Source organism: Homo sapiens, chromosome 13 (assembly GCF_000001405.40).
Source record: "Homo sapiens chromosome 13, GRCh38.p14 Primary Assembly".
Lineage (NCBI taxonomy): Eukaryota > Metazoa > Chordata > Mammalia > Primates > Hominidae > Homo > Homo sapiens.
The window spans coordinates 90,471,675-90,615,853 of NC_000013.11; the positions used below are offsets into that span (position 1 = coordinate 90,471,675).

Here is a 144,179-nt window from a genome sequence, read left to right on the forward strand (position 1 = left end):
GATGCTGGCTTCATAAAATGAGTTAGGGAGGATTCCCTCTTTTTCTGTTGTTTGGAATAGTTTCAGAAGGAATGGTACCAGCTCTTCTTTGTATCTCTGGCAGAATTTGGCTGCGAATCCGTCTGGTCTTGGTCTTCTTTTGGTTGGTAGGCTATTAATTACTGCCTCAATTCCAGAATTTGTTATTGGTTTATTCAGGGATTCGACTTCTTCCTGGTTTAGTCTTGGGGGGTGTATGTGTCCAGGAATTTATCCATTTCTTCTAGATTTTCTAATTTATTTGTGTAGACGTGTTTATAGTATCTCTGATGGTAGTTTGTATTTCTGTTGGATCAGTGGTGATATTCCCTTTACCCTTTTTTATTGCATCTATTTGATTATTCTCTCTTTTCTTCTTTATTAGTTTGGCTAGTGGTCTATTTTTTGTTTTTAATCTTTTAAAAAAAACAGCTACTGGATTCATTGATTTTTTGAAGGGTTTTTCTCCTACTTAAGCTCGAGAGGTACCTGGGGCCCCTCAGATATCCTGAGAAATTATTGTTTTATATCATTGAGGTATGTGGATGAGCATCACTTAAAAGATGAAATTTCTTCTCTTTGATTTTATAATGCAAGACTTTAATAATTGTATCCTCTTATCTCTCTAACCATTCTACATTGCTCTGTAGCATTGATAATCTATAGTTTCTAGACGAGCATTGCTCAACAGAATTTTCTGTAACGATAGAAATGTTTTTCTGTGCCCTCCAGTACATAGTCACTGGCCGCATGTTTCTATTAAGCACTTTAATTGCAACTGATATAACTGAGGATCTTTATTTTAAATTCTACTATATAACTAGGTGGTCAGTGGGTATTGCATTAGACAGCACAGTTCTCGACTCTTCTCTCACTTAGAAGGGTCTCATCTACTCTAGGGTTATATATATATATATATATATTTTATGCTTTAAGTTCTAGGGTACATGTGCACAATGTGCAGGTTTGTTACATATGTATACATGTGCCATGTTGGTGTGCTGCACCCATTAACTCATCATTTACATTAGGTATATCTCCTAATGCTATCCCTCTCCCCTCCCCCCACCCCACAACAGCCCCCGGTGTGTGATGTTCCCCTTCCTGTGTCCAAGTGTTCTCATTGTTCAATTCCCACCTATGAGTGAGAATATGCGGTGTTTGGTTTTTTGTCCTTGCTATAGTTTGCTGAGAATGATTGTTTCCAGCTTCATCCATGTCCCTACAAAGGACATGAACTCATCATTTTTTATGGCTGCATAGTATTCCATGGTGTATATGTGCCACATTTTCTTAATCCAATCTATCATTGTTGGACATTTGGGTTGGTTCCAAGTCTTTGCTATTGTGAGTAGTACTGCAATAAACATACGTGTGCATGTGTCTTTACAGCAGCATGATTTATATTCCTTTGGGTATGTACCCAGTAATAGGATGGCTGGGTCAAATGGTATTTCTAGTTCTAGATCCTTGAGGAATCGCCACACTGTCTTCCACAATGGTAGCGTTTTAAATAGTCACTGATACTTTCCAACTGCCCTTTGTGAACTCTTCTCCAACTTGCTTATAACAGTTCCAGTTTAAATGCCACAAATAATTATGTTATTCTCAAGATATTGTTTATTTCCTATCTTGGTATAGACCTGATCTATTTGTTTTTTATTTTATTTTGATTCTACATATTCAATAACTCTTAAACTGTTAGTTCCCTTCCCCCTAATTGCTACCTCTTTAATGTAAGCTCTTCTAAGCCTTTTCCTGGACTAACAGAAATGCCTTTTCATTGCTTAATTTCTTTTTTTTTTTTTTGTGACAGAGTTTTGCTCTTGTTGCCCAGGCTGGACTGCAATGACTTGATCTCGGCTCACGGCAACCTCCACTATTGTTTAATTTCTTAATTCTCTGGATGGGATCTTAAAATGTTGAGATGAAGATTCGGCAAAAGTCCATGTTTTTTGAAGAGCATTCACTACTTAGTTTTTCTTCCTCTGTGTTCCCACCACACTTTTTCCGGGTATCTATTATAACGGATAACTTATTACAGGTTGTTTTACGCTATACTATAATCTCCTTGAGAACAGAATCGTGGGGAAATTATGTATCAGAATGGAGTTAGTTATATAGAAGGCTTTTAATTACTAGTTGAAGGAATACTTACATCACTATTTAAAAAAGATTATTTAAATTATCAACAGCTCAAGGAACTATATCGGAGTGGGAAAATGCCAAGCAATAAAGAAAACTTTGAGGAGTAAGTATGTGTTACCTACACATACACAAAAAATAATCTTAACAATTTAGGAAGATAAGCCAGGGTTGCAGAGTCCTAGAAGAAAAACAAAAACATGCCTGTTAAAGGAAAAAATATATGCCTAAGTGTATGAAGTATATTCCTTAGTTTTATATACTGAGAAATCAAGGTATAATTATTTAAGTCCTAAATCTATCTTTAGACATATCATAAAAATTACTTTGATATTATGTTTATTTTTTTAACATCCTCAGAGTAAGGTCAATATACTTAGGAGGAGACTAAGAAGATTTCAGGAAGCTAAGAGATGACCTATGCAACCTAATCATATCACCCTTGACAGTGTCAGGTAACACAGTAAGAAGTAAATTCTGAGTGGAAGCTCTGAGCAACTTTGGGGTTCAGATGGAGAACAGCTTGACTACGGGAAAAGAATAAGATAGAAAAGAGAAATGTAAAGAACTATTATTAATATCAAAGTAGTAGATATTCTTGGGTGGCTCTTGAGAGCTAGTGAGAGTATGGTCAATTGAGCATCTTGGGCATGTCTTCAGAAATATTTGTGAAGCACAACAGAGACATAAACAAAATTCCAACATAACATTGGTCAAGCAATTATATCTCCTGTGTAATAATCCTAATTCTGAAATAATCATTTACATAAAATTTGACGTATTCATTATTCAGCAATCCAGTATAGAAAAATAATAATAATAGCTAACATTTCTAACATAAGAGAGTATTAATTAATTAATCTATGATAAATATCCTGTATGTTTTTAGGCATATGTTACTGTTTCTAGAAAACTCATCTCTGAATACTAGTTAATTTTTCTGTGTCTAGCTCCTAGCAGCATATTTATGTCTAATAAAGATTTAATAAGTGCTTTTTGATGTCATAAAAATGTTTACATTGAAAAGCAATATAAATATCTTCACAAAATTTAATTACATGTTTAATGTGACCGTGGATATAAAACAAAAAATCTCACCACAAAAATATACATGAAAATAACTTGAAATGCACAAAGACGCACAAGGATTTTGCCAATGAATGTTAGAATATGTTGAATGTTTATTATTCTTATAATTGTTTTCCAAATATTTTATAATGAAATCATTTTGTTATGAAAATAAAAGTACAGTCAAATTTTTACCATGTAATAAGAGAAAACTGACCAATACCAGAATTTTGCCTACAATCTTCAGAAGAATTTGTAAAAGGATTAATTTTTATCAAGTACAAAGAAGAGAAAGACAAATTTTTTTAGATACCCTCAAACTCTGAGTTCGAATGTAAATTTTTTGGAAAATTTGCATTTTTCTTCTAAGTGTTTTACTCGGGCTATGGTATATGACTCTCCAAAAGTCTTAAAATCACATGCCAGAAATAGCATAATAGTTTCCATGAAACACTTAAAGTCTAGTCAAGCTTGTCTAACCTACAACCCTCAGGCTGCATGGAATGCAGACCAACATAAATTCATAAACTTACTTAAAACTTTATGAGAATTTTTTGAGATTTCTTTTAGCTCATCAGCTATCATTAGTGTTAGTGAATTTTACGTGTGACCCACCTGCCCCAAATTTTTTTGTCTACCAATGTGGCCCAGGGAAGGCAAAAGATTGGACACCCTTTGTCTAAAAAAGCTTGGAAGGCTGGGTGTGGTGGCTCACACCTGTAATCCCAGCACTTTAGGAGGCCAAGGAGGGTGGATTGCTTAAGCCCAGGAGTTTGAGACCAGCCTCGGCAACATAGGGAAACCCATCCCTACCAAAAAATATAAGAAATAGCCTGTGTGGCAGCACAAGTTTGTAGTCCCAGCTACTTGGGAGGCTGAGGTGGGAGGGTGAGGTGGGATGGTTGCTTGAGCCCAGGAGGCAGAGGTTTCAGTGAGCCAAGATCACGCCACTGCACTGCAGCCTAGGTGACAGAGTGACTCTGTCTCAAAAAATAAAGAGAATAAAAGCTTAGAGAGAATATTTTAAGTTTTTACTACATGCTGCCTCTGCAATTCAAAGTACAAGCTTTAGTAGTATTCCACCTTTAGTGACATGCAAGAAGGTAAAGGAAAGTATTAAATCTTAATGAAGGTAAATAATTCCAAAACTTCCATTTATTCATTTCTTTCCTTCCATTCTTACTTCTATTCTCATATATGCTTCTACTTATGTTATACATAATTTTTTTTACTAAAAGGGATTGTGGTAGACCCACTCTAAGGTAATCCAAAATAAGCCACATCCTTGTATAATTCTCTGTCTTTGAATATAATATAAAGACATAAAGTATAAAATATATAAAATATACTTTTTAAAAAAGGCAGAACCTACAGATTACTTCTAACTAATACAATATGGCACAAATAAAAAGATTTGCAGACGTAATTAAGTCATTCATCAGCTGACTTTGAGTTCATCAAAAGGAAGATTGGTTTGAGTGGGCCTGAACTAATCAGGTTATCCCTTTAGAAGAGAGTGCAGTCCTTTCCTGTAGTTAGATAATTGAAGTATCAGAAGCTTTCTCTCTTTATTAATATATTTTAAGAAGCCAACTGTTATGAATTCTACGGCCACAGACTTATGACATCTGTCAAAAACCTGAGGAGTTGAGAAGAAAATCCTTCCCTAGTCAAGCCTTCAGATGAGACCACAGCTCAGCCAAAACTTTGATTTCAGCCTGTGAGACCTTGAGCCCAGAAATCAGTTTAGCCATGGCCAGACCCTTAGCCTATAGAAAGTATGTGATAATAAATGAGTTAGTTTCAAATCACTAAGTTTGGTGATTTGTTACACAGCAAAGAACACTAATGCAAGGATGAATTAGTTATAGATTCTATTAAATTTTAATAATATATTAAATTATATATTAAAATTAATTCTATACAAAACTAATTTTAGTTAATGGTTTGAAAGCTACACTAATATTTTTATTCCACAAATATTATAAAGGCATTTTGTATACATTCAATATATTTAATTCTTACAACAATCCTGCTGGGTATACATATTAGTACATTTTGCTCTTTGCTCGTTTATTTGAGGTAACTGACATTTACTGAGTTTAGACACATAGTTTCAGAGGTAGTGGCTGATCCAGGATTAGGACCCAGGTCTGTCTTATTTTCAAGCCTATTTCTTGCATATTGTCTTCTACTGCTGTTCATTCAATGACTGTTATAGGGAACACAATGCTAGTGCATCTGGAGAGAAAATTAATTACACAGTTAAGGAAAATCTGGTAAATGTATTTATTTTGCTTTGTCTTCTGCTTTGGATTTTAGTAACATTGTGCATTTCAAAAGGAAAATTCTAGGTTTATTTAGAATGGTAGAAAATAAACTCATAATGACAAAATGTTACTTATCTAAACATTTTGGGGACAGAATAAGACAAATATTGTTGCAGGTCCAGTTTATCAGGCAAGAATGTTTGCATTTGAGCTGGCAGTATGCCTTTCAGAGTCTGAATTGCTAAAAATAGGACAAAACTGGGACACTGCTTAGAATACAGTGCAGAAGAAATATTCCATTAGTTATCACAAGCAAAATCACTATTTCAAATGATAAAAAAAAATCAGTTGGGATGACCCAAATAAGTTATCTGAGAAAAGGTCTATGCCTTAACTGTGCTACTGTGATTAATGATTCTTGCTTTATTCTAGCATAGATCTCTCCTTAAAGAGATGAACAAGAGGTAAGTTAGAATTATGTAAGGTAAAAAATAGAAAACAGTTTATTTCTCATCAGTTTTTAGAATTTGCAAATCACTATTCAAGTCGCATAACTCTTAAAAACTGAAACAGGAATATGAGGTGTGTTATGGCAGCATAATATATCCTGAACATATTGTGATTCATCCTGTGGAAATCATCATAGAAGAAAAGGAACTGAATTGAGGTAGAGGCATTGTTACTAAACAGATTCAAGGCAATAAATACATAGATTTGATCTTGGATTTTGTTAGTCAAATGGTTCCGGGATAAAATAGTGACCAAGTTGGATTTATATGAACTACCTTTACTACTATCTATGAATTTAGTGATGTTGAAATAAGATTGTGTAAATTAAAACATTTTAAGCAGTATAAAGCACTATATAAGTGCAAGAAATTATTATCATCAAATTAGACCTTCAGCATACTGGTGTTTTCTTCCACCCAGATAGATTCAGAATTATATAAATCACTTATTTCCTTTAATTGGAATTGTAACCATAATTTTTTGCTTTCAGTAGCTCTCTAAAGTACATTATGGCTAAAGCCCCTTCTGGAAGCCACAGTGTCACTAAAATCTGAAAATTCATAAAAGTACAATTTACACTGTAGCATATAATTGCCTGCATGATACTTAAATATATGTAGTTGTTATTTCCAATTTGAAATCACAGAAAACTAAAGTACTAAAAATTTTATGTTCTGAAAGTTCAATAAAAAAGTGACCAATCCTGTTAAAGGTTATGATTCCTGAGGAACTAAGTAGATGAAATAAGTAAGGACCTAAAAATGGGCATCATAATAATATGATAAAAGAGAATTAGCAATAGCAAGCGATAAAGAGTTACAGCTATAAAAGCCTTTTTTGCTTTTGTCATTATTCCCTGTGAGATCTACTGCTAGTCTGCTATTGCATCCACATTACATTCTCAAAAAGCAAAATAGAAAAATCACTATCCACCCACTATTAAAGTCATTAAAATAGAACCAATGATACACCAGACAATAAAGACAATAACCAATGTACTTTTTTCCAAGCACAAATCACCTTTCCTGTCCCTTGTCTTGACAATACACGGCATCAAATCCTCTCATATCCCCACTCTATATTTTAATTTACTAAAAATGAGTATCGAGCATTTTTTTACCTGACCCGAAACAGGCTTTTCCTGACTAACTTCATCTGCCTTTTCATTCATCTTTTGTAAACTTTGTGTTTTCATCCTGCTGATTTCATGAATAACTTCACATAGAACAAATTTTTACATTTTCTGCAAGCTCAACATTCTATCCTCCTTTTGATGAAGAAAGAGTACCTTAGTTTTCACTTTTGAGAGTAAGGACCTTAAGCAAGAACTATCCAATCTGCCATATTTTCTAACTGTAAGTCTATCTCTTTAAACTTATCAACTCCTATATTATTTGTGTCTCATATGAAATGTCGTTGTTACTATTCAAGCCTAATTTTTCCTCTTTTGACCTCACTTTTTCCAATATCCACCACAACTCCTTCTCCCTTAGCTGTTTTACTCTTGTATAAAGTTAGATTTGCATCACCTTAACTTAAGGAAAAAGGCCCTAGAGCTTCTAACTTAAAGCAGCCTCTGAATAAGTTTTAGATCTATCCTTTTTTACAGAAAACAAAAATAGAAAACCGCAGTACCTTTGGAAACTAAGTCTGATGGTCAAGCCATTTCTGAAATATGGAAATATTTCCACTGAAAATGTGATAGATGAAGCTCAATCAAGTCTCAGTTTTGATGGCTAGTGTATACTTCAACCGCTGAAACAGAAAAATTCTGCTAATTTGCAAGAAGGTGGAGAGATAACACATGACCCTTGTTTTCCCTGCCTCTATTTGAGAGGCCCAGAGGATATTAACTAGAAATGAAACGAAACCTTCGGCAATGCACATAGTGGGCATTTTAACCTGTCACAGTCTACCAGTGTGTGTTTGTATTTTCTGGACATTTGGTCAGAATTACAGAAAATTAACATTAACTCTTCAAGAAAATATCCAGGCCTAGCTATGGTGATTGCCTGCTGGAAGATGAAATTAGGTCATAAACCTTTCTGAAACTTGAAAATCTGATTTCCTACCAACAACGAAGTACATATCAAACAGGACCAATAACAAAGCACAAGCAAGAATTAAATCCCCAGCATATCACATTTATCATGCCTTTTCCCGACTGTCAATTTTTTAATATAACATTTAATATGCTTTGGCCACAGGCCTCTTCAAGTAACACAACCACTGCCCATGGGCCCTTAGTTGTGTTACTTCCTAAATTTTAGCCCCTCCCCCCTTATCCAAACACCGGTGTTGTCTTCTATTTTACCTCTGAAAATATAGAAAGCTAGCAATATGCCAAGCATCTCTAAAACAATACTTTAAAAATAGTAATCATTAAAAATATGTAAATTCCATCCATTTCTATTGGCTCTTGCTGATTTTAAGGTGTTTATCTCTTGCACAAATTTTAAAACTTATACTAGCCTACACCTCTTGAATATATTTTGCCTAAGCTAAGTTAAAAGCTGTTGCTTATAAATGAGCCAACATGACCTTCTCTGTCTCTCTAGCATGATTCATGCTTCCCATTCTTCTTAGTGTAAAATATACTTTATATTAGGAAATGCAGGTAGTGGAAAAGCCTGGCTCAATAGTTATGACAACGAGGGTAATTGTTGGCTTTCTTTTTCTTTTCTTTTTTGAGACTGAGTTTTACTCTTTTTGCCCAGCCTGGAGTGCAATGGTGTGATCTCGGCTCACTGTAATCTCCACCTCCCAGGTTCAAGCAGTTAACCTGCCTCAGCCTTCCAAGTAGCTGGGATTACAGGCATATGCCAACATTTCTGGCTAATATTTTGTATTTAGTAGAGACGGGGTTTCTCCATGTTAGGCTGGTCTTGCACTCCTGACCTCAGGTGATCCACCCGCCTCAGCCTCCCAAAGTGTTGGGATTAGAGGCGTGAGCCACCACACTTGGCCATTGTTGGCTTTCTTAATCACTAGTACAAATATAGGAGCTCTTTAGAAGAGACATTTAGTTGCTCAAAATATTTGCAATCTCAAGGTTTTCCTTCTTATTTTTTTACTATACTATACTTGGTATAAGAGCTTTTTCCTCCAGTGATATATTAGGTTCACAAAATGCCTACAACAGTTCTAGGAGATTAACACAGTAAATGATTTCACCTATTCCTTCTACCTCCTTTTATTAGTCCATTCTCATGATACTAATAAAGACATACCTGAGACTGAGAATTTATAATGGAAAGAGGTTTAATTGACTCACAGTTCCACAGGGCTGGGGAGGTCTCAGGAAGCTTACAATTATGGCAGAAGGGAAGCAAACACATCCTTATTCACATGGTGGCAGGAGAGAGAAATACAGAGTGTAGGCTGGGAGAATGCCTTATAAAACTATGAGATCTTATGAGAACTAACTCACCATCAAGAAAACAGTATGGAGGTAACTGCCATCATGGAGGGACCCACTGGGTCCCTCCCATGACACATGGGGATTATGGAAACTACCATTCAAAATGAAATTTGGGTAGGAACACAGGCAAACCATATCATTTCATCTTGGCCTCTCCCAAATCTCATGTCCTCACACTTTAAAACACACTGATGACTTCCCAAGTGTCCTGGAAAGTCTTAACTCATTTCAGCATTAACTCAAAAGTCCAAGTCCAAATCCAAAGTCTATACACACATTCCAAATGGGAGAAATTGGCCACAACAAAGGGGATATAGGCTCCATCCAAGTCCAATCCAGCGGGCAGTCAAATCTCAAAGCTCCAAAATGATCTCCTTTGACTCCATGTCTCACACTCAGGCCTCACTGTTGTAAGAGGTGGGTTCCTATGGCCTTGGGCAGTTCCACCCTTGTATCTTTGCAGGGTACAGCCCCCCTCCTGGCTGTTTTCATGGCTGGCATTGAGTGTCTGTGGCTTTTCCAGGTGCATGCTGCAAGCAGGAGGTGGATCTAACACTCTGGAGTCTGGGGGATGGTGGCCCTTTTCTCACAGCTACACTAGGCAGTGCCCCAGTGGGGACTCTGTGTGTGGGCTCCAACACCATATTTTCCTTCCTCACTACCATAGCAGAGGTTTTCCATTAAGGCTCCACCCTGTAGCATACTTCTGTCGGGACATCCAGGCATTTCCCTAAATCCTTTGAAATCCAGGTGGAGGTTCCCAAACCTAAATTCTTGCCTTCTGTGCACCTGCAGGACCAACACCACTTGGAAGCTGCCAAGGCTTGGGGCTTGCACCCTCTGAAGCTATAGCGTGAGCTGTACCTCGGACCCTGTTAACCATGGCCGAAGTGGCTGAGACTCAGGGCACCAAGTCCCAAGGCGGGACCCAGACCAGGAAACCATTTTTACCTCCTAGGCCTCCATGTCTGTGATGGGAAGGGCTGCTGTGAAGGTCTCTGACAAGTTCTGGAAACATTTTCCCCATTGTCTTTTTGATTAACATTTGCTCCCTTGTTACTTAAGCAAATTTCTGTAGCAGGCTTGAATCTCTCCCCACAAAATGGGGGTTTCTTTTCTATCACATTGACAGGCTGCAAATTTTCTAAACTTTTATGCTCTGCTTCCTCTTGAACAGTTTGCCGCTTAGACATTTCTTCCACCTGATACCCTAAATCATCTCTCATAAGTTCAAAGTTCCACAGATCTCTAGATAGGGGCAAAATGCTTCCAGTCTCTTTATTAAAGCATAACAAGAGTCACCTTTGTTCCAGTTCCCAACAAATTCCTCATCTCTATCTGAGACCACTTCAGCCTGGATTTTATTGTCCATATAACTATCAGCATTTTGGTCAAAGTCATTCAACCAGACTCTAGGAAGTTCCAAACTTTTCCACATCTTCCTGTCTTCTGAGCCCTCCAAGTCTCTAGGAAGTTCCAAACTTTTCAACATTTTTTTTTCTTCTTCTGAGCCCTCCAACCTCTGCCTGTTATCCAGTTCCAAAGTCACTTCCATATTTTCAGGCATCTTTACAGCAATGCCACATTCCTGGTACCAATATACTGTATTAGTCCATTCTCATGCTGCTAATAAAGACATACTTGAGACTGGGTGATTTTAAAAAGAAAGAGGTTTAATTAACTCACAGTTGCACAGGGCTGGGGAGGTCTCAGGAAACTTACAATTATGGCAGAAAGGGAAGCAAACACATCCATCTTCTCATGGTGGCAGGAGAGAGAAATGCAGAGCAAAGTGGTCAGGGGGTGGGGAGTCCTCTTATAAAACCATCAGATCTTGTGAGAACTCACTCACTATGATGAGAACAACATGGAAGTAACCACTCCTATAATTCAATTACCTTGCACTGGGTCCCTCCCATAACCCTTGGGGATTATGGGAACTACAGCTCAAGATGAGATTTAAGTGGGGGCATAGCCAACCCATAGCACTCCTTTTTCTTAATTAAATGTGAAGAGGTCTCAAAGATTATGTATATTCTTCTAGCATGTTACTGGTCGGATTACATCACATGGCCATCATTAAATCAAGTTATAGCAAAAGAAATGGAACACTTTGATTGGCTTAGAATAGCCAAGACTCATATCTTTTGGTTTGTAGTGGGTTTCCTTGGATGAGAGTGGACACTTGGACAGCATTTGGGTTTGTTTTGGAGAAAAGGTTGGGGAGGATGGACACTGAACTGACCAAAAATGCCTCACTCTCCTTTCCATTAATCAAAATTTTATTTCAAACAAACACACATGGCTGTATGAAAACCTCTCTACCTGAGAACTCTGAAAAGTAATAATCTATACTACTTATATGAAGGTTAATTTATCATGCATTTGCATTGTATCTTTAGTTTTAATTTAATATGCACATACTGTCTCTCAAAATAGATACGAGCTCTCTGAAGACAAGAATGTTTTTTCTTACTAATTCTCTTTCAACCTAAGATAATATTCCATATAGAAAAATCAAAAAGCAAATGCACCAATTAATTGATTGAATTCAAGAGGTGTTTTATTTACATTTATTTTACATTTTAAAATTACTTTTCCATATTTCACTGATATTTCAGGAGCTTAAGGTTTTAGCATGAACAAAAGTAAACTGAATTGAAGAGGATAAATGGATACCTGAGAAGAAGCTATCTAAAAGTCATACTACTCTAGGAAAAAAAAAAGGTTTATTTTAAATACAGGAACATCAAAGAAATGTACAATAGGAAATATTTATTCATAGATAGTTCTGCAATATGTTACTAATTAACACTCAAGCAACTCTCCTGCCTCAACCTCCCAAGTAGCTGTGATTACAGGTACCCACCACCATTCCCGGCTAATTATTGCTTTTTTAGTAGAGATGGTATTTTTGCCATTTTGGTCAGGCTGGTCTAGAACTCCTGACCTCAAGTGATCCATCTGTCTCAGCCTCCCAAAGTGCTGGGATCACAGATGAGAAAGTTTTGTGAACTATGGGAAGATGGAGAACCAAGAGGAACATGGTTAGTTTTAGAGAAAATCTGAAATGAGCAGTGGGAAAAACAAGAACCAGATATTTACATATTGAATATTTAATGTCCAAGAGAAACTTTCCCTGATGCATTAGGGCAATGGTTATAAAATATGTTTGGACATAACTCTTTCAAATGAAAACCTATACTGATGACACATACACGAAGCTGATAAAAGAAGAAATATTAAGCTTAATGTTAGGCTATGATCCTAGAATTTGTATGTTTAATTACCCACTTGCTGCTTCTCTTCATTAAAGTACCTCCTAAGAACTTCTGAGGATCTCCTGACACATGGAATAGCGCAGTTTGCAAAGTATGTAAATTCCAGTGAAGCAGGAAGACTCCTGAGATAAAATAAACTCAGTTATAAAAAATAATATAAGTAATTTTGGCAGAAGCATAAATCACAAAAGACTACTAGAATTTGAAAGAAAACTAAAATATTATCAGTAAAAGTTAAATGAAAATTCAATAAATATCTCCTAATCTGTGTTTCACATATCAATAAAATTATGTCTCTTGTATTTAAATAATTTTCTGTGATATAAATGCATTAAAGCAAATGTCACATGGGGAAAAAATCCCAGGGGTAAAATCCATAACTTGATTTTGCCTGCATATCAACCAAGGTTCCCTGAAATTTTTCATGATTTCTGAAGAACTAGTGCTATTAAAGTCCGAAAAGGAACTGAGAGGACTGAGTCTCTCAAGTTAGGAAGAGTTAAGGAATTTATTTGCACTTTTATACTGTTTTCAATGAATATAAAATAATTAAAAGGCTACTCATGTGTACTTTCTAGTGCTATAATATATTTTTCAGGCCAGAAATAAAAATGTGAACAAAAATATTCACATGTATGTACAACAGACTTATAATTTGCAGTGTGTGATTTAGATTTGTGTGAGCCAGCACTGTAGAAAAAGTGGGCAAAAATATATGGACCAAATTAGAAGTAAATACTGGGTACAGCAGTGTACAAAAAATTAGAATGATGAAAGGTTTACTGAACTATTGAATAGGAAAAAAAAAACAACTGAAATAAAAAGAGGATTATTCAAGGGAGAAATTAGAAAGGTATTTAAAAGAAGCTGAGAATTACCCATAAACCTAGGTTGAAAGGACAAATTAGAGTATTTATCCTTAAATAGCTAATTTTCTCAGAAAGAATAAAACTTTTACTTTCTCCTGTTAAATTGGCTTCCTGGTCATGAGTCCGCACCATGGAAAGAAATTCAACTGCCTTCAAAATAAAACTAAGCATAGAATGGTAATTCTACAGAACAAGGGAATTTAAAACTGTGTGTGAATTGGAAAGCTTATGAGGAAAAAGTACATTTATCTGCCAAAATCTCAGTGTTGTGTTAAATCCCTAACATTCAGTACTGGAGATCTCAGGGGACTGTTGCAGACTTTAATCAAAAGAACATTTTGCAGTTTGGTTTAAAAGGTCAAACTTACTAACTGATCCTTATGTGATGGTAGTTTAGTAATGGTCTAGTAACTTGGCTTGTGATTTGTCATGACCTGGATCACTCTGTGGCAATAGGAAATTGATGTGAATACTTTTAGCCTTACTCAACCAATAAAAAGAGCATTAACCAGGCTTTTGTGTCAAAGACAGTACAGCTACTCAAAGAGAGAAAGTCTAAGAAGTTGCAAATAGAAGAGATCCAATATTAAAGCTTTTTTTCCCCATAAACATTTGAATGTAACACAAAAATGTAAACATCAGGCTGCTTCACACAGAATGAAAAAAAGTTGAGAACAAAAGGCAGAAGGGTGTTGGTGCATTAGGCTACTATGAGTGTCTGTATCCCTATCAGTCCTGAATATTTGCTCCAATATGGAAGATAAGGAAAAGTGACCTCTCACACCTCCACTATTTGTACTTCTAAAATGAATGTTTCACAGATACTTAAGGCAGGAATGGATAGTAAATGAGTTATCCAATTATACAGATAATTAATGAAAACGTTGGTACCAGAAAACTAGGGGAAATTATCTATTACTTTAAAGAACAATGTTCTCAAAAACTGAGGTGAGAAGGGAGAAGTCTTGGCTCAGATACTTCTTGATTCGATGCATATATGAATATAATTAACATAACATCTGAGTTCTTTATATCTGTGGGTCATTGGACAGATACTGCTAATAAATGAGCTAGCACAAAGTTTATTAGATAATCAGGACATTGCTGAATTCAGGTTGTTTTAATTCCTTGCAGTACTATATGTGAAAGCAATGTACTTGTTTTGGTTTCATTTTCTTTTGAATTTTTTTAAATTATATTTTTAAATTGACACAAATTATAATTGTACATATTCATCGAGTACATAGTGATATTTCCAAACGTATAATGTATAGTGATCAGATCAGAGTAATTAGCATATCAATCATCTCAAACTTATATTACTTGTTTTGGGAATGTGCATTGTCATCCTATAGCTATCGGAAATTATATATTACTATTAACTGTAGTCATCTTATAGTGCTATAGAACACTGAAACTTATTCCTTCAGTCTAGCTTTAACTTTGCATTCTATAACAAATCTCTCATTTTGTAGGTTTTAGTAACAGTGCTTACATAATTTTATTATTTTTTATAAATATATAGAATATACACGTGAATAAATTCTTCAGATCAATACATCACGGTAGTTTTAAAGATACGTCCACAAACTGCCAGATACTTCTTTCCTCAAGGCATAGAACTTAACTTGCTTCCACTTGAGGGTAGGCTGGTTTCAGTGACTTACTCTAAAGAAGAGAATATCGTCATATTCTAATGATGGGATACTAAAAATACCATAGCTTCCCATGATGATTTCTCTCTCTCTTTCTGTCTCAATGTCTGGCTCTGGGGGGAAGCCAGCTGCCATCGTGTGAAGATCCTCAGGCAGCTTACAGAGAGGCAAGGTAAGGAATTGGGGCTTGTCAGGATTTATGTGACCTTGGAAGCAGGTCTTGCCCCAGACAAGCCGTGAAAAGATTGCAGCTCTGACCAACAGCTTGATTTGAAGTTCATGACAGCCCATGAGCAAGAACTTCCCAATTTAACTGCTCTTGAATTCCTGATCCCCAGAAACTATGAGACAATAAACGTGTACTATTTTAAGTCACTGATTTCAAGTAATTTGCTATGCAGGAATAGGTAATTTATGTGTATACAAAATGCAATTAGGTTAAAACTAATACTGCATATGTATGCATATTTTTATAATTTCCAAAGACTGTACCTATGTGAATAAGGAGGAAAAATATTCAAAGACAGTGATAAGGCCAGGTGTGGTGGCTCACGCCTGTAATCCCAGCACTTTGAGAGGCTGAGGCGGGTGAATCACGAGGTCAGGAAATCGAGACAATCCTGGCCAACATGGTGAAACCTCGTCTCTACTAAAAATACAAAAATTAGCTGGGCGTGGTGGTGCGCACCTGTAATCCCAGCAACTGGGGAAGCTGAGGCAGGAGAATCGCTTGAACCCGGGAGGCAGAGGTTGCAGTGAGCTGAGATCACACCACTGCACTCCAGCCTGGCGACAGAGCAAGACTCCGTCTCAAAAACAAAAACAAACAAAAAAAAGATAAAATATTCTTAATTTTCACATTAAGCAAAGGAAGAGTTTACCTGATTTTCTTTTAAGAAAATTAATGAGGATTTGGATTTTAAAGGGCTATTTTAATTTGCTGGGCACTGAAGGCTGACCCAATTTTAAGTAGGAGAATGATATCAGAGTGGTAGCCAGTAAAGTGAATAGTTTGCTTTAGTCTCTTTTTTTTTTGCACATATTTAACTAGGCCATCAGGGTTAAAAGCAAATGTTTCAATAACAAGAGCAAAACAAAGGAAAAAAGTTGATCTAAACATATTTAAAAACATGGTTTTACATGACCGCTCTCAGTGCATATACTTCATTTCCATTTTTTTTTACCTTTACCTCACTAATTTTTTACAGAGCTATACAAGATCATTAATGACCCATACCAAGGTAAACAATTTTAATTGCATGAATATATCACTGGGAATCTAGGCACTGGCCTGCTGAGCACTCTGGGCAGAAAGAAGAAGACAGAAAGCAGAGACTGGAGAAGCTTCTCTCCTTGCTTCTGCCATTTTCTTCCTTTATTTCCTTCCAGAAGCCCGTCACATAAAGTGACCACAATCACATCTTGGAGAGGAGACCTCCATTTATCTCTGTGACACAAACAGGACACTTCTGATTGAATAGAAACAAAAGTCAAGCATGTGATTGAGGTAATCATTTCTAGTAATAGAGGCATTTGCTAGGATGAACACCATCTACAACAACCGTCTATGATATTGAGTTTCAAAACATAATATTAAGTTTTAGAAAATTCTTTTATAACCTATCCATCTCTCTCAATCTATTAAATATTCAAATTCTTTTAAAAAAATAATAGCAGCTCCTCTTGTCAGGCACATGCTAGTTCTTTAGGGCAAACTATATTATTTACTCATTACAAAAACTCCTGTGAGATTGATATGGTTTGGCTCTGTGTCCCCACCCAAATCTCATCTCAAATGGTAATCCCCACTTGTGTAGGAAAGGACCTGTAATCCCCATGTGTTGATGGAGGGAGGTGACTGGATCATGGGAGTGGTTTCTCCATGCTGTTCTTGTGATAGTGAGTGAGTTCTCACAAGATCTGATGGTTTTATAAGCGTTTGACATTCCTCCTTCACTGGCTCTTGCTCTCCTGCTGCCTTGTGAAGAAGGTGCCTGCTTCCCCTTCCACCATGATTATAAGTTTCCTGAGGCCTCCCCAGGCATGTGGAACTGTGAGTCAATTAAGCTTCCTTTGTCTATAACTTATGCAGTCTCAGGTGGTATATTTGTAGTGGTGTGAAAATGGACTAATACAGAAATAGAAATTATAAAAACTTTTTAAAGAAAAACCCAAAACTTAAAAAATCAGGCAAGATGGGGCCAGGTGTGGTGGCTCACGCCTGTAATCCCAACACTTTGGAAGGCCATGGTGGGCAGATCACCTGAGGTTAGGAGTTTGAAACCAGCCTGACCAACACGGAGAAACCCCTCTCTACTAAAAATACAAAATTAGCTGGGCATGGTGGTGCATGCCTATAGTCCCAGCTACTCGGGAGGTTGAGGCAGGAGAATCGCTTGAACCCAGGAGGTGGAGGTTGCGGTGAGCTGAGATCGTGCCATTGAACTCCAGCCTGGGCAACAAGAGTGAAACTCCGTCACAAAAAAAAAAAATAGGGCAAGCAAAGGGTTTTATTTCTTGCCTGTGCATCCAGAGTCTATGTTTGTTCTAAGATTCTATACTGTCTCACACACTCAATCCAGGGAAAGCACAGAATGTGGATTACCAAATCTGGGTTCTATTTATTGTTCATCCACTAGGTACATTGCTGTTTCAAGTAAACCACTGAACAGGTGTAGGACTCCACTAATTCCTTGAAGTGCTTGTGTTTGCTTTAATTTTTAAGAAGGACTTGTCAATTAAAATAATCAATTCCAACATTTTCCAATCAGATTTTTGTCATGTAATGGATCTAGAAAGGACCCCATGAAATAAATTGCTCATGCCTCTGTATAAAGTGCTATGTGAAAAATTTCTTGCAGAATATAGAGCCCTCCAAAAAATATGTTTTTTGTAACGTGCACAAGAAAACGTGGCTACGGTTTTTAAAATAAAACCATGGAACAGTGAAAAGTTTTGAATGCAATATTTAGAAGCCAATGTGATTTAATCACATATTCGCCCCTCTTACAACTCTATAATTCCCATTAGATTTTTCTGTTGTGATTCATAATTTTGTTTAATATATTTCATAAAACTGTTTTATATAGTTTATATTTATGCAAAAATATATAATGCATATATATCTTTACAATAATTTATTGCTTCAGCTAATATGTTTTATGTATAATACCTAAAAATCCTTTGTAAAATGAAGTGAAAATGAAAACAGGTTGTTTCTTCCCACTTCTTAACTTACGTCATCAACACAACTTCAGACCCAGTCATCTGAACCGTATTTAGCAATATTACCAAACAATAGCTCAATTAACCAACAATACTAGGAGAATCATAATAATTCAATCGGCGTGGTTATTTTTAATTATACAAGTTAAGAAACATTTCTAAATTTTTCATTTTTGAAACACATTGTTTAGTCTAAGACTGTGATAACACCTTTAGTAACTTGTGAAGTTAAAGCACATATACACACACATACATTCACAAAGTATATATTTATATCTGTTTACAGAAGCCTTTTAAATTAAGTGGAACACAAATCCGTGAAAGCAGCTACCTGGCACAGTACAATCAAAACAGCTGGCTGATTGATTAGGTTTTGCCATCTGTAATTAACTATTGTATATGTATAGCTTCAAAATTAAAATGCTCAAAGAATATAAAACAGATGCAAACTGCATGCTCTCATTTGGTAAACAACTTTAATTTCATGCCTTTTTGCTGCATTGTTTGGAAGTTCTTTAAAGAGCATGTATTATTCAAAAACTGCATTTCAGTCTGTTGCTTCATCTATGTGGAGAATGCATGTAACAAAATATACAAACGTATGCAAGGTATTACCGTGTTCTAATTTATAGAAAATTGCTCTCTGGCATAGTTTTTCTGCCCTCTGCATGTCCTTAGATGTAGAGTATAATACATACAATTAGTATCCATCCATGAAAAATAAAATTTAAAAAAAATAATAAATCAAATCTTAATGTTTACTTCAGACTTTTTGGTTTTATTTTATTTTTGATGGAAAAATACTAATTGTACATATTTGGAATACAATATGATGTTTTCATACATGTATATATTTTGTAATGATCAAATCATGGCAATTAGCATATTTGTCACTTCAAACATTTATCATTTCTTTCTGGTGATAACATTCAAAATCCTCTCCTACAGCTATTCTGAAATACACAATTCATGATTTTTACCTGTCACTCTTCTTTGCCATGGAACGCCAGATTTATTCCTCCTATTTAATTGTAACTTTGTACTCATTAGCTATCATCTCCTCTTTGCCCTTCCACCCAGCTTCCCAGCTTCTGGTAACCACCATTCTACTCTCTACTTCTGTGAGTTCAGTTTTGTTTAGATTTCACATATAAGTGAGATCATACAGTATTTGTCTTTCTGTGCCTAGTTTGTTTCATTTAACACAATGTCCTCCAGGTTTATTGTTGTTGTCACAAATGACAGAATTTCCTGTTTTTGTAAGACTATATAATATTTTATTGTGTCTATATACATTTAAAAAATATATTCATCCATGGATAGACACTTAGATTATTTCCATATATCAGCAATTGTGAATAATGCTGCAAGGAAGATGAAAGCACAGACATCTCTTGGCCATATTGATTTTAACTCCTTTGAATATATACCCAATAGTGACATTGCTGGAACATATGGTAATTCTATTTTTAGTTTTTTGAGGTGCCTCCCTACTGTTTTCCAAAATGGCTAAAGATATACATAATTAACACATAATTGTTACAGTATTATTCTGAATCTGACTGAGTACTTACTGTTACATTTTATACATTTTAATTTTTTAAAATCAATAGAATTCTTTTATTTCAGCTTGAAGAACTATCTTCATCATTTCTTGTAACACAGGTCTAATGATGATAAACTAAACTCTGTTAGATTTTGTTTTTCTATAAAAATCTTTACCTTTGCTTTATTTCTAAAAAAAAAAATTGTTGGATAAAGTATTCTTAGTTCAGAGGTTTCCTTCAGCATTTTGAATATATCATCCCACTCTCTCCTAGCCTATAGGATTTCTGCTGAGAATTCTGCTGATACTCATGTTGGGACCTTCTTGTATATGATATGTTTCTTATCTCTTGCTGCATTCAGAATTTTTCATTTGTCCTAGATTTTTAATAGTTTGATTATTATGTCTTGGTGTACTTCTCTTTTGGGTGGATTTTATTGGAGATCACTGTGCTTCCTATAACTTAATGTTGGCACCTACTCACAGATTAAAGAAGTATTTGGCCATTATTCCTTCACATGTGCTTTCTGGCCCTTTTCCTCTTTGTTCTCATTCTACAAATTCTATTATGCAAAAGTTTAGTCTCTTGATTGTGTCCCATAATTCCCATAGGCTGTCTTCATTCTTTTTCTTTATTTTGTCTTTTTTCTCCAGTGACTGGATGTTCTGTCCAGCTCACTGTTTCTTCTGACTGATCAACCCAGTCTTCTCTTGAAGTTTTCTGTTGAAATTTTTAGTTCAGTCATTGTTTTTTGTCTCTAGAATTCCTACTTTGCTCTTTTTATTGTTTCTATTTTTTGTTGGTTTTCTATCTTTTATTTTATTGTTTGCCAAATTTTATTAAATTTTATATCTGCATATTCTTGTCATTCACTGAACTACGTTATGAGTATTATTCTGATTCTTTTCAGTTATTTCACAAATCTTCATTTCTTTGGGGTTCATGATTGGAGTCTATTTATTTTTTATTGAAGTGTCATGATTCCCTGATTCTTTGTAATCCTTGTGTTTTTATGTTGTTGTCTGCACATTTTAGGAGATAGCTTTGTTTTTTGGCCTTTACAGGAGTTCTTTGGCAGGAACAAAGCATCACTATTTTGTTATTTTCATTTTTGAGACAGAGTCTTGCTATGACATTCAGGCTGAAGTACACTGTCAACCATATCTCATTGCAGCCTCAAACTTCTGGGACTCAAGCAATCTACTCTCCTAAGCCTCCTGAATAGGTGGGACTACAAGTGCACATCACCGTGTCTGGCTAATTTTTTTTATTTTTCTTTTTTGTAGAGACAGAGTCTTATCTTATTGCCCAGGCTTGTCTTAAACTCCTGGCTTCAAGCAATTCTCCCACCTCTGCCTCCAAAAGGGCAAGGATTATAGGCATGATCCACCACACCCAGTCCAGAGCTTCACATATTTAGTCTAGCCTGTGATTCTGGAAGGGCTAGATAGTGAAAACCCCAGGCAGGTAGAAATTGCTGTGAGTTCTCTAGTTGGCTGATCCACTGCCTTTGCTCTGATGTCAGAATGGGCTATTGATTGGTTTTACTGACCAACGAGACCACTGTCTGGGATTTTCTGTCAGATGAAACTACTGGCTAGATAATACAATGGCTTCTGGTCAATTCAGTCATAAGATGTATTCCTGGCTGGAAAATTCTGCTATTTGGAATCTACAGTTAGACAAGACTGCATGTTAGACTCTGAAGTTAGGCAGGGTCACCACCCTGGACAGGTAAGACCTGAGGCTGAAATACACTACTTACATAAAGCTGAAGATTTTTCTCCCTATCTGGGTAGAGCCATGAAGTGGGCTTCTAACTGAGTTTAGTGTCTTATTGACTTTCCGGATAAAGTAAGACTAGCCCTTGCTGTGTTTCTCCAAAATATAGAAAGGTGGAAATATTCCTTCCTGGTTGGAGTCATTGTGTGGGCTTTTTGGCTGTGTGGAGCTGCTACTTGTTTTCCCTGGTCAGGCCCAATCTACCTCTTCTCTTCTCACAAATAGGTGAAGCTGTGTTTCCCTGACTAGGCAGGGTTGTTGATGTGGGTTCTAAGGCTGAGCCCAGAGACTAGTAGTCTAGGGGCTCAAGTTAAATTGTACTTCCCACTGTGCTTCTGAAGGGAACCAGCTTATTAACTTTGTGGTTGTGCTATGAGGTTTGCTGATATCCCTGATCGAGCAGCACAGCTGTCAGGAAAACAGAGGTACCACCAAGATCTGTGCATCAGTAATTTTCTTTGTTTCTGCCTGACCCTAGGGCAGTCAAGCCATGCCATTTCTCCTAGTATTCCCCATGAGGTGAAACCAGAGTTGACTTCCTGAGTAGCATCTTAGAACGTTAGGGAAACTGAATGACTACCTCTTATTCTCTTTTTTCCTGGTAGAAACTGTGAGTGCAGGGAAACCATCTCCATCTGCTGTGCCAACTTGGGGAAGGGGAAGGGGGAAGCCCAGGTGGAGTGAGACCATTCTTCTTACCCTTCTGATTCAGATTTCATTCAATTCTACATCCCTTGCTGGTATCTCAGGCTGGTTTCCAGGTGTAGGGGTTTTCAAAGGATGTTCCAGTTTGTGGATATTTGCCAGTTAAACTTTCTGTGGGCCAAGTAGAGCCTGAGATTTCCTGTTTGGCTATCTTTCTGCCATCACTACTAAGATCTACTTTTTGATAGTTTGATAGAACACAGACTGCCGAACTGTGTTCATCTTCTAAATTTTCATTTTAAATTATTTTATTGATGTTAAACTAAGAAACAATACTGAATTATAATGCATGGCCACTCTTCAAAATGTAACAATGACTTTGTTAGTTTTTGCAATCGTTGAAGTGATAAAGGATTTTTTTAATAGAATGTTAGTTATGTAGAAGAGATAAAGGTTTTATTTATCCTGAAACATCTATCTTTGTATAAGTATTTCATAAGAAGCTCTGTGGGATCACAAGTAAAACTGAGAGGTGACAGCGTGCAGGCAGTCCTCACAGCCCTCCCTCGCTCTCGGCGCCTCCTCTGCCTGGGCTCCCACTTTGGCGGCACTTGAGGAGCCCTTCAGCCCACCGCTGCACTGTGGGAGCCCCTTTCTGTGCTGGCCAAGGCCAGAGCCGGCTCCCTCAGCTTGCAGGGAGGTGTGGAGGGAGAGGCGCCAGCGGGAACCGGGGCTGCACGTGGCGCTTGCGGGCCAGCTGGAGTTCCGGGTAGGCATGGGCGGCCCCGGGAAATGAGGGGCTTAGCACCCGGGCCAGCGGCTGCGGAGGGTGTACTGGGTCCCCCAGCAGTGCCAGTCCGCCGGCGCTGCACTGGTTTTCTCACCGGGCCTTAGCTGCCCTCCCGCGGGGCAGGGCTTGGGACCTGCAGCCCGCCATGCCTGAGCCTCCCACACCCTCCATGGGCTTCTGTGCAGCCGGAGCCTCCCCGACGAGCACCACCCCCTGCTCCACGGCGCCCAGTCCCATCGACGGCTGAGGAGTGCAGGCGCATGGCGCGGGACTGGCAGGCAGCTCCACCTGCAGCCCCAGTGGGGTATCGACTGGGTGAAGCCAGCTGGGCTCCTGAGTCTGGTGGAGACGTGGAGAACCTTTATGTCTAGCTCAGGGATTGTAAATACACCAATCAGCACCCTGTGTCTAGCTCAGGGTCTGTGAATGCACCAATCCACACTCTGTATCTAGCTACTCTGGTGGGGCCTTGGAGAACCTTCATGTCTAGCTCAGGGATTGTAAATACACCAATCAGCACTCTGTATCTAGCTCAAGGTTTGTAAACACACCAGTCAGCACCCTATGTCTAGCTCAGGGTTTGTGAATGCACCAATTGACACTCTGTGTCTGGCTACTCTGGTGGGGCCTTGGAGAACCTTTGTGTGGACACTCTGTATCAAGTTAATCTGATGGGGAAGTGGAGAGCCTTTGTGTCTAGCTCAGAGATTGTAAACGCACCAATCAGCGCCCTGTCAAAACAGACCACTCGGCTCTACCAATCAGCAGGATGTGAGTGGGGCCAGATAAGAGAATAAAAGCAGGCTGCCCAAGCCAGCAGTGGCAACCGGCTCGGGTCCCAGTCCACACTGTGGAAGGTTTGTTCTTTCACTCTTTGCAATAAATCTTGCTGCTGCTCACTCTTTGGGTCCACACTGTTTTTATGAGCTGTAACACTCACCGCGAAAGTCTGCAGCTTCACTCCTGAGCCAGCGAGACCACGAGCCCACCAGGAGGAACGAACAACTCCAGACCCGCTGCCTTAAGAGCTGTTAACAGTCACCGCGAAGGTCTGCAGCTTCACTCCTGAGCCAGCGAGACCACGAGCCCACCTGGAGGAACGAACAACTCCAGACCCGCTGCCTTAAGAGCTGTAGCAGTCACCACGAAAGTCTGCAGCTTCACTCCTGAGCCAGCGAGACCGCGAACCCACCAGAAGGAAGAAATTCCGAACATATCCGAACATCAGAAGGAACAAACTCCAGACGCGCCACCTTAAGAGCTGTAACACTCACCGCGAGGGTCCGCGGCTTCATTCTTGATGTCAGCAAGACCAAGAACCCACCAATTCTGGACACAAAACCTCAAGTAGTCCCTCCACCGAAAGCACATTATAAGGATCATTTTGCCTCAAAGCCCTCCTACAGGCAAGAGGAGCTTACTGTGACTTCCAAGAAGAAAATGATGTTGTGGCATGAAGCACTTCTCTGATCATATCACTGCTGTACTAAAGGTACGTTCTACATGTACTTTTTGGGAAGAAATTGATGGTTATTTCACTAGTGTTTATTTTTGATACAAAGGACCAAGTAAATCTGTGAAGATTAAGGTCTATTTTCTTATAAAGAAAAGAATATCAACTATTCAGACTGATGCAAAGTTACTTTCTTAGCATAAATTCTAGGTTTATAGTTAATACCTTGCCTGGAATACTTGGGCCAAAGTCCAGCCATCTTTGTCGGGCTTCTTATTCTGTAAAACTAGTTTTCTGCTCCATGTCATTCCACCATATTTTGCTGGTCATTGTGAGAATGAAATTAAAGTAAGCATGAAAAGCATTTTACACAGCACGTAATACTTACTAAATGTTCAATAAATAATTAGAATTTAAATTTTTGTGCAGCTCACTTTTATAAATAAAATCCTAACATTTTTTACTAGTAATTAAGCAAACGTCTTCACATATCAGGCCTCTGTTAATATCTCAGCTTTTACTCTCATGGCGTGAAGTAACTTAAGTACTTACATTGTTATACCATCATTTTGCTATTTTTGGAATCACCTTTCTGAACTGTATATTGATAATTGCAATAAAAAACTAGACAACACAGCACAAGGGATCTCAGACCATAAATTTAAAAGAAAAAATTGTATATAATTTAACCCAACAGCTGAACATAAATTATCCTAGAACAATAAGGGCAAAAAAAAAAATGGTTAAAGAATAGAAGTAAAATTGTGGGCTAATCTCCATAACTTTACTAGACAACAAACAGTGCTTTCATAATCTTAATCAAAGATTTTTCTTCTCAACTTATTTTGGATGCTGTTGCTTAAATATGTATGATTTACTTAGGCTAGAAGAAGGAAATATATCAATTTGGTGCCTACTAAAGCAATATTTACTTGAATTAGATTTAGCAAAGTATTTCAATGTTATAAGATGGGTAAAATGTTCAGACATAGATTCTTTCTGGGGGAAAATGTATTTATAATTATTGCTTTTAGAAATTATTAAAATATAGTTAGTTGTGAAGCAGTGTTAGTAAAGCTGGACTGTGCTTCAGATCTGATGCATATCTGAAAGACAACGTTTAAGAGCTTTATTTTCTACATTCTTCCAATTGAAATAAAGCATTTTTTCTAATGTATTAAAACACTATAAAAATAATGGTAATATTCTTTGAAAAAATTTAGCTCTGTATTTTAATACAACAGACTTGAATTATGAGAATTCATGGAGAAGGGATTTATTACGAGCTGAAATGACTATAAAATACTATCATTACTGGGTTAATTCTGACTAGAATTCTCTCTGAATGTTTATGGCAGTCCTATTTTTGATCAATGAGTTAGAGACTTGAACCAAATTATCTGTCTTCTGCTTCTCTTTCTTCTTCTCTCTTTGTCTTGGCTTTCTCTGTCTTGCAAATGGAAAACATCATTATGTGTACACACAATATAGTTTGAAGCTTCAAAGTTTTTATGTGATCAGAAAATCATGCCCATTTCTAGTCATATATGTGTGTAATCAATATTCATAAGAATGTCTACTGCCACACATTTTGTAGTGTGTTATATATAATATTGTCCTTATTGATATAACAGAAATGCCGATTATTCATTAAAGGAAATGTATGACACAGAGAAATTTTAGACTTACATCTCTTATGTTTTTTACAAGTGAAATGTTTTTCTGACCTTGTAATGAAAAATAATAGGTTACTGAAATATAAATGATATTCAAATTAATTTTATAAAATAAGCAATTATACAACTTCTAATATTATTCTATGATTATTTATCTTACAACACACAATTGTGCCCTAGGTATGGAATGTATTCGGTGTTGAGGAGTTTGGACAGTACAGCAGCAGCTGCTCTAGGTAAGATAATCAGGGCAGTCCATTCTGAGAAGATTGCATAATATACACACACAGAAATATATAAATAATTTAAAGGCACAGTCTTATTTTTGTATGACATGCTTGTTTGTCACAGTAGGAATAATTGTCTTCATCATTTCTTGGTCATTTTCTTGCTTAGTAATGTTGATCCTGAAGATCAAGTATATTTTCAAAAATGCTTAAGCATGGAGTAAGAGAACAATGTAAATTGTTCTCTCTCTCCCTGTCTTTCTCTCTTTTCTCTCTCTCTCTCCCTCTCTCTCACACACACACACTCTCACTCTATCTCCACACACACACACACACACACACACATCAACATTCTGAATGCCACATAAAAAATTTCTGAGACCTTTCATTTCTATGACTTGATTTATGGACAATAAACTTCAGTCATGTAATAAAATGTAACTTAGTTTATGCATGGAAAATATAACTTAGAAAATCACCATCTGTATACTAAAAATAAATTGATGGACACAGATAACAGGGGATACAGTACAATACAGTTACAGAAACACAGTAATCTTGTAAGTGGTAAGCAAATTGGACTTCGAGTATAGATAACACATATTTGTTATTGTTTTTCAAGTTATTTGTAATTTTATTTTCTCCAAATCTCTATTCTCTGATTAGTCTATTTCCAGATGGCATAATTATGTTTCCAAATTTCTAAGATTCTGCCCTTGTGGTTTAACTTGTTTTATTTATACCAGAGCAGCTGACTTCAACAGCTGTTTTTTTCCTGGAATAGATTTTAGTCAATAGTTTGCCATTTCCATCAATTCAGATCATCTGATTTACTATAGTAGAATATTTCTATGAGTATTTTAGGAGTTTTCCTTGTACTTGAAATGAAAATTTAACATTAGATTTTCAAGTTGTTTGTCCAGTATCTCCCTGAAACTTTTTAATGGACCAAAATAATACATACTCATTTGGCATTGATATTACCAATTGAATAATATGGATTACTAATTGCTCTTATGATAGGTAATCATCCATATCTTTGCCACTTTTTATTAAATTCAGATGTCTTATGTTTCTTACATGTCAATGATAAGTTGTGTTGGAATATTTTCCCATTTATGCTATTTACAGTTTTTAATTTAAAATTTAAATTAAATTGCTTTAAATATCAAAAGATTCAATACACTTAAAATTTATTTATAAATACACATTTAAAAAGGAAGTTAAGTTAAAATAATAAAATACAGATTCTCCTCAACTTATGATGGGGTTATGACCTGATAAACCCATTCTAAGTCAAAAATATAAGCTGAAAATGCATTTAACACCTTGATAAAACTATCATAAAGTCAGAAAAATTATAAAGTCAGAAACCTGCAAGCCAAACAATCACAAGTCAAGAATTCTCTGCAATACAAATTTCACATATTTTTTACATAATTTTTAAAATTGTTTTTTAAATATTTTGATAATGTTCAACCATAGAGTGAAGCAAGGTTAATTAATGAGTGCAGATACTGAATTCAGATGGAAGCTTAATGGTATTCAGAAGGAAATTTATGCTTTACTTGCTTTTATAAAACAAAATGAATAATTTCATATTTTACAAAAACAATGTTCAAGAAATGCATGATCCAACAAAAATAATGTGTAAAAAAATTCATGAAGAAAAATATAAAATTTATTGAAAGATCTTTGAAAGGCCTAAGTCAAGGAATAGGTTCACCATGTTTCTCTTTAGGACGATACACTGTGAAAAGGTGCATGCCAATTAAACCTACATCAACCTATAAAGGCAATAATGCATTCTCTTTTTTTCTTTTTTTTTGAGATGGAGTCTTGCTCTGTCTCCAGGCTGGAGTAGGGTGGCACGAGCTTGGCTCACTGCAACCTCCGCCTCCCAGATTCAAGGGATTCTCCTGCCTCAGCCTCCCGAGTAGCTGGGACTATAGGTGCGCACCGCCACACCCAGCTAATTTTCGTATTTTTAGTAGAGATGGGGTTTCACCATGTTGGCCAGGAGGGTCTTGATTTCCTGACCTCGTGATCCATCTGCCTCAGCCTTCCAAAGTGCTGGGATTACAGGTGTGAGCCACCGCTCCCGGCCGAGGCAATGCGTTTTCAATAAAAATGCCCCTGTTTTATTTTTAACCCATTTGGTATGAGTAAACAATTAATATTAGATTGTATATTAAAATGTAGAGCCAAGAACAAAGGTGTCAATTTTGAAGCAGAAAGAAATGAAAATTCCACATAATAAATGTCGTGGCTTACTATAAAATTATATATTGTAACACTGGTGAAAACTGTCCAATAACACAAATGCAGAGACTGAGGCCTGTATTTTCTTGTTGGCTTTAGTTATCAGTCTAGAGACACTCTTAGCTTCTAGAGGACTTTCTCTAGCCCTTGAGCATAGCCCCCACATCTCAGAACCAGAAACTGGCATCATGTGGTTCTCATATCACACCTCTTGGGGCTGCTTCCACAGTCACATATCTCTCTGACCACAGCCAGGAAAGTTATTCCACTTTAAAGGACCCATGTGATTAGACTGGGCTCACACAGATACTCCAAAATAATCTCCCACTCTCAAGGTTCATAACCTTAATCACATTTGCCAAGCCTTCTCTCCTCTTTTTGGCGTAAGATAACATATTCGCAGGTTTTGAGGATTAAGACCTGGATTTCCTTAGGGCTCATATTTTTCATTCAATCTCATAAACTAACGATGAGATAGGCAAGTTGATAGACTGGATATGTGCAGATCAGATATAGTATATATAAGAGCAATTTTAGCTTACTGTCTGATACTTTTCAAGACTAGAAAGATATTTATTGAAAAATATTCTGTTGTGCTCATATATGTTGTCTTGATATTGAGTCCAGTTATTTTTAGTACTTGCTGCAGGGATAAAACAGTAGATACATTGACCTTGACTAGTTTCCATCTATCTAGAGTGTCGAATCTGTTATATCTGAAGCAGAAACATGTTTTCATTGACATTTTTACACATAATTTGCATCTAGAAAAAATGTAGGGACAGAGCTGCTCTGTCGTCAGATCTGCTAAAGGAAAACGTCACCCTCCCCAGTCAAAACCAACTATTCATGCATCAACTGCTTTATTTGACACAAGGAAGAAATTTTAGTGAGAGCAGGAAACATTCCTCTGCTTAAACTGAAAGACAGGGACAATATTATCTGTAGCTATCATTCATTGATTTCTAGATATTCACTGTCAGAATCACAAGTTATCTGTATTACTTGTGTATCTATTTATCAAGCATAAAACATCACAATAATATTAATCTACAATGCCTAATTTTTAAACTCATATGTGTTTTCCATTGCTCCATTGTCTAAGATAGTGGTTCTTAAATTTGAGTGTGCTTCAGAAGCACCTGAAGGACATGTCAAAACACAAATTGTTGGGAGACACCTCCAGAGTTTCTAATTTATGTGTACAATATACAGCCATACACATATGTGCATATGTACACACAGGCATGATACCTGCTTACAAATAAAAGAGTAGAAACATAACAGTAAAAACATATAAAACAGAGCATTATTATCTTTCTCCTTCACTAAGAGATCATCAAATTAGCTGAAGATGTTTCTTTCCTTGTAATTTCTTGAAGGTAAAGATCTTTTATAGTGCTTCTTAGGTTAAAAAATATAATAAAGTCAGAAATAGGTCTCTAATCTAGCCAATGAACAATCACTTGATATCCCTGGTCTCAGATATAAGGAGCAAACCTAGCTCAATAATCTCAACTGAAATAGTTATAAGGGTAAAGCCTGGGATCTCTGCAGAACCCAGAAGGGTAAAAGAATGGAGGGGAGGTCCAAGAATAAGAGGATTTAAGGAATCCACTAAAATGAGGCTGTGTGTAGACTTAAAGGTGACAGGAGGGCAAAGGAAAGAAATGCTTTGCCCACACTCTGGGCTCTAGATTATCAGGATCAGCCATGAATAATCATAAGTCTTCCCGCCAATGGCTTGTCTGTGCCTGTGTGCCCAGCCAGATGCCATGGCTATGCTTTTGTGCACTGTCACCCAGAGTTGTTGAACTGTGATGCAGTAATCAACACCCTCACTTGTAAGCTTGCCATCAAATTGAGCAAAGCACACTACACCATTACATCCAAATTGTTAGTGGAGGGGTGCCAGGGAGTGAAAGCAGATTCAGCAAACACAGTTATGGTGCCAAGAGTAGGCACTCAGTGAGAAAATGATGCCATGTAGACCACTGGGTAATGTGAGATTCAAGACTAAGTGGGCCAATGAGAAAGCAAGGAGCATACTCTAGAGTGTCTGTTCTTCTGGAAGTTTCCACTGAATTTTTCTTCAGAAGTTGTTAAGGCAAGAGAGGTAGCTAAAGGGCAGCTGGATAGAGTGTGATTGGTTGCAGTTATCATCCTCCTAAGTATATGTTCAACTTAAGAAAAATAGTAGTTTTAAAGAAAGCTTCCTTGCCCTTTTTACCAATTGCCACTGCCTTACCCTTTCATACAGGTGCCACTGAGAAAAAGGGAGAAAAAGTAGCTATTCCGTGTGCCTGTACTCTTCAATATTATTGTGCAGCAAAGGGTTAACTCAGCAGGTCTAGCTTGCCCAAACTGCAGATTCCAAAGGTCTTCAGGACCAGCCCTTGATCGGCTCCTGGGAGATAACCTCTGAACTCTTAAGAGTCTTTTGGAATACAAAGAGTGCTTTTGTAGATTTGAGACCTTGGAAATGCCAGACAGTTTATGCTAACAATGTGATTAATGGTAGATGCTTGTTTTCTATTCCTGGAGCTTTGGGTCACACTGTACCAGTTTGAATTCTGGGGGTTCTGGGTCTGAGTAGCTCAGGTGAATCAAATGAGAGCCACATGCCTATATGATTTACCTTTAAGTCATATAGGTAAAAATACTATAAGTCATATAAATCAAAAACCCTGGGAACCGTGGTTCACGTGAACTTCTCTGATTGGCACCACTTTACATGTGCTGTCACACATCGTTGCTTGGAGAATTAAGCACTATTTCAGTGCTTCCAGTGAGAGAGGACAACTAGAAGCTTGTTCCTGGTCTCTCTTGGACCATCTGCTGTTAAGTGTCTTTTATCTTGCTAATTTTAAGCTGTATCCTTTACCTGTAATAAACTACTACCATGAATGTGACAGCTTTGCTGATTTCAGTGAGTCGCTCTGGTGAATCTTTGAATCTGACAATGGTCCTGGGCATCCCTGACACAATTACTCAAAAAGCTAACTGTTCCTCCATAGTGACAAAAATATGTATCATGAGTGTTTTTGGCAAAACCAATGAGATAACTCAGTGTATTAGGAATACGACAATATACTACACATGCACACACACACACACACACACAGACAAAACCAGGACTCTGTGCTGGAGGGCTTGAGGTAAACAAGAGATAAAATTCATAAAAGCCAATGTAAACTGGATACAAATTATTTTATTTACACAATTGTTTCTATATTTTTGGTATTTATAATTTATGGGCTTGTTTTTATATTTGGTTATAGGTGACTCCCACTCGAAATATTTTGTTATATGAAGAAAAGGCTAAGCATGAGGAGGTAGAGCCTATCTTTTAAAGAGTAGTAATAGATAACCTGTATGGCATAGATATTGGATTAGCAGGAGACAGGGCAAAAGGTCTCTCTTTTTTCACAAATAAAATAATAGAGGAAGATGAGGTGAATTGAGGAAGATAGTAGCAAAAGAGGTAATCATCTTCATACTTCTTTGAAACTAGTGATGTTGTTCTTAAAACCTCAGCTTACCCGAATGTCACCTCTAAAATAATTAGAATGTCACCCCATTTTACGAATAATTTACTACCATTAGCCAAGAACTGTCATAATAAATACTCAAGTCTATGAGACTGTGATGGGAATGGCATCCCCAAGGTGCAGTCAGTGGCTCCAGCTGCTTGGCTCCTCAAACAAAGCTTTGGTTGATTTTTTAATGTCCAAATCCACCCAACAAATAGTTATCAGAGTTCAATTCAAGTTCAGGAAACATTGCATTTGAGTCTTGGTTTTACTACCAGTTTTATTTCTTCTCAGAGGTATTGGGTGTGAATGATTAGCATAGGTTATTTTACAAACTCTCTGGACATGACTGGCATCCAAGCTCAAAATTCTCATAAACTTCCAATTAATTGTACAGTCTAACTTTGTGATATTTATTAGGGTCAGTAATTGTCTGATCTTTGCTTAGCAATTATGGATAATTGCAATGGCATGCATGAATTAATAGAAACATATGGCACTTAAACATATTTCTTTATTAATTTTTACTGAGCTGATTTTTGTGCTAATTAATATGAGTGTACTCTAGAGGGCAATAAACAATAACCTCACAGGTACACATCTTGGCTTACAAATACCTGGTTCAAGGAAGGTTTATTTCCTGGATGGAATGCAGTAAATTTTTAAAAAATATTATGTATGCTTGGTTCTGTGCAATTTTAGATTTTATGATAAATTTTAATTTTAACTTTTGTATTATTTTAATTTTTGCATTATGGGAGTAAATGATTTAATTTCACTTTTAAGATTAAATTATTTATGCATCTATTCATTTTCTCTTATGCCTATCCCCTAGTTATGTTCCCTGCTATCCTGAGTGCTTAGAATATATATATTTTTTTGTTTTACGTTCAGGGTTATATGTGCAGGTTTGTTGTATAGGTAAACTTTGTGTCATGGGGGCTTTTTGTACAGATTATTTTGTCACCCAGGTTTTAAGCCTTGTACCCAATAGAATGTATCTTTAAATTGTATTTATTCCTTTAAAATATGTAGATTGTGTGTGTATTTGACTAACATAAATGGCATTTTGCTATAGATATTTCCTGTCATAATTTTTTACTCAACATTGTTTAAAGACCTATTCACACTGCTTACCATACAAGTAGCTTTTTTGGCTTTTGACTCCTGAGAGTATTTCACTGTTTGTATTTCATCCATCCCTCAATAATGTGTGCCCCTACACTACCTTCTACTCCTTACCACCAAGTACCATTGCAATTCAAATCTCACTCTTGGCTTGTTTGGAAAATTTATAAGAATCTTTCTAGGATTTTTGAGCCATGAATGATAATACTTAAACTATCTAATACTGCCAGTAGGGTTGCACCTGTATAAATTCCTGCAGGAAGGGCAAGATGGTTTTCTTTTTTCAGAAAACTTGTCAGTTTCAACTTTACTAACTTTTTGCCACATTGATATATGTAGAGTAGTACCTTACTAATGTTTCACTTATTCTACACACTAAAGAAGTTGACTGTCTCTTTAATTGTTAATGATTTACTTTTGCTTTTCTACAAATTGACTTTGCCCATTTTTCTATTGTTTCTTTTGCCTTTTTGTCAATTTTAATTAGGTCTTCTTTTGTATCATAGATACTCTTTCACCATTGATTTTATGTTTTGCAAATATATTGTAATATGTACATCTCTGTTAAATTTGCACAAGTTGGTTTTTATTGAACAGAAGCTCTAGACTTAGACAGTGAAACCTTAGTATGATTAACTCAAATTTATTATTTATTCCCGTATGATTTGTGATTTATTCTGGCATGTTTAGTATAGTGCTTACTCATTCCTAAGACATAAGGATGATGATCTTGACATTTTGAGAAGTACTACTGTAGGATGCACTTTATAGGAATTTGTTTGATGTTTTTCTCAGGAGTATATTGGCATATGGGACTGATAAAGTTGGATTCCATTCAAATTAAAAACATTTGCTCTGTGAAAGACACTGTCTAGAGAATAAGAAGACAAGCCACAAATGGAGAAAGAATATTTGGAAAGAAATATTTAATAAAATACTGTTGTATTTAATATTCAAACAACTCTTAAAACTGAACAATAAGAAAATGAACAAACAAGCTGTGGCTGTAGTCCCAGCTACTCAGCAAGCTGAGGTAGGAGGATTGCTTAAGCCCAGGAATTCAAGTCCAGCCTGGGTGACTGACTCTACCTCCAAAAATTAAATAAATAAATAAAATAAGGTAAATAAAACAAGAAAATAAAAACTTACTTAAAAATGGGCAAAATATCTGAACAGACACTTCACCAAAGAAGATATGCATATAGTAAATAAGCATATACAAAGATGATCAACATCATATGTCATTTAGGAACTGCAAATTGAAACAATAAGATACCACTAGCTATTTAATAGAATAACTAAAGTCTCAGACACTGGCAACAACAAATTCTGATGAGGATTCTGAAGCAGTAAGATTTTGGTAAAAATGCAAAATGGCACTGACACTTTGGAAAACACTCTAGCAGTTTCTTACAAAACCAAACATTCTCTAACTATATGACCCACAAATTAATCTTCTTGCCATTTACCTAAGTTCATTGAAAACTTATGTCCACACACACGAAAAAAATGCACATGGATGTTTACAACAGTTTTCTTCACAATTGACAAAACCATGATGCCCTTCACTACTTGAATTGATAAGTAAACTGTGGTACATTCTGAAAATGGAATATTATTCACTACTAAAAAGAACTGGGCTACCAAGCAATGAAAACATATGGAGAAAACTTAAATGCATACTACTAGGTGAAATAAGCTAATCTAAAATAAAATACATACTATATGATTCCAAGTATATGACATCATAGATAAGTCAAAAAGATGAAAAAAAGAAAATGATTAGTGATTGCTGGGGTAATGGGGGAGAGGATGATGAATAGGTGAAGCACAGGGTATTTTTAGCACAAGGAAACGTTTCCATGTGATACCATCATAGTAGACATATAATATGTATATGAATAATCATTATACATGTCATTACACATTTGCCCAAACCCACAAAATGTACAGCACCAAGAATAAAGAGTCAACCCTGTAGTAACTACGGACTTTGGTTGATAATGATGGGTTAATGTTTGTCCATTGATTGTAACAAATGTACTATTATAGAGGGGAACATCAATGGTGGAGGCTGTGCGTGTGTAGGGGGAGGAGGTATGTGAGAAACTTCATATGTTTTACTCTATTTTTCTGTGAAGCTTTATTCTTATTTACCATAAAAAGAAAGTCTTAGTAAAAGATAAGGAACACAATTATGTAAATTAAAGATGTACACTATTAAACCTAATGCAACCACTGAAATCATGTCATAGCATTATAAATCATAAGCAACTTAAGAGAAAATGAAATCATAAAACTATGTAAGTACTCTAAAATAAAAAAGAAAGGAAAAAGAGATAAATAGGATATATAAAAAAGCAAACAGGAATATAATAGAGCTAAACTTTATTATAGCAATTATCACATAAAATGTAAATAGTTTACACACTCAAAAGAGATTTTGAAAAGATCCGACTATATGCTGTCTTTTGAATAAAGAAACAAATCAGTTAAAAGTGAATAAATGAAAAATATATCATGCTAACCAAAAAAAGCTGATGAGTACATTACAGTAAGACAAAGTAGATTTTAAAACAAAAAACTCCAATATTATCAAAATGATAAAAGGGTTACTTTAAGGAGATCGAGACCATCCTGGCTAACAAGGTGAAACCCCGTCTCTACTAAAAATACAAAAAATTAGCCGGGCGCGGTGGCGGGCGCCTGTAGTCCCAGCTACTCGGGAGGCTGAGGCAGGAGAATGGCGTGAACCCGGGAAGCGGAGCTTGCAGTGAGCCGAGATTGCGCCACTGCAGTCCGCAGTCCGGCCTGGGCGACAGAGCGAGACTCCGTCTCAAAAAAAAAAAAAAAAAAAAGGGTTACTTTATCATAAGAGCAACACATGGTTACAATCATGCTTACATGTAAACAAATATATTTGCACATTTAAAATAAATGAACCAGCCACTAATAAAACTGCAATGAGATATAGATAATGCCATAATTTCAGTTTGAGATTTCAAAGGAGCTCACAATAATTGATTGAACAAGTATATAAAGACCAGTAAGAATACACCGACCAACTTGACGACAGTAGTATCTATAGAAGCCTGCATCCAACAAAAATAGAAAACACATACTATTTAGGTATACATGGAGTACTTTTGGGCATAGAAGTTAATCTGAGCCATAAAACAAATATCAATGAATTTAAAAATATCTTTTCTACTAATAATGGCATCAATAACAACCTACCAAATCACAAAATATCTAGCAGCTAAATAACACACTTCTAAATAACCCATTATCCAAAGAAGAAATAAAAAGGGAAAATATGAATATAAGTTAAGCAGTTTTAACTGGAATATTTTGAAGTGAAAACACTTCAAAATATGTAGGATACTGCAGAAGCAGTAAGGATATTAGGGAGTAATTAACTTAATAGTGGTGAATTTCTACGTTAGAAAAGCAGAAGTGTCTTGTTAAGGTCTTCACTTCAGCAACCACCAGAAAAAAAGAAAACCTTAAAGAAAGAAGGAAAAACAAAATTCAATGTAAGGAGAAGAAAAAAAATAAGAATTAGAGTGGAAATCAGTAAACTGGAAAACAATAGAAAAATCAATGAAGCCAAGAGCTAGTTCCTTGAGAAGATCAATAAAATTGATAAACCTCTATCCAGATACATCAGAAAGGAAAAAGGGAGAACAAAAGATATAAGCATCAGGAAAAAGAGATGATATTAAGGAAATTGAGTTGCTAGTTAAAACAGTTACCCCAAGGAATTTTCCCAGTTCTGATGGCTTTATTGCTAGAATCAACCAAATATTTAAGGAAGAAACAACACCAATTCTACACAAACTCATTAGAAAACAAAACAAAACAAAAACAGAGTGAATATTTTGTAACCTATCCTGTTAGGTTAGCATTACTGCACTATCAACGCAAGACAAAGACACTGCAAAAAAAAAAAAAACAAATACAGACAAGTATTCCTCATAAATCTAGATGACATTTATTTTAAATAGAAATTGAATATATCTTTCCAATCGATCTATCTATATTAATAATTCATGTACTAAATGCAGCTTATCCTACAAATACAAGTTTGGTTAAACATTTGAAATGCAGTCAGTGTAATTCGCCATATCAACAAACTAAAACATGAGAAATAAAAGACATCTAGAATGAAAAGCAAGGAAGTAAAACTGTCATTGTGTGCAGATGGCATGATAATTCATAAAGAAATTCTAATGAAATACATAAAAAGAGCTACTAGAACTAATAAATGAGTTCAGCAAGGTTGCGGAATAAAAGAGCAATAGACAAAATCAATTGCATTTTGAACACTAGCAATGAGCAATTAAAAATTGAGATGAAAATGTTTACCACGGGATCAAAATATGAAATACTTAAGGATAAATCTGACAAACCCGTGAAAGACCTGTACTTTGATGAGAGAAATTAAAGGAGCTCCATCTAAATGAAAAGCATCCAATGAGCATTAATCGGAGAAGTAATACTGTTAAAATGGCAATAAACCTCAAATTTATCTACAGGTTGATACAATTCCTATCAAAATCCCACTTAGCATGTTTTCAGAAACCTGTAATATGATCATAAAATTCATATGGAAATGCAAAAGACCTAGGACATTCAAAACAATCTTGAAAATGATTGTAGTTGAAGAACTAACAATACTTGATTTCAAGTTTTGGCATAAAAATACATAAATAGGTCCATGGAACAAAATAGACTTTAGATTAGAAACTAGAGTTGACCTATATAAACAATAGATTTTTGACAAAGGGCCCAAAACAATTCAAGGGAGAAAGTATAGTTTTTTCATAAATTATGTTGGAACAATTGTATATCCATATGTTGTTTTCCATTTTTGTTTTTTTAAGAATATTTTTTATACTTCATACCATATTAGAATATTAACCCAACATTGATAATAGGCACAAATGTGAAACATAAAACTATAAAACTCCTAGAAGAAAACATCAGATAAAACCTTTGTCATTTCAAATGAAACAATTTCTTAGATACAACACCAAAACCAAAATCTATCAAAGAAAAAAAATGATAAACTTCTTTCATCAAAATGAAAGCTTCTAGTCTTTGACATATATTGCTAAGACCAAATGCAAAATATGTACTGTATGAAATAAACATTTACAAATCATATACATGATAAAATACTAGAATCCAAAATATAAAATAACTTCCAAGGCCCATAATTTAGAAACCAGCAATCCAATTTACAAAACGAGCAGGTGATTAGGACAGATAATTCATCAAGAATGACATAGCCAATAAGCATGTGAAATATGCACATGAAAAGATGCTCAGTATGATTAGTCATTCATAAAATGCAAGTTGAAAGCACAGCTCAATGCTACTGCATACATATTAGAATGGCTAAAAGCAAAAAGACGATACCAAATTTTGGTAAGCATGTGGAAGAATAGGAATTCTCATACACTAATGGTGGGAATGTAAAATGATATAACCATTTTGGACCACAGGTTGGCAGTTTCCTAAAAATTTAAACATACATGGACTATACTGAGTGGATACACTATTATGTATTTAAGAGAAATGAAATTTATGTCTCTACAATGACTTGTACATGAATGTTCATAATAGCTTTGTTATTACCCAAAACTAGAAATAACTCAAATGTCCATTAATTAGTAAATAGATGAGCACACTGTGGTATGTCCATACAATGGAAGGCACTCTCCACCAGCCCCAGCCCCAGTAAGGAACTCTCAATCTCCTCACTGTCTCTCAGCTTGCTCATTACTTCCTATGAAAGCTGTTTTTTTCTTCTAAATAGGATAGATTCCCTCTTATCAACTATATTTCTACTGCATGAGGAATATCCACTATGATCCTTACATTAAATTACAAATATGTGTATAGCCCTCCCTCTAAATAGGAACAGAAAATGTTATTTATATTTACATTCCAAAATTTAGAAGTATTGATATTATAAAGAATTATTTGGAAATGAATATATCACTATGGTTAAGCTGGTCATTATATTCTTACAGAGCTATCCTAAAATTAGAACAAGCTGAATAAGCTGGAAATCAGATTTTTAGAACTTATCATAGATCTGAGTATACAAAAGAGGTTTAAATGATCTAAATTCAATAAAGAAAATGACAGGCATTCCTAGGAAGAAAAGACTTGTGGCTACTTAAAACCTTGTCTAAATGTCTTGGTTCTGCACTAATTCTAATGTGATTCGTGTACCTAGATAGGAAGAGTACTTTTCATGATATCTATTTCCAAATCCTTTACTGAATACACCCGTTTTAACTACTCTTACTACTTTTATAATATCCGTAAGATAAAAAGAAGATAAGCATAAACTCAATCACAAAATAAAAGCCTCTGAATACAACCACTCTAAATTCTAAATTTGTGTAGTAAGATTTAGAGTTGACCTTGCCAATGAGATGAAATTTAAACTTTGTTTTCAATGAAAGCATCAGATAGGTAACATTACTCTTAAGAAGGCTTGCAATTCTCTTTTGAAATGCAAATCTAAAACTTAGGTATTTCATAGAGCTATAATATGGGATGTATATAACAAGAAGATACATGTTTCATATATCCTGCAATAAAATGGGAATCAGTGAATGAGCCACCTTAATCTCTTGCCTATTTTAAAAGCTGAACGCACACTTTCTAGTAAAGAAAATCGATAGAAAGGGAGACAAAATTTTAAGAAAGAGAACTACAAGTCTGAATTAGAAACATATGTGATGAATACCTCAACTCTGCTATGCTATTAGGCAGTTTTAAATACTTAAAATTTTAGCAGGAGGCTGAAAGGATTATACTATGTTTGCAGATACAATATTACATCCATTATGTTAAGAAAACAGACTAATCAAGAAATCACTCTTTAATGTACTATGACTCATCAATTCTTGAATGTATTTTTACAATTATTAGACGTATATGAGGTTTCCTTCAAGGATGTCACCTGGAAATAAAAGAGATGTGGAACTTCGAAAAGAATTACTTGACAGATACCTTGTATATATACATTTAGATAATCATTTTGGGAGACCTAAAGATAAATGCTAGGAAACTAGCTTTCAACTTATGTACATCATTTGATCGCATTGCACCAGATTACTCTTAGGAGAGGGTCTGATCAACCTGATAAACACACTCTGACTGGGAAACTGTAAGATAGGAACAAACTCAGCATACCAGATGATGGGTTCAATGTTTGTCTGAAAGAACCAATTTACTCTGTCAAATCTTTCTATATGCAATGAGAATAATAGAAGCACCTTTTTAAATAGTTATATGAGGCTTACATTACATATTATTTGTAAAACAGCATAGTGATAGTATACATTAGATACTCTTTTTATATATAAATAAAATTAATAAACCAATGATGGTGAATCCAGAATTGAAGTTACAACTTAAAATATATACTAAAACAATATTAAAAATGATAACTGAAAGTAGTAAAAGACTGATAGTCTTGTTTCTGATAATCTAATGATTAATAATTACAATTTGAAAATTAAGAAAATAGATTTTTAATAAGTACCAAAATCTATTTCCTCTGAGATTAATTATTTCTGAGAAGCTATTGATGAGAGTCCCTTGGGCAAGTCATATATTTTCTGGCTTCACAATTAAATGATGACCTTAAAATGAAGAAAATCTTAAGTCTTTTCCAAATCTTGACTGCTATGATTTTGATTTTAACATGTAATAAATATTTGATTTATGAGCTTAGTTTTAAGGGATTAGAATATATTTCCTGAAAAAAACTTTGTAATTTCTAATATTCATGTATCAATAATATTTTGATAAAAATGATTTTCCAATACAGCTAGTGGTCATTAATAAAACAGAAAAATCATTTTGAGAAAGTTTGGTAATTATAATAATTAAACAATAAGAATTGCTAACATTTACTCATCACGCTTTGTTTACCAGGCACAGTGCTATGGGTTTTATTTAAATGGCTTTATTTAATATCCTCCTAAATCACATCGGGTAAGTAGTTTTCCTCATTTGACCAGAGGTTGAGAGAATTAGGTAATACAGCACCAAGGCTGGAAATGCAGTCAACCAAGTTTAGATATTAAAAAGAAGAAATACAAAGATGAAGAATTGATGTTTATGGAGAAAGATTACTACCTTGAAAAGGAAAGTAAACTTGAGGCCAGTGAGTGTTTCTAGTATATGGAGTTTGACTTGTCTAGTATAGTGGTGGTTGAAGTCAGAGGTTTGGGTTGTCTAATGAGGGTCCTTGTCTTCCTTCAATTGTATTAAACAGAGCATAAGCAGATGGTGAATGTTCAACTTGATTACATTGACCAAACGGAATTGGATAACAAACTCGAAATAGTTTGAGAAAAAAGGTAATATAGATTTGAGGACATAGACCAACAAGTTACCAGAGATCACCAAGGCAGCTATAACTAAACAAAAGAGGGAAAAGATCTATAAGAACAGCAGTGATTATTGGAGGATTAGATAATTAAAGAATCTGTCAGCTACAATTTAATTGAATTAAAGATGTATAAAAATGATAAAACATAAGTGTGTGTGTGTATATATATATATATATCTCATGATAGTTTGCCATAATTTAAAGAAATGGGTTTGTATTCCCAGCTAAATTTTTAAGAGAAGCATAATTCCCTTTTAAACACCTGAAAAAGAGTATCTATATAGTCATATGTATTATTTGAATTTTTACAAAACTGAGGAATATAAAACTGGAGGTATTCTACTTTAATTACCATAAAAATTATTTAAAACTATGAAAAAATAATCAGATTATAGATAACAATTTGAAAAGACCTTAAGGTAAAGTCTTAAATAATAAAATCATGACAAATTTAAAATCTTACAAAAATGCCAGAAATTATTACAAAGAACTTCTCATTTTTACAAGTATTACTAGAAGTGACAAATGAGAATGATCACTATAAAATTTTCTGTTTGTCATTTTGTTTTGAAATTTCTGGCTAAAGCCAAACCATGTGAAAATTAGAAAGAGGTAAAAAGAATTATTGGAAAGGTTTAGATAAATTTATCATATCTTGTGACTTATATATGGTTACATAAGACAATGACATAACAAGAAAATCTAAGAAAACAAATTAAATATACCTGTTAGATAAATTTTCTTTTAATTAAAAGTAGAGGATGATGATACTATTGTTTTTAAGGCATCTGGTAGCATTTACCACTCCAAATTCATAAATTTTAATACCATGTAGATATCATGAATTTGTCTTCCAGTATTTAAAATAAGGTTGTTTTTGATATTTTTAAAAGGATAACTCTTTTTGTGTAGAACATCATGAACACTTCAGGTTGTTTACCAGTTCTGCTGTGCTCAAAATTAAGTGCACGTGCCAACCTCAATCACTGAGACTTTCAAGAAAGCTGCTGCCTATTGCCAAACTTTCTGTGCAGAGTGGAGAGCGGGAGGGCAGGAAAAGAGATCTACCATGCTCTGTTGATAAACAGTGATCCAGAAGGAGCATACGTCTTTATGATACAATTTTTTAAATATATAATATGCATCTTGTATCCACAAAAAGTTTTAAGTGGCTCCAATAAATGCTTTCTAAAGTACATGCACTCTTTTTTTTTTTTGAGAAGGAGTCTTGCTCTGTCGCCCAGGCTGGAGTGGAGTGCAGTGGTGCCATCTTGGCTCGCTGCAACCTCCGCCTCCCGGGTTCAAGCAACTCTCAGCCTCAGCCTCCTGAGTAGCTGGGATTGCAGGCGCCCACCACCACGCCCGGCTAATTTTTTGTTTTTAGTAGAGACGGGGTTTCACCATCTTGGCCAGGCTGGTCTTGGGCCGGGCTCACGCCTGTAATACCAGCACTTTGGGAGGCCGTGGCAAGTGGATCACGAGGTCAGGAGTTTAAAGTACATGCATTCTAAAGCTATTTTCTGTCTTAGAAAGGGGAGCCATTATGTAAAAGTGCCTCAATATAAGCAGGGCTAATATTAGAGAACTAAGAAGAAAGTTTCTGTCCTAATCTCCATTCATTTATAAATCGATTTTAATATTACAACTATGTATTAATAGAAGTAGGTTCTAAATCACTTATCATTTGTAATCAGAAAAAGGTAAGTAGCCTAAAATATGAAAATAGTTTAATAAAATACATTAAAATGATTAAATAAAATTCAGTCAGGAATATAAATTGGGTAGTTACTTTGTAATAGGGAATGTGAAAAACTGCTGAAAATGACAACTACATTGTGCTAATATATAATACATATCATCAAAAATAATTACATATATAAGATATATAGTATATATAATATATTGCTTATCTAATTTCATCTCTGTGACTTCCCTAAATTTAGACATTTTCTCTGTTTACAAATGAGAAATTTGAAGCCCTAAGAAACAAATAGCTTTTCCAAAATCACATTAGTATTCTGCAGAAATGATGTTTTTATATATAGGTCTAATTCCAATACTGGAAAATTAATTATTTTAATTAGCCATGTAGATCAGTTCAATCAATAAAATTAATCAGTTATTTTAGTTAAGTATCCAAAATAGTTTAAATATTTAGAACATAATATTAAAAAGTATGTAGAATAATATGAAAAAATGTTCACTCTACATTTTTCTAAGAGTAAAGGGTGACTCTACGTTATTACAATATTGCTTCTGTATTTGTCATATTTCTTAAAATCAATTGTGCTCAATGATACTTACAAACTTTCTGAAAAATGGAATCTAGTAACCAAATTTTATTTGTTAATTTAATGGTCATGAAAGAAGAATGAATAGATTTTTTCAGAAAAAGTACAATCAGTGTTATAGGTAATTTATTAAGAATATGAAAAATATAATATTTGATGCAAAAGTATAAAATGTCTAGACTTTTAACTTTTAAAATGTCACAAAAATAATTCAATAATAACTCAATGGGATGAATGGCATAAAATGCTTTTGTATCTGTTTAAATGAAGTAAAGACACTGGTTACCTGATTTGGTGTGGCATAAAAATATTATTTTAACCAGTAGGCTTTCAAGAAAGTTTGTATTTGTTTAGAAAAATAACCAAATAGGCTTTTCAGAGGATAGAAGTTTTCATGTCAACGCCATGGATGGAAGAAGATACTCATGTCCTAAGTTAATTTCTCAGCAGAATAATAAGAAATGCAAAGGAAATTAGAGAAGGGGCAGTAGAGAGAGAAGAGAAAAGGTGAACCCACTTGTTGAGTGGACTAAAGCTCAAGTTATTGGAAGGGAGTGAAGGAAGGAAAATGAGTCTTAAAAACATTTTTTATTTATCATTATTACAGATAATTATTCATTTATTTATCTACCTATTTATTTCAAATTATGTTTCAAAGTAATTGTTTGCCAAACATGATGATGCATAAAGGTGAAATTTTAAAGGTGAAATTTTAAAGATTTTAAAGTGATTATGTTCTAAATCACTGTCATGATTGTAGCTTGTGATGGTGGTAGGGGAGAAGGCTTGACAGTAATTAAGAAGTAGAAAAATAGATTAAAATATCTACTCAGGATGAGAAAGGCAATATAAAATAATCAATAAAGGTAACCATGAGTTGAGCAGCTGAAATACAGAACTTTCAGAGGGGTGAACAGAGCTAGCCTGTCTGAGTTGGTAATATTTGCAGTGAAGGCTAAATGATGGGAAGCAAAGCTTTCTAGGAGAAGAGGACCTCAGGCCCTTGTTTGGAAAGGTCTAAGGTATGTGTTTGGAAAAATTTTGGCAAACTTTAGCAACTGTGTCACTGTTTGTGGGGAGATTTATAAAGATATAGCTAGAGAGAGAGTTAACAGCATTTCCAGTGATAAGTTTGGATTTTATTTCAAGTACTAATGGAAGAAAATGATAATTTTAATCAAAAGAGTGCCGTAACTGTTAGTTAATGCTCTCAAATCTCCAAAAAACAAATAAAAAACAAACACAAAATACAGAAAAACTTTATTATACAAAATGTAAGTTTAGTGTGGGAGTTATTTGGTAGAGTGGGAAGAAAATTGCTTGTCATCAAGAAGGGGTTGTGCAGCCCATTTAGCTCCACTCCAATCTCAAAAGAAAAAAAAATTGTAAGGCAAAGAAAAAGGAAAAAAACAATAGATACTAAAAATTTTACCCAGAACTGTTACAAAGGTTTGTGATCATATTTTCTACATATTGACAGATGGCATATGTAATACAACGCATATATTGATTTTCTTTCCAAAGTGTCATGAAATATGGTGAAGATACACATAGGCAATTAAAACATTGCCTTAAATTTCTTATATTTCAAATATGAATTTTAAGAAGAGGCACAATGTCTAATTAACTAATACCCTGCACCTGAGATCTTTAGGCCTAAATTGGGCTGAAATACAAAGAGCTGACACCTTTTTCTGATATAAATACTATTGATAATGTTTCAAAGATGTGGGCATGGCCATTGACACTAAGTCTATTTCTAGGAGGGTATCAGGATACGTTTGGCTCAAGTAAGGAAATATCAACTGAGTGTCTTATTGAGGGAGGTGGTACTGTAGGTGGTTTTATGAGTCAAAATTATCACACAGACCCAATCCTTGGCTCTTTTCATTTTTCCATCTGCATTCTCATCATGGTACTTCTTCCTTTATAATCACAAGATAGCTGCCATAACTGCAGTGATTATATCTTCCCACATTTATTAAGAAGGGAAGAAGAAAGCCAAGGAGATTTCCTCTCACTTCTCTCTGTTATTGTCAAGAAACTAAATATTGTTCCATGACATTGCAGATGACATCTTTTCTCTCTAGTTGAGTAGAATGGAGTAGCCCAAGTTCTACTATGCCTGTCAGAGGAAAAAATGGAAACAGATTGTTGCAACTACATAAATTCTTACTCTGGGACCACTTTTACATCTAAGAAAAATCAGGAATCCGTTGGTGAAGAAATGAGAATGACAGGCAAGCGACAAACAGTGTCTGCCACAATAAGGAAAATATATATGCTAAGAAGGGAATTGTTAAAGTGTTAGAAAAAGATAAAATCTAATTACCCAAAGAGGGAATGGGAGTGTATTTTCAATAAAGAGGATAATTTAATTGAACACAATGTGAGGAAAAGCACAATTATTGCTCTGCTCAGGGGAAGGAGCAATAAGGAGATTAAGAACATCCAAAGAAAATAAATCGCTGTGGAATTCTTTGGGCAAATCACTGTAATATTTGATGTGTTCATAAAATATCACCTATTTTATGATTAGATATTATCTATGGACACACATTTATGAAGGACAAATGAAAATCTCAAGAAAAATAACAGCAAGACATCTGAAAAACAACATAATTAAATATAGATGACAAGAGTAGAATGGCTAAAATCCAAAGCACTAATAATACCAAATGCTGCATCAGCATCTCTCATTCATTACTGCTGAGAATGCAAAACAGAACAGCTAATTTGGAAGATATTTTCAGTTTCTTACAAAACCAAATATACTCTTACCATATGAATCAGCAATCTTATCTTGATCTTATTGATATCTACCCAAATCTGCTAAAAATGTATGTCCACACAAATACCTGCACATTGATGTTTACAGTTTTATTCAAAATTGCCAAACCTGGAAGCAACCAAGATGTCTTTCAATAGGTTAATGAATAAGTAAACAATGGTCCAGCCATACAATGATTTAATTATTATTCACTGCAAAGAAAAATGAGCTCTCATGCCAAGAAAAGATATGGGAAAACCTTAAATGAATGTTACTAAATGAACAAAGCAAATCTGAATAGAATCACTGTATGATTCCAACTCTGGCATTCTGGAAAAGGCATAACTATGGAAACAGTAAAAATATCAGTGGTTAACAGGGGGTAAGGGAGGAGGGAAGAATAAATTGGTGGGGAACAGATGAGTTTTAGGGCAGTGAAGGTATTCTGTATGGTATTACAATAGTAGATACATATCCTTATACATTTCTCAAAAGCCATAAAACATGCAACACCAAGAGTGACTCTAATGCAAATGATGGACTTTTAGTGATAATGATGTCTCAATGCTAGTTCATTATTTGTAAAAAGTGAACCACTAACACCTGCCTAAGTTCTCAGGCCAGAAGCAACTCTGCACTTCCCTGGGATGAGGCTCCCAGAAGGAGAGGCAGGTGGCCATTTTTGCTGCTCCACAGCTCTCACTACTGTTGCCATCAGGATAAGAGGGTGTACAGTGATCAGGGACTAATCCAGACCCCGAGCACAGTGCAGCTGTTTGCCATGTGGGCCCACACCACTGCTACTCCACTCTAGGCACGGCCTCCAGACCCAGGACTCCAGCCACTTCCTGCCTTGGCTCTCGGGCCAGCAGCAGCCCTGCATTTCCCTAGGATGGAGCTCCCAAAGGAAGTAGGCAGGCCACTATTTTTGTTGCTTTGCAGCCCTTGCTCCTGTTGCCCTGAGATATGGGAGGGAGCACAGTGATTAGCTACTGATGAAGATCCTGGGCACAGTGCAACAGCCTTATGGAAAAGTGGCCAGACTATTTTCCACACAGGTCCCCACCTCCACTACTCTTCACTGGGCAGTGTTTCTCCACCTTGAACCCCAGTACAACCACATTTCCCCCATCTGGACACTTCAATCAGTGGCAACTCTGCATTTTTCTGAGGAGGGAATCCTAGAAACAGCCTACAGGCCCTCTCCCATTGCAACTGCAGTGGTAATGACCTTATTGCCCTCAGTCTGGGAAAGAAACAAAGGGCCTGATCACTACACTGGACCACCAGGACACCACAGCCACTATATAGAAAGGAGTCCAGTTGCTCTTCCCTGTGAGCCCCCACCCCTCACTCTTCACCAGTCAGGGCCCCCAGCTTGGGAACACACAGCAGCTGTCTTCTACCCACAGCCAAGCATTTCCACTGCCAGTGGCTCTGTGTTTCCCTGAGAGTGGCTCCCAGAAGCAAAAAAAAGGCTCTCTGTCCCTGCAGCAGTTCTGTCCCTGCTGCCCTCAGACTGAAGAAGAAACAAAGAGCCTGTGGGCTTTACTCATTTCCAACACAACACAGTCACCATCTGGAAAGTTGCCCACTCTCTCCCAACTGTGAGCCCTCAACCACCAGCTTTTCATCAAGTGGGGCCAACAGTTGGGCCAGCAGTGTAGCAGCCCCAGACCCTTGCTGACCAGTTCTAGTAGCAGTGGCTCTGTGTTTTTCTGAGGTGGAGATCCCAGAGGCAACTGAAAGTCTGTCTACTACTGCCACTGTTCATCTCCAGGTAAGGTGCCCTGGTTTTGGTCCAGAACACAGCTGCCCCACCACAGGCCAGTCACACTAATGGAAAGCCACTTTGCATCTCTCTCTGGGGTGGAGCCCCAGGAGACAAGTAAAAGGTCCTCTGCCTCAGGCACTGTCATGGTCCCTCCTCCTACTGCCTCCTAGCTGGGAAGGGAACATAAAGCCTGAGCTTGCCCCAGTGCTGCAGTGTGAAACCCAGGAGTGCCAAGCTGAGAACTGCAGCCAGCACTCCAGTGGGAGAGGAGCACACACTTTCAGAGCATTGAGAGGTAGCATGGCAGCAATCATGAGGAAATACAGAGGAGTCACATGGCTGAGCAAAAGCCTGTCTACACATTCTTTGGTTATATGCCATCTGTTGGATCAAAGCCCAAACTTCAATACCAAAAATACTAACATACACTCCTGTGAAACCATGGATGAGAATTCAGCTACAGATAAAGACTTGCACAAAGCCTTGGCCTTCTGGAAACATATAGAAAAGAAGTCAACTGATGGTACTCAAATTGCACCACAGTTAAAGGAGCACCAACCCACACAGATGAGAAAGAACCAGCACAAGAACTCTGGTAACTCAAAAAGCCAGAGTTTCTTCTTACCTCCAAATGACCACACTACTTCACCAGCAAGAGTTCTTAACCAGAATGAAGTAGCTAAAATGACAGAAATCGAATTTAGAATATGGATAGGAATGAAGATCATCTAGATTCAGGAGTAAATTGAAACCCAATTCAAGGAAATTAAGGTTTACAACAAAACAATATGGGAGCTGGTAAACAAGATGACCATTATAAAAAGAAACAAACTGATCTGATACAGCTGAAAACCCCACTACACGAATTTCATAATGCAATCACAAATATTAACAGCAGAATAGACCAAGGTAGGAAAGAATCTCAGAATTTGAAGACTGGCTATCTAAACTAACTCAGTCAGGCAAAAATTTTTTAAAAAAGAATAGAACAAAACCTCCAAGAAACATGGAATTATGTACAGAGACTATGTCTACAACTCATTGGCATCCCTGAAAGATGGGGGAGAAAGAAAGCAATTTGGAAAACACACTTTAGAATATGGTTCATGAAAGTTTCCCTAACCTCACTAGAGAGGCCAACATTCAAGTTCAGGAAAAGCAGAGAATCCCTATGAGATACTACACAAGAAGCCCATCCCCAAGATACATACTCATCAGATTCTCCAAGCTTGAAGTGAAAGAAAAAATGTTAGAGACAGCTAAAGAGAAAGGGCATTTAAGAAATATTTCACCAGAAACCCTACAAGCCAGAAGAGATTGAAGGCTTATATTTAGCATTCCTAAAGAAAAGAACCTCTAAGCAAGAATTTCATATCCAGCTAAACTAAGCTTCATAAGCAAAGGAGAAATAAGATTATTTTAGACAAGCAAATGTTAAAGGAATTTGTTCCTACCAGACCTGTCATAAGAGAGGCCCTGAAAGAAGTGCTAAATATGGAAAGACTATAACCAGCCACTACAAAAACAAACTTAAGTACATAGATCATTGATACTGTAAAACAACCACACAAACATGTCTGCATAATAGCCAGCTGATAATATAATGACAGGATCAAATCTGCACGTATCAACATTAGCCTTGACTGTAAACAAAATTAATGCCCCAATTAAAAGGCAAACAGTGGCCGGCTGGATAAAGAAGCAAGACCTGATGGTATGCTGTCTTCAGGAGACCCATCTCACATGCAATGATACCCATAGACTCAAAGTAAAGGAATGGAGAAAAATCTACCAACCAAATGGGAAATATAAAAAAGCAGTGGTTACTATTCTAATTTCAGACACAACAAACTTTAAATGAACAAAGATTAAAAAAAAAGTTGAGCATTACATAATGGTAGAGTTTGACTCAACAAGACAACAAACCGAAATATATATATACACACAACACAAGAGCACTCAATTCATAAAACAAGCTCTTAGAGACCTATGAAGAGGCTTAGATTGCCTCACAATAATAGTAGGAAACTTCGACACTCCACTGACAGTATTAGACAGACCACTGAGGCAGAAAACTGAAAAAGACATTCAGAATCCGAACTTGACATTTGACCCAATGGACCTAGTAGACATCTACACAACTCTCCACCCCAAAACAACAAAACATACATTCTTCCCATCTGCACATGACAAATACTCTAAAATTGATCACATAATCATACATAAAACAATCCGCAGCAAAAGCAAAATAACTGTCAGAGTTTTGTTTACCAAACACACTCTCAGAGCACAGCATAATAAAAATACTAATCAATGCTAAGAAAACCACACAAAACCATACCATTACATAGAAATTAACCAACCTGCTCCTGAATGACCTTTGGGTAAGCAAAAAATTAAGGCATAAATCAAGAAATGTATTGAAATTAATGAGAACAAAGACACAGCATGCTAGAATCTCTGGGACACAGCAAAAACAAACAGTGTTAAGAGGAAAATTTATAGTGCTAAACAACCACGTTGAAAAGTAAGATAGATCTCAAATCAGCAATCTAACATCATACTGAGAGGAACTGGAGATACAAGAGCAAATCAACCCCAAAGCTAGGAGAAGACAAGGAAAAAAAAACAAAAACAAAAACAAAAAACAAAATCAGAGCTGAATTGGAGGAAATTGAGACGTGAAAAACCACACAAAAGATTATCAAATCCAGGAGCTGGTTCTTTGAAAGAATCAATAAGAGAAATAGACAACTAGATAGGTTAATAAAGAAAAAAAGAGAGAATATTCAAATAACCACAATCAAAAATGACAAAGGGGATATTAACACTGACCATACAGAAATACAAAAAGCCCTCAGAGATTACTAGGAACACTTCAGTGTATATAAGTTAGAAAACCTAGAAGAAATGGGTAAATTCCTGGAAACATACGACCACCAAGATTAAACTGGAAGAAATTAAATCCCTGAACAAATTAATAATGAGTCCTGAAATTGAATCAGTAATAACAAGCCTGCCGACCAGAAAAAGCCCAGGACCAGATAGCTGAATTCTACCAGATGTATAAAGAAGAGCTGGTACCATTCTGAAAGTATCTTGAAAAAACTAAAGAATATGAATTCCTCCTTAGCTCATTCTATGAGATCACCATCGTACTGATGCCAAAACCTGGGAAAGACTTGGCAGAAAAAGAAAATGTCAGACCAATATCCTTGATGAACATAGATGCAAAATCCTCAATAGAATACTAGTAAGCTGAATCTACCTGCACATCAAAAATATAATCCCTCATGATCAAGTATGCTTTATCCCTGGGATGCAAAGTTGATTCAACATATACAAATCAGTAAATGTAAAAAAAAATCGATAAATGTGATTCATCACACAAACAGAACTAAAAACAAGAGCCATATAATTATTTCAATAGATGAAGAAAAGGCTTTTGATAAAATTCAACATCACTTCATGTTAAAAACCCTCAACAAAATAGGCATGGAAGAAACATATTTCAAAATAATAGGAACCATCTATGACAAGCCCATAGCCATCATGCTTAATAGGCAAAAGCAAGAAGTATTCTCTTTAAAAACCAGATCAAGACAAGGATGCCACCTCTCACCATTCCTATTCACCATAGGACTGGAAGTTATTGATAGATCTATCTGGCAAGGGAAAGAAATGAAAGGCATCCAAATAGGAAGAGAGGAAATCAAAGTATCTCTGTTTTCAGACAATATGATTCTATACCTAGAAAAACCCATAGTCTGCCCAAAAGTTCCTTAAGCAGATAAACAACTTCAGCAAAGTTTCAGGACACAAAATCAATGTACAAAAATTAGTAACACCTTTATACACCAACAACATACAAGCTGACAGCCAAATCAAGAATTCAATGCCATTCACAATAGCCGTAATAAGAATAAAATACTAGGAATACAACTAACCCAACGAGGTGAAAGTCCTTTACATTGAGAATTATGAAACACTATTCAAAGAAATCAGAGATGACACAAACAAATGGTAAACCATTTCATGATCAATAATAGGAAGAATCAATATTGTTAAAATGGCCATGATGCCCAAAGCAACGTACAAATTCGGTGCTACTCTTATCAAACTACCAATGACATTCTTCACAGAATTAGAAAACAAACTATTTTAAACTTCACTTGGAACCAAAAAAGAGCATAAATAGCCAAGAGAATTCTAAGCAAAACCAACAAAGCTATGTTACAAGGTTATAGTAACCAAAACAGCATGGTAGTGGTTAAAAAAAAAAAAAAAAAGACACATAGACCACTGGAATAGAATACAGAGCCCAAAAATATTTCTGTACACTTACAGTCATCTAATATTCAATGAAGTCAAGAAAAACAAGCCATGAGGAAAGGATTCTCTATTTAATAAATGGTGCTGGGATAACTGACCAACCATATGCAGAAGACTGCAACTGGACTATATACCTCCTTATACCATATTTAAAAAGTCAACTCAAGATGGATTAAAGACTAATGTAAAACCTAAAACTACAAAAACCCTGGAGATTTCTTCTTGGCCTTTTGGCTAACATTAAGTGTAAAACCCTGAAAAATAACCTAAGAAATATAATCCTGGACATAGGACCTAACAAAGATTTCATGACAAAGATGCCCAAAGTAATTGCAACAAAAACAAAATTGACAAATAGGGCCTAATTAAACTAAAGAGCTTCTGCATAACAAAAGAAACTATCAACAGAGTCAGCAGACAACCTATAGAATGGGATAAAATAGAATGGGATCCTATAGAATGGGAGGAATATTAAGCCACGCTTGGATAGTGTATAAGAACTAAGGTCATACCAGAGGAGCTATGATCAAATGATGTCACTACTGCTATCTTGGCACTCTGGCAGCTGAAATTGTCACAGACATAAATTGCAAGTTATCCAACTTTATGTGCTTCTATCACTTAACCTAGATTTAAAATGTTGGACAAAAATCCAAATTAAAATAATTAAATACAGACATTTTGATTCCCAGATTAGTATATGAGGAAAACAGAGGTAACTCTACAAAAGAAAGAATGGAGGGAGTGGCACATCCTAACAAATTAGAAGACAGAGGGGTGCAAACCAACAGCCTCATTCAATAGCTTATTTCTCACAAGGTTAAAGTTTTCTTAAGTTTTAACATATCACAATGAGCAACTTTAATAAAATTACTTTTTAAAAAGAACATTAGTATTCTTTTTAAAAAGTTTAAAAAGAACATTTAGTATTAAATACTAAATTCATTATCATTTGACAATCAACAATATAGATAAATGAGTTTATTCCAAACTGAAAAGATTATATTAAGCTAGAAGTATAATTATCTGCATGGCCTGTTTTACTAGATTCAATACATTTTTAAAAATTCTCGGGCAATTTGGAGTTGCCTCAGAAGCCTCAAGGGATGGTTTGGGAGACAGAGGGAGCAGAGCTCTGGAGAATTCTGTTTTAATTACAGCAGTTTTACAAACATTTGCTACATTGGAGGTCTGCATAAAAGTATTATTTTGAAAGGGTTTTGAGCTCCCAAAATTTGAAAACCAGTGAATTATGAAATGGCAACTTCTACCCACACTATAAAGGAACAATTCTGTATATAAATGAATTTGATTGTTTAAAGAAAATGATTTATTTGTTTCACAAGTGAACTACGTTTTATCAAGTGTTTACTACAAAGCAGATACTTTTCTAGAATTTTCAATAAGCTATTGAATTTAAATAAGTTTTATAGAAGGATAGGGATGTAGTGTTTGGTAGCACAATTGGGGAAATATAGTTAACAGTAATGTATTTTATATTTCAAAATAGCTAGAAAAGATTTTAAATACCCCATCATAAATAAATGATCAACGTTTGAGATAATGAATCTTCCAAATACCCAGATTTGATCATTATACTTTAGAGGCTTGTATCAAAATATCATATGTACCTTATAAATATTTACAACTACTATGTGTTCCTAAAAATTAACAATAAAATTAAAAGTTAAATATCTTCACAGGTTTGCCATTGGATGTAAACAAGAAAAAGTTAAACATATGTACAATCATTTCAAAACACATTTAGTTTTATGTACTTAGAATCTCTTGGCATGTTTTGGTGTTGCCAATTAATTTTCACTCAGTCAAACATTCTGGTCTACCCTACTCCATATAAGCCTTGTTACAGTTGGGTTGAAACAACAAGAGGTTTAATGGGTTAATGAGACTAATGTAATATCCCTCTACTGTATTTACACAAGTGGAATCTCTTCATTATATTAATAGAATCCTGTAGCAAGCCTATGCTTTCTTCAAATGTGCACTTGCATAGACTGTACAATACCTAAGGTGAACCCTAATGCAAACGATGAACTTTGGGTGATTATCATATGTCAATGTAGTTTTATCAGTTGCAACATGTGTACCACTCTGTTGCAGAATGTTGATAATGGGGGAGGGTATACATGTGTAACAACAGAGAAGAGATAAGAAATCTCTGTGCCTCTCTCTTATTTTTGCTGTGAATCTAAAACTGCTCTAAAAACATCCAGTACTAAAATTAAAAAGTGCACTTGAATATACTTGAATGCCACATAGTATCTGAAAATATTGTAAATCTAAAATGCTCCAGCCAAGAGGAAAATAAATTTTTACAGTAATCCTCTTATTGGCAAAAATTATAACTTCCTCTTAAACAGCTGTTAATCACCCACATTTAATCTCCAGTTTCTAACCACAAAAGGAAACTAGAAGGTATATATAGTATAAGGAATATCTTCCTATATATAGAGAGAAAACTTTAAAATATGTATTTGTAGGTGCTTTTCATATAATAAAATTTGCTTTGTCTCTTACTTCTAGCTTGTTAGAATTGACAGAGCTATTAAATGAATTTGTATCTTTTGACTATTGCCTTTCTTCTTTCCTTCATCTTCCACATTGGAGCACACGTATAATGCTTAGAGATGTAAAAGCCATTTTGCAAGAATGAGAATGAGTGCTACATGCTAAGGAAAGTGGAATGGAAAGTTAAGAACAGTTAAGGTAACTGAGGACATAATGGAACTGTCATACTTCCTCTGAATATTCTCCAATACTACGTATGGAACAGAAAAAAAATCCCTATCTGATGTAACCAAATTACTGATTCATTCAACTGAAAGTAATTCTAATTGATATGACAACTGCAAATATTTATTGATTTATTATGGAAGTTAGTAACTGAGATGACAAAACACATAGGTGAAAGGAGGTATAAGTTATACATGTTCTACTTTTTCCTATGTTGCCACACATGACTATAAATGTCCCAAATTAAAAACACGTAGATATTCAATGTTAGATGTATTCATGAAATAATATTTTTATTTAATAAAATAATCTATACATTAACAAATATTGATGGGTTTTAATTATATAAATTTTATAAACACATGTATTTTTCCAAGAACAAATAAGAAATATCATTAATTCAATGAAACTAAAATATGAAAAATTACTTTTATGTGTTTATTCAGTTCATATTCAACTTAAAGCAACTCACCTGGATTATTGGTCATGATTCAGTTTGTTTATTCTTTTTAGAAAAAATATTTTATATAACAAATGTTTGCATGCGGTTTTATACTGATATTTATATAAATATTACCTGATTAATTATGAAGATTTTCTAATTTAAATTCAAGTGTTACAGAAGAAATGGACCTATACATGGTGCTCAGATGAGATCTGCACAAAACACTCCTAAATTATTATAACATGGGCACTGTAGGAAGACAGAAACACCAAGCAGTCACATACTTTTGCTGAAGACAGAAGTCAAACAGGATTTGTAGGGCTAAAGTATACAGTCTGTCAGTTCCTAGATTTTATAGCATAAATTGACAAATAAAAAGAACCCATTTAAAAACCATTTAAATAGCTACACCCTTATAGGTTTTTCCATTTATAAATTATATGTTCATATAGGAATTGTAGACAAAGATTTTGTTCATATTAATTAATTAGAAGTCATATATGAGGCTGGGTGCGATGGCTCACGCCTGTAATCCCAGTACTTTGGGAGGCTGAGGTGAGTGGATCATTTGGGGTCAGGAGTTTGAGACCAGCCTGGCCAACATGGTGAAACCCCATCTGTACTAGAAATACAAAAATTAGCCAGGCCTGGTGGTGGGCGCCTGTAGTCCCAGCTACTCAGGAGACTGAGGTAGGAGAATTGCTTGAACCTGGGAGGCAGAGGTTGCAGTGAGCCAAGGTCACACCGCTGCACTCCATCTTGGGAGACAGAGTGTGACTTAGTTTCAAGAAAAAAAAGAAGTCATCATATGAAACAAGTTCATAAACCACAGTTTAATGCACAGTTTAAATACTAAACAAGATGTTGGCCACACTTGTCTTTCCGCCCAAAGTGAACTTTGATTTGACACAATTTAGGAGTAGATGTTTTGTTTAATGCCTCTTTTATAACCACTGAAAAGGAAAATTTTGACATAATATTTCAGATTGTTTCAGGGGCTTATGACTGTATTTTTTCTCTTTATCAGATTGTTTCTCAAATGTATTCATAATTTTTTTTGGATTTTTTTAAAATTTTATTTTATTATTATTATACTTTAAGTTTTAGGGTACATGTGCACAATGTGCAGGTTAGTTACATATGTACACATGTGCCATGCTGGTGTGCTGCACCCATTAACTCATCATTTACATTAGGTATATCTCCTAATGCTATCCCTCCCCCTTCCCCCTACCCCACAACAGTCCCCAGAGTGTGATGTTCCCCTTTCTGTGTCCATGTATTCTCATTGGTCAATTCCCACCTATGAGTGAGAATATGCCCTGTTTGGTTTTTGTTCTTGCAGTAGTTTACTGAGAATGATGATTTCCAATTTCATCCATGTCCCTACAAAGGACATGAACTCATCATTTTTTATGGCTGCATAGTATTCCATGGTGTATGTGTGCCACATTTTCTTAATCCAGTCTATCATTGTTGGACATTTGGGTTGGTTCCAAGTCTTGGCTATTGTGAATAGTGTCACAATAAACATACATGTGCATGTGTCTTTATAGCAGCATGATTTATAGTCCTTTGGGTATATACCCAGTAATGGGATGGCTGGGTCAAATGGTATTTCTAGTTCTAGATCCGTGAGGAATCACCACACTGACTTCCACAATGGTTGAACTAGTTTACAGTCCCACCAACAGTGTAAGTGTTCCTATTTCTCCACATCCTCTCCAGCACCTGTTGTTTCCTGACTTTTTAATGATTGCCATTCTAACTGTTGTGAGATGGTATCTCATTGTGGTTTTGATTTGCATTTCTCTGATAGCCAGTGATGGTGAGCATTTTTTCATGTGTTTTTTGGCTGCATAAATGTCTTCTTTTAAGAAGTGTCTGTTCATGTCCTTCACCTACTTTTTGATGGGGTTGTTTGTTTTTTTCTTGTAAATTTGTTTGAGTTCATTGTAGATTCTGGATATTAGCCCTTTGTCAGATGAGTAGGTTGCGAAAATTTTCTCCCATTTTGTAGGTTGCCTGTTCACTCTGATGGTAGTTTCTTTTGCTGTGCAGAAGCTCTTTAGTTTAATTAGATCCCATTTGTCAATTTTGGCTTTTGTTGTCATTGTTTTTGGTGTTTTAGACATGAAGTCCTTGCCCATGCCTATGTCCTGAATGGTAATGCCTAGGATTTCTTCTAGGGTTTTTATGGTTTTAGGTCCAACGTTTAAGTCTTTAATCCATCTTGAATTAATTTTTGTATAAGGTGTAAGGAAGGGATCCAGTTTCAGCTTTCTACATATGGCTAGCCAGTTTTCCCAGATCCATTTATTAAATAGTATATTTGGTCAAATTTAGACACATGCAAACACATATACACACTGTATTTATACATATTCTCATTTTTCTTTTTATGTATGAATATCAATTCCTCAACATGATGTTAAGATATTTCCAACATTGATATGGTAAATATTGCTCAATGCATTCACAATTCAGTAAAAATGTATATAAATCTTAGAAGCATATTAAATCTTTTGTATTCAGTCTTAATTGAAGAAGTCACTACAGGAGATAACATTTTTATGTAAAATAAAAATTTGCACAAAATTGTACATAAGAATTAAATTTCAAAAGGAATTTGATAATGCTTATACTGTTGTGCTCATTTTTTCCTATTTTAGCATAAATTACCACAAATTTTCTAAGGTAAAAACACAGTCAAAGGGAGATATAGTAGTGAAATAATACTTACAGTTAATCAAATAGTTGCTAGTATATTAACAAATGTTGATGGATTGATTATATTGACATGTTTCCAAAAATAAGGCACTTATAAAGGTAGCATTCAATGTACAGATTAAACAAACTACAGAAAGCATTCAATTTAAACCTACGTGATCTACGTATTATTTTGATTGAATATACTGTGTAAAATGTAAAAAACATGCATACAAAGAAAAATGAACAAATAATCATGATATGCTAACAGTAATCACAGAGATATAGTAGCAGAGGACACAGTAAAAGATTAAAGTGATGCTGAGTTTTCACTGATGTATGTTCTGTCACAGAAAGTTTAGGCCACTAGTAACAGAGTATATAATAAAAGATTAAAGAGATACTGAGTTTTCACTGATGTATTTTCTGTCATAGGAAGTTTAGCCTATTGTTTTCCCAACACCTCAAGTGGGAAAATAAATGCCTTCTAGACAAATAGAAAGTTTCTGTAGGCTAAAGTAATTTAGTATCTGTTCTGGCAGATGACATATGCAATTTTTTATCCTCTCTGAGACCACCTGAAGAGCTGTCCTTGTGTGCCTAAGTGGTTATTAAAATACCTCTTTGTAATTGTTTACCTGAAGGCTATAGGAAAAGTGAGATGTCTTCTCAATTCTGGAGAAATTCAATTTAATAAAGTTGATTTTAAGCTCTATTACATCTCAACTCTATTTTCTCCATGGTTATTTCAGATGGAAGGAAGGGATGTCTCTGTTGGAAAACAGATCTGTGGTGTCAAAAGACAGTATTTGGATTCTTGTCTTCATAACAGTGAAAATAATTCATGGGTAATCAATAAAGCCATTCTGAAAACTAAAAATAAAAATACAAAGACTCCTTAGGAAGGAAAAATAAAATAAGAATGCACCTGGATTCTTGGTACTATTTCAACAAAAGTAATTTCTATCTCTTGAACATACTAGACATTTTCCTGACTCTTCTCTGCATGGAGCAGTTTTCAGTTAGAAATTCAAGGGAAATTTCCTTTACCTCCTTCAGACTTACTCTAATCACATGCTCTCAATAAGCCTGTCTTAGGCCACCCTCCATGCCGGCACTCCTAATCCTTCTCACCCTGTTCTATTTTTTCTTTTTTCTTTAACATTTATTTTCTTCCTACAAACTGGACATTTTACTTAAACGTTTTATTGCCAGACCCCTTCTTGTAGAATGAAAGTTGTGCAAGGGCAGGTGCTCAGGCAATATCTGTGGAGATGATGGGTGGATAAATAAATAATTAATAATCTGTAATATTTATTTGCTTTTAATATGTGCCATGTCCTTTCAGACACTATAGATATTTTCTCTGTGTTTATACAGAAATCTTCTAATGTGAAATATAGCTATTAAATAAATGCTTAAAAATGTGATCAATAAACATGAAATATTATGGGAAATTATAGAAGATAATGATATCAAATCCAGGGCTTCAGAGAAGTTCCACTAAGAAATTGAGCTAAAATTTTGTTCTGACAAATGAGTAAAAAATTTTCTAAGAAGTATGAGCAAAAAGCTTTTTGTTTGCAAACATTGTTGGAATCACCTTGTTTGTTGACCTAATAACAGTTTTCAGACTACACTTAATCTTTGTTATCAGAAATTTGGCCTCATTCTTTCTCATGTGACCCATATCCTCCAAAATAAAAATGGAATCACTTTATTGATTGGCATAGGTAGCCAAGACACCCTTACAAATGACTGATTATTAAAATATTTATATTTATATGACAAATACTTGTTTTATATACAAGCAAAGGGGAGATGCAATGAGGATTGTTACATCTCTTACTTTTATACACTAAATTTATCAACAACTACTGATTAAACCAGAGCTAGTAAAACACAGTGTAAACTCTGACTAAAAATATGTCTAACTTACCAGAAAAGGTTTGGCCCCTTTCCTCATGGTGATGAGGTATAAATATTCCATGGAGCAATAAATAGAGAGGAAGGGGTCCACAAGAAAGATATATTGGCTATTTGGATTCTCATCAGACAACTTGCCCCTCTGTACATCCTTTTCTTTTTCCTGGCAGAATGAGGTGAAGACTAGAAAAGGGAAAATTGTCTTTGTTGAAGAGGTAAGAATTATCAAACTTCTTGGGTTGCATGTGAATATAATTGGGAGAAGGTGAAACAGAGATGGTCTGTGAATTCTTATGGGTCAGTTCACAAAGTCGCTATCTCATCTCAGACAACACCCTCACTCACAGGATAATTTGTTCTTGGCAAATACCATAACAGCCTCTTTAAGAATATCTACAGGATGGATCTGCTTGTACAGTTGTAAAGCTAAGGCACTGGTAGGAATTGTTTGCTGTGTGCTATGAAAAAAAATCTCATGTAGATGTTAATATTTGATAACATTAAAAGATGAGAGAACAAGCTGTACAATCCTGGTATTTCTGAGATTTTGGTCAGCTGTAAGCCAAAAGCGTACATACTCATTTTTCTTATTTGTCTAGCACTTTTATGGCAAGACAAAATAAGTGAGCAGGTTGAGTCTGTGCAAGTTTCCAAAGAATGCACAGAGGAAGGGTGAGACCAGTAACTGGGTGTGTGGAGTATCCTTCCAGGACACTTACTGAATATTCTTTTGACTATTACAGGGAGGAGATTTTTTATTAATCACCAAGTATTTGATCACTTATTCTCAAGATTTATGTATAACAAAGGATACAATTAAATATGAGTGCTACAATTAATGCTATTAGTCTCATAATATTTCAATATATATTGTTCTTTTAGATTTAGGTTTTTACCTCTTTGTACAATGAATAGTTGGAGAGATTCTTTTTATACATATATATTTTTGGAGACGGTGTCTCACTCTTGTTGCCCAGGCTGGAGTGCAGTGGCGCAATCTCTGCTTACTGCAACCTCCACTTCCCAGGTTCAAGTGATTCTCCTGCCTCAGCCTTCTGAGTAGCTGGAATTACAAGTACGTGCCACCATGCCCAGCTAATTTTTTGTATTTTTAGTAGAGATGGGGTTTTGCCATGTTGGCCAGGCTGGTCTCGAACTGCTGACCTCAGGTGATCCACCCGCCTTGGCCTCCCAAAGTGCTGGGATTACAGGCGTGAGCCACTAGTTGTAGAGATTCTTATATGCATGAAACATATTTATTACCAGGTAGAAATTTTTGTATTCTCCATAAAAACCCTCTATGTTTTATTTCCTTAAGAATAATGCATATTTGTCATTATGCTCAAGCCAGGTGTTACTGTTACTTAGCTAGTCTATTTTTTTAACTGGTTTACGTCTGACTATAGTCTTTGTCATTCCCACCAGCTGTACACTCAAACAGCTGTGCCTCCCCCTCTTTCACTCAGAGCAATTTCCAGGGACTTGTATTTAAAGGAGAGTGAAATATTGTCTCTAATTATAACAGCAATCTGTTCCGCAGCAGTTTTCACACTCTACTTACATTCCCTACTGTGTTTTTCCAATAGTTTTACCCTTTCTTCCATTTCTCTAATTTTTGCTCTAAACCCATCAAACTGCTGATTAGTTGAATTATTTTTCAAGTTCATTAATTCTAGCACACTTTTGTGAAACCTTTATGGTTGTTTTCATTGATATTTAACATCAAATTGGAGTTATTTCTCAACTTGTAATCCATGCAAATATATTCATTCATAAATAAAAAAATTCCCACTCTATCCCTCCCATTGTAGTTACTATGGATAAAGTAAAAATGAGTGCTGTGATTTTTATTAGGTATAATAATTTAATTCCCTCAATTAGAGTTGCATTACCAACTTAGTTATAATTCTTATCCAGCCTATATTTGTTAAAAGAAATAAGTCCCTATGTTAGACCCTAATGTAAATATAGTTATAGTCTTCTTTAAATTAGTAAGCAAGAACTTTTCTAGCTTGTGCATGTGTCTGTGTGTGTATGTATGTATATGCACCTATATATCAGAAGATTTTACACCAACCTCTAACCTCAACAACATGTCTTTGGGTACAAATAAACAGACGGTTTTAAGGATGGATTTTTCTTGTCATAGCGCTTGTCTCCTGACAGTTACTCAGTGATGCAAAGCTAAAAAGAGCACTGTGCTCATGGTGGAAAATAATTCCCAGGACTTGACAGGGAAGAATGTACTCATTCCACGCCCCGGGCAGAAGTCTGCTGAGACAAACAGAAGAAAGATAGTTAGTGAGCAAATTCATCAAGACCAATATCATGTATTTCTCCCCCTGGCCTGATGGCTGATTTGCACTCCTCCTGTAAGCAACAAAACTGCAAAACCAGTGCTACAAAACAGAAGCACCTGTAAGTCCGTGGGAGCACATCTTTGCTCAACAAGAGATCCTGACAACTAACAACTAACAACCATCTGCCTGAGACACAGTTCGAGTTTTTAAGATGCATCAGTTCCCCTTTCCAGCCTGAAGCCTCATCATCAAACAATGCTTCCAATGCTTGGCATGTTTAATTATAGAATTATAAACTATTAGAGCTTGCTTCCTTGGCAATTATGTGAGGCAACCCTCAAACTTTCCAGAGGATAATGAGCGTAGGCTAATTTGATGGTATTTCAAGGTCATGCATCTATTTGAAAAAGAGATCAGAATAAAATCCAGATTTCAAATTCCTGGTCTAGTGTTCTTTTTATGCTGCCTCCCTTAAATAGTTATTTCTTAAACTAAAAATAATCAAGTCAGAAGAAACCTCTGAATTAACATGCCGTTTTGAAGACTATGATTTTCAAGATAAGCCTTCTTACTCTTATCCCCAAGCAATCAGCCCTTGTTTTAACTTTACAACAGATAGTCCATGGTTTTTTTTTTTTTTTTTTTTTGCCAGATCCCCCTGGTGAATGAGTGGAGAAATTGTTGAGTTGGCAGCCCAAGTTTACGAAAACAATCTGTAGCACTGGAACAGTGAAGCTAACTGGCACATATGGGCAGTGAAAACATGGCCATGGCCTCATTAGCACCATGTGTTAAAAAATGGAGCTAAGCAGTCAAGTGTGAAGGTGAAGCAGGCATGGAGAAGGTCTGTGCACCCTAAAATGGACATGATTGGTTTCACTGTGGAGTTTTTCCTGGTTGTAATTAAAGCCTGATCCTTTCCAGCTGTAGTGGCACAGATTGTTTTAAGATAAATTCAATCTATAATTAAAAATCTCATTAATCATTTCCCAAATTATTTGTTGTAATATAAAATGGAGATGGAAATCATTCCTGCTGTGAAAAATGGTAACAATATTAATAATTGTGGCTGTAACAGATGTTAATGGCAAAAGGACCTCTCTGTTACTGCTCATAGTTTTCCATTTTCACACCTCCATCACTAAGCAAGCAACTGAATATCCAAGTAATCTTTAATCCAATGTGTTTTCTATTTTAAAATACATTCAGCATTTTTAAGCATATTCATTGTGATATAAGAATTTTAGTTTTGATTTCAGATTAAGTTTACTAAATAGACTCAAAGTACCTAAGTGTAACTGGGCTAAAAATGAGATTATTTAACTATTATGGTCACTGAAAATCCATCTAGATAATTACTCTTAATATTTCTAGCTATCAGACTTGGAGCTTTTCTCTTTCCTAGAACTCAATCTTCATACCAACTTTATGAGTTTATAGAAATAAAGGAACTTGCCCAAACTAATGGGAATAATCAACAGAACTCTAAATAGGTGACCATTTTAGTTGTGGTTCTATGGTAAAGAACTTCACAATATTGTGTGTGACTAAATGTTGGTTTCCCTGGGAGATATCCAGGTTATATTTATTGTCCCCAAGACCTTTATGGTGCATTTAGCAGTTGTTCCTGATTTTTTGTTGTTTAAAATCATTATCAATAGTTGCATTAATTTAGGATGGGTTTGGCATATCTCTAATTTTTATTTTCATCTTCTGGTATTCTCTCTATTGTATTGTGTGAGACACTCATGGGTAGAGAATTGAATTCTAATACATTTCAGTCTGAAAGACAACCAAAAACCCAGTTCTAATTTCTGGACCTTTTCCAGAAGCAAAAGACCCAACATATTTAAGGACAGCATGCTAACTAATAAAATGAGGTGCACTCTTCTATGTGGCTATCCGTGCTGACCACTTGAAAATAACTAGTGTGCCATGACCCTTGCTGAAGCTTAGAAGATACCAAAAGCTACCAGGGTTAATGAGAAATTCTGTCAATTTTTATTGGCTATATTTTAAATATATGTATTATACAAAGACAGAGTAATCCTGCAGTAGAACACTTAGTAGTCCAGATGTTTTGTTATAATGATTTTTTTTGTCATTTGTGGTTCAAAACTACAATTCTATATTTGTTATATGGTCATGCTTTTGTCTTTGTTGTTCTGTATTATTTAAAAAAAAAGCAGCAATAAGCCCAAACAAGTACATGTGCAATGGAAAAATAAGTTCTGAGTTTCTATTATTTAGGATAGTTGATATCGAAAATGTAATCTCACAAAATGTTCATGCACATTTACCACCCACATTGGTGACACAATGAAGCACAAGGGAACTCTGCGACTTGAATTTGTTGAACAATCAGTATAAAGCTAGTTGACATGTGAAAAAATGTGCACCCAAATATAATAATTTAGCAAGAGTAACTGCTGAAAGTGTGTTTACACACCTCCCTATGAAAACCAAATTTGCATTCAAAGATTTCTTTCCAAAAATTTTTTCACTATATTCATCTGCAAGTTTTCTTATGCACTATGAAAAATGAAATAACCATCAATATGTGGCTATGCTAATGGAACTTCATAGATAATAAAGTGATCCCAGTATATATCAATGCCATCAGATAACTTCAAATACAAAGTCTGTTGATTCCTGATACAGGTTAATTTTTAAAATCCAATTTGTGAAATCAAAGTGAAGTCATTAAAAATTCATTCTGTCAAAGGTTAAACATCAGACATTACTCTGAATGCTACTGTAAGGTTATTATTAGCTGACATATTTTACCAATTGAAATAGAACTTGTAGTTATCTGAGTTTACTCATACATATACATACAGACAGAATGTAATTAAAATACAAAATTTTAGTTATGTAGCTCTTGTACAAAACAAAACAAAATTCTGCATATTATGTTCTTTTGCACTCTGATGCCTCTTATCAGTTATATTTTAGAAATGTCTGCCCTTGGAAAAACTATTTTATAAATCAACCTAAAGAACCATGTGTGGTATTTAACATTACGTAAGGCAACACCTATATTTCAGTTGAAATTTATTCAAAGTTGAAAATTTTATTCAAAATATTCACTGAATAGGAAGCTAAAATTTAATCCTTAGTAGCTTTTAGTATGTGTAGTTATTTAAAACAAGACTTAGAGCTTCCTGTTTTCCCAGGAAGCACCCAGATGGCAGCGTGGGTCTCCCCACCCATCCCACCACTGGTAGCCAGGCAAGCCACACCTGCTGGAGTTTCTAACCCAGTGGTACTACTTCTGCCTACATTTGCCAAGGGGTGAAACCTCCTGTTTCCCTAAAAATACCCAGATGGTGTGGGGGCAACTCCAGCCATCCCACCTCTTGTACCCAAATGGGCCATACCTGCCATGGCTTCTACGTCAGTAGTCCTGCTTCAACCTGAACTGTGCAGGCAGGCACAGAGCTGGTTTCCCTATGAAACACACAGACAGCAGATTGGGGCTGATCTGGCAAGGATGCCATTTATATGCCAACTGCAGCCACTACCTGAGGGAGCCTCATTGTCTGGAATACCCTACAATAGAAACACAAGCATGGAGACAGTAATCAGAGGGGATTTCTCTAAGACCCAGGAGCAGACTAGAATAGAAGTCAGTGAACCACACCCACCTTATACCATAATCAAATTCCCAAGGGCATGAAGAAAGAAAAAAGAATAATATTTCCAAAGGACAGCAACTTCAAAGATTGAAGGAACAGCAGCCCACACAAATGAGAAAGAACCAGTGAAAGAACTCTGACAACTCAAAAAGCCAGAGTATCTCCTTACCTCCAAATAATTGCATGATTTCACCAGAAATGTTTCTTACCCAGGCTGAAATGGCTGATATGACAGAAATAGAATGCAGAATGTAGATAGGAATGAAGATCATTGAGATGCAAGAGATAATCAGACCCTCTCCATGTTATGTTAGGATTAAAATTTAAAAATACAGAAGCTGATAGACAAAATGGCCATTATAAGAAAGAAGCAAAATGACCAGGCAGAGCTGAAAAACAAACTAGAAGAGTATCATAATCCAATTGCAAGTATTGACAGTAGAATTGACCAAGCTGAGGAAAGAATTTCAGAACTTGAAGAGTAGCTGTGTGAAATAACTTTGTCAGGAAAAAAAATTTTTAAATCAATAAAGAAGAATGAACAAAACCCCTGAGAAATATGTACTCATGGAAATCTATAACTCATTGGTGTCCCTGAAAGAGAAGGAGAAAAACCAAGCACCTTGGAAAATATATTTCAAGATATTAGCCATGAAAATGTCCCCGACTTGGGTAGAGGGGCCAACATTCAAATTCAGGAAATGCTGAGAAACCTTGTCAGATACTACACAAGAAGACTACCCTCAAGACACATAATAATCAAATTCTTAATGTTGAAATGAAAGAAAAAAAATGTTAAAGGCAACTAGAGAGAAGAGGCAGGTCACTTACAAACAAAACCCCATCAGGCTAACAGCAGACCAATGGCAGAAACTGCAATCCGGAAGAGACTGGGGTCCTATATTCAGAATTCCTAAGGGAAAGAATTTTCAACCAAGAATTTCATATCCAGCCAAACTAAGCTTCATAAGCAAAGGAGAAATCAGATTCTTCTCAGACAAACAAATGCTAAGGAGGATTGTTAACACCAGACCTGCCTTACAAGCAGTCCTAAAAGGAGTGCTAAATATGGAAAGTAAAGGCCATTACTGGCCACTACAAAAACACAATAACATAGGACAATGACAGTATAAAGCAGCCACACAAACAAGTCTGCATAATAACCAGTTAACAAAGTGATGACAGGATCAAATCCAGACATATCAATAGTAATTTTGAATATAAATGGGCTAAACTCCCCAAATAAAGGTCACAGAGTGGCAAGTTGAATAAAGAAGCAAAACCCAATGGTATGTATGCTGTATTCAAGAGACCCATCTCACATGCAATGACACCCAAAGGCTCAAAGTAAAGGGAAGGAGAAAAATCTGCCAAGTAAATGGAAATTATAAAAAGGCAGGGGTGGCTATTCTAATTTCAGACAAAACAGACTTTAAATAAAACAAAACCAAAAGATCAAAAAAGACAAAGTGGAGCATCACATAATGTCACATAATAGCAAAGAGTTATTTTAAACAAGAGGACCTAATTGTCCTAACTACATGTGCACCCAACACGAGCACCCAGATTTATAAAGCAAGCTCTTAGATACCGACAAGGGGACTTATATAACCACCCAATGATAGTGGGAGACTTTAACACCACACTGAGAGAAATAGACTGATCATCGAGGCAGAAAACTAAACAAAGATACTCAGGAACTGAACTGAATAGTTGAACAAATGGACCTAATAAACATCTATAGAACTTTCTACCCTAAAACAACAGAATATACAGTCTTCTTATCTGCATATGGCACATACTATAAAATCAACCACACAATCAGGCATAAAACAATCTTCAGCAAATTAAAAAAAAAATAACAGAAATCAGACCAACCTTGCTCAGACCACAGTGCAATAAAAAATCAATACTAAGAAAATTACTCAAAGCCATACGATTACATGGAAATTAAACAATCTCTTCCTGAATGAGCTCTGGGCAAATAATGAAACTAAGACAGAGATCAAGAAATTCTTTGAACCTAATGAGAACAAAGATACAATGTAACAGAATCTCTAGGACACATTCAGATCCGTGTAAAGAGGAAAGTTTATAGCACTAAATACCCATATCAAAAAGTTAGAAAGCTCTCAAATTAACAAGCTGACATCACAATTCTAAGAACTAGAGAAACAAGAGCAAACCAAGTCCAAGGCTAGCAGAAGTTAAGAAATAACCAAAATCAGAGGTAAACCAAAGAAAATTGAGACATGAAACAAACCTACAAAAGATCAATTAATCCAGGAGCTGGTTATTTGAAAGAATGAATAAGATAGATAAAGTATTTGGTAGACTAATAAAAAAAATAGAGAATATCTAAATAAACACAATCAGAAATGAGAAAGCAGACGTTACCACTGACCCTGTAGAAATACATAAATCTTCACAGACTACTAGGAAAATCTCTATGCATACAAGCTATAGAAAACCTAGAAAAAAATGGGTAGATTCCTGGAAACAAACACAACCTCCCAAGATTGAACCAGGAAGAAATTGAATCCCTGAACAAATCAATAATTAGTCCCAAAATCTAATCAGTAATAAAAAGGCTACAAACCAGAAAAAGCCTAGAACCAGACATATTTACAAATTCTACCAGATGCATAAAGAAGAGCTGGTACCATTCTTACTGAAACTATTTCCAAAACTTGAGTAGGATGGACTCCTTTTTAGGTCATTCCATGAGATCAGCATCATCCTAATACCAAAACCTGGCAGAGACACAACAAACAAAAAGAAAACTTCAGATGCAAGGTTGGTTCACCAAACATAAATCAATAAATGTGATTCACCACATAAACAGAATGAAAAACAAAAACCACAGGATCATCTCAATAGATGCAGAAGAGACTGTCATAAAATTCAACTTCCCTTCATGTTAAAACCCTCAACAAAATAGGCATGGAAGAAACATATCTCAAAATATTAAGAGCCATCTATGAAAATCCCATAGCCAACATAATGCTGAATGGGCAAAAGCTGGAAGCTTTCCCCTATAAAACTGGAACAAGACAAGGATACCCTCTCTTACCTCTCCTGTTCATCACAGTACTGAAAGTCCTAGTGAGAGCAATCAGGCAAGGGAAAAAATAAAAGATATACAAATAGAGAGGAAGTCAAACTATCCCTGTTTGCAGATGATATGATTATATAACTAGAAAACTCCACGGTCTCTTCACAGAAACTCTTTGAGCTGATAAACAACTTCAGCAAAGTTTTATAACACAAAATCAAAGTAAAAAATTAGTAGCACTCCTATACACCAACAGCATCCAAGCTGAGAGCCAAATCAAGAATGCAATTTCATTCACAATAGCCACAAAAAGAATAAAATAACCAGGAATATAGCTAACTAAGGAGGTGAAAGACCTTTACAATAAGAATTACAAAACACTGCTCAAAAAAATCAGAGATGACACCAACAAATGGAAAAATGTTCCATGTTCATGGATAAGATGAATCAATATTGCGAAAATGGCCAAACTGCCCAAAATAATTACTGATTTAATGCTATTCCTACCAAAGTACCAATGACGTTCTTCACAGAATTAGGAAAAACTATTTTAAAATTTATATGGAACCAAAAAAGTGACTGAATTGCCAAGGCAATACAAAGCAAAAAGAATAAAGCTGGAGGCATCACATTATCTTACTTCAAACTGTGCTATGAGGCTGCAGTAACTCAAATAGCATGGTAATGGTGCAAAAACAGTCACACAGACCAATGGAACAGAATAGAAAGCCCAGAAATAATGCTGTACACCTATAACCATCTTATCTTCAGAGAAAATGACAAATTTCCCATAAGCAATAAGAAAAGAACTCCCTATTCAATATATGGTGCTGGGAAAACTGGCTAGCCATATGCTGAAGATTGAGCCTAAACCCCTTTCTTACACCATATAAAAAATTAACTCAAGATGTGTTAAAGACTTAAATGTAAAGCCTAAAACTATAAAAACTCTGTAAGATAACCTAGGAAATACCATTCTGTACATGGGACCTGGCAAAGATTTCATGATAAAGATGCCAAAAGCAATTGCAACAAAAACAAAATTGACAAATGGGACCTAATTAAACTAAGGAGCTTCTACACAACAAAAGAAACTATCAACAGAGTAAACAGATAACCCACAGAATGGGAGAAATATTTGCAAACAATGCATCCAACAAATATTAAATATCCAAAATCTATTAGGAACTTAAACAAATTTGCAAGCACAAAAGAAACAACCCCATTAACCCCTTTCCCATTTTACCCAAGAATACTTGTCAGTGGTGCTTGTGGCTGCAACATTTACCCTAAATAAGTTTGCCACAAAATATCTCACCTTTATTATTATTCTTGTGTCACTCTAGTGTATCCGCTTTGGAAACAAAAGACATTATTGTATTTATAGCATTCTGGTTTTAGTAGTTGTATTTCCATTTACAAAATATAGTATTCTTGATCACTGAAAATGTCCAATCTGAGAAAATGTAGCATTCCTGCGTGTGATGTTAACATTGTTTTTGAACAATTTTTGGCCTAAGATTCATTTGATAAATTAATTTTTCCAAAATCGATGATTCTGCTGATTCAGACAATTCTGTTGTTACTTCTGTTTAGAAATAGTTCCAAGAACTTTTATGTTTTCTTTTCACATTGAAAATCAGTCAGACTTGCTTGAGCCTCAAAGAACATGTTTATGTAAAATTAGATGAGTGCTGGCAGCGAGCTGTATTTTTTCTTCCTAAACAGCAAAAAAGTTAAAAAAGTGGGCAAATGACAAAAACAGACACTATTTAAAAGAAGACATATACGCAGTCAAAAAGCATGTGAAAAAAATGCTTAACATCTGTAATTATTAGAGAAATGCAAATCAAAATCACAATGAGATACCATGTCACACAGGTCAGAATGGCTATTATCAAAAAGTCAAAAAATAACAGATGCTGGCAAGTTTGTGGAGAAAAGGGAACACTTACACACTGCTGGTGAGGAAGTAAATTAGTTCAGCTATTGTGGAAAGCAGCTGGTGATCTCTCAAGGAACTCAAAACAGAGTTACCATTTGACCCAGCAATCCCACTGTTGGGTATATAACCAAAGGAATATAAATCATTCTACCCTAAACACACATGCACATGTATATTCATGGCAACACTGTTCACAATAGCAAAGACATGGAATCAAGTTAAATGCCCGTCAATGGTAGACTGGATAAAAAAAAAATGTGGTAAATGTATACAGCGGAATGCTATACAGCCATTTTTAAAAAGGTGAGATAATGGCCTTTGCACCAATATGGATGGAGTTGGAGGCCATTATCCTAAGCAGACTAACACAAGAACAGAAAACCAAATTTCAGACATTCTCACTTTAAGTGGGAACTAAACATTGAGCTTGGACTCAAAGAAAAATCCTATAACCACTGGGGCCTATTTGAAGTTGGATGGTAGGAGGATGGTGAAGATAGAAAAACTAACTTTTGGGTACTATGCTTATTAACCAAGTGCTAAAATAAACTGTACACCAAATCTCTGTGACATGCAAATTGCCTGTGTAACAAACCTGCATGTACCCCTGAACCTAAAATAAATGTTAAAAAAATTTAAAAATAATAAAATAAGTTTAAAATGTAAAAACTAATTTTTTTGTTTTTCTCATATGAATATTTATCAAAGAAAGATACTCTGGAATCCACAGGTAAAAAGACAGTAGCTCTGAATATATTTGGGCTGTAATATTTTCACATTTAAATAATAAACAAGCAGGATTGATACTATACTTTCTCTACTAGTGCATTTTTCTGAACATTCCCCAATTAAAAATCTGCTGTAAGATTGAGTCAATTGAAAGCATCAAACATTTTAATTAAGCACACAATTAGACTGTGATGAAGATTATGAACATATTTATGATAAAATATAAAAACTGAATATTGAATATTGAAAACAATTTTTCTTTATAAATGCACAAATGACTTGGTATTAGTGATACATACAGTGAGAAATTGATTAAAATATATAAAGTCACAAAAATAATTTAATGCTTATATTTTAATGTTTAAATAAAAACAGTATTTTTAAAATTTTTCTGTAATATATTTTAAGGTGTATTTTTGAAAATAATTTTTAAAAACATATTTTGAAAATTTTTATTTTAGAAAAAAATTTATTTTGAGAACTTTTAATGTCTCAACTTATTAAATGTTATTCAATAAAATATTTCAGAAATTATATAATTTAAATTATTTTCAGCAAAATCTTTTACTATCAAAAGTGTCCTGGTCTAGACAATAAATTGTATGTCAACTTATTGCTAACACATAAAAGTCTCTTTCATTTTAATTTAGCAAATGCTATAACAACACATAAAAATGCCATTTTTTAATTGGAAAAGATTCAGAAAAAAGAGAATTCAGAGAGAATGTGGTCTCCAAAAGATCTCAAATAATCTTCTTAAAGATACACATGCTGGTAATTTTTGATAAAAGAAAACAGTAATTATAAGAAAGTATTATTTATCTAACACTATGGCAATTGTTACAAGTATCAATTTGCAGATAGTGGGGTTGTGAAGCAAGATATTCCCCTAACCCCTTTGCAGGACTTGCGACTTGTTTACTCAGCCTGCAGCACTCAACTCCTCATAGGAGGAAGTACATGAGTGAACAAGGGAGGAACTGGAGTACACAAGGCACTGGAAACCAGCTGGCTATTTCAGTGCCAGCAGGAGTGAACTCCACTCACTCAGACCTGCTGTGCTCCATCCCTTGTGGGAGGGAGCACAAAGGTGAGTGGGTCCAGGAGCTGAGGTGATTGCTTTTGGGCACTGGAAGGAGCAAACTCCGTGCAGGCCCTGCAGCAGCGTTTGGGGGTGTCCGCAATCCCTGAAGCCCCAGAGAGCATGTTACAGTGGTCTTTTAGCTCTGCCATCTGTAGATGGCTGAAGTGTTAACAGATAAGTGGGCCCTCTGCCTTTTTGATGAGGCACCTGCCTTCCACCAACAAGGGCAAAGAGCTAGTGTGGCAGCCTTTTGCATCCACACTCATAGCTCCTGACCTCTTGGCCAGCATCCAGGAAAAATGAAGTCATGCAGAAAATTGAAGGATGATAAATGTGGGGAATTTGATTGCCAATGAAAGTGGGTCTAAGCAGGAAGGGCAGCTGAAAAGGGAACTGGGTGGGAAGGTAATCTTCCCCTGAAGTCCAGTGGTCTCTGGCCAGATACTTCTCTGAAGTTATGCAGTCAAGCTGTCCCTCTGAAGTCAAGCTGCATCTCTCTGATATCCAGCCATAGTCCCTCATGTCCAGCTGCTTCTCCTCTCTGTCAGCTGAGTCTGGGGTCTTTATAGGCATAGGATGGGATGGGGTGGGGCCAAGGATGTTCTAGGAAAAGGCAACATTTGAGCAGAAAAACAGAGATATAAATTCTCACTTTGGGCTGCTGTCTCAGGCTTTTCAGCTTGAGGGTGGGGTTTCACCAGGGACCTGCCCTTTTCTGCCTAGAATTTCTCTGCTTCTTGTCCCCATCTGTTGAACTAATCAGGATAATCTAACTTCTCTTACAAATATTAGGCAAATATTCATGGCTTAACACAATAAAGTTTGTATGTCTCTTGTGTCATGTTACAATACAGGTAACCAGTGGCCTGTGTTTCATGCTGTCAGGGAGACAAGCCAACTCCATCTTCTACATCTGCAATATTTAGGGTCTCAGAATCCTCCACTTAATTGCAGGCATTTAGATAAGAAAAAGATCTCGAAGGAGCTTGGGGAGATTTTATAGGGGTCAAGCCAGGAAAAAGTCCATAATTTCCATTGAAAACACTGACCAGAATTGAAGGCATGGCTCTGCCTAACTACAAAGGGACTTGGAAATGTAGAGTAGAAGTTGTCTGTATAATCTGTTCTCATGCTGCTAATAAAGACATACCTGAGACTGGGTAGTTTATAAAGAAACAAGGCTTAATTGACTCAAAGTTCAACATGGCTGAGGAGGCCTCACAATCATGGTGGAAGGTGAATGAAGAAGAAAGTCACATCTTACATGGTGACAGGCAAGAGGGAGAGTTTGTGCAGGAGAACTCCAATTTATAAAACCATCAGATCTTTTGAGACTTATTCACTACCATGAGAACAGTATGGGAAAAACCACCCCCATGACTGAATTATCTATACCTGTTCCCACCCTTGACGTGTGTGTATTACTCATTTCAAGTTGAGATTTGGGTGGGGATACAGTCAAACTATATCATTTCAACCCGACCTCCCCTGCAAATCTCATGCCCTCATATTTCAAAACAGTCATGCCTTCCCAACAGTTCCCCCAAGTCTTAAATCATTTCAGCATTAACTGAAAAGTTCACAGTCCAAAGTCTCATCTGAGACAAGGCAAGTCCCTTCCACCTATGAGCCTGTAAAATCAAAAGCAAGTTAATTACTTCCTAGATACAATGGGATTACAGGCATTTGGTAAATACATTCATTTCAAATGGGAGAAATTGGACAAAACAAAGGGGCTACAGGCCACATGTAAGTCTGAAATCCAGTGAGGCAGTCAAATTTTAAGGCTCCAAAAGGATCTCCTTTGACTCCACGTCTCACATCTGGGTCATGCTGATGCAAGAGGTGGGTTCCCATAGTCTTAGGCAGCTCTGCCTTGTGACTTTGCCGGGTACAGCCTCCTGCCCCAGCTGCTTCCATGACTGGCATTGTCTGCAGCTCTTCCAGGTGCATGGTGGAAGCTATTGGTGGATTGGATCTATCATTTTGCGGTCTGGAGGATGATAGCCCTTTTTTCACAGCTCCACTAGGCAGTGCCCTAGTGGGGACTCATGTGGAGGCTTCAACCCCACATTTCCCTTCTGCACTGCCCTAGCAGAGCTTCTCCATGAGGGCTCCACCCCTGCAGCAGACTTCTGCCTGGATATCCAGGCCTTTCCATACATCTTCTGACATTTAGGCAGAGGTTCCCAAACCTCAATTCTTGACTTCTGTGCACCTTCAGGCTCAACACCACATGGAAGCTGCCAAAGCCTGGGGCTTGCACCCTCTGAAACAACAGCTCAAGCTGTACATTGGCCCCATTTAGCCACAGCTGGAGCAGCTGGGATGCAGGGCATCACGTCCTGAGGCTGCACACAGCAGGGGGGCCCTGGATCCAGCCCAGAAAACCATTTTTCCCTCCTAGGCCTTTGGGCTTGTGCTGGGAGGGGCTGCCAAAAAGTCTCTGTCATTCCCTGGAGACATTTTCTCCATTGTCTCAGTAATTAGCATTTGGCTCCTCATTACTTAAACAAATTTCTGCAGTTGGCTTGAATTTATCCCCAGAAAATGAGTTTTTCTTTTCTACTGAATCATTAGCCTGAAAATTTTTCAAACTTTTATTCTCTGCTTCCTCTTGAACTCTGCCACTTAGAAATTTCTTCCACCAGATAGGCCTAATCATCTCTCTCAAGTTCAAAGTTCTATAGATTTCTATGTCAGGGGCAAAATTCCACCAGTCTCTGTATAGCAAGAGTGACCTTAACTCCAGTTCCCAACCAGTTTCTCATCTTCACCTGAGACTACCTTAGCCTGGACTTTATTGTCCATATCACTATCAGCATGTTGGTCAAAGCCACTCAACAAGTTTCTAGGAAGTTCCAAACCTTCCCACATCTTCTTTTCCGCTGAGCCCTCCAAGTCTCTAGGAAGTTCCAAAATTTCCCAAATTTTCCTATCTTCTTCTGAGCCCTCCAAACTCTTCCAAACTCTGCCTGTTACACAATTCCAAAGTCACTTCCACATTTTTGGGAATTTTTAGAGCAACACCTCACTCTACTGCATTGACTGTCTGTTCTCACGCTGCTGATAAAGACATACCCAAGACTGGGTAGTTTATAAAGGAAAGATAGTTAATTGAGTCAAAGTTCCACATGGCTCAGGAAGCCTCACAATCATGGCAGAAGGTGAATGAGGAGCAAAGTCATGTCTTACATGGCAACAAGCAAGAGAGAGAGTTTGTGGAGGGGAACAAGCTTAAATATAAAACTCTCAGATCTCATGAGACTTATTTGCTACCACAAGAACAGTGTGGGGGAACCACCACCATGATTCAGTTATTTCCAGTTGGCCCCATCCTCGACACATGAGAATGATTACAATTCAAATTGAGATTTGGGTGGGGACACAGCCAAACAATATCATTGTCAAAGCAGACAACTCACAAGTATTTGTAAACAATTAGATTTCTGCCCCAATCACCCACAGAGAGTATTTATTCATTGAATAGTAAGTCATATGTCCATTTACAGCTTATTTAAAACAGTGTTCATTACAAGAATACAATATCAAATGCCTCCATGGAGAAGCTAACAAAGAAAATCTGTAGAGCAGCCAAGTATAGGAAGTGATGGAGACTGAGACAACAAACAAGCACATGTCCCAGCAAAACAACAGCCGATTTTACCAGCTCACCTGGAGACAAACCTAGAGTAACTGGCCCACAGATATTTAAAGAGATGTTAGTAGTGAAGACTTTTATGAGAGAATCTCTGATGTTAAACTTTCTTTTCAAATTCAAAATTTCTTTTAAAAAGGTTTTGCAGACAAATTCAACACTCATGGATCTTTTGTGTATGTAGGTTGGGATGGGGCAGTGGGAAAAGAGTGAAAGCATCTAATTGCCCACATTTAAAACATAAAAGAAATAAAGAAGGAAAGGGGACTATTGAGGCAATAGAGTTGATAGTCATAGACATAAAATTTGTGCTTATCTAGAAATATGCTTTGAAATTAAAAGATACTTTGGCTCTAAGAATGGCTGCAGAGGGTGAAACAGACTAAGTAACAGACTGACAACCAGCAAGAGAGACTGAAATAGTTATAGTGCCCCCAAATTAAGGCAAGGGCCAGTAGTATCTAGATATAGGAGCTAATCAACTGATCAGATCGGCCAGTGGCCTAATGAAGAATAGGTAACTTCTATTTGTTCAATTTTTTTCTCCCGAATATTTTCTCATTTCCAGCATAATTCCCACTATCTATCTACAGTTAAAATTACCTTTCAGCAAAAGTGTTTCATGCCAAAAAGCTGCTGTTTTCTTTTCAAAAAGAGGTGGTTCTTAGAAATGCCTCTACACTCTATGCTGTACCACAGTTAATTGTCTTCTTAATAATCCAATTTCCAAGTCCTGCCTGAATTAATTAAATTAGACTTTCAATAAGCTGGACTGGCACCTTACTTTAGTACCTAGAGATAGCTTAGATATCACTTACATAAGTAACAATATAGATTGAGACTTCACTGCTGTGCATTTGAGGGCTAGCATACATTGAGAAATATAAAGTCATGAGCCATGTAATAGCATTTCCATTAACAATGAACCACAGGCTGGGCACGATGGCTCACTCCTGTAATCCTAGCACTTTAGGAGGCCAAGATGGGTGGAGCACAAGGTCAGGAGATAAAGAACATGCTGGCCAACATGGAGAAACCCCATCTCTACTAAAAATACAAAAATTAGCCTGGTGTGGTAGCATGCTCCTATAATCCCAGCTACTCAGGAGGCTGAGGCAGGAGAATCGATTGAACCTGGGAGTTGGAGGTTGCAGTGAGCCAAGATCATGCCACTGAACTCCAGCCTGGTGACACAGCAAGACTCCATCTCAAAAAACAACAACAACAACAAAAACAAAACAAAACAAAAAACAATGAACCACATCTAAGGTGGTGGTCCCAGAAGATTACAATACTGATTTTATTGTACCTTTTGTATGTGTATATATGTTTACATATACAAATACCATTGTGTTACAATTGCCTACAGTATTCAGTACAGTATGCAGTACAGTAACATGTAGCCTAAGAGTAATACGCTATATTATATAGTCTAGGTGTGTAGTAGGCTCTACTATCTGAAGTTTGTGTAAGTATACCCTATGACATTTGCACAATGACAAAATCCCCTAAAGACATATTTCCCAGAATATTTTCCCATTGTTAAGCTATGCATTACTGTAATAAATGACTTATGAAATAAATCTTAATATTTTTAAAAAGTAACATGATTTTTCTGGTAAAATAATTTAATTGCACACTTTGAAAGACATGATGAATTTATTGAATTCATTTCTTGTGTCATAGTCTGTTCATCATTATCTTACAGTACAGCTAATTAAGAGCAAGTAGTTTTTTTACTATTCACATAATGTTCATTCTATAATGATTTTATTTCATAATACTTAGCTTCATTGAATATCAAAGTGTTTTTGTATCAATATTACCCTCTTCACCTCATTTAGATATAAAAGATCAAAATAATTATTGTTTATATCAGTAGGAAATTGATTTCATTCTTATAAATTGAACTGATTGAATAACTGGGATGGTGTTTATAGGTTTTATCTTACATTATCTATTTTGAAACTAAATCAAATGGTTGTTTAACTAATTTATTTTCTTCATTTTGCATTATTAAATAATGACCCATAGAGACAAAAAATAGGTAGAAAGCTTTTCTCAAACTGATTTGAAGAAGTATTATGTGTATTATTACTTTCAGAGTAAATACTAAAAACCTCAGGATCAGCACTGCCTATCGGGGAATGAGATTCCTAGTCAGTGTTTCAGTGGACAGAAGGGAAGGTGATCAGTGGCAGAGAGCAATACAAAGATGGGGAGAAATAGCATCTGATTGGACAACGCATGATAGGCATGATTACAAAGTATAAACCGTAAGAAAGGGAAGTAAGGGAATTGCCCCAAGGGGAATCCATTGAATTTTTGGTTGAAAGAATAGTCCTGTCATTTCAGGCACAAAGAAAGACATTGTTTTTCTCATCAGCAACCTCACCTGTAGGTCTCTTCCCAGTTATCTAGCATTATGTCATGCTATAAGGAGAAATGCACAAGTGTCAAAGCAAAGCTTTTGTTATTTGATCATTTTGCCTAGCTTTGACGTTTTAAAAGGTCATTTAACACACAGTGGTGGCAGTTTCAAAATATTCACAATTAGGGGTTTTGTGTACTATGTGAGCAAGTGGAAAGTATAAAAGAACTTTTACATATTTTAACATGAATTTATCTCTAGTAATACCATTAATATGATAATTATAGTAATCTTTTAGCAAATCTTAATATTATATGTTTTTTCCAAACTTCTATGAAATTTTCTTTGTCAGTTGAGAGATCTTAACTTGCATTAAATACATCAATATATTTACCTTTATCAATATCTCTAGTGAATAATTTCACTCAAATATAAGTTCAGTTTTTCTCTATTATTTCACTCATGTTCAGTTGTTTACCAGTTTATGAGTAATTATTTAAGGAGATTCTATTTATAGACAATTTGTTAAATTATATAAATTTAGGATTTAATCTGCTAAATTTTATAAAATAATTACAGTAAATGCAAGGAAGCTAAGCATTATTAGAAAAAATTAAAATCTCCATTTTTGTTTTTCAAAACATTGGATTTCAAATTCTACCTTCTGATAGTTAAATACTTTTAGAGTATATACTACTTTTAGAATCTTTGCATTCTAAACCCGAGTTCTGAATATTATGTTTAATACAGAGTCATTTTACATGTAAGTAAATTTGGCTTTCACAATGATTAAAAACACATCAAAAGTGTTCTGATAACAAAGCAAGACTATGTTTAGTAATACATTATAATGTTTTCAGAAATATTGTCCATTCTGTTCATATGTGTGATTTCTCTAAAGAAATAAAGGAACATAGGAGATTTATACTGTATAAAATCAAGCATATTCATATTAAAATTTTAAAAAATATATTTCTGTGACATACAAATATATGCATATATATTGCATAAATATATATTGTACTCAACCACATATTTGCAGGGGAGGCTAACAATTGATCTTGTCTTGGACTCTTTTTGAACATGATGAAATAATGATCTACTTGTCACTGTTCTGCTATTCTTCCTGTTCTCTGACCAGATTATAAGTAGAATAATATAATAAAATTTTATAAATAACCATGAGGAATATTTTGCACAAACTATTTACTCCTTATTAGGGAATTGTTTTTAGGCAAAGCCAAGACTAGAACAAAGTTTTTCTGATGTCTACTGCAGTGATTTTTAAAAAGTGAACATGCATAAATGACTACTTACCAAAAGTATTTTATTGACACAGCTTTTCATACACCTATGCATATTTATCGGCACATGCTTATCAAATACTTTGTATAGCAGGCTACCTACATATTTAGTTGAATAGTTTTCCTAATGTAGTATTTGCATCATTTAAAAAAATAACTCTAGTCCTTATTGGCACAGGCAACAGGGACTATAAAAGAAAGAGACAAAAAAATGAAGTTAGACCAGTTTGGCTCGTTATGAAACAAAATCTTCTCTTGACCAGCATTTCTCTACTTTTTTTCTCCCTTTAATCTTGCACATGGAAAAGATAGCTCAGCCTCCTATAGAGTATAACATTTTATAACAGATGCAGAAGAAATATTTCAGCATCTTCAAATACCTCTTATCCCTGCTGTTGATTTCTGTGTTACTTCTGCCTGATTGTTTTAGCAACTCTGCGGAGCTGTGTTGTGCTTTCTATTTGGATGATGTTTTCATAGCAATTTTAGGCTAAAGACTTCACTCAATTAGCCCTTTTGAAATGTATTAATCTTGTGGTGTTGGTGGTGAACTAAGAATAAATTAGGATGCCTTTATTATTTATCTGTCCAAAGCTTTCATGTTACTTGATCATGCTCTGCTGTTCATACGACTGAAGGCAATTAATTTTAGAAAACAGACAAGCTGTTAACACAGAACAGTTTGCAAGCCTTCCTGTAACACAATATGATACATTGAAGACACTGTACTTTATTGTAAAGGGTTGGATCATTTCAATTAATTTTCTTTCAATTCTAAATTAGCACAGTATTTAAATGTGTACTTGCTCTGTTCTGTCCTCTTATCTTTCCAAATTCGGTGTCATCCTGGAGTTTAAACGGGAGAAGTCAAATGTAAAAGTACTAAGTGTCTTGCGTTGTTTGGTAGCCTTGATAGCATTCTATAGCTCACTTTCTTTTAATGCTTGGCGATTCGGATCCTGAATAGGCTGTTTTAATTTTTTAAAAATCAGTTTTTTAAACTCTTAGATTTAGTTTCCTACTTAAAGACAATTTCTTTGAATACCCAGAATTCAGATCTCTGCCAATATTATAAATATACTGTTAATATTATAGCAAATAATCCATTAAGATGACAGAAAAACCTGTTAATATTAAGTGTACAAAGCAGTTTTATATCGTTTAGATTAAAGGAAAAGTCTATTTAAATTGAATAGGTTAATGTTTCTGTATTATTTAAAAATGTATAATTCTATGGAACTGAATTTCCCTTTTTATAATACACATGCTAAGAAAAAAGTGTGTCATAAAATCAATAAAATATATTATTCAAACTCCACTTATGTTAATTAAATTCCCCCAGTTTTGGAGGGTTTTTTGTTTTTCTTTATTTAGTTATATATCTACAAGCCTGACATCTTAGAATTAAATGAGATTGGTCAAAGTTTATAATGACATGGTATTTTAGGAAATGCTATTTTAAAGAACTTCATGATGAAGGGTAAACAAAGTAGAGCAATGTTTCCATCTGAACTACAGCTACAACAAAGCTTTAGAAACATTAAAATTATATACATCACACATTACAGACACTTCATTATTCTATTGAGCTTATAAATATCAGCATCAACGTATTAGTTGAAGTGTGAGGACAATTGTAAATATCATTCCCAACATTTACAGTTACCATTGCTATATTAAGTCATGTATCAGCACAGTTAATGAGTTAAAATGGTTAAGTAAAAAGCAACGTGATACATTTTTTCAAAATGTAAAGATGAATCTATTTTTGTGAAATTGACTAAATTGGCTCACTTATCATATACATTTATATAGAGAAAGGTATGATCTTGGTTGAATTTTCCTTACTCTGAACTATCTAAAGCCCATCTTCCCAATTCTGTGTAAGAGAGATGTATATTGTATCAGATACCAGAAGTAGCTTCACTGAGTTGGAGGTAAATATATAACATAGTGTGCTTATACAAGGGCATGTGTCAATGGACCTTAATGGACTCTGGTTATTTTAAGCAAATTACACACTGAAATGTAGGCTTTCTTTCCTTTGTGTTTATCATGATGAAATTAAAGCAATAAATATTACATATACTATGTAAAAAGAAGCAACTTCTATAGGCATAGTATGAGGAAAAAATAGCTACACATTTCTGAAGAAAGCTAAATATAATTTGTAGTTGAAGAAAAGAATATATTTTTGTATTTGTCCTATATAAGATGGTACTTTGTGGCTCTATCATGTAATAGGGAAGGTTTATGGGAAACGATGAAAACTGGCTACAGGTAAACAAATTACAATGCATTCCAGCCAACATTTTTTTCCTAAACAAATCATGCATAATTTGAAGTGTATATAATGCCATTTGAGTAATGAAGTCTGCACATGATAATGTCCTTTTATTTTTCCTAAACTCCAAGGAGTTTCATTTAATACTGGTACAACTGGAATTCAATGATCTTATTATGACCTTTGGAAATAGAAATAATATTTTAATATGATAATTTTTATACATTGCTTAAATTATATCTGGATGAAAAAACTTATGAAAATGCGTATGTTTCCACAGTAGTAACAAATACACCAAATCCCTACATAACAGAACAGAAAATATGCCCAGTATGACACTAAACAGTTCAGAGGTCTGAATTACTTTAAATAGATATATGTGCTGAAATGTATTTTATTATGAATTAAGGTTCAAAAGCAAGAAACTTGTATAAAAGTTCAGTAAGTATTTCTCTAATGATGCTTTTCTTCCGTATTAATTATTCATGTCAAAAACTAAAACATTGGCCCTCATTATGTTCCAGATTCAGTAAGACGTTTTTAAACTGTGTAAATGCAATCCAGGCACACACTGCAGTTAAAAACTTCATTGCTAGAGATGAAGTCATTCAATAGCCAGCGATTCATTGTGGACTTTAGGAAAATATGAGTGGGTCAAGGTGAGAGTTCAGGACACTTTGTTTGTTTGAACTAAAGGTAAAGATTGAGTGTAATGAGACTCTGTATATAAATACACAAAAGGAATGAATATTCAGAGCAGTTTTAAGATGTTAGAGAGGCCCTATTTGGGTACTAGCATTTATCTTTATTCCCTGAGTAACTCTGTGAGTAATAGACACCAATCTCAACCTAATGCCCAGAATTTTTGACAGAGTAACTTTAAAACCATAGAGCCAATCACAATGTTTAACCATATCTGGACTAAAAATTTGTTATAGCATCTAGCATACTTTTACATATGTTCTTGTGAAATTGAATAGGATATTTGACATATTTTCTACTGAGTTATGGTCATATATAGAAGCTACCCCTTAATTAAATTCTTCACTTAGCTGGATGCAGTAACTCACACCTCTAATCCCAGCACCAAGGAAGGAAGATTGCTTAAGGCCAGGAGTTTGAGACCAGCCTGGGCAACTTAGCGAGAATCTCTCTCTACAAAAAAAATTTAAAAATTAGCCAAGTGTGGTGGCATGTGCCTGCAGTCCCAGCTACTCAGGAAGCTGAGGTAGGAAGATAGCTTGAGCCCAGGAGTTCGAGGTTGCCGTGAGCTATGATCAAGCCACTGCACTCCAGCCTGGGTGACAGAGCAAGACTATCATAAACAAACAAACAAATGAAAACCCTCTTCAGTCATTCATTTAGAGTGTTAGTCCATTTTCACACTGCTATAAAGAACTACCTGAGACTGGGTAATTTATGAAGAAAAGAGGTTTAATTGACTCACAGATCTGCAGGCCATACAGGAAGCATGACTGGGAGGCCTCAGGAAACTTACAATCATGGCAGAAGGTGAAGGGGAAGCAAGCACGTCTTACCGTAGCAGAGCAGGAGAGACAGAGACTGAAGGCGGAAGTGCCACACTTTTTAACCATAAGATCTCGTGAGAACTCACTCACTATCACGAGAACAGCAAGGAGGAAATCCACCTCCATGATTTAATCACCTCCCACAAGGCCCCTCCTCTGACACGTGGAGATTACAATTCGAGATGAGATTTGAGTGGAGACGCAGAGCCAATGCCTGTCACTTGGGTAAGTGAAGGAGATTGAGCAGAAGTTATAATTCTAGTATTTCCTCACATAATTGCCTTATATTAATACAACGTATTTTATTTTAAAATTAGAATAGCTACACAAAAAGCAAAACTTATTCATAATCTGATCCCTAAAAATTAAGCAAGATCAAGAATTGCAAATTCTTCCAGATTCCTTTCTGTATATATAGATTGACATATTATGCATGAATTATAAAATTGATATTCTATTTACATACCGTTTGGTAACCTGCATATCATTTAACTCTTTATAAGGTGAGATATTTTCCAAGAACTATATATTTTGGTGGTATAGATTCCTTAGTGGCTTCCAAGTATGCCTCTGTATGTATATGTATTTACTTAACACACTACCTATTAATGGATTTTATATTGTTTTCCATTTTCATCGTTGTAAACAAATACATTGCAAAATTAATATTGTTCTATTAAAAGCAAATCTAAATAGTAAGATATTTGATACTTGACAAATTTTCTAATTTTCTTCAAGAAATGAAGTACCAAAATATTCTGCCACTAGAAATTTATGAATACCCCGTTTCTACATACTCTTATAATTAACCTTAAGAACTATTTTCCAAATATACGTGTAAAAAGACTTACATGCAAATATATATATTTATATCTTACCATCAAAACTGGACCTGCATCTAAGTGATCTTGGCATGATACCAACATGATTTTCCTAGAATTGCCTATCTCCCTGTCTTATAAGATTTTTTATCATAAAACTCTTAAAGCTTTAGATCGTGGAATTATGACCATTCTATATATTTGGTAGTTTTTTTTAACTGATGCTATAGTGTTGTTCTGTCTGTATTTGTCATTTACTGATATGAGATAAAGTAAGCAAGCTTTCACTAATATAGCCAGATGCACAAACATTTTTAAAATGCATGGGGTGGTCATTGTGTACATGAGATTGACACACTTTGGAGAGTTTGAATTTTGCCAGAGTCTTGTCTGTAACATAGAATGTGATCTTATATAATGTTTCTGATTCTGATCGTCTTCACGCCTCTCTTAAAAATGTAAAAAGTCTTAGTTAGATTTTTCTCAGCATCATCAGCTCATAGTATATGTTCTCAGAACCATCTGGCCTGTTGGACTACATAAGAGCAGTTTCAGAGGGAAATAAATGTTGAAGCCAGATGGATGAATATACAGAGAGTGAAAGTAAAGTCAGTGAGCATAAAGAATTATTTCTAGAAATTTTACTTATAAAGTTAAAAGAGAGATTCATTGTTGTCTAGAATTTAACTCTCAAAGAAGAATGTGGTAGTTTTGTTAGTTTGTATAGTTTTTAGATGAAAGAGTCTTAAGTATTATTACGTATTTATGATAAAGTTTCAGGAGAGAAACAGTTCATGTCACTGCTGTGTACTAAGTGTTTATATTGCTTCAAAATTTGTATTTGAACACTGTAACTCCCAATGTATTTGGAGGTGTGCAAACCAAGAAGGAATCTTCACCAGAAACTGAATCTCTCAGAACCTTGATCTTGGACTTCTCCACCCTCCAGAACTGTGAGGAATAAATGATGAATGTCGGTTGCTTAAGTCAACCAGTCTATGACATTTTGTTTCAGCAGCCCAAGTTAACTAAGACAGCCACTAAAGACAGAGCTGATAGAGCAAGACCCCTTGAGAAATCACAAGTCAGTATGGAGACATGAGCACAGGTAAAATAATTGTGTGGCTTAGAAGACGTATATCCATCCTACTTGTCCTGAAGAGAAAGAGGAAAGACTGCAGTGAATATCAATAAATTTATTGGTGGAAAAAGTAAGTAGTTATGGAAATTCATAATTGATAGCCTGAATTACTTCTTCATAGCAGGAGGCAAGGTCATCTCAAAGAATGTTTAAAATGGGAAGAGATATAGTAAAGGATTGACACCTGTCATGAATAAAAAATGAAAGCTGGCTGGGAGTGGTTCTCAAACTGCGTTGAAAACTCAAACTCAAAATAATTTTCCAGTAGATTTTTGCTCTTGCCTTTCTTGTTTGTTGAGAATTTTCTCAACTAATTTTGAGAAACATTTAAGAATCATTAAAATCTAAAAGATTTGATGAGCTGATTGGCTAATGGGGAATCCAATTACAGTGTAGGACCCACTAATTTGAAGCCAAGGTACACTGTAAGAGTATGCTGATGGGTTGCTGAGGTTGGCTGAAAATGATAATTTGCCACACTGGTAGAAAGAAAAATCTAGGAAAGAGGCTATGTTAGCCTAGTGCATTCTGGAGATGTCAGGAATTCTGGAAAGATTTGAAGAAGAAAGAGACCATCATGTAGAATGTCCTTGATTAACGCAGAGGAGTGTTCTAAACATTAGTAGTAAATACGAACAAATGCAGAGGATATACTCAAATAAAATGAATTTCAAATCAGATGATAATTTTGCTTGAGGGTAGAGTCTAGTGGCAGCCCTAAACAGTTAAAAGAGTGCGAAAAGCTGTGTGTTCAAAATCACTTTGAATGTGATTTAACTAAATATTACTTAAAAGTACACATTATAACATTAATATTTACTATTATTGAAATAACTTGGATTGAGTGATTAACCATTGTCAAACTTGTACTGTGTAACTAAATATGCATACGCCTTAGCTCAATGAACTTCATTTTAAGAAAGCATTATGACCATTTATAGAGGAAGAAATCAAGAGTTAGCATGTAAGTAACTTATTGAAGATTACACAGCTGGAAAGAGGATGTGCCTGGATAAAAGCCAGGTCCATCTTATTGGAAAACTGCCTCTGGAGTAGGGATAAAGTTGGGGAGAACAGAGAGTTTGTTTGTTTGTTTTGAGACAGACTCACTCTGTCAACCAGGCTGGAGTGTGGACTGCAGTGGTGCAATCTAAGTTCACTGCAACCTCAGCTCAGTGCGACCTCCCAGGCTCAAGCAATGCTCCTACCTCAGCCTCCTGAGTAGCTGGGACTATAGGCATGTGCCACCATACCCAGCTAATTTTTGTATTTTTTTAGAGACAGGGTTTCACCATGTTTCCCAGGCTGATCTCAAACTCCTGAGCTCGAGCAATCTACCCACCTGGGGGATTACAGGAGTGAGCCATCACTGCCTGGCCAGTTGATGGAGGTTGAATGCCAGATAATTGAGGATTAAAAGGGTGGTAAGGTGGTGGTTAAAACAATTTAAATTTCTTTGAAAACATTTGTGAAAAAGGAGTGAGATAATACTGTATCTTATGAAGAATCAGAATAAAATTTGTTTTTTTTTTTTTTTGTATTTTATAATTTTTGCATTAAGAATGGACAACTTTTAGTACATTTGGGACAGGGAGGATGCCTAGTAAAGAAAGCTTATTGAGGACGGGTAGAAGATAAGCCAATATAAATAGATGGTATGATTTTTCATAACATGAGATGAAGTGAGAGACAAGAAATATTCAAAGCAAAATATCAAAGGAGAAGAAAAGATCAGTGACAGTCATTCATTTTTTATCAGGTTTTAGATAACTCATGGACTCAGAAAGGGATGTAGTTCTTTCATTTGCATATGTATCACTCTTAGAAATTTGTTACTTAATAGATATTCCTATTGATGTAATTTTAATTAATTCAGAACTTGCTAAATCATTTTTCTGTCAGGAAATATTAGGGCAACAATGCAAATTGTATACTGAGAATAAAAGAAGGAAAGAGAGAAAATGAAATAAGAGAAGGGAGCAAAAGAGAGAGGAAGAAAGGAAGACAGAAGGGAACATTATTTGTTGAATTGAATCCTGTCCTGCAAAAAAAGAAATTGAAGTCCTTTCCTCTGCTGTCCATGAATGTCACCTTACTTGGAAATAGAGTCTTTGTAGATGTAATCAAATTAAGATAAGGCCATTACAGTGGGCCTAATCTATTATGATGGATATCCTCATAAGAAGGGGAAATTCGGACACATGTTGAAAGTGCCTTTACAAAATTTATAACTTTTGCAAAATTAGACTAAGGAAAATTTGCAAAATTTGCAAATTATAACTAAGGAAATTATGAAAATTCCATCTTGCTTCTAACCTCTAAACTGCCCTTATCCATTCGTGGGTGTAGGCCATACTAGTATCGGAAAGGAATTTAGTTTATACTTTAAAGAACAGCCCTTCTCTAAAGCTAAACTGTTCTTGTAAAATGAATGAAAGGCCACCAGCCACCAAGTTAGAATGAGAGGGGCTGGAATTCTAAATATTACCAGCTATTATTCTGGAAGTCATAAGATTCGCAACTTCCCCAATTACTCTTAAAGGTAACATCACTATTGTGAACCTAAGATTGGCCTTTTGAGATGTCTTTTCAGGTTTTTGCATTTCTAACAATCAGATGGCCCCACCTGGACCTGCCAACCAGTTTGATGGCCCCACCCAGCAACTGACTTAGCATAAGGGAACAACTTTGACTCCCTATGATTTCATCCCCAAACCAACCAATCAGCACTCTCGATTCAGTGGCCCCCCCTACCCACCAAGTTATCCTTAAAAACTCTGATCCCAAAGTTCTCAGGGAGACTGATTTGAGTAATAATAAAACTCCAGTCTCTTCCACAGCCAGCTCTATGTGAATTGCTCTTTCTCTATTTCAGTTCCCTTGTCTTGATAAATGGGCTCTTTCTAGGCAGTGAGCAAGGTGAACCCCTTGGGTGGTTACAATGTTAGAGACAGACACACAGAAAAGGGAGGTCATTCAGAGACAATAACTGAGAGGACAGCGATCTGAAGACAGAGGCAGAGACTGGAGTTCAGCTACAACAAGCCAAGTAAATACCAAAGACTGTTAGAAGTTAGAGAGACAAGGAAGGATTCTCTCTTATAGGCTTCCAAGACAGCAGGCCCTTGGACGCCTTGATTTCAGACTTGTAGTCTCCAAAACTGTGAGAGAATACATTTCAGTTGTTTTAAGCCATCCAGGTTTTGGTCTTGTATTATCAGGGTTTGGAAACTATTACAGACCCCCAAGTTATGAATTTCAGCAGCTGTATATAAATAGCCATATTCACTTCTCTTCCCATTCAGAAGTAGAGAGCTTATTTTTTCCTCTCTTGGGAAGAAGGGGAAGGTCTCTACATCCAAACTCAAGTTTCACGGGGGCAGAAGACATTTCATTACTCTTTGAGAGGTAGCAAATGTCCCCACTATAAAGAAACCTAAGTATAGGCTCTGAGTCTGTGTCTCTCAGTCCTCGTTTTCTTATTTTTCTTATTAGGCCACTCGCTTAGCATCTTATTACCTAAGGATCTTGGTGTTTTCTTGCCTCACAAAAAAGTGGATAAATGGTATAATGTTAATGTCTTCAACAAGATAAGTAGTGTCAAAACTGTACCCTTAGGTATGTAGTTATATTTATTTAGAAAAAAAGTGTACATATTTGACGATATCTGCATTAGATTTCTCTCTGGATAGAATCAATCTGTTATTTAGCTGTTCCTCTGTAACATGTTTGATGACACATAATCCCTTTTTTATTTTATTTTATTTTATACTTTCTGCCTTGGGTGTGATTTCACATCTCTGAGTAAATAATTAAGAAGATCTTTCCTGGGATACTGTAATATAAAGAAAGAAAATAATTATATTATCCTTGCGTGAGAGGAAAATACAAACTCAGGACCTAGTTCACTATGCCAAAAGGAAAAAATTAAGCTGGAAGGCAACTTATTGAACAAACTGCCCTTCCTTTTGTTCCTAAGCAGGTAGCTACAAATAAAGGGTTAAACATCTCCACAGGTAGCTACTCTATGTTCACCTCATCCTATGCAAAGTGCCCATTTGCTAAGCACAGGAAAAATGCCTAATGGACTATTCCTCTACATGCTCCTTTGCTCTTGCAACCACACCCTCTTTCTCCTCCAGCCCACTTATTCCCAGAAACCACAGACCGTTTCTGTGATTCTGTGTTCTTTGCTTCCAGGCATTGTGCTTAACCTTGGCACATTGAGACCTGTCTCAGATACTTCTTGGTTTACACTCATCCAAACTAAAGGACAGCTGCTCAGAAAGCAACTACACACATCCTATCCATCATTTTTATTTTGTTGTCACAGACCTCTTTAGTAGGTTAAATACTTTCCCAGAGGTTGTCTTACTAGATTTTTGGTCCTACTGTAGCCATTTCTTAGCACTGTTACTCTTATTATATCCATGGTTGTTTACAATTTTTCCAAAAGATATTTTGGAAAGATTAGTTTCCCATTTTTGGTAGTACCTGTAATATTTTACATTGTTGACATTTCTGCATTTCAATTAATATTACCTAAATCCAAAATGAGATTTTCTTATATTGAAATTCACTTTCATGAAAAGACTTACATAGTACTAATATAACTTATCATATTAAAGATAATTGTCTTTGTTTTTCATTTCATGTAAATGACTTCAATTTATTCAGCACTTATCTAATTTGTTGTAACTTCGAGTGTTTATTATAAAAAAAAAATTCACCAGATAAGATGAACATGCAGAGGTTGATTTTTTTTCCAATGCTGCTACCATTAGTAGGGAAGACAGTACAGATTAAGGCAGGATACTCAACTCTGCTCAAGGAAAGGCGGAAGAGATTTTAAGAGCTGGTGTGGGGGAATTGGCTCGCAGGCAATCTGTGTTTGCTAAATGGCTTTGCCCAAAAGAAAAGTTTGTCCTATCTTCAGGACACAAAGTAATTTTACAACTTGGAGCGCCCAGGGATATTAGACTCCTAACATTTCCACAGAAACTTGGAGATAGAGGCCCCATTTTCCTTCCATGTTTACATTTCCAAGAGATAGTTCTGTGGATCATTGAGAAAGATATTTCCTGATGATAGAAGCAGGAGGCACAGAAATTCTAGGCAAACGGGTGAGTTCCCGGCAAAACCTCAAAAGCCTGAACCCCATGGCCCAAAGTGTGAACTTCTATCCCTATTTGTCTGCTCTTTCCCTATTGGTTCTTTCTGAACAATGTCTTTTTACCAGTCGAATGTTGTCTTTTCCCAAACTACTTATGGCCCACCCTATCCCCCATCTGGTGCCTACAAAGAACTCAGACTCCATCAGTAGAGAAGGATAAGTGGCTTGACTGAAGAGAGGCGACTTGACTTCAGAGGGACAAGTGGACTTAAGAGGAGAGATGGCTTAATTTCGGAGAAGAGCTGGCTGTAGACTATCGGACTTTAGGAAAGATTATCTGCCTATCCCATTCCCTCTTCAGCTCCCCTCCCTGCTGAGAGCCACTTCCATTACTAAATAAAATTCTCTGCCTCCATCATCATTCAAATGTCCATGCAACCTAATTCTTCCTGGACACCAGACAAGAGCTCAGAACCCCCTGAGTGCAGGTACCTAAAAAAGGCTGTCACAGTGGCCCTTTGTCCTCGTAGAGTGGCAGCCACTTCACCTGATGAGGCAAGGGGCCCACTGAGCTGACAGCAAAGCTCTGTACATGAACAGCGGAGCTAAGAGAGCATTGGAACGTGCCCTCTGGGGCTTTAAGGGTTGCAGGCACCCCCACCTCAGTGCTGCTGTGGGGCCCGCCAGAGCCTGCTCTTGCCAGCACCCAAAGTGGCCAGCCAGATCCTGCACTCGTTTGCCCACACCTGGTCTGGCTGCGGAGCCCACAGGGAGACTGCCCCAGCTGGTGCCCTAAGTGGCCAGCTGGATCCTGCACCCGCTTGCTCACATGCTCCCTCCCACAAGAGGTTGATGACAGTGGGCCAAGTAAACAGGGTACCCCCCACCCATTGCATGTCTGATGAAGGAGTCAAGCAAACTCCTGCATCACTGGGCTATAAAACTGGCAAGAGGTTTTTAAAAAGATAAACACATATTTTAAATCGTTGGATAAAAATATGTGATTATAAGTAAATGCTCTAAGAAAAGGGAGATCAAGAACCTCTAGTCAGGAAGAAATCTGTCTAAAATTTGGTCCATATAAGGGGAATATTAATGCCATCTTGGTCCCTTATAAACTAAAGCAACACTTCTGTTGTGTTTAGTGAATGATAGACTTGCTTCCCACTCTCTTCTGTTAAAGTCACGTGATTGCATCTAGATAAAAGTGGAACCACTTTTTCTGCAATCATTCAGCTTAAGAAAATCTACCCAAGCACATTTTCACATGAATTTTGTAATTGAGTAGTATGGAATCTATGTGAGTATTACTTTAAGAACTACATGATTATATGTTCAATAAATATGTCCAGTAGTAAGTGTTATAAAGATGAAAGTAATGATGGAAGATTGAACACTCTTAAGTAATTGAATAAAATAGAGTCTGGTTATTCCGTAGCATCAGTGTTATAAAAATTCTTACCAATTTACTTAAATGTCTCAAACTAGCTTCATATTATTGACATTATACAAGCAAAAGTAAAGTGAATGGTGGAAGTATTGGCTTCTTGGTAGCATCAACAAACAACAGTTATTAATTTTATTGTAATTATTATGTAATTTAGCAACTTTAATTACTAATCAGAAATAGATTGAATGAAATAGATAGATAGTAATAATATAGTTGTATTTCAAAAAGCAAAACTACTCAATAGTTTAAAGATGTTAATAATCTTAAACAATATTTTTTGAGAACCTATTATAGTTCAGGTATTCTTCCATAAGCTTCAAGGTCACTATCTCATTTCATTTCATTAACTTCTATGTAATAGGTTGGTAACATTCTACTCTTAAAGATGAGGATAAATGTGTATTTAAATAAGAAGACAAAAAAAATCTTGTAGAGGCCAAGGGGAAAGTTTCCCTTGGCCCTCTGAAGGTTCACAGGAAAATCAACTCACAAAAGGCAGATTACTTGGGGAAAAGGCATACAAATTTATTTAACCTGCATGCAAGGGAGTTTTCAGAGTGAAGATCTAAGTCCTTAATGAGCTATAGAAGCATAGATACCATCTTGAAGTGACAGAAAGAATGACTGCTTGGTTCCAGGAAATTAGGTTATTATAGTGGAGAAAAGAGGACTTCTGTCGAAGGCAATAAATGATTACTGGAGAGAGTTCAATGGGCTTGAAGAACATAGAATGATCTGGGACAAAGTGTATTGGTCCCACAGAGTAGACAATGGTTAGTGACAAATGTCTGTCCAGGTGTGTTGACAGACCTTAGTCTTCCTTTTTGTAATATGGGTTCAGTTAATAAAAATGCGGAGAAGAGGCAAGAGGTAATTGTCTTCTTTTGTAGGTCCAGATTTTAGGTAGATAAGAGATCTTCAGAGAATTCTATACTTTGGGAGAAACAGTGAAGGGAACAGGAAAGTGAAACTGGCCCAGTTGTCCCATGGAACTGATGCTAATGGTTTCTTTTGAGTAAACATATAAATTTATTCTCACAGTTTTAAAACTTGAGAAAGTTACATATGTCTTATTGGAGTTGCTTTCTCAGGAAACCACCATGAAGGCTCCCAGATAGTATCAAGGAACTGAAACTTACCAGATCGTCATATCTGTACAATGACACTTCAGATTTCTCACCCATCATGATTGCCATACCAATCACCTGCTTCCTGTTAACCAAATCCTTTTCCTTACCCCTCCCTAATTCCTGTTTTCCTGCATGTAGTTATATTTCTTCCCTTCTATATGAATCCCTGATTTTAGCTGTTCAAGAAGATGGAATTGAGATTGGTTCCCATATCCTTGGCTGCAACGCCCAATTAAAGCATTCTTTCTTGGCAAAACTTTTTGTCTCAATGATTGGGTTTCTGTGTGGTAAACAACAGAACCTATACTGAACCCGTGATGTTTTAGTAACAAGAGATCAGAGAGATCTTGGGGCTCCTTTTCAGTTCAGCATGTACAAAATACCATGTTTTGGGCTATTAGTTTCTGAGCCTTAACAAAATCATTAGGCTAGAGTAAGCATGGCAGATGCAGGTCAATTAAAGTTAAGGAAAAATCTAGAAACATAGTAGTTCATACAAAAACTTACCATCTGATAACAAAAGCACCAAATGAGAAGCAATTAAGGGAAATGGAATTTTTGAAACATTCTGTAAGAAAAATTAGGAAAAACTTTGAGTTATTGTAAACTTCACTTATTTTACGCAAAAAAATGAATTCAAAATCATTGAGAGTAAAATGTTAAGCAAACAATCCAAAGCAAATAAACAAATTGGGGGAGGAGTACAAATAAATATTAAGTTTATGTGTGGCATAAGAATCCTCTCTTTATAAAAGTAAATTGAACAGGTCACAAGTAAAATGATGTGTTTCAACTTATATTTTATGCTCCTATAATATACACTACAATAATAAAATTAAAAATATTAAAAGATATGCAAAAATGCAACTGGGTGAATATAACAAATGATTAATGTAACTAATTTGATCATTTAATTATACCAATATATTCTTTTCACTTTTCTTTTAATGTTCATATAGTAAAATGCATCTTTTCTTGGTGTTTACATCCATGAATTTTAGAGCATGCATAGATTCTTATAACCACTACCACATATAGGATATTTCCACCCCACAGAGAACCCCTTTGTAATGCATTTTGTATTTAGTCCCTTTCCATACCCTTAGTTCCTGGAAATTCTTAATCTGTTTCCTGTCTCTGTAATTGTGCCTTTTCCAAAATGTCATATAAACAGAATCATATCATATATAACCTTTTGAAACTAGCTTCTTTCACTTAGTATTTAGGATTCCTCTAAGCTTTCAAATGTATTAATTGTTCCTTTTTTATTGCTGAATAGTGATTTGTTCCATTGTATGAAAGTACCTCACTCTATCAATTGATGTTTTGAGGAACATTTATGTTGTCCCTGATATTTGGCAATGATGAATAATGCTAATATATGCAATTATATAAGGGCTTAGCATCAATGTAGTTTTCTTATTGTTACGTTTAGATAGTTTTTTATATATCTAAAAACCAAGACAATTTTTAGATGCTTAAATTGAAAATGCCTTCACCCAGTTTGTGGCTTATCATTTAATTTTCCTAAGTAAATAGCACCTTTCTCTTCTCTCTTTTTTTTTTTTTGAGACAGAGTCTTGCTCTGTCACTCAGGCTGGAGTGCAGTGGTGCAGTCTTGCAACCCCCACTTCCTGGGTTCAAGCAATTCTGCCTCAGCCTCCTGAGTAGCTGGGATTACAGGCGTGTACAGGCACACACCACCATACTTGGCTAATTTTTGTATTCTTAGTAGAGATAGGGTTTTGCCATATTGGCCAGGCTGGTCTCAAACTCCTGAGCTCAAGAGATCTGCCTGCCTCAGCCTGCCAAACTGCTGGAATTACAGGTGTGAGCCACCACTCCTAGCCTACTTATTTTTGTTATTGTCCACCTGAATTAATTTTCTTCTTTTATTAGAAATATTTAATTGGCCAATTACCATGGTACCTATACAAGGTATACAATGTGATGATTTTGATAAATGTATATGTCATGTAATGATATCACAATCAAATTAATACATTGATCAACACCCAGTTACCATTTGAGTGTGTATTTGTGTATGTGTATGTGTGTGTGTGTGTGTGTGTAGTGAGAATACTTAAAATCTGCTCTTTTATCCAATTTCAAGTAAACAGTACAGTATTATTAACTATAATCTCCATTCTGTACATTAGATCCCCAACCCTTTGATTAACATCATAGAGTATTGTATAAGTCAAGAATGGCTTTTTTGTTTGTTATGGCATATTTGTAGCAATGGCTGTCTTTCACCTTTCAGAATTCTTGCAACTTTTAAAAATCAATCAACCATATTTGTGTGGATTTATTTCTGGACCCTCTATTATGTTCCATTGATTTATGGGTCTATCCTTTCACTAACACCATATTGTCTTGATTAATGTATCTTTATAGCAAATCTCAAAATCGGTTAGTGTAATTCTTTCAGCTTCATTTTTCTTTTTCAAAACTCCTGATTATTCTAATGCTTTTTCCTTTTCATATAAATCTTAAAGTCAGCTTATCTATATCTACAAAACTTACTGCTTGTGTTTTTATTAGGTTTTGTTAAATCTGTAAATCAATTTGGGGAGAATTAGCATAGAACTCTACTGAGTCTCCCAATTTATGACCCTTTTGATTTCTTCCAACAGTGATTTCAGCATACAGATCCTGCACATGTTAGATTTATCCCTAAGTATTTCATGTTTTGGAGCTATTGTAAATTGTACTGTTTTGTGTTTACCAATTATGTTTATTCCAGAAATAAAATTTTGATTTTATATGAAAAAATTAATGAATGAAGCTCACCATGAGATATGGTTTGGCTCTGTGTCACCACCCAAATCTCATCTCAAATTGTAATCCCCAAAATCACCACGTGTTGAGAGAGGGACCTGATGGGATGTGATTGGACCATGGGGGTGGTTTCCCCCATGGTGTTCTTATGACAGTGAGTGAGTTCTCATGAGAGCTGATGGTTTTATAAGTGTTTGACAGTTCCTCTTTTACACACTCTCTTGCCTGCCACCATGTAAGATGTTCCTGCTTCCCCTTCCACCATGACTGTAAGTTTCCTGAGGCCTCACCAATCATACAGAACTGTCAGTCAATTAAACCTCTAAGTCTCAGGTGTTACTTTATGGCACTGTGAAAGTGGACTAATACACCATATTAAAAGATTAATTAAAAAGTGGTATTTAATAATTTAAAATTATATGAAAAATGATAAAATTAAATGTTGATTTATATTTTAAAAATATCCGTTAGCATAATCAGGATAGAAGGTAAGTTCTTTAACGTCATAAGTTGCATCTGTGAAAAAATATTCAACAAATACTATTAATGGTTAAAGTTTGAAAGTATTCTCCCTTAAAATAAGGTATAAGACAATGTCTCCTATACTTCTTCCAGCCTTGGCAGCTGAATAAGGAAATCAAAGACATAAGTTAGAAAGAAAGACTCAAAAATACTATGCAGCTGATATGCCTGTCAACATGGAAAACACCAAGGAATCTAATTAATAAATGGAGCAAGACTGTTTGATTTTTAAAATGGCATATAGAACTCAATTTCATTTCTACACAATGCTGATAGTATGTAAATATTAAAATAACTATTTCAAAATAGTATTTTTAACATATCAAAGCTTATAAAACAAAAGACTTGCATCAAATTTATCAGGGAAGTTATTTTAATAACCAAAAAATATTAAGGAAACCAAATAAAACAGCGACTGCTTAATAGTATCTAGTCCAAGAATAAATATTGCACAGTATGTATGTTTCATTAAATATTACTTATTACTACTCCCAATAATATGGCCAATAATATGTCAGTGTTCCTACCATATTTTAGTAGTTTAGGGAAAGCAGCACATAAATAATCATGGTCTCTTTAAAATCTATTTTTGTCTTCTCAAAATGATTTAAGAAGTTAAAATGCTTTTTACCCCTTATTTTCATAAAAAAATTGTGCAACTTAGCTATAGAAAAGGCAGCTTCTGTGGCTCATCCAGTATCATGTCACTGCACTGTAACAAATATTTAAATATTGGAAACTATCCTAAAGCATAATCTTGTTTTCTACAAAAAAAAAAAAAATACCCACTATGAATTGGTAGTCAAAGATTTTTTTAAATTATCTCAACTTACAGGAAAAAAAGTAAAATTCTCTGGTTATGCTTACATAGGGTGTTATCTGTGTAAAACCAATTTTCTTGAACATGTATTCCTGGATGCAGAAAATCAGGATTGTTAATTTTTTCCCATAAGCTAATTTCAAATTACATGAGAAAGTCATAGCATTTTGCTGTTCTTAAGAAATGGGGCTTTGTATTTCTCATCATTCTGGACCTAAAATTCTTTACACAAGTGTAAGTTGGGTAAAATTAGATTGTTTATTAGCAGATACACTAAATTTGCATCTTTGTCATTTCATGATCATTTGACGTGTGCTTTGCAACTGGTGCTGATCTGTGTGACTAAAATGAATGACACTTTTAACAGTCCTTTCAATACTAAGTAAAAATAACCTATAAATTCATGCAAAGAATATAAACAAAATTAAACACCTTAGCTAAGGTGTATATATATATATATGTATGTGTGTATATATATATACACATATATATACGTATATATATATGCCACCAAATTTCTAATTTCTTGTTAGAAATTAGGTATATAAGTATACATACATATACATATACATACTGAATTGTATATTTTTGTTATGAATTAGGCAGATGAAACTTCTATACACTATATTTTAGCCAGATATTTAGGCTGTTAAATTAATTGACTATAGTCAATTGGCCCTCATTTTAGCAGAAGAGATAACTTCTCTCAAGATCTATGCTGTTTTCATTCCACTCACTGTTGACAGATTATGACAAAACATTAAATACGTACTTATCTAATAACTACCCATCTTTTGTTGTTGTTTGTCTTGCATCAAATTCCCATTGACTCACCATTTTCATAAAACTGTTATTTATATGCGTGAAATAATTCAAATTGAATGTAAATTCTGTTACAACAATTTGTATCACTTATACAAAAGCTTCTATAATTATAAAAGATAGTTGTTTTTCCACCTTATTCCCAAAATATCCTATAATCACCTAACCTTTATACTGTGATTCAACAGTTTTTTGTTTGTTTGTTTGTTTGTTTTGTTTTTTTGAGACGGAGTCTCTCTCTGTCGCTTAGGCTGGAGTGCAGTGGCGCGATCTCAGCTCACTGCAACCTCTGCCTCCTGGGTTCAAGCGATTCTCATGCCTCAGTCTCCTGAGTAACTGGAATTACAGGCGCCTGCCACGACGCTGGACTAATTTCTGTATTTTTTATTAGAGACAGGGCTTCGCCATGTTGTCCAGGCTGGTCTCGAACTCCTGACCTAAAATGATGCACCCGCCTTGGCCTCTCAAAATGCTGGGATTACAGTTGCAAGCCACTGTGCCCGACTAACATCTTTTTTAGATGAAAAATGAAGCAGCCAGCATAAACAGATTTTTCTCCAATGAATGTGGGAGGATCACTCCAAACTTATTCCAGAAGTCCCTGAATGAGCTCTTTCTGAAAAAAAGATTGAAAAAGATTGTCTGTTTGGTTTGGCTTTTAATGGAGATTGTAGTAGCTTAAGATAACTGCTCAAGTTTGGAAGCTGAAAGGTATCTTTTTAGGTTGACTGCTGGCAGATAAGTGAGAAATAGGATGGAACAGGACTCTTAGTCAATTATGAGCAAATTCACTGGGTAGGCACAGTTCTAAGTTCTATGGCAGCATGGACCAATGTAATATACATTTCTTTCTACCTGAACAGAATTATTGATGATGTTGGTTCACATTATGTTTATTGTTTTATTAATACATAATAACGGTACATATTTATGAGGTACATGTAATATTTTGTACATGGATTTAATGTACGATGATCAAATCAGGATAATTGGGTTGTTCATCATGTCAAACATTTATTATTTATTTTTGTTGGGAACATTCCAAATCTTCTCTTCTAGCTATTTTGAAATCTATTATACATTTTTGTTAACTATAGTCACTCTTCTGTTCTATGAAATGTTAGAACTTATCCCTTCTAGTAATTGCATTTTTGTACCCATTAACCAATCTGTCTTCATCTCTCGTTCACTCCTACTGTTCCCAGCATCTAGTAACTGCCATTGTAGTCACTACTTCCATGAGATAAATTTTTTAAACTCCCACATATTTGTGAGAACATGCAATATTTATTTTTCTGTGTCTGGCTTATTTTGCTTAACACAGCGTCCTCCAGTTCCAGACGTGTTGGTGCAAATGACAGATTTTCATTCTTTTTTAGAGCTGAATAATATCCCATTGTAATAATATTCCATTGTATCTATTATACATATATTATAATATATACTATAGCTATATATTATATATTATATATGTGATATATATTACATATATTATACATTATATATCATAATATATAATACACACAATATATATACACACCATACAGTGGAATATAATATATATGATACATACACAATGGAATATTATTCAGATATAAAAAATTGAGAAAAATACACATATACAGCTATCTTACATTTTCTTTATGCATTCATTTATCAACAGACATGTTGATTCTATATCTTGGCTACTGTGAATGGTGCTGCAAAAAACATGGAGTACATATCTCTCTTCGATACACTGATTTCTGTCCTTTTGCATGTATATTCAGCAGTGGGCTTGCTGGATCATATGGTCGTTCTATTTTTAGTTTTTTGAAGAACCTCCATACTGTTCTCCATAGTTACTGTATTAATTTACATTACCAACAAGTGAAAGGTTTCCTTGGAAGTCCTGGAGTGTGATTCCTCTAGCTTTCTTCTTTATGTTCAAGATAGCTTTGGTTATGTGAAGACTTTTGTGATTCCATATGAATCAAAAAATGATCATGGATAACCTATGAAAGTTTCTGTTTCTGTGAAGAATGTCATTGGCATTTTAATAGGGATTGCATTGAATCTGTAGATTGCTTTAGGTAGTATTAATATTTTAACAATATTAATTCTTCTGATCCATAAACATGGAATATCTATCTATTTCTCTGAGCCCTTTTCAATAACTTTGATCAGTGTTTTATTATTTTCATTGTAAAGATTTTTTACTTTTTAGTTACATAAATCCTAAGTATTTTTTTGTAATTATTGTAAATGGAATTGTTTCTTGAATTCTTTTTCAAATTGTTTTCTATTGGCAAGCAGAAATTTGCTCTTCAAATTAGTTTTTGTATGTTAACTTTGTATCATGAAAGTTTACTGAATTTGTTTATTGATTCTAACAGTTTTTTGGTGGAATATTTAGGTTTTTTTTGTAAATATAAGATGATGTCATTCGTAAACAAGGACAATTAGTTATCTTGCTTTCCAATTTGGATGCCCTTTATTTCTTGATCTTGTCGAATTTCTCCGGCTAGTGATTCCAATACTATATTGAATAAAAATGTGGTTCACACTATTTTTAAAGATAAAGCATCTTTAAAATTTGGATTATTAATTTATTATTTTAACTGCCACCTTCTTTCTTTAGAATCTAACTATTAGTAATCCAGTTTGAAAGTCTTGGACTTGTCAGATTTTACTTACCTTGCTGTGCCAGTTATCCAAAGTTTTAATATGAAATAAGATTATTCTGCAAAAAGCAATTTGAACACAAAAATTCTGTCATAATCACATAAGTATTAAACATAGATACTTTTAACCTTAAACTACTTTATTATGCGTACCATTTACCATTTCTCTATGAATTTGAAACATTGTTCTGTATGGTTACTATGTAAATAAAGTGTAAGTCTCTGTTGTATATTTTTCAATTACAACAAGAAATAACAAAGCATGTTTACAATAACTATGCCCTGTGGAAAAAAAGTTTATATTTTAGAAAACTCAGAAATATATACTATTTTAAAAGTTAGAGATTTATGATTTTCACAGCTAGCAAGATGGAATTTGGTATGTATGTACATATATATGTAAACAAACACATTATGCACATTTACATGTATTTTTCCCTGCAATTTCTTTTAAATAAAAAAATTTATTAAATATTGAACAAAAAAACAGTTCATCAGTATCCACATGAGATGAATTCCTGATAAACCTTTTAATATAAGTAATTAAAATGTTCAGTAATCAAAAACCAGTACATCTATGGCTAGTGCTATTTATTATACAATTTGTTCCCTAGAGTTACTTGAAAACATTTAGAAAAATATCTAACTTCTAAAGAATGAGGTGTTGCTAAGAATTTTCCTAGTTAAGAGCTCCAGAGGTTGTTTGACTCAGCATCCTTCACTGGTTGAATTCCTAGAATTTTCCCCTACAATTTCTTCAATGCCTCACAGATCTCCTGTACATATCCTCAAACGATCAATGGGCAGTTAAGATTCTTTATTTTATTTCCTCTCTGCTTTCCGTTTCAAATTTCAAAGAACAAGTTAAAATGTGAGTGGCATTATTTGTAGTGTCATTAGAGGTATACAAAAATGTGATATACATTCTCTATTAGCAAATTAGCTGCAAGTTGCAAATTAGCAACTGCCTTTTGTTCCGGATTACTTAAGCCTTAATATAAGAGGAAATGATTAAATAATGTTATACTACTTCCTGTATTCTGACAGCGTTCCAAGGACAAGTCATCTATATATTCTAATTTGAAGAACTTCTAAATTCAGCTAGGTAATCTGACACTTGAAATACGTCTTCAATTGAGGTTTGAGTTCTTATGACATCTGGTACCAGACAAACTGGATCCAGATCAGTTTTATTACCATTTTTGTTCTAATGAAATTAAATTGATTATGTAATGTTCTCAAAACCAGACCTTGCTATTCAGTGGAAAACATCAATTATTTGCTCTGTTTTTGAAGTTACAAATTAGTACAGCACTCCATTAGTGAGATGAACTGCAGGTTACTAATTGGTATAGCACCCCATTAGTGAGTTTTATTTATGTTGTAATTTGGCAAAATTTAATTGTTGGGAGAATGTGTTAAATCTTTGGCCCAGAGCATTCTGTAGTCTTCTTTTTCCTTTAATCTTTACCCCAACTCAAGATCAATCCATTATGCTTATATCCACTTTTTTCCATCTTAACCGAGATAACTTACTTTAGTCTGAATTGAGGAAAGTCACCTGCCCCACTTAATATCATATCCTACTCTTCTTCTTTGTGGTACCAAAGTATTCTGATCCTTTTATTATAATTCATTTCCATGGCATGCAAACTGATTAATTTATGAAAAGGGAATCTGCATTCTTATTGCTGAAACCTGTTCTTTAATAAATCTGAAACACTTGTGCAATAATGGAGCAGTACTAAATTGGCCTACAGAACTTTTATTATTTAATTACTCTTCGACTCTACTCTGAACAGCTTTAGAACATGTTTGCTCATATCGATAGTGACAGGAGACAGCCAAATGCCTAGGCAGATAGGGGCAGGTACTTGGTGAAACCCTGCCTCCAAGCTGAAGATAGTTTAAAGCCTGAGAGCCAAGCTACAAGTGAAATCGTCAGACTGAATTGAGAACTTGTCTTCCCATTTGACACACTTTCCTGTGATTGACCCCACAGGATAATCACATATTTCACATATTTCACCGTCACCTATTTCACATATACCTACTCTTTCCTAATTGGTTTTCTACACTATTGTTCCCACATTTGAGTGGTGTCTTCACTTTAACCTACTTTATCTCCTCACAAACTAATCAGCACGCACTTCCCATCCTGTGCCTGTAAAGACCCCAGACTCAGTTGGTAGAGGTGGAGATAGCTGGACTTTGGGGAAGAGATGGCCAGAATTTGGGGAAGAGAAGGCCAAACTTCAGAAGATACAACCTGACCTGACTTTGGGGAAGATTACCTGCCCTTCCCATTTCTTCTCAAGATCCCCTCTTCGCTGACAGCTGTTTTCACTGCTTAATAAAATTCTCTCCCTTCACCATCCTTCCATTGTCTGTGCAACCTCATTCTCCTTGAACACCTGAAAAGATCTCGAGACTCACCAAGTGCAGGTACCCAGAAAGGCTGTCCCACCGGCCCTTTGTCCTCACCAGCAAAGAGTGTCTGCCCCACATGATGAGGCAAGGGGCCAACTGAGCTGCTAACACACTGCCATTCACAGATGACAGAACTAAGAGAGGACTGTAACATCCCCTTTGGGGCTTTGGGGTTATGGGCACCCCAACCTGGACACTACTGCGGGCCCCACATGGAGCTTGAACCTGCCAGTGCATGGAGCGGCTGGCTGGATCCTACAGCTGCTGGCTCACATGCTCCCTCCAAGGGGTTGGACATGGCAGGCCAAGCAAACAGGGTGCCCTGATGCAAGTCCAGCAAAGGAACCGAGATATCCTGCATCAATATCATGTCAGTAGTTTTTGTGAATTCTAATTTGAGGTTAGAGTATTTTTCAGAACTCACTATTGGACAGCTACTAACCATTAATATCTATCAGCCTCTGTTACAGCCTCTTTGTCTGAATACATTTAGTACAACATCTAGACCAAAAAACTATATGGATAAAAAGGCCAGGCATGATGGCTTACACCTATAATCCCAGCATTTTGGGGGGCCGAGGTGAGCAGATCATTTGAGGTCAGGATTTTGAGACCAGGTTGGCCAACACTGTGAAACCCCATCTCTACTAAAAATAAAAGAATTAGCCAGGTATGGTGGCAAGTGCTTATAATCCCAGCTACTTGGGAGGCTGAGGCAAGAAAATTGCTTGAGCCTTGGAGGTGGAGGTTGCAGTGAGCCGAGATCATGCCAACTGGGTGACAGAGTACGATCCATCTCAAAAAAAGAGAAAAAACTATATGAATAAAAATGTTTACTAGGGACAAAGACGGCTAGTTAGGAGTGCTACTCATTCTGCTAGATTTCCTAGGTCTTCTCTAATATTTCCCATAAGGTTGTTGCACCAGGGCATTCATGAGTTTTTGTAACCCTGTGTTATTTTTACATTTTTCTAGGGGTTACTCACTTAAAAACATTGTGTCTTCAAGAGGAGTATTTTAGTAGTTTTCCATTAGGTAATAATCCTTGGCAAAAATATTGTGGACATCACTAACACCAAGAAGATTTAAAATTCTCTGTAATTGCTATGGTAAAATTAATTAATTATACCTAAAAATTTTCAGTTCTAGGATTTACCTGTATGAAGACATTATGTGCCCAGAGTATTTTGTGTAGCTCTGAAATCAAACAGTAATGTCAGACCTACTTGATCCAAGACTATTTCACCATATTCTTTGCCCATGTTGTTCCTGAGTCCTTACTGGGACATTTATGTATTTTAAATAAAGAAACAGATCTTGATTACTTATATCTATAAATAGATTTGTGTAATAAATGGTAAAATGTAGCAAAAGCCCTCAAATAACTTGGGGTATACTTTCCAAAGGGAAGAGCTGAAAAAAAAAATCTAATAAAAGCAAGAGAATACACCTGAAAGTCCTAAACTCTCCTTACTCCCAGAAACACTCTGATTATGCAGAAATTCACTGACAAATTTCTTTTGTGATAAATCTAAAAACTAATTGAAAGACTTCTGCACCTCAGGCAAACACAAAACCACACTTACAGAAGCTGGTACGGAGATTCAGGATACCCACTTCCTAGAAACTTTACTTCCTCTCTGACATAGTGCCATAAAATGTGGACTAGACACAGCCTTAGCTCCCGGATTCTCCCAGGGGAGGGGAGGAGTTAATACATGTGTCAAAGGACAGGGATCTGACTTGCTAGTCTTGGGACTCTGATAAGTCTGGCACAGTCTAGCCATCTGTAGAGAACTGAGATGGCACTTTGGACTGCTAGATGCTGTAGATCCTATGTTCAGCTCAGCATACAGCAGAGGACAAAAAAACACAGCTGCCTGCTTCTCTGTGTAGAAGCAAAGAGCTGGTAAACCCCCCCAGAATCTTGTGTGAGGCTGATTGGTGGGGGTCTTCTATACAAGACCAGTCTGTGAAGACTGAGAAAGGTGCTTGCTTTGTCTAATGCACAGATACCAACACAAAGAATTAAGGAAAATAAATATCAGGCAACAATGTTCTAAACCTGAGAACACAATAATCTACAGAAACTAACCCTAATGAAAGGAAGGTAGCTAATTAACTTGGCGGGGAATTCAAAACAAACATGCTCACTAAGATCAAAAGAACAATGAATGAACAAAGTGAGGATTTCAACAGAAAATACTTAAATGTACCAAACAGAAATCTTGGAGCTGACAAACACAAAATTCTCTAGAGAGGTTCAATAACAGACTAGATGAAGCCAAAGAAAAGATCAGTGCACTCAAAGACAAGTCATTGGAAATCATTCAGTCAGAGGAGCAAAAAGAATGAAGAAAGTGTCCATCCATATTTTTACTAACATTCTGTTCAGAATCACTAAGTATTTTCTAAGAAATACCCAAGCTGAGGCTTCCTCTATATCACTGTTTTTTTCTTTTTGGGATCTCAACAGAATCACCTCTAACAGTCTATTCATGGCAATGTAGGCTTTTTCTAATATGCATCTCAAAACCCTTCCAGCTTCTACCCATTATTCCATTCCAAAGCTTCTTCCACATTTTAGCTATTAGTCACATCTTCATTCCCTCTAGATAGCAACTTTCTGTCTTAGTTTCAGGCAGCTTAAACAAAATGCCATAAACTAGGTTGTTTATAAACAGCAGAAATGTATTTCTCCAGTTCTGGAGGCTGGTGAGTTGAAATCAAGCTGCTAGCAGATTCAGTGTCTGATGAGGGCCTACTTTCTCATAGACATTGATTTCTTGCTGTGTCCTCACATGGTGGAGGGTGCTAACTAAGCTCTCTGGGATCTCTTCTATAAGTCCATTAGTCCTAATCATGAAGTCTCCACCCTTATGGCTTAAGCACCTCCCAAATGCCCCATCTCTTAATACTATTACCTTGGGGGTTAGAATTTTAATATATGAATTTTGGAGAGACACAACCATTCAGACTATAGCAATACTAAACATTACTGGTTCCCTGGTAAACTAGGCAGGGCAATCCAAAATCAGGTATAACTATCCACATTTATTTTCCATGTATCCCATCAAATATCTATTTTCATTTTGTCTTAGTTATTAAAAACCTCCATGGAGATGGGGTGTGTAACAGACATCGATCTATAGGATAGAGACATTACACCATTAATTATCAAATATTTCCTATATTCATATAAGTTTATGACTTCCAATTGCGATCACATTTACCTCTATAAAAATGTTATGTGTTATTTGAATTTTATCTTGAGCATATTCTAAACTCAGGCTGTATCCCTTTCATAGAAAAGATAAATTGAACTTCTGGCTTGGGCTTTCTTCTTTATTTATCTTTGTGCTACAAAAAATAAAGTTTCAAATTTTTATTTGGGAATAGTTGGAGATAGGACCCAGGGGCTATACACAACCCTAGAATAGAAACAGGAACAAATAGTTTCTGCTTTTGCTTGGACTTTATCTCTTAGAATTGCATAAATAGGCCAGGCTCTGTCGCTCATGTCTGTAATCCCAGCACTTTTGGAGGCAGAGGTGGGCAGATTACTTGAGGCTAGGAGTTTGAGACCACCCTGGTCAGCATGGTGGAATTCTGTGTTTACTAAAAATACAAAAATTAGCTGGGTGTGGTGGTGGGCACACATAATCCCAGTTACTTGGGAGGCTGAGGCAGAAGAATCACTTGAACCAGGGAGGCAGAGGTTGCAGTGAGCTGAGATTGCGCCATTGCACTCCAGCCTGGGTAAAAAGAGTAAAACTCCATCTCAAAAAAGAAAAAAAAAGGATAATGGTCACATTTTGTCAGGTTAAGTCAAAATTGAGATTTCACTTAACATAACATCAGCCTGAAACTATTGGAAGCTGGCATACTTGTGAATCCGAAGGCGTGTAGTCAGAATTCCTGAACCAAAATCTCCAGCCACATCATATATATAGACATTAATATCTAAGCTTTCTGGTAGGTATTTATGTCTTACCACTTGATAGCTCCCTGGATCCTCCCTGCTCATGAATATTTGGGCATTTCAACTCAGTAATCACAGGGCTATTTCCCTCAAGGACTCAGATGATCTCACAGTCTGGGCTTTTAATATATCAATAGCCTCCATCTTATATCAGACTCTGATACTTGCCATTCTGGCGGCGTCTCAGTAATGTTCTGTATCTACGAATAAGTAGCACTTCCTGGAAATAGCCCCAGCTTTCCATAATATCATTTCTCAGGTGTAAAAAGCATAATTTCTCTGAGGGTTTGACCTACTATATGTTTAATCTTTGATCATTCAAAAGAAGTTTCTCACTCAAAAAGCAATTTTATAAATAAAATTTATAATAAAATCCTTTAGGAATTAAGCCAACATTTTAAAGAAAGCTGTGTCAAAGTGTGTGATTTGTCTTCCATATCTCATTTCATACTCTCTGTCCAAATGATTCTTGGGGAGCATTATATGACAGCAACTAAAAGTTTTCATTCTAACATTCATTCTTTCTTTTCTGCTTTAAAACAAGAATATACATGTATTTCAGTTTGCCTCAGTAGAGCTAGGTTAAATATCTTCTTCCAGAATAATTCTTAATAGCACTCCATTTCACTATCAGAAATAGTGTCTGTACAATAAATTCTGTGCTCATTCTACTTATAAAGAACCATAATTCAATGGAATCAAAACTAAATTTCTCAGCCTCTCTTTCAGATAATTATGTACATATCACAAGTTCTAGTCAATAATATGCAAGCAGGGGTATTGTGTGTGACTTCCAGGAAATGTCCTTAGAAACATAAAGATACTCACTTGGCATTTTGTTTCTCCTGCTGTCAATGTAGAATGTAGATATTATTATGAGAGCTTCAGCTGCCATTTTGGATCATGAGGAAAACTGAAGATGACAAAACATGATAAAACCTTGTGTTTTAGTTTAGGTGAACTCTAGTGTCTATAAAAAGAAGAATCTTAAAACACAGTAGCTTAAAGACACTAAATTTATTTCCCTTTCACTTAAAAATCCTCAGATGAGTGGTCAAGGGCAGTGAAACAGTTTTGCTCTATGTGGGTGTATTGAGACCAAAATTCCTGCCATCATTTCTTCTACTACCCTCTAGCTACTCAAAGTACGGTCTACAGGTCAGCCCCATTGATATCACTTGGGAGCTTGGTAGAAATTTAGTGTAGAATATAAGGCCCCACTCCAGATCTACAGAATAAGAATCTCATTCACCAGTGATGTGAGTCTCTCACTTATGACCTCCCTCTTCTTAGTGAACTTCCTGGTATTGCTTTGTTACTGTTACACAGACCAGAGTCCAAAAGTAGCATTATATAGTGGGGTGCTATTAAGAATCACCAGAGGATTTCTATGGCTATTAAATGTAAAAATCATTGCTGTACAGTGCTGTTATCATCTGAATGGACGAAAGTACAGAAAATAAATTCAAAAAAGGTGATTATTTAAAAATAGAAGAATGGAAGGTTTTTTTTCCCCTCCAAAAGCTGATAACTTACTAATCTTGTAAGATAACTCTATCTTGGAGAAAATGTGAAGATTGGCTACTAATGAATGGTCTAAATTTGTTTACCATCCTTGTAAATTGATACGATAATAGAAGCTGTCAGCCTACCTGCAAAATTGTCACTAAAAATGGATTATGTAGGTAATATCAGGATGTGGGGCTTATCCATAAAGTTGGTTTCTAAAAAAGTATAAAAGTTGTCTTGGGAAAAAAAAATTAAAAGAACTTTGTAGAAAAGTTTTTATAAAAGTGCAAAAGAAATCAATGTGAAAAATAGAAGTTTGGTGTGGTAAAATGAGGAATAAAATCAAGTCTTCTGTTGTCTCTCAGAAAGGCTACTAGCATTGAATATGCTTTCCACGTTTAATGATCCAAGGAAGTTAAAACATCATAGACAGCGTGGAATATATGCCACTGTTATGAATAACCCAGAGAAAATTGACCTATTTTTCTACTTGACTTCAGGTCCTACCCCATGCATTGTAACATTTCCAAAAACCTAGCTCCCAAAAAATTTTAAAATGTGTAGATATTTCGTTAAAAGTGTATCTTGAGAACACTGAGGAGAGGGGCACAGTTCATTCAATGAAAGTTTCCATACGTGTTTTCTCACCTGACAGCTGCCCCCAAAGCTTTACTCTTTCTGAAATTTCTCTAAAAATTTTTCCAACCCCGATTCTATTTATAGTACCTGCTATCTTTGTCTTTCCCTTTATTTTGCAATACAATTTAGTCCTCTCGAAGGCTTTCTCTATTTTACATTTTATCTGATACCTTGGCAGTTCCAAGGAAAGACGGGATGAGGAGTAAGAAAAGCAGGAGGTTAGTGTTTAGAAAGTGCTGTTAATAATTCTACTTTGGGACTCTGCCCTGTGTAACACCAGGAAGTTCACGAAGAAGAGTAAGGTCATAAGTGAAAGACTCACCTCATTATTTGCTTCCATTCAAAGTTTAAATCAATGGCTATCCAGTTCACATGCTAATTGCAATCACAATGTTCCCACGGAATGCATCATGATAATTTTAAATCAAATTTACATAAAATATGAGGCCACTTAGCATAATGGTTTCAAGTGTAAGATGTGAGCTCAAATGATTTTGTTTGTAAATTTTGCCATTTCCATATATGAGTTCATTATAATAAACTTGAGCAGATCTCTGAACATTTCAGGGCCAGCTTTATCTGTAAGTGGGATAAAATAATAGTGCATATTTAATGAAGTGTAACTAATTAACTATAATTAATTTCCAGCATGTAAAAGACTTTCTGGAACAGTTAATGCACTTACTAAATGCTAACTATTGGGACATAGCTATCTTCTTAGCAGACTCTACAGAACAGAGACTGGCAAACCATTAGTCCACAGTTCAAATTCAACCTCTGGGCCTGTTTTTGTACTATTGGGGATCTAAGAAAGGTTAAAGGATTTGTAAAACAAACAAAAACCAAAAAACTATATATCAAAGATGTATGTGGTCTACAAAACCTGAAATATTTTATCTGACCATGCTATAGACAACATTATGTTTATTGGCAATTTATATTTCAAAGCCCTAACCACCAATGTGATTTGGCGATGGGGCCTTTGGGAGGTAATTAAGGTTGGATGAAGTCCTGAGGGTGGGGCCCTCATAAGGAGATTAGTGCCCTTATTCAAAGAGACACCAGAGAACTTGTTCTATTTCTCTTTCCCTGCCATGTTAGGACATAGCAAGAAGATGGCTATCTACAAGAAAGGAAGAGAGCCCTCACCAGAAATCAACCAGGCCAGCACCTTGATCTTGGACTTCTGGCCTTCATAATTATGAGAAAAAAGTTTCCACTGTTTAACCCACTCAGTCTGGTATTTTGTTATGGCAGCCTGAGGAGATTAAGACAGGCCCTTTAAGGACAAAGTTTGTGACCCCTGCTCATGAGAGATAATTATAACATATAATATATTAGAAGGGGAAAAAAAGGAATGTTCAGCAAAAAAAGAGAAGGAAAGAAAGAGAAAGAAAGAAAGAAAGAAAGCAAACTTCACCATAATAGATGCAGCACTTAGTAAATGAAATGAGACATGCATAAGGATGACAGATTTGTCTCTAAACTATAGCAAGAGACTTTATTAAAATTATATTCAAATCATATTGGCATACCTTTTTAAAAGAAATTTTCTCAGAGGTTGCATAAAGCACAGAGATAATAATTTAATTATTTTTGCAATAACCTACCAAAGTTTACTATTGCTGGATAATATCTCAGTGTAGTTAATTTTGGGTTCACTACTGTATTAGTCTACTTTCACGCTGTTGATAAAGACATACCTGAGATCGGGAAGAAAAATAAGCTTAATGGACTTACAATTCCATGTAGCTGGGGAGGCCTCACAATCAAGGCAAAAGGCCAAAGCCACTTCTTACAAGGCAGTGGCAAGAGAGAATGAGACCCAAGCAAAAGCAGAAACCCCTTATAAACCATCAGATCTCATGAGACTTATTTCACTACCACGAGAACAGTATGCAGAACAGTATGAGGGAAGCCACCTCATGATTCAGTTATCTCCCACCAGGTCCCTCCCACAACATGTGTAAATTATGAGAGCACAATTCAAGATGAGATTTCAGTGAGGACAGAGAGCCAAACCATATCATTCTACAGTTGGCTCTTCTCAAATCTTATATCTTTACATTTCAAAAACAATCATGCCTTCCCAACAGTCCCATCTTAATTCATTTCAGCATTAATTCAAAAGTCCACAGTCCAAAGTCCCATCTGAGACAGGTAAGTCCCTTCCACCTATGAGCCTGTAAAACAAAAGCAGGTTAGTTACTTCCTAGATACAATGGGGATACAAGCATTGGGTAAATACAGCCATTCCTAATGCGAGAAATTGTCCAAAACAAAGGGGCTACAGGCCATATGCAAGTACAGAATCCAGTGGGGCAGTCGAATTTTAAAGCTCCAAAATTATCTCCATTGACTCCATGTCACACATCCAGGTCACGTTGATGCAAGAGGTGGTTTCCCATGGTCTTGGGCAGCTCTGCCTCTGTGGCTTTGCAGAGTCCAGCCTCCCTCCCCACTGCTTTCACGGGCTGGCATGGAGTGTCTGTGGCTTTTCCAGGCAATCAGTGCAAGCTATGGGTCAATCTGCCATTCTGGGGTCTGGAGGATGGTGGCCTTCTTCTCACAGCTCCACGAGGCAGCATCCCAGTAGGGACTCTGTGTGGGGTTGCCCACCCCACATTTCCCTTCCACACTGCCCTAGCAGAGGTTCTCCACGAGTGCTATAATTTTTGTCTTATTGATTTTAAATGATTGAATCACTATGTGCTTCAATGTAGTTTGTTCATGTTTCTTGTGCTTAGGGATTGTTGAGTTCTTTGTATTAATATTTGCAGTTGTAGCTTTTATAAAATTTTGAAAATTTGGGGGCATAAATTCTTCAAATATTTTTTCTATCCCACCCTTCTTTCCTTCAGCAGCCTCAATTACATGTAAATAAAGCCACTTGAATTTATTCTCCAGCTCATTGGTTTTTCCACTTTTTTTTTTCTATCATTTTCTCTGTGTTTTATGTTGGGTAATTTCTATGGCTTCGAAGGCATTCAAGTTTATTAAGGTTTTCTCTTGTACTATCCAATGTATTTTTCATGACATTTATATGTATATTTTATTTTAGATAATGTACCTTTTATATCTAAAAGTTTAATACATACATATGCATGTGTATGTATATGTACATACACATAGCTTTGCTCTTTTGAATGCCTGATAATTTAGGATACTCAACCTTGTGATTTTAACTTGTTGCTGTTAGATAGTTTCATATACCTATAAATATTCCTGAGAGTTGCTCTGGGGCATATCTAGGTAACTTGGTAACAGTGTGATTCTTTCAAGGCCTGCTTTCAAGCTTGGTTAGACAGTGTAAGAGCAGCCTTTAGCCCAAGTCTAATTTTTCTCAATTATTGAGTCAATGCTCTTCTTAGTATTCTAGCTAATATATTCTAAGGTTTTATTTTGTGTGTTTGTGTACTTTGGCTAGCGAGATAAAAAACTATTCATGGTCTTTTATTGATTCTGCATTTTTTTGGTTTTTGTTTGTTTTTTACCTCAAATTCTTTCAAGCCGTTTGTATGTGGATCTTGGATTGTTTTCTCATGTATATTCACTGATCAGTGCTCAGCTTAAGGCTCAAGGAGAATAACTTTAGATCACCAGTGCACATGCTCTGCAATATAATGATTGCAATATAATTTGCAAATATATTTGTTTTTTTTGTGTATGTATTGATCATGAAACTGATAAATAACTTTTACTACTGTCATTATGTCAATATTATTCACTCTGATACCATGTATCATTATTGGTCCAAGCACAATTAATTGGAATTCTATATTACAAAAACTGCCAGGTGTAAGAGAAACTTACAATCACTTTTAAAATCCAAGTGCACATGAGCATTATCTTAGAAGTTTTATTTTAAATACAGATGTCTAGGTGTTGTGTTTTCCCTCCAAAGCTCTGCACGTAGTTCTAATGCACAGCCATGGTGAAAAGCAACTGGACTATATGATCCCTATTTCACTTTTCTCTATTTTGTTTCAAATCTTCTAGTTTATACTCAGCTGCTCCAGTATCGCTTAGTCCATATTTTCGAATTTATTTGTTTCTTTTGTTTGTCATGGTCCTTTCTCAAGTGTGTGCGTGTGTGTGTATAAAATAAGCATAAGAACAATAAGCTTTATTATTATAAATATATTTACTTATAATAAGCACATATATTTTTACTTATTTAAAAAGTGTATGATATGTTAATTCCACCTGATTGCTTGATTAGGTATGAATAAAATGCTAGACATATAATTTAGTTTCTCTTAAAGGTTTGATATTGTTCCATTTACTTCTGACATCCAGTATTAGTATTATTATGCTTTGAAAACATATTGTTTTAGTGATTTTTAACAAAATTTTAAGTGAGTGTTGAAACTTTTATATCAATTTTGAGACTGTAAAGAAATACTAAGTAGCTAATTAAGAAGTTTGTGCATTGTTTCCCTAAAATTTCTACAGATATTACTTTTCTTGGTGTTAGTTGAATGAAGGGAATAAATTTACCTTTTAATATTAACTTTAATGTTTTAGAAAAACCACATTCTTGAAGTAGAAAGTAAAAGCATCATTTTTATATCATACAAAGGAAATATAATATGCCTCTGTGAAAAAGTGTTTGTCTTTGCTTTTCTTCAGTCACTATTAATCTCAGTCTCTTAATTTAGATTAAAAACACACCTGAGGCTAGGCGTGGTGGCTCACGCCTGTAATCCCAGAACTTTGAGAGGCTGAGGCAGGTGGATCATGAGGTCAGGAGATCAAGACCATCCTGGCTAACACAGTGAAACCCCGTCCCTACTAAAAATACAAAAAAATTAGCCGCGCATGGTGGCAGGTACCTGTAGTCCCAGTTACCATGGAGGCTGAGGCAGGAGAATGGCATGAATCCCGGAGGCAGAGCTTGCAGTAAGCCGAGATCACAACACTGCACTCCAGCCTGAGCAACAGAGTGAGACTCTATCAAAAATAAATAAATAAATAAATAAATAAATAAACCTGAATGAGACTTACAGCCCAAAAATGGATTTATGATGCTGGGCAGTTTAATGTTTAGTCATTCATTGGTGATATCCTGGTATCAATTTCTGGGCCCAGATTACTTCAATTTAATTCAATTTGTTCAAATAGATTCCCTGGTAAAGTACTTTACCCTCAACCCCGCTTGACTTTTGGAATACAACTTAATGTTTTCTGTAAATAAATAATTTTAAAATACTGATTGCAAGCAACTGTTTATCTCTCTGTGTAGGTAAGCAAAAAGTTGATAATGTTCAGCTGAAGGAGAATTTCTCTATTTGTCAGGCACTGTCAAAGTGGCTTCTTTGCTCCTTATGTTCTATTTTGAGTCAATCCTCACTTTATTTTCCCTCCATACATAAATAGGATTTCTATTGGTATGAAGAGGCACCGTTTCTTCTCCCTCCCTGTTCTAAGATTCTATGCATTTATGAGGGTCTAGTTTAATATCTTCAAAAGTTTTCAATCAAGATTATGCCTTCCTACTGCCCAGTTCCTGTGAAATCGGGGTCCTGAGACCCTTTGTATCACTATTTCTGAACCTGTGCATTATGAACTATCTGGCTACTTGTGTCCCTTGGGAGCTTTCCAGTTCTCATTGTCCCCTGCTCCAGTTTGTTAGTTATACTATCAAAAAACTGGCAGACACGTATCGTTGACTTCTTGTTCAATGACAGCTCAGACATGCTGCTGGTTCAAAAGCAACCTTATATGTTGGTGTTTTAAGGATAGAGGCTTTCCTTGTGACAGGATCCCAAGCTATCCTCCCTCTATAAGCTCCAGCCATACATATATCTGCTCATTTTTTTCATTTGTGCCATGTAGCTATGAATCTAGGAGTGCAAAAGGTGTGAACATGGTCCAAAATACAAGAAAATACATTTTTCAAAGCAGTGGAGCCATTTAAATTTCTAATAGTAGTGTATAAGCAGAGTTTCTATTGATTCCTTCTCTGATCCTTGCTATCATCTGTTTTCTGAATTGTGATCAGTACCTCCTTGTGGTCTTAGTTTACCCTTCTCTAACTGCAAATGAAGTAGAATATCTTTCCATACCATGGATGACCCCAAACTGTTTATTTTACTGAATGAATTATCAGATCTTAATATCCTGGAATATCTGATAAACAGACTTAGAATTCCAGATGGAGTCATAATATCTTTGGAAAGATGAGGTTTATTTGATGAGATTTGTTTAAAAAAAATGAAAAAGCCCATAATTACCTCCCTCAGAGAAACCCCAGAGAAGTTGCAAAATCTCCTTAAGTTTTTCCAAGAAAATACTCTGAGAGAAGTTAAAAAAGTAACACAGGCCAGTCCCCTCCACCACCACCAACAATAAAAATTAACAAAGCATAACACAGGCAAATTGTGAAAAATTCAGTTAGAATAGCTTCATAGAAATAATTTGAATATGTTGTGAAATTTTTAGTGGAAATGCAGAATTTACAAAGTCAAAAACACTTTGTGAATTAAACTATAAAGGGGGAGTCTTATCTTCAAAGAGTGAAACTTAAAATTGGATTGATTAAAACAGGCCACTGGCCATGGGATAGCAAATAGAATTATCCTTAATGTTAGGGTCTAAAATTGCTGGTTCTGGGTGGCTGTGCTACCTAGATTCATATGGTAGTTCTGCTCTTTTATTCCTGAAACATTTATTGTATAGTGAGGAATTTCTTATCAAGACACTTTTATAGTTTCAAAGTTCAATAAAAATAATGTAGCATAAAACTGAGAAATTTAATGTTTTACTTTCATTTTAAAGTGTGTAACGATGTTAAGGTTTTATGTGGAGCCAAGTAATATAAAGAGTTTGATGAATGGTGTATTTAAGTTCATGCAAGGCATTGAAATTCTATACCAAAACTAAATAACTATAGCTTAATGTGAATGCACTGTAAATCACTGAATTTCAAAAAATTATATTGAACTGAAATATGCTAGCATTGTTAAAACCATTTTGGGTACTAATGTTTTAAAAACACCTAGATAACCATAAAATTATATAAATAAAAATTTTCACCTTAAATGTTTTGATAAAATAATACGAAATATATAATTGTTTTCTTATAATTATTGTGATTATAATAGTGCTTTATTTTTATACAGTCTTGTTACCTTAAACATCCTCAATTGAATTTGATGGTTTGAAATCCCATTGGATTGATGGAATAGACTTGCATATTTAAATACCTCTCAGAAATTGAGAGTTCTACAATAAGGTCATCTTTATGTACAAAGTAAAGATATTACAAAAAATTGTATAAAATAAATTCTGTTCTTTGATTATGAGCCAAAAAGGGACTTAATGTAAAAACAGAAAATCCTACATTTAGATTTTTCTCAGATGTTAATATAGAGCAGGAAAATACTAGTATGGTCCTTGTTCCTCTTACTTACATAGTAAAATTAACATGTAAGCTGCTACCAAATAAGCTAATGTTATCAGAAGAATCATTTGGGCTAATACAGAATAAACCTTGGTATTTTATAACAATACAATTAGTATAATATATTTATTGTTAAAGGAACATAGTACGTTTTTTAAAAGAAGAAAAATTTACAGAACAGAAAAGGAGGCAAGATAAATTAAAATGTTTAATTCCAAAAATAATATAATCAAATTAAAATTCAATTAAAACTGAAAATGAGTGTCATAACATTACTAAATATCATAGTAATATGAAGAAATTATCTACTTAGAAGATATATATAAGTTTGGCTGACTAAAATATATACATTTATAACTTCGTAATGTCATTATGTAGATACATCAAATAATGACAAAATGAAATGTTTATAGAAAACTTTGGGAATTAACATGCTGGAATGTCCTTATCAGCTCTAATTGTACCAGTGGGTGGAACTTTCTTTCCCTGATAAATCACCAAGAGCACTGTCTTAAAGAATCTACCAACTTCTGACTTAGAACTATAAAGAATTGTAATAAGAGTGCACTCCAATGGAAAGAAAATGAAAACGATTGACTAAATGACCCATCAGATAAGCAAGTATATAGTCACACAAGTAACAGTTGATGAGACATCTATTAAAGAAAAATTTACTATGCATTCATCGTCAGATTTAAACAATGAGGAGAAATCCAGAAAATCTTAAGCTTTATGCAGTAGTTTTATCGCTTACATTAATATTGTATTATTTTCTTCTATTTGTTTCTCACATGGAGCAAATAAGTAGGTATGCCATTTTCATTAGGAAGCAAATTATCCATTAGGCCAGGCATGGTGGCTCACTCCTGTCATCCCAGCACTTTGGGAGGCCGAGGCAGGTGGATCATGAGGTCAGGAGTTTGAGACCAGCTTGACCAACATGGCGAAAACGCATCTCTACTAGAAATGCAAAAATTAGCCTGGGATGGTGGTGCATGGCTGCAATCCTAGCTACTCAGGAGGCTGAGGCAGGAGAATTGCTTGAACCCGGGAGGCGGAGTTTGCAGTGAGCTGATATTGTGCCATCGCACTCCAGCCTGGGCAACAGAGCGAGACTCTGTCTCAAAAAAAAAAAAAAAAAAAAAAGGAGGCAAATTATCTAGCATAACAGAGAAGATAAAAATATATTGAATGAAAAAAAGATTCAAGCATTTTAATGTAAAAATTGAACTGTAAATATTTCATCAAAATTCTTTATCTGTTGATCTGTACAGTCTTCTCTAGATCTATTGATTGAAATGGACTAAGATCAATTCAGCCTATACCAGATGTCTATTGGTCTATTTGTATTTTGTCTTCTTGTCTATTAGTATTTTTCCGTTGAAAGTAACTAGGAATCTTTGGGAGGGTTAGTTGATCCCATGTCAGGAGCAGGAATGTACAAGCAGAATCTGGAACACTTGGCTGAGTCAGAAAGAAATGAAGCTTTGAAATAGTAATATGGTCATGCTAAGCACATAGAGGACACACAAAAGAAGTTGTGAATACTTGAGCATCAAAAGGAGAATGATGACTGTAATTACTTAAAATACATTGAATCTATGAAAAGGCCATAATAGTGAACCAAATGGCAAATTAACATAAGATGGTTTTATAAGAAGATTAATATAAAAAAATCTTTTGAGCCTTCTTAGATATACAATATTATCAACACTTTTATCAAGAATGTATATGAAAATTAGCTAACATGACAAAAATATTAGGAGACTTTCACTGACTCAAGGAAGGAGATCAGTTAAATAATAACATACATTGTAATATGAAGTTAAAGAAAACCATGTGAAATATCTGAAAATTAATTATCATTTCAATTATTGATCAGTGTTCTACACACCTAAAAAATATAAAAGGATGCAAGAATTCATCAAGTCTAAAAGTCTTTAACTAAAATTTGTACAGCAGAGGACCCTATTAAGTTCTAAAGTCTTTAGAGTTAGGGGAAAGATGTTTATGTAACTCAGTTTATCAACCATAGAGGGAGCTGCATAACTCTATAAGTAGAAATATGAATCATGTATTGTTTTCAACTGAAATCCAACAGCATATGCTAAGTGATCATATACGTTCTGAAGTAAACTACTGAAAAAGTTTAACATGTCCCATGCAGTTGAGAGAGACAAATGGAAAAAACCCAGTCAGGCAGGCAGTTAGAGTGGGTCTTTGGTTGAATTCTTTCAAACAAAAGAACAGCTTGTAGAAACAGATAAGGGAATTTGCACGTGGGGTGGGGTTGGGGGGAGGGGGCTTGCCTAAGATGTGCCCACAACTGCACAGATAAGAAAAACTACACAAGTGACTTGCCCAGACATGCCCGCAATGGAAAATTCCATGAGCAAAGCAATATGGAGAAACTCAAGCTAAGGGCCCTGCATGCACATTAGGAGGACAGGGTGGAGCCACCAGAATTCATGCTTTATGCAAATGAGATGCCCTGCCCTCATCAGTTTCTTTTAAAAGCCTTTGCATTCCACTGTAAAAATGGCAACCCTTTTTCTGGGACCCCATTCTGTAGCGAAAAGCTGTTCTCTTTCTTTCGCCTATTAAATTTATGCTCTAAACCTTACCCTTGTCATGTCTGAGTCCTTGATTTCCTTTGCCATGAGAACAAGAACCTCGAGTGTCACCCCAGACAATGATGCTGCTTCACAGTTACCACATGTAGGCTAAATCTCTGATAGTAAGTAATCTCAAGTAATCTCAATTAAACGAAGATAGTAATTTTTTTTTTCTTAGTAGATAAGGTTTTTGTTTTGTTTTGTTTTGTTTTTTGAGATGGAGTCTCACTCTGTCAACCAGGCTGGAGTGCAGTGGCATGATCTTGGTTCACTGCAACCTCTGCCTCTGGGTTCAAGTGATTCTCCTGCCTTAGCCTCCTGAGTAGCTGGAACCACGGGCATGTGCCACGACACCCAGCTAATTTTTGTGTTTTTAGTAGAGGTGGGCTTTCACCATGTTGGTCAGGTTGGTCTCAAACTCCTGACCTCAAGTGATCCACCAGCCTCAGCCTCCTAAAGTGCTGGGATTACAGGCGTGAGCCACCACACTTAGCCTGGATAAGCATTTTTTTTTTTTTTTTTAATCTCAGATTTAGGACTAAGTAGACAAATGTTTCTGAGAACCAAGCTCATATTATTAATATTTTTGTGTTAAGGAGGTTTTGCATATTTACCAATTTATGTGCTTGTAGTACATAAAATGTTTTAGCTTTTTCAAATGGTAGTATTATAACATTAATTTGAAAATATATTTTAGCTTAATAAATAGTTGCAAAATATTTTAGTTCAACAACTAGTTGTAGTTAGTTTAATAATTTTTAGCTGAAATCTTAGTAAGTTATATTTAGTGTTGAAATATCTAAAAGATATTTAATTTACTAAATTGATAAAAATTATGTCAGTATTCAAGAAACTGCTATTGTCTAAATTCAGCATTCGAATACTGGAAAGGAAAATTTAGTATGGCAAATAAAGTTTCAAATGCCCTAATGTGTTTAATTAAGTTTCTCTCTGTGATAAACATTTAAAAATCTTTAGATATGACTGTTAAAATTTAATAGTTTATCAATAACCAGTGAATCGAGAAACCAAACTACACTGGGTATGTTCAGTCTGAAACCTCATTTATTCAATAACTCCTTGTGATAACTGCAAAAATCTTTCAATGCACAAGAAATAGAAAAACATTTTAAAGTTGAAACATCATGGAATATCATGGATATCAAAAATAATATAAATTTTAATTTCTGTTTTATATTCATGTTCTACAAATACGAAGATGTAAAATACTTCAGTGTTCCAGTTATTTCTCAGTTTCGTTTAAACAAGTAAGAATAGAAAATATTTGCAAATTCAATTTATTTCAGTGCTTATATAATTATTTATTGTATTTAAAAATTCAAACATGTTATCATAATAAACCCAACTTGACTTCTTTATTTTAGTATTGAGTGACAAAAATCAACACTTGGGAATGGAAGAAAGGGCATGGCAATATTCTATGACCATTTCTTTGTGGTGTTCCCTGTAAGGCATTAGAATGCACATTGTCACTATTCACTATACTCTGGAGAACTGGCTTCAGAGCTGAGTAGGGGATTTTACTTAAGTTCTGTTGGGTGACTGCCCCAGTTGGCAAGAACCAACTCTCTTCAATTAGATATAGATTTTGTTTTATTAACCAAAATTCTAAAACTATATCAGGTGTTGCCTCTAGTAGTACAAAAGAAAGCAATAACTTTTCCACATTTTAAATTTATTTATTGCACCAACAAAATTCGAATATTTAATTATTATAATCGTTACCTCTAGCCTTTAAAGCACTAACCACCAATTATCTCACCCGCTGACCGCCAATCTCAGTCTGCTCAGAACCGTCCAATTTTATCACTGAAACTCCTCAGTTCCAAGCATAAGCGAGCAGGCAGTTCTGCGTTTAAATTATTTTATGTATAGCTGTTTTTATAGCATTGTTGTTTATAGCTGTGCTTTATAGCTACTTGAGTATTACTAGACACTTACCAAATCTCTCTCCTAGGAAAACATTCTAGGTGTTTCTGCTGAGGAAGTTGGGTTGAGCTACTCATGTTCTAGTATTAACTTGAACACAAAATTATGATGGTAAAAGTTCTTGGAGATTTCAGATTTTATGAATGAAGTCATCAAGTCTCTGCTTATTCTTCCCTAAGAAATGTTACAAAATCATTCTGATGGAAAGTTCTGTATCACAATTAGCTTTGCTTTTGTTTGTTTGTTTGTTCATTTTTTGATGTTGTTTTTAGAGGCAGTCTTGCTCTGTTGCCCAGGCTAGAATGCAGTGGTGTGATCACAGCTCACTGCAGCCTTGAACTCCTGGGCTCAAGGTACCCTCCCGCCTCAATATCCTGAGTAGTTAGGGCTAACAGGTAGGAGCTACAATGTCCAGCTATTAATATCTTTTCTTTAAAAAATTTGTGGAGATGAGGGTCATATTATGAATACAAAGCCTTAACTGGTGTCAAACTCTTGGCCTCAAGTGATCATCTTCCTTGAATTACCAAAGTGCTGGGATTATAGGCATGACTCATTGCACCAGCATTGTTTAGGTTTAGAATTCAGCAGTCAATTGTAATTTGTCTCTGCAATGATGCAATGATACAGTGAATCAACATGAGCAGAACTTGATTAGAATGACTGAAAGCTTGAAAGCTCAGAGTGGTAACAGCTCTGCCAATACATGTCTTGATGGTCATTTTTTAGATACAACTAGACTGTTACTACTAGGTTAATCGATTGCCAAGAAAATTCACAAAAGAAAAGAAACTACAAAAAGAAATGCATAGTAGTACTGTTAAAAGACATTAAACCTGAAATAGAAGAAATACATTTACAAATGCACAACAAAGGCACAAAAAGAAATGGCAATTTTCAGAGTAACATATTTGAGGAATATGTAAAGGGCTTTATCTTTGTGGTCTCTGAATATACTTAATAACTTTCAAATATGTAAAATAATATATATTTTAATGAAAACTCTTAACTCAATAATTTTAAAATAATATGTAAAAATCCTACAATATAGACTTTACAATTAAGAAATTTAGCTTTCAAAGTGAATATTCACCTAGTGGGAAATACTTTATATTAACAGTAATAAAGATGTATTTTTGTCTCTGATTTTACTTTGCAATATAGTGAAGAGTACTAATCAGAAAATCTTTCAGGCTAATATATTAAAACATATGTGCCTTTACTGAAAAATCAAACATTGTATAATTATAATATCATTTTCTTATTGATTTACAATATGATCTGATGAGTGACACAAATTTACGAGGCCATGTTCAAATATCACCCTTAGCCTTAAATCCTCTACCTCCTAGCCCTACCTATAGGCCAACCAACCCATTTTCTGCGCTACTGGATTTTGCCTCCTCTGACTTCCTCAAGGATTTTATGTCTGAAATTATTTTATTTTTTCTGTCTCATCTCTGTGTCATCAGCAGTTTTTTTTTTTGCTCCACTTTCACTAGCTAATTCCAAAATAGTACTTGAGATTCTTTACAATCTCTGCTTCATAATAAACACAGCTAAGCAATTAATTAAAAATAAATAAATAAATAAATAAATAAATAAATAAATAAAACCTCCCCAAACCTTCAACAGATGGTTTGGTAGATTTGTGAGATGGGAAAATGAAATCATTCATGAAATTCACTGTGATATTATTCTTTTGAAAAGATTATCTACTACTGTTTTATTAAGTAGGTTTGGTCAAGACCTTCAGTTTATTTTCTGTTAGCCTACATTAGAGAAAAATTAATAATATCTATTAATCCTCCATATTAAACCTACAGATAATTATTCTTTCATAAAGGAACCTTGCTCCCTGGCATTCTGTTAAAAAAAAAAAAAAAAGGAAAACAGGTTTTTGTTTACTCCAAAACACAAAGAAAGTTGTAATTGGATTTTAACTTAGGCCCAAATTCTGCCGTGGATAACATAATTAAACAGAATTAGAAAACTCTCACACTTTCTGACATGTTAACCTCAATAGCCTACAATAACAATTTGTGATCTACTGTCAGTCACTAAGTGTCAACCCTAACTCTTTGAAAAAGACATTGCTAGTAGACACCGGATTGAATGTCATAGTACAGGTGATAGTTGAATTCTGCTTATCAGTGCCCTGAAGGAAAATAAAGAGAAAGTGAAGCTTTTTGCTGGCTTTTTCTTCTGGTGATTAAATTTTTTATCACATTGTGAGTATATAAAAAAAATATTATTTGGCCTGGAGAGAGACATTCTGAATTTCAAAAAATCTCTATTCTATTATAGTCTATTCATTAAATAAATTATATTGACTTGAATTGATTTGAGTCCACTCCTATACATAAACTGCAACAATGGTCATTATTGGGTATGATGGGGTGGGAAATGCCAATGTCCCCCCTTTGCTTTGTTCTCTGATCTGAAGAAAAAAATAATCTTCAAAGCTATTTCTAATTGCCAAGCAATAGAAGTTGAGTGATAAGGCAACTATTACCAACTTTATTAAAAATTTATATATTGCAGTCATCGTATTATTTTTAAATGCCCTTTAGAATATCATGCAAGAGAAAAATGTCTGTTGTAGGAAACTGAATATCTAAATCCGTTACATTTTGTTGAAATGTGTCAGGAGTCTAAAAACATCATCCATCTTCAAAATGTGAAATTTATGAATAAATGACCTGAAGATCTGACTTTTGAAATATAATCTGTTGATCGTACTGGAAACTGATGAGTATGTATCGCTATTCTTTGGAGCATTTGGGCATTTGTTTACATTTTGGATCTGCCTCTTGATTGTGGTGTAACATTGTACAATGTACTTAAATTTGAGATGAAAGAATCAAACTCCTGGAATGTTGTTTGGACTGAATGGCAAAAAGCACCCAGGTATGCATCTGGAAGTTATTATTTATAATTATAGACCAATATATTTTCTAGAAGCTCTGAGAATAAGATAAAACCATTGTGTAATTTAACTGAAAAGGCTGAACTCATATTTCGTTTCCTTTGAAACAGGAGAGATCTAAAGTAGCCTATACTACCTCTTAGACATTTTGTTTGTTTTTCATTGAATAACATTAACTGATCGTATAATCACAAAATAAAATAGCCTCCAAAAAATAAATGTTCCATTTAGTATGTTGAGAATAATTATTGGCAAAAAAAGTGACCTACTCTTACTTTTAAATTTTTTTAATTAAAATGTAATTTAAAAAATTCAATATAAACTAAAACATTATCCTATTTATGCTATTCATAACATGGAATAAAATCAAAGTAGAAATTATCACACAGAATTTAAAGCATAAATGTTAATTATAAACCTGGCCAATAGGAAATTAGGATGTACTTATTAAGTAGTTCCATTAAGATAAGTTATCCTAATATGGCTCTTAAATTAGCTCAAAATTTACATAAAAAGCAATAATTATGAATATTAAGGGCCATATCTACTGTTTTATTAACAGCATCTTCTTTGCATTTAGTAACTGAGGTAAGGAGGGCATATTTAAAATATAATAATCATAGAAATTGTCTCTTTGTCAAGCTAATCTCTTCTAGTAAAGTACAAAGGTACAGACACAACTCTGCATTTAGAACAAATAATTGCTGCTTTTTTGCCTTTATTTTAACATTAAACTTTTCTGAAGAGTGTAGAGAATGCCATGGGACAGAATCCAGCATCATAATTCAATTTTATCCAACAAACGGCACACAAAGCCTACATTTCCATATAGAGTGGAACGCCAGGAAATAATTATCTACTGTACATTTAAATTTTTGTAGTGTAATTAAAGAAATTTAGACTAAATGACTAATCAACTTGCCTTGAATTGTAACAAGTAACAGTAAATATAAAAAGGTGTGTATACCACAATGTTTTCCAAACAATTTGGCTTGGTAGTGATTACATACTTTAGAAAACTTCTGCATACTGTTGTACAATTTAGACTGACATCTAAAAATTTGAACCATGAGTTTAAATACTTGCAAGGATATAATTCCCAATATGTTACATGTAGTTAAATTTAGAATTACATTAAGCATTTACATGTATAAATGTAATCTAACACCATAATATTTGATAATAATAATCATTCACTTACAAATACATAAGCAAGCACTTCTCTAATAGGTGTCAATTTTATGATGTCTCCTTTTGTTTTAAAACTTGTACTACCACTCCAGTTCCCCAGCAGAAAGTAAGCCCATCATCTTTTATTAATCTCCATATCGTACACCCTGAAATGAACAATTCTTCATACATACTCCACATGCACTTGAAATTCACTTTTTATTTCTATGATTAGAAGTTTCCAAATTTTAAAATAAACTATTCAGATTGAGTTTTCATTTCAATTGTTAATAAGAGTATTAATAAAGCCAATACAGAATACTATAAATTTCACTAATGGATAATTATTTAAAATACTTTTCTTAATGAGAGAGGAAACATAATACTTATTGCTAGTATGCCAACCAAGTACATAATAAATTTTATAGTTATGTATTTTTCAGGTGCTATAATTGGGAAAAAATCATTTATGTAAATGAGAATGGAAAGTGTTTTGTTATAACATTTCACTCAATGATTTGAATTCCATTAGAATTACAGGCTAGGAATCATACACTGGTTGAATGTTACAGTTAATATTTATAGATTTATTACCTGATAATTTACTGATCTTTTCAATTTTGTTGAAGAAAAAATGCAAAAAGATTCTTTTATATGTAATTAGAGTCAATCATATTTTAGTTTCTTGGAAGTATACTGTACCTGTTAATTTCCCATTTAGAGAAACTCCTTTATAAACTGAAATACTTAGATAATTTGGGAAAATTAAATTATTTTCAATCTCAATACACACTTTTCAATTATATACTTTTAATTAAAATATACATTTTATCATATGCTTAAATATATTTTCTGGAAAATTTTAGAGCTACAGGTTTAGTTCAATGAATATCAAAATCATCTTTCATATAAATGAATTGGCAAACCCAGTCTTCATTGTCTAAGCAATCAGCCAAATGAGATTTGCTTTTTGTTATAAAAAGGCCGAATTTATTTTTTCATCTAAATATTTGTATTAATATAGATTCCTATGACCACAATCTCTATTCTAGTTCTCATTCTCATTCAGTCTAGAACTCTCTTTCTCTCTCAAAAGATGGAAAGTGGGTCTTCCTACAATTAAAAAGATTTGGAATTGTCCCTTGTTTAGGTGGCTCAGGGTTTTTAATATCAATGACAATGCAAGATAAGAAGACTCAGGATGCCCAAGAGGCATAAACTTCTTTTGCAGTGCTAGAGACGGGGAATTGAGAAGAACGACATCAAAGAAGGAACTTATGGGAAGGAGTTTGTGTGGAAGTTGAGGATCTAAACAGCCATGCACGTGTACCCTTTGGGAAATCTTAACCTCCCAGGTATAGGTGTATGCCAAGGTCAAGACCAATGGGAAAAAGAACAGGTTTTAGCTGTATCTCCCAAATTGCAACTGCAAGGATTGTCAAGATGCAAGAGGTGGTGAGAATGAGAAGAGGCATTAATTTCAGGTAGAATAGGGAAGTTAAAAATACTAGAGAACCAAACGAAGGGACCCCAGGTTGTGATGTGAGAAATGAAGAGAGCGTTCTTGAGGGGACATATTGCTGGCTGGGGTCATGATCTGTTTTGATATCCTCAAATTCTAGATAATAAGGCCCATATTCATACAGAGTCCATTGGAATGAGGTAGCGCATCTTCATGCTCCAACTATGAATTCTCTTACACTTTCTAGAAGCAGAATCCTTATTAATAGTAAAGCAATGCTGTAGTCCTTTGTACCTTTATGGTTTCCATTTCCCACTGAAATAGTCAATAAATCCTAGTACTTACTGAAATAATATTAATCATGCCATGACAAAAATATCACCAATAAATTGATATATATGATTTTTTTTGCTCAAGCAGTAATTTTTAAATAATTAGGTTTTATGGTTTGTTGTTTAAAATCCAGATATAAACTCCAGTTAAATAGGCATTATGTTCTTTTAGCAGTGGTCCTTGACTCCAAGCTTAAATGCATTAAATGAACTTCTAAACTAAATATTTTCATGTGAGTTGCTAAGAGGTTTATTGAGGAATATAAATCAGTATCTAAGTTGGATAGCAGTCAGAGAGCTATGAATCAATAATTGAGAATTTGAAAATGAATTTTATGGAAAAGATAAAAAGAAGAAAATATATAATCCCTCAAATTCATTGCCAATTCAGTGCCAATTCAGTAGGGTTTTGAGTTGTTTTATAGTAATAATTTATGACATGTAAATTCTTTTTTGGAAGAATGGTATTAATTTAATGTGGCTAAATAGACTAGGAATATAATCTGTCCACATGTAATAGGACAGTATCTTCTGTCCTAGCTAAGAAAGGAAGCCAGAACTTGGCTTATTAGTATCTCTGGAAACACAGGTAAAAAAAATTGATGTCATCTTTTCATAGACAATAGAATCTTTATTTCAGCCATTTTACAAATCATGTTAACATTCAAAGAAATTTGGTTGGTATTTATAATATTTTAAATGAAAGTAACTAGGTGATATTTAGTATTATAAAGGGGAATTCTGAATATTTTCTCAATTGTAATAATTAGCAAATATATCTTACTTAGAAAAAATTACTGATTTCATTATTTCAGTTTTATATATTATGACATCATTTTCAGTGTCACTACGTTTTTTTCTTAAACTATTGACAGATTTTGAAAGAAAATATAAAAAATTCAAATTTTTTTAGAAAAACAGTAATCAGAGTATAATAAGCATGCACATATTTAGTCAGTATTAAATATAATTTAAGAATTAAAATTTCCTCATGCACACGTATGTTTATTGTGGCACTATTCACAATAGCAAAGACTTGGAACCAACCCAAATGTCCAACAATGATAGACTGGATTAAGAAAATATGGCACATATACACCATGGAATACTATGCAGCCTTAAAAAATGATGAGTTCATGTCCTTTGTAGGGACATGGATGAAGCTGGAAACCATCATTCTCAGCGAACTATCGCAAGGACAAAAAACCAAACACTGCATGTTCTCACTCACAGGTGGGAATTGAACAATGAGAACACTTGGACACAGGAAGGGGAACATCACACACTGGGGCCTGTTGTGGGGTGGGGGGAGGGGGGAGGGATAACATTAGGAGATATACCTAATGTAAATGACGAGTTAATGGGTGCAGCACACCAACATGGCACATTATGCATATGTGACAAACCTGCAGGTTGTGTACATGTACCCTAGAACTTAAAGTATAATATATATATATAATATATATATATAATGAAGAATTAAAATTTCCTATACCATTCTTAATATGTTGCTTGGAGTTCTAGAAAGATAGCAAAAGCACTGTTTTAATTTTTACCTTTTTTAAATGGATAAGACCTTATGGTAATAATAATCTCATATGAAGCCATCCAAACTCTAATAAATATATTAAAAATAATAGCAAAGTGAAATTATACTTCATTTTTGGACTCCCAGCATTTACTACCAAAATTTTGTATTCCTTTTTGTTATTTAGGCATAACCTATAAAACAATCTAAGAAAAAAATGATTAATCAGAAAGTAAAGTTTGTGTTAATTATGATCCATTGAAACATTTTATATCGCAGCATTAGCTTTTTCTATTATCTTCAGCTTGCAAAGCTAATGTTAATTACTCTATGGATTAATAGCTGTCAAGTGTGTCCTACTTTCAGTATAAATGAATATAAATTAGCTTCATATTTTGGCAATAAATAAAGTACATCACTTTTGGAATTCTTTTAACTCTTATATGCACATATCCTTATATAAATCAGAGTGGCAGTTACATATTTCTCTGAAATTAAAATTGTTCTCAGTTCTGAAGCAAGAAGAAATAACCTTGGTTCTCTTTCTCCCTATAATTGAGATTGCTGATTGAGCAGGCTGTGGGGAGCAGGCCATCTCTGAGTAAGCACAGTGGAGAAAGAACCAGACCTAAGGCAATGACCCTGAGCTGCTACCATCAAAATCCCTTCTGTTGTTTTCCCCTAACACACTGTTTTACTCGTTAAAAATGAATGGGTGGTAAAGCGTTTTATGTTTCCAATTAGTTATTCAAGGTTTAAAAACTAAGTTCATTTCACTTAAGACAAAACCAAATAAACCTGAAAGTTTTAAAACAGTGTTAACAGTCTTACGAGTAAATGTTAAGCTTCTCCCTCTCTCTCTCTTTTATTTTCTTAAAACATTAAAAATACTTCATGCATCCTTCAGTACTATGTTTGTGTTCTCTAAAGTTCAAGTAGCCTGTAGTTTATCTTCTATAGATTATAGTTCACACTTCATTCAGTTAGAGCTTTGCAACAACAACCATACAGTTCATTTCCCAGATCTCAGTGTCTCTTTATGCTCATTTATCCCATAGTCTATGGCCAGAGCAGCATTTCTTAATTATTTATGTATTTTATTAATATTTTTTAATTGACAGATATGATTATATGTATTTATTATGTACATGTTTTGAAGTATATATACATTATGAAGTGGTTAAGTCTAAGTAATTACCTCATACAGCTATCATTTTTGTTGTGAGAACAATTAACACTTACCATTTTTGCATTTAAAAAATATTATGTAATGCCATGCCCCCCTACTTTTTCTAACTATTCAGTATCACCAATAAACAAATGAATAAAAGTTAGAAAACTGCAAGGATATTGTTAACCCCAAACAATGGAAAGTTACCTTCAACTACAGCTGTGCAACAGGAGAGTTCCCTGAACCTCCTTGCAGGACATGCGACAAGGATGTGGCCCATCTGTTTGGCTGCCAGGTGCTCAAACCCCTTATGGGAGGGGAGCATGCAGATGGGCAGGTGCAGGGGCCAGGGTGAGGGTGAGTGCTTTTGGGATCCGACCCCACAGTAGCATCTAGAGGTGGGTTCCTGTGACTTCTGAAGCCCCCATGGGCATATTATAGTGCTCTTTTAGCTCTGCCATTTGCAGATGGCTTAAGTGTTAACCAGCTCAGTGCCCTCATGGTATCTGGGTTCTTGTTCGACATCCAGGAAGAATCAGGTCACACAGACAAATTGATGGATGGTAAATGCAGGAGATTTTATTGCCAAATGGAGGTGGCTCCCAGCAGGATGAATGAGGAGCTGGAAATGGGAAGGAGTGGGAAGATGATCTTCCCCTGGAGTTTGGCCATCCCATGGCAATCTCCTCTCTGACCGTCCCCAGCTGAACACCTCTCAATGTTCAGACATCCTTTCTCTTCTCTCCTTCTCTGCCGCACTGTTCTTCTGTTTCTCTGCTCTTCTGCTGTGGAGTCTGGGGCTTTGGGTTTATATGAGTACAGGATAGAAGGTGTGTGGTGGGCCAAAAGGCCACCTTTGGGTGTGAAAACAGGAATGCCTGTTCCCACTTAGAACCACAAGTTTCTAGGCTTGAGAGTGGGGCCTTTGCTGGGAAACACCCTCTTTTACCCAGTATTTCCCTGCTTTTTGTCTGTATCAGTTATATTTCTGGTACATTAGATCCCAGAGGTCAAGGCCTAGAAAGGCAATGCCTCTTCTGTCTCAGTTCTACCTTCTACCATCCAGCTTTCTTTTGTGAAGGCTTCTCTTGCCCCTGGTGTTTAACACAATTTATTGCCACCTTCAGGAAAAATGAAAGCCCCTAGTTGAAATATGTCCCTAGCCAATGCTATCAGGAAATAGAATCAGAGTATGACATCATAAACTTAATTTTGGAAGACATCTTTTTGGTTTCTTAACTAAGTTACTGTAGTGATTGAGTTGTTTTGCTTATAATTCTTTTCACCCTGTGTTATTTTGCTAGGGTTGCCATCACAAATTCCCACAATCCAGGAGGGTTAGGACTACAGAAAGATATACTCTCAAAGTTGTGGAGACCAGATGCCTGAAACCAAGGAGTCAGCAGGACCCTGCTCCCTCTGAGGCCTTCAGGGGAGTATCCTTCCTTGTTTCTTTCATCTTCTGGTAGCCCTAGGGTTTCTTAACTTAGAAATGCATCATTCTAGTCTCTGCCTCTGTCTTCACATGCTATTCTCCTGTGTATCTATGACTGAGTTTTGCTCTTCTTATTAGAGGATAAGAAGTCATATTAGGTTAGCCCTTCCTACTTCCAATGAGCTCCTATTATTAATAACTCTATTGCATTTCTAAGATCCCCTCTTCCAAATAAAGCCAAATGCGCAGGTACCAGGGTTCAGATTCAACGTATCTATTTTGGGGGAACACAATTTAACCCATAACAGACCCCATTTTTGGAAAAGCAGCTTAAGGGAAACATCCTTTGTAGTCTTTACAGATAAATTATTCTAGGCATTGAATTACACAATATAACCACTGGGAAAATAACTTGAATAAAAAGTCATTTTTGGTCATTTAAGTCCTATCTATCCTTTTCATTTTATAGCATAGTCATATATGTTTAATCTGTGCTTTCACAGTTTTCAGGAATTTCTTAACTCTTATGCTTGAGAGAGGCTACTGTATTATGTATATATTTTTGGTACCACAATTTAAGAAGGATAATGACAAATCCTGCTATAACTTAAAAATAAGTCAAGAAAATGAGGGCTCTTGAAAGCACTGTATCTCGAGAAAAATCTAAGCAATCAGAGACATGACAAATATTATTTGCTAACTGTCTTTGGATATAATTATTTGTGTGTGATTTGGAAAGAGATTAGAGGGACTTTGCTCATCTTTAGGATATAGAAATATTAATAACACAGAGGTCAAAGGTATGAGAAGGCAAATTTAAGTTCAGTGTAAAGAAATGTTGTATTTTATGTTATCCAGGCTCAAAATCAAATACGTATGACAGTAATCTTCATTTTAGAAGTCTTCAGAGAAGGATCACTTCTTCCATTAGGCTCAAAAATATTTAATAAGCGCAAGCTATGTAACCAAGTCTGGGGTTGTGACCAACACTAACCCGAGGATGTGAGTTTTGATTGGATAAGTGGCTGGACTGAGCTGAACGTGGTCCCCTGTAGAGTACCCTTTTGTCTAAAATTATGGCTTTAATATGCTTATAAACCTTCAAAGATCGGTTTTACATAGTGCTGGCTTTTTAACTTAAATACAGAATAAGTTTGATTATAAAATACATAGTACAGTACAGAGGAACTGTCACAGTATGTGAAGCCATTTTCTGAACAGATCTATTTGACCTCTGCTGAGGAGCAAGAACATGGTGTGTTTTTGTTTTTATTTTTTCCACCATATCCTCAGCTGCATTGGATCCTGCTGAGGATGTGCTGTTTTAAACTGTAAAATACCATCTCCCCACACAGCCTACAGGGGAGAATCTATATTAATGCAATGGATAATATAGAAGATGGACTAATTATTTCTAACTTAATTACTAGAAATTCTTGTACAGTTTTTGTTGGCATCAATTTAGCTCCGAAAAGCAAATATGTAAATACAATGCAAATCACAATAATCAGTAAGCTAAATTGTTTGTAATAAATTTAGATATTTTACATTTCCTCTTGGCTCATCAGAAATGATTAGAGGATGTAAATGATCTCATTGGAATTAATGCAGGTTCTCTACTGCCATTAGTATTTTCAAGTATTACTCCACACTTTTACAAGCTGAAATCATTGGGCATTAAAATGGAAAAACAGTGCTCTTTTAAGGTGTAATTATCCACTGTAGCATATTAACACTTTCAAGTGTCTGATTCATAATTAACAACCAAGAAAACAACCTAAGACTCAAAACCGCCTGCCAATCTGGCCTTATTATTTAAAAAACATGATTAGAGACTTTATTTCATTTGAAATTTGGTGAGAATGCAGCTAAATATAATTGATTTGATTTTAAAAAAGTGAAAAGACATTGATAATAAGTATCTGAAATGAAAGTAATGTTATAACTGCAGATGTAAGGACATTTTAAAAAGAATGATAGGGGAATATTACAAACTATTTTATGCCCATAAATCTGGCAACATAGATAAAAAGGACAAGTACTTTAAAAGATAAAATGAGAAGATACAAACAAAAAATACAAATTAAATCCTACTCAAGAAACCACACCCTGAGTAATACTGTAGCTATTAAAAAAATTCAGTTCATAGTTAAAAACCTGCAATTAAAGAAAACTCCAAATCCAGAGAACTCTACTGGTGAGTTCAACCAAAAACACAGAAAGAAATAACAATTTTATATGAAATGTTCAATAATATGGGAAAATAGTGGGTACTTTCCAACTCACTTTATGAGGCTAGCATTATTCTGATATCAAAAGTGGTAAAATATCATTAAAAGGAAAACTATACTATCTTTTATTAATAAAGATGCAAAACTCTTCAACATATTAACAAATTTGATCCAACAATATATGAAAGTGATAATACATCAATATCAAGTGAGGTTTATCCAAAAAAAGGTAAGTCTGGGTCAATATTTGAAAACCTAGAAATGTAATTCAACACATTAAGTAACTAAAAGAAAAATATTGGCAGTGTCATCATATGAGTAGGACACATTTTATAAAATTTAACATCTACTCATGCTAACTTTGCTCAATTGCAATTTAATGGCAAAAGAATGAATGCTTTCCTCAAAACATTATAACCAAGACAAAGATATCCACTGTCACCATTCATATGAAACATCTAGCTGGGGCGGGGCATGGTGGCTCACACCTGTAATCCCAGTACTTTGGGAGGCCAAGGCAGACCTTCTGAGGTCGGGAGTGCGAGACCAGCCTGTCCAACATGGTGAAACCCTGTCTCTACCAAAAATACAAAAAATTAGCCAGGCGTGGTTGTGGGCACCTCTAATCTCAGCTGCTTGGGAGACTGAGGTGAAGAATCGCTTGAAACTAGGAGGCAGAGGTTGCAGTGAGCTGAGATTGCACCACTGCACTCCAGCCTGGAGTGATTGCATCACGACTCCATCTAAAATAATAATAAAAATAAAATAATAACAAACATTAGCTGGAATACCTAGCCACTGCAATAATGGTAGAAAAAGAAATAAAAAGTTCTAACAGGTCAAACTATTAGAAATAAAAAAAAAACTGCTCTTATTTTCAAATGGCATGACTGTTTATGTGGAGAATCCCAAACTATTTAAAAAAAGAACCATTAGATCTAATAAATGAGTTTCACAAGTTTACAAAATACAAGCTTAATATAAAAATTATAATTGAACAATTAGAATTTAAATTACACAGTACAATTTGCAATAGCATTAAAAAACAAAATGCTGAAATTTCAATCTAACAAAAAATGTTCAAATCTGAATGCCAAAGTTAAAAAAAAAAGAAAAAATGAATATATTGGATAGACGTAACATATAAAATGAAACAAGAATGGTAGAATTTAAAACTTTCTAAGAGGTGGGAAGACATTTTAGAAGGTGGAAAGAAATGCTGGTATGTTTAGAAGTCAATGTCAGGTAGGTGTGTTAAAAAACGTAGTGGGTAATGACTAAAAAAAAGGAAAGAAGGAAATAGAATAGAAAGGAGGGAGGGAAGGAAGGAAGGAAATAAGGTAATCACATGAAATAGAAAGAATTAAAGGAAATAGTGAATATTGAATTAAATATAGAATTACAATGTAAGAAAAAAAGAGAAGAAAACAAAAAAGTCATAATAAACAGAAAGCAGAATAATGTAGTAGAAAATATTCAAATAGCACAGCAATCAGTTGTGTGAGTGGACTAACCTGACCTATTTGTAAGTCAGAGAGAATCTAGCAAAAATCCAAGTACCTAGTTTTTACAAAGACACACCCGAAAGAAGAGCATAGAATAATTAAATATACATATACATTTACATATAGTAATTTTTATGAAAAACATAGATTTTTCATTTTAAATGTTAGCATAGCTTACAAAAGGATGAAATAATGCAGAAAGCACTGTTAAAAACAAGAATAATTCTGAAAGAAGATGGAAAAATATGATTATATATGGTTTAGTAAAATACCTTTAAAATAAATTACAAGCAATTGTCAGAATTACAAAAACAATCTTACAAATCTTTATTCAGAGAGGAAGATATTTACATGCTTTTAGTGATAGTTGATAGATCAAACAGCTTAAAAGAAGTAATGATTTAGCAATTTTGAAAAATACAATTAAAGCATCTTCTTAGTGGAAAAACACAAAATTTAGCAGTTACCAATAAAAAAGTATGCATTTATTTAAATACAACTGGAAAATATTCAAATTTTACGACATGCCAAAGCACAAAATAAAATTTAACAAATGTGAACATTAGTTTCATACAATCCATAAACCTCTAACCACGATGCAAACCAATTAGAGATTAGTGTTTTCAATAGCATATATTCATATATAACTACATGAATGAATTAAAACATTTTATTAAACTATAGAAGAATTCGTATGGAAATAAGAACATTTTAGAACTGAATACTAGTTGAAATATTTATAGAGAAAACCGAGGGATACATAAGGATAGCTTAGAAAATTTTCATCTTAAATAATTACTTTTATAAATAGAAGAAAGTCTAAAATCTAATGATCTAATATTTCAATATAAGAACTTAGGGGAACAAAAATAGAGTAAAGACAATGAAGTAGAAGGGCAGAAATAAAGATAAAATCACAAATTAATGAATTAGAAAACACCTGCAAAAAGGGGGAGGGCCCACACAAACAAAATCTAGTTATTTGTTAAGATTAATAAAATACCAAACCTCTGGTAATATTGGCCAAGAAAAGTCAAGATATTGAACTCTATTTAACCTTGACTCACTAAACAAGTTTTAATCTCTAATTTCTCTTGAAAGTCTACTAAAATTGCAATAAAGGAATAAGCACATATGCACTCACACACACAAAGAGAATGAACAAGCAAAAAGACAGTAAACAAGAGATGTTGATACAATTTTAAACACACTGAATAGATGAACAAAAAGTAATTGAAACAGGAGAAAAAAGGAAATACGGAACTTCAGCTAAGGATGAAACCAATGTGAGTTGGCTAATTTACAGTCCAGAACCCTGGGAAGACCCTAGAATTGGAGGCTTCAGATTCTTTGTTGCAGGATGAGGCTGAAAAGAGATTACTCTTCCTCCCTTGAAGTCAGGCATACCTGTCCCCACTCAGACAAGTCTAGACTCTGAAAAGGTTGCAATGGAGCTCTGGACTCTGGGAAAGCAGGTACAGTTGACACAAGGTGATAAATTCAAGATCTGTACTGATTGGCATCTTGACCATTCTGAGTAGGATCACCTGCCCCTCTTCTTGTTTTAGTTTACACATTGTCCTACTTGATGTTTCTAGAAATACCAAATACTCCCTGTCTTTGACATTTGTAATACTGGAAATACCAAGTACTTTTTCTGCCCAAAACTTCCTTCTCCTGAATAATTATTTTCCTCATTTCCTTTATTCTTATTAAATACCATTTTTTAAATGAATGCCTTTTCTGACCACCCTCTATGAAACACTATTGCCCTACCACACCCTGTGCTGGCACTCACCTTGCTTTGAGTTTCACAGTAGCAGTGATCACCACCTGAAATATTTTATTTTTGTTAATTTATTTGTCTTTTTTCCTCTAGAATTTTAACTTTATATTGGCTGGGAATTTAACTGCATGTTCGCAGAGGTATTCTTAATATTTAAAAGGCACTGAACAAATGTTAATTATTAATGCATGCATTGTATATTCATATTGAACAATCCCAGACAGTGACAACCTTTACATTCCCTTGTTATCTCATGCATGTCATTGGTACTTATTCCTTTCCTACTTACAAAATAAGTCCTTCTTCAGTCTTCAGGAGTATGCTATTTATTAGTTTCCAGGAATTCTTTTGGAGAGATGTACATATACATATATATGTGTGTGTATATATATATGATGTATATATGTATATATATGACATTACTCAAGATATTAAAGATACATATTCTATAATTTGGTGTGACCCTCTAACATTTTTTTAAAATAAGCATTACCCAATTCAGCATGAAGTCAATGAATAAAAAAAGAAAAAACTGAATAACAGAGCCTCTTTACCTGTTGGATTTTTCTGGATGGTGAAAGTGGAAAGCAAATGGCAATGAAATGGCTAAGGTGTATTTAAAAAATGTAAAATGAAAATGAATACATTTAAAATCATAATTGTGCATTTATTTCTAAAAGTTGGAAAGCAGTTGTATTCAATTAAGTTAGGATTAGCTCAAGTGTAAAAAACAAAGATGTATCTATAGATACCAATATGAATATATAAAAATATATGCACACACCTATATAAATATATATACAAATAGACATACATACCACTTTCTATATGGGAAATCCAATAATCATATAACTCAGTTATTTTTGTTAAAAAAGAAAGAATGATGGTAGAGAGGCATGTGAAATCAAATATTTCAGAAATTTCTTATGACAGGGGCATATAATTTACTATTTGAGCTAATATTTTACTCATAATTCTCTCTTTTGTCTTAGGAAGAAGGCTTCATACTTAAAGGCTATAACTTTGATTGCTTTAGTCATTAAAATATCACTGTTACCATATTCTTCAAATTGTTCATTTTTTTTTTCATCCTTAGGATACTATTTCTACTGAGTGTGGTTTCTATTGACTAATCTCATGGTAGATGTTCCCTGATGTGGATTTTATCTTTTAAAGTAAGCTCATCTTCAGTGTTCTACCTACAGATCATCAGGCAACCAAAGGACATTCATGTATTTTGGGCACTGGAAAAGTCATTTTCCATTTTGCATTTGCATTTTTCATTCTTTTCTACTAAGTTTTCCAATGGCATAACTAAAGCAGGGTCAGTTTTTATATGAATTTCTGGGTGTAGCATTTACTTAACATGTGAGTAACTTAAATTTGTCATCTACATCCATGCAAGAAAGGCAGCTTCAGGTTTATCTTTCTCATGGAAGATTTTTCTTTACTTTTCAATCAGATAAGAGCGACAAGCTTCATTGTTTTGTTTGCATTAATAAGTAGAGTATTTTAGTTTTCTTGTATAAGACAACATGCTTTCCAAACTGACAGCACCAACTTTAGGTTCTTATAGTGGACAGTGCAGGTACCCTACAAAGATCCCCTTTGCCTCAACAGGATATCAATCCCTGAGATGCTATGATTGCAGGCTGCTGATGACTTGCAGCCACGCTTTTCTCCAACAAGTTGCCTTTTGATTGAGGAAAGTCATCTGACCTAAGAAGTTATCTACCTGCACCCCAAGCCACAGTCAATGCCCCACCGACATCAGAGTATAAAAGGCCCTAGCCTCGAGGTGTGGATTATTCTGCCGTATGCTTTATATGCCAAAGTCTCCCTGTGTGTCATGCCAAGCCTTTCCTCTTTGCTGTCCTGCTTTATATGCATCTTTGCAGGCTTTTCCTAAAGAAAAGCCTTGAATAAATCATCTGCATGAGTCCTGTCTCCAGCTCTTGTTCCTCCAGAACCAAACACAGGCTCATTTCCAGGTAAAATTCTGACTCCCTTTCCGCATCCAAAGCTGCCAGGGTAACAGCTCAGGAGCTTCTGCAAAATGGAATTTCTCTTTATTTCAACCAGATGTATAAATGTAAATGTTGATGTTGTTGTTGTTACATTTTATCCAGCAGTCCTAGCTGTTTGAAATAGGAGAGGTAGTTCTTATTTTCCCATCCTGCTATACTGTTCAAACTGCAAGGAAAGTTTTTCTATTTAATTTTATTCGTAATTCCTCTTGATGATGCTGTTATATTTGTCCTGTATAGTTCAAGACATCGGTAAACTAGTGTAAAAACTATTTGCTTTACGTAAAAGCTTTCTGACACTTTGTTCTGAATCTCAGAGCTTGGAAAAGGTTATTTGACCATGAAAAGCACTTCTTATTGAGACAAGAGGACAGAGAAAGAGGCGTAATTACCTCTGTACTGGGAATGGAAATTAGAACAGCTTTTTTTGGAAAGCAATTTGGCACCATGTACCATGGATATTAAAAATATTCACACAATTTGACTCAATTCTATTTCTTTCCTAAGGAAATTTTCTAAGAAAAAATTCAAATAGAAGGAAAAACATGCATAAAATGGCAATCATATTTAGTGTTATCATAAAGAGTAATTGAAACCTAAGTGCTGCCAACTAATGAGTATAAATAAACATAAAAATGCATAGCTGAAAATAAACCAAACAAGTTGTCTCAAATAATTTATCATATTTAAACAAATATTTGAGTCAGGCAGTCTGTGCTCTACATACAGACATGAAAAAAAGTAAGCTTTTCTGTCCTTGACCCCCAAAAAAACAGATGGAAGAACCAACATTATGGTTGAAGAGGGCAACACCGCTTGAGCAACAGCCTTTGATCAACTAGTGCTATAAAGGCATCCACACAACTGAACTTTCAGGGATGCGACAATGCATAAATGGAAGAAAAGTTGTCATAACAAGCCAAATCATAACCGTTATTCTATAGAACTGTTACCACCATAGATTCTTAGGCTCCCGTGCAATAGAAGTTCAGAGGGAAGACAGGCAAGTTTCTTAGACAAGGCATTATTAAGGGCTTATATTGGAACACAAGGGAGACAGCACTGGAGCGAGAGTTCTCTAGCTGACTCCCAAGGGTGGGTCTTTGCGATGTTTTAAGAAGAAAGATATGAATAAGCATGAGGTATGTGAACATCATTACATGTGCAGAGTGGAGCTCAGGGTGTGGAGGTGCAGTGACAAATCATGTTAGTACATACATCACAGGATCAAAAACTGGTGGATAAGCTCCTCCTTGAGCAGAGATTTTAGTATTATAATGAGGCAAGGGGTAACAGTTGGTCATTCTCGTCTTGTGTGCATATGGGTGATAGGATTAACTCCTTTGAGTAAGATTTAAGGTAAAGCTGCTTAGCCTAGTTTCTTCAAGGTGCCATGGTGAGCAGGTAGGAAAGCACAAAAGAAAGATAAAAAAAAATGTATTGCTGGCGGCAGAGGGAGGCTGAGTCCTATTCCTACTCTGTCTCAGAATTAGATAGTAAACATATTATAGGAGATAAAATATAGCTGAAGAGGAATCCATCCTCGTCAGGTTCTAACTGAGGTCCAAGGGGAATGGATGCACAAGTGGCGGGTAGCTGGAAAAACACTAGAGGAATCGTAGACAGCTTCCACATGGCTTTACTCTCTCTCTGGGCGCTAGCGAGGCTGGGTGCAAGTGAGCCTGACATATGTGTCAGCGTTAGCAGGGTAATTATACCTTTTACGGACAATAGTGACTCTGAGCCAAGCATGAGCTCACGTGGATGATCACCTAATGCGCCTCACGTAGCATGATCACATAATGTGCAGGGTGTGTGCCTGCACTCCAAACCCACTGAGTCATGCTGTGCCAGAAGGCCACCTTGGCCTACTCCTGACTAAAGCACAGCCATTTCCCTTACAATCCATGCCCTAGGCTGAGGGCATTCTCTGGGCAGGGACACGGGCTCACAGGGTGGAGCCTGAATCCATAACCCACAACAACAATACAGAGAGCAACAGCTCACTACTAGGATCTCAGCTGTGCTACTTATGACTATTAGGGCCCAGCAAAGACCAGAGCCTAGGGATGTCCACCATCTCTGCAGGAGGTCATCAGTAAGGCTCTCAACCACCTTAATCTCCCGTGAGAACACTTGCAGGGCTGCTGTTACATTCTGCTGATTATCAGGGATAAAGGTACAATATTGTGTTCCTAAAAGGGCACAGGTGTCTCCTTGGTCAGCAGTTATTATGTCTAAGGCCATTCAGTTTTGCAACACCACCTTTCTGATCTGATCAACCTCATCTGTTAACAAGAGGAGTGCCACTGGGGTGTAATATAGAGCCTGAGAGGTGTGCTCTGCAAGAGCAGTAATTTGTGCTTCTACAGATATGACATTCATTCCAGGAATAGTCATTGCCAAAGGATAGAACCGTCAGGGGCCTCGTCACTGAGAGTGTAGTGCCTCCAAGTTATGTGAGTGTCTGGGCAACGTGGGGAGAACAATGGCAGGTATATAAGGCCAGCCCCCCAGGTACAACATCCAGTCTAGTACATTAGTAGGTAAGGCCACCCTGTGTCCCCATAGACCCATAAACTCCCAGGGGACACAAAATCCATTGGGGCCCGACCTTGGTTGGGCCACTTATTCCACCATCCTTTGGTGTGGTGACATGTGTTTTGATGGATACCCATCCCACAGTCGTGTTACCCCAACATTGCTCTATGCACCACGGTGCCTGGGTTATGGGGTATTACCTGTTCCCCCACTAGCCAGCCCCACCCATCAAAAATGCTACAGGCCAGCCAGGGGGCAGGCATGCCGTGGGTCATGTGGTGTCCTTTCTCCAAAGCTTGCCGCATTGCATTCCAGGCGTCGGCCATGGGACCCCAAGTCTCCAGCTATGTCTTGTTCTCTGCAGACGCTGAAGGTATGTGCTAAGGTAAGCCATCCACAGCTGCTGCTGGAAGAGCAGTGCAGATCCAACAGTTGGAAACATGGGTCACCTCAGTATAGGTGAGGGCCCAGTCCACAATGCAGTGGGAGCATGTTAACCTACAGTCAAAATGACAGAGTAGGTCCAGGTACTAACAGAGGTAAATCACATCCCTCAGGCAAAATACAGGCTAACCTTCCATCCCTGGATAACAATGCATTCACCAAGGGCTTCTGCCCTGGGTGATGGCACCACACCTTCTCAGCTCCCCATGGTTCTTTTGGGTCCTATATCCATGCCAGTGTCACAGGGGAGCTCATAATAGGCCACACAGACAGTACATATGTCCTCTGGAGAAGGGCTCCCTCCCTGACCGTTCCTCTATGAACAGCCAACCACTGGGGCCATGTATTGAATGCCCAAGGAGTGACATGCAAGTCATACTGTAGTTCCTCCCCGCAAGGAGCTACAGTGGCCAACTGCCAGCAGTAGGGGGTTTGGAGGATCCATGGCCACAGCCAGGTTTTCTGTTCCCCTTCTTTCAGGGGTGTTGGAGCAGGCAGCAACAGGTTACTGTTCGTTTCCGTACCTGGTCAGGGGAGGTCATCCTTGGTATGTATCTGCAACTGAATGGGGGCAGCGGCTGGGTGTAACAACGCCTCCATCAGGGCCGGGCCACTTTTCTGTGGCTGTTCACTCAAGGTTTGGAGAACCAGGTCCAGCCTGGAACTCCAGCCCTGCAAAGACATGGGTGTGACCTGCAAGTGTAACCCATTCTTCCAGAGCCTGTTATATTGCTCAATCCTACCCATAGCTTGTGGATTATATGGCACATGGAATCCCCCCTTTATGTCTATTTGTTGCATCCATTGTTGTACGTTTTGTCCATTGAAACGTGCTCCACTATCACTCTCAGTGGCCAGAGGGCAACCATAGAGGGCACATAAGTGTTGCAGGGCTCAGATAGTGTTGTGTAGGTCGGCCACCCTTAAAGTGTGGGCAAACAACAGGCCTGTGGTCATGTCCACAGCTGTTAGCACATGCATATAACCTTGTGACTTT

General features: G+C 35.5%; 1 long non-coding RNA gene across 1 annotated transcript, besides 1 other annotated feature; it reads left to right on the forward strand.

The window, feature by feature from the left end:
* Window positions 1–21,613: 21,613 nt before the first annotated feature.
* Window positions 21,614–63,668, forward strand: LINC01049 (long intergenic non-protein coding RNA 1049). Its single transcript, NR_120414.1, has 6 exons — window positions 21,614–21,743; window positions 26,536–26,591; window positions 41,814–41,898; window positions 55,726–55,824; window positions 61,102–61,146; window positions 63,081–63,668. It is a non-coding gene; the product is annotated as a long intergenic non-protein coding RNA 1049 (long non-coding RNA).
* Window positions 23,327–23,826: an enhancer, noted in NCBI's record as "H3K4me1 hESC enhancer chr13:91147255-91147754 (GRCh37/hg19 assembly coordinates)". NCBI's record gives its function as "activates a minimal SCP1, AML or CMV promoter by ChIP-STARR-seq in naive H9 embryonic stem cells {active_cell/tissue: H9 hESC(naive)}" and the evidence as "EXISTENCE:reporter gene assay evidence [ECO:0000049][PMID:30033119]".
* Window positions 63,669–144,179: the final 80,511 nt, after the last annotated feature.